This window comes from Arachis stenosperma, chromosome 3 (genome assembly GCF_014773155.1).
Source record: "Arachis stenosperma cultivar V10309 chromosome 3, arast.V10309.gnm1.PFL2, whole genome shotgun sequence".
Classification (NCBI taxonomy): Eukaryota; Viridiplantae; Streptophyta; class Magnoliopsida; order Fabales; family Fabaceae; genus Arachis; species Arachis stenosperma.
The window spans coordinates 164,673,145-164,805,695 of record NC_080379.1 but is presented as its reverse complement, the minus strand read 5'-3'; the positions used below and the strand labels follow the sequence as shown (position 1 = coordinate 164,805,695).

General features: G+C 34.5%; 14 protein-coding genes and 4 non-coding genes across 23 annotated transcripts; 12 read left to right on the top strand and 6 right to left on the bottom strand.

Annotated features, from left to right (window-relative positions):
- The first annotated feature begins 11,743 nt into the window (after positions 1–11,743).
- On the top strand, positions 11,744–18,114 carry LOC130968512 (histidine kinase 4). Of its 2 annotated transcripts, none has more exons than XM_057893831.1 (12): positions 11,744–12,353; positions 12,997–13,516; positions 13,597–13,830; positions 13,916–14,085; positions 14,826–15,044; positions 15,142–15,328; positions 15,420–15,471; positions 15,582–15,811; positions 15,956–16,054; positions 16,138–16,853; positions 16,944–17,447; positions 17,529–18,114. In XM_057893831.1, the coding sequence occupies exons 2-12, from the start codon at positions 13,142–13,144 to the stop codon at positions 17,767–17,769; spliced, it is 3,027 nt and encodes a 1,008-aa protein (XP_057749814.1). In that variant the 5' UTR covers positions 11,744–12,353; positions 12,997–13,141; the 3' UTR covers positions 17,770–18,114. The 2 variants fall into 2 exon arrangements, with proteins under 2 accessions (XP_057749814.1, XP_057749813.1); XM_057893830.1 differs by having other exon boundaries at positions 12,898–13,516.
- A 1,693-nt stretch (positions 18,115–19,807) lies between these two features.
- Positions 19,808–25,458, bottom strand: LOC130967873 (26S proteasome non-ATPase regulatory subunit 1 homolog A). Its single transcript, XM_057892910.1, has 13 exons — positions 25,180–25,458; positions 24,666–24,735; positions 24,263–24,368; positions 23,960–24,068; positions 23,701–23,869; positions 23,057–23,529; positions 22,807–22,942; positions 22,451–22,699; positions 22,139–22,359; positions 21,801–22,059; positions 21,457–21,689; positions 20,874–21,387; positions 19,808–20,539 (listed from the first exon to the last, which is right to left on the bottom strand). Exons 1-13 carry the CDS (start codon positions 25,323–25,325, stop codon positions 20,216–20,218), a joined length of 3,009 nt encoding a protein of 1,002 aa, XP_057748893.1. The 5' UTR covers positions 25,326–25,458; the 3' UTR covers positions 19,808–20,215.
- Positions 25,459–30,444: 4,986 nt separating this feature from the next.
- LOC130967202 (receptor protein kinase TMK1-like) lies at positions 30,445–31,476 on the top strand. The gene is made up of 2 exons (XM_057892017.1): positions 30,445–31,126; positions 31,352–31,476. The coding sequence occupies exons 1-2, from the start codon at positions 30,445–30,447 to the stop codon at positions 31,474–31,476; spliced, it is 807 nt and encodes a 268-aa protein (XP_057748000.1).
- Positions 31,477–34,797: 3,321 nt separating this feature from the next.
- LOC130969125 (THO complex subunit 2) lies at positions 34,798–51,465 on the top strand. 2 transcript variants are annotated; one of them, XM_057894721.1, is made up of 32 exons: positions 34,798–35,107; positions 35,269–35,394; positions 35,897–35,938; positions 36,060–36,119; positions 36,282–36,344; positions 36,507–36,587; positions 37,356–37,427; positions 37,520–37,567; positions 37,679–37,747; positions 37,858–37,991; positions 38,674–38,749; positions 38,859–39,052; positions 39,356–39,436; positions 40,048–40,258; positions 40,358–40,594; positions 40,681–40,761; positions 40,855–40,974; positions 41,074–41,133; positions 41,710–41,837; positions 44,626–44,722; positions 44,843–44,971; positions 45,544–45,647; positions 45,722–45,902; positions 46,079–46,254; positions 46,445–47,051; positions 47,166–47,270; positions 47,446–47,601; positions 47,686–47,766; positions 47,840–48,217; positions 48,453–49,622; positions 50,207–50,523; positions 50,903–51,465. In XM_057894721.1, the coding sequence occupies exons 1-32, from the start codon at positions 34,973–34,975 to the stop codon at positions 50,970–50,972; spliced, it is 5,589 nt and encodes a 1,862-aa protein (XP_057750704.1). In that variant the 5' UTR covers positions 34,798–34,972; the 3' UTR covers positions 50,973–51,465. The 2 variants fall into 2 exon arrangements, with proteins under 2 accessions (XP_057750704.1, XP_057750703.1); XM_057894720.1 differs by having other exon boundaries at positions 47,840–48,259; positions 50,903–51,463.
- A 572-nt stretch (positions 51,466–52,037) lies between these two features.
- LOC130970716 (putative clathrin assembly protein At2g25430) lies at positions 52,038–53,226 on the bottom strand. The gene has a single exon (XM_057896883.1). The coding sequence runs from the start codon at positions 53,223–53,225 to the stop codon at positions 52,137–52,139; it is 1,089 nt and encodes a 362-aa protein (XP_057752866.1). The 5' UTR covers position 53,226; the 3' UTR covers positions 52,038–52,136.
- Positions 53,227–65,371: 12,145 nt separating this feature from the next.
- LOC130970635 (40S ribosomal protein S16) lies at positions 65,372–66,079 on the top strand. Its single transcript, XM_057896772.1, has one exon. It carries the CDS (start codon positions 65,432–65,434, stop codon positions 65,867–65,869), a length of 438 nt encoding a protein of 145 aa, XP_057752755.1. The 5' UTR covers positions 65,372–65,431; the 3' UTR covers positions 65,870–66,079.
- A 2,247-nt stretch (positions 66,080–68,326) lies between these two features.
- Positions 68,327–72,858, top strand: LOC130968592 (mitochondrial import receptor subunit TOM40-1-like). Its single transcript, XM_057893942.1, has 11 exons — positions 68,327–68,625; positions 68,712–68,793; positions 68,894–68,996; positions 69,090–69,185; positions 69,477–69,527; positions 69,718–69,783; positions 70,237–70,338; positions 70,836–70,904; positions 70,993–71,076; positions 72,219–72,314; positions 72,463–72,858. Exons 1-11 carry the CDS (start codon positions 68,523–68,525, stop codon positions 72,517–72,519), a joined length of 909 nt encoding a protein of 302 aa, XP_057749925.1. The 5' UTR covers positions 68,327–68,522; the 3' UTR covers positions 72,520–72,858.
- A 1,804-nt stretch (positions 72,859–74,662) lies between these two features.
- On the bottom strand, positions 74,663–76,865 carry LOC130968593 (uncharacterized). Its single transcript, XM_057893943.1, has 4 exons — positions 76,640–76,865; positions 75,926–76,192; positions 75,386–75,586; positions 74,663–75,303 (listed from the first exon to the last, which is right to left on the bottom strand). The coding sequence occupies exons 1-4, from the start codon at positions 76,640–76,642 to the stop codon at positions 75,040–75,042; spliced, it is 735 nt and encodes a 244-aa protein (XP_057749926.1). The 5' UTR covers positions 76,643–76,865; the 3' UTR covers positions 74,663–75,039.
- An 18,216-nt stretch (positions 76,866–95,081) lies between these two features.
- LOC130968089 (uncharacterized) lies at positions 95,082–97,922 on the top strand. Its single transcript, XM_057893172.1, has 6 exons — positions 95,082–95,199; positions 96,669–96,717; positions 96,818–96,836; positions 97,168–97,245; positions 97,341–97,445; positions 97,522–97,922. The coding sequence occupies exons 2-6, from the start codon at positions 96,713–96,715 to the stop codon at positions 97,636–97,638; spliced, it is 324 nt and encodes a 107-aa protein (XP_057749155.1). The 5' UTR covers positions 95,082–95,199; positions 96,669–96,712; the 3' UTR covers positions 97,639–97,922.
- LOC130972351 (small nucleolar RNA Z159/U59) lies at positions 95,326–95,419 on the top strand. The gene has a single exon (XR_009083535.1). It is a non-coding gene; the product is annotated as a small nucleolar RNA Z159/U59 (small nucleolar RNA).
- Positions 95,873–95,947, top strand: LOC130972353 (small nucleolar RNA Z159/U59). Its single transcript, XR_009083537.1, has one exon. It is a non-coding gene; the product is annotated as a small nucleolar RNA Z159/U59 (small nucleolar RNA).
- On the top strand, positions 96,104–96,187 carry LOC130972349 (small nucleolar RNA Z159/U59). The gene has a single exon (XR_009083533.1). It is a non-coding gene; the product is annotated as a small nucleolar RNA Z159/U59 (small nucleolar RNA).
- On the top strand, positions 96,382–96,466 carry LOC130972350 (small nucleolar RNA Z159/U59). Its single transcript, XR_009083534.1, has one exon. It is a non-coding gene; the product is annotated as a small nucleolar RNA Z159/U59 (small nucleolar RNA).
- A 254-nt stretch (positions 97,923–98,176) lies between the features above and the next one.
- On the bottom strand, positions 98,177–100,675 carry LOC130968088 (uncharacterized). Its single transcript, XM_057893171.1, has 7 exons — positions 99,968–100,675; positions 99,806–99,892; positions 99,636–99,680; positions 99,457–99,552; positions 99,261–99,362; positions 98,768–98,922; positions 98,177–98,674 (listed from the first exon to the last, which is right to left on the bottom strand). The coding sequence occupies exons 1-7, from the start codon at positions 100,529–100,531 to the stop codon at positions 98,593–98,595; spliced, it is 1,131 nt and encodes a 376-aa protein (XP_057749154.1). The 5' UTR covers positions 100,532–100,675; the 3' UTR covers positions 98,177–98,592.
- A 245-nt stretch (positions 100,676–100,920) lies between these two features.
- Positions 100,921–105,894, top strand: LOC130968087 (disease resistance protein TAO1-like). The gene is made up of 4 exons (XM_057893170.1): positions 100,921–101,539; positions 102,187–103,279; positions 103,389–103,688; positions 103,800–105,894. The coding sequence occupies exons 1-4, from the start codon at positions 101,094–101,096 to the stop codon at positions 105,786–105,788; spliced, it is 3,828 nt and encodes a 1,275-aa protein (XP_057749153.1). The 5' UTR covers positions 100,921–101,093; the 3' UTR covers positions 105,789–105,894.
- Positions 105,895–106,179: 285 nt separating this feature from the next.
- On the top strand, positions 106,180–110,728 carry LOC130968411 (vacuolar iron transporter 1). Its single transcript, XM_057893668.1, has 4 exons — positions 106,180–106,528; positions 106,613–106,698; positions 106,789–106,903; positions 110,303–110,728. Exons 1-4 carry the CDS (start codon positions 106,284–106,286, stop codon positions 110,598–110,600), a joined length of 744 nt encoding a protein of 247 aa, XP_057749651.1. The 5' UTR covers positions 106,180–106,283; the 3' UTR covers positions 110,601–110,728.
- A 27-nt stretch (positions 110,729–110,755) lies between these two features.
- On the bottom strand, positions 110,756–113,044 carry LOC130968410 (heat stress transcription factor A-8). 3 transcript variants are annotated; one of them, XR_009081654.1, is made up of 3 exons: positions 112,675–113,044; positions 111,523–112,590; positions 110,756–111,081 (listed from the first exon to the last, which is right to left on the bottom strand). XR_009081654.1 is itself a non-coding variant. In XM_057893666.1 (2 exons), exons 1-2 carry the CDS (start codon positions 112,888–112,890, stop codon positions 111,658–111,660), a joined length of 1,149 nt encoding a protein of 382 aa, XP_057749649.1. In that variant the 5' UTR covers positions 112,891–113,044; the 3' UTR covers positions 111,409–111,657. The 3 variants fall into 3 exon arrangements, 2 of the variants coding, with proteins under 2 accessions (XP_057749649.1, XP_057749650.1); XM_057893666.1 differs by lacking the exon at positions 110,756–111,081 and having other exon boundaries at positions 111,409–112,590; XM_057893667.1 differs by lacking the exon at positions 110,756–111,081 and having other exon boundaries at positions 111,409–112,582; positions 112,675–112,909.
- A 1,315-nt stretch (positions 113,045–114,359) lies between these two features.
- On the bottom strand, positions 114,360–119,352 carry LOC130968554 (disease resistance protein RPV1-like). 2 transcript variants are annotated; one of them, XM_057893897.1, is made up of 6 exons: positions 118,836–119,352; positions 117,619–118,642; positions 117,174–117,473; positions 115,042–117,030; positions 114,752–114,873; positions 114,360–114,673 (listed from the first exon to the last, which is right to left on the bottom strand). In XM_057893897.1, the coding sequence occupies exons 1-4, from the start codon at positions 119,309–119,311 to the stop codon at positions 115,048–115,050; spliced, it is 3,783 nt and encodes a 1,260-aa protein (XP_057749880.1). In that variant the 5' UTR covers positions 119,312–119,352; the 3' UTR covers positions 114,360–114,673; positions 114,752–114,873; positions 115,042–115,047. The 2 variants fall into 2 exon arrangements, with proteins under 2 accessions (XP_057749880.1, XP_057749881.1); XM_057893898.1 differs by having other exon boundaries at positions 114,752–114,867.
- Positions 119,353–132,551: the final 13,199 nt, after the last annotated feature.

The window sequence follows — 132,551 nt, the reverse complement described above, 5'->3', positions numbered from 1 at the left end:
AAGTTCCATAATGTCTTTTTTATCCATTTTCAAATGCCAAACTTGAATTGTCGTCCTTTTGCTAGTTGTAATTTCTCCCATAGAAGTGTCTGCAATGAATATAAAATTGAATAAAAAAAAAACTAAATATTAGAATTCAAAAAATCACGTAAAAAAAATTGAAATTTCATATACCTTTGACATTCACAACTAAAGGGTCATTATAATCTTTTTTGGTAGGTACTGGTTGAGACTTATTTTACCAAAACCTTCTGCAAATTCTTCATTATTGTTGATATTCTGTATTATCGTAATTCTGCTAAAAGGGTCTCTTCTGAATTATTATGTTTTTGTTTCACGAAAAAATCTACTAAAAAAACTAACAAATAACAAAGAAAAAATCAGTATTTTGAGTTTGGAGGATACCCTATCATATGATAGGGTTCATATAGTGTGGTTAAAGGGAGTGTTTTTAAGGTACTGCAGAAAAGTAGGAGTTAAGAGACAACGTGAATGATTTGAAGTTATATTAAAATTTGTCCGTGATTATTTTAACTTTCCGCCAAAAACTACTTCAGTTAAGCGCACATTAAAATTTTAAATTTTAAAAATTCAGCTTGACCAATGTTGTTTAGTCTTTTAACTTTCTTTAATCTTAAGAATATTTCTTTCATACTACTGTTTATTATCTACTAAATATACCTTAAATTATTTTATTTTTAATACAATAGTTATTTATTTATTTTTTAATGGTCAAATATAATAAAAAATTTAAATTTAAATTTTGATTTTGTAATATTTTTATCTTTAATTTTTATTACAATAACAATAAATAACCAAAAAACTACTTTAATAAATATATGACCCTCACAATCTCTCGTTTCATGCAGTTGATAGTTGATGATTTAAACAATATACTATTATTTAATTATTTACCTATTATACATGAAACAATATAACAAGAGTTATACATTAAGTAAATTTTGTAAATACTTTTACCTGAAAATTTTAATGTTTAATAAATTTTAATTACTAAATTAGTTACTAAAATTTTATTACATTAGACAAATTAATTATCAGATAAAATTGTTATAAGAAATTTTATAAATTAATTTCTTTGTTACTTAATAAAATTTCAAACTTTTATACAAGTGACTCATAAATTAATTAGTATTAATTTTTTTATAATTGAAAATAATTGTAAAATAATTAATTAATGAAATATACCAATTAAATAATAGTAAAAATAAAAAAATTTAATTCATAATTTCACAAAATAATTTTAAAAAGATAATTATACATATAATAAGAGTACAGTACTCACAAAAATATATAGTATGTACTAAACTATATAAATAAAGACTAATTTTTTTTAACTTATTCTCATTTTTTTAAATTCAAAAAATGATAAATAATTTATTTTTAATAAAAACCAAAAAAAAATTTATACTTACAAATTATTGAACTTTTTATTATCTATTCAAATTATATTATTTTAGTTAAATAAATTTTATCTTTATAATTAACTCAAATATTAGAATATTATCTTTATTTTTATAATTTTTTTATTTTATCTAAATTCATTTTTTTATATTTTTAGATTTAATTTCATAAATATGTGTTAATGTTAGAATATTAAAAAATGATACTATACATTAATAAATTTATTTAAAAGATTAATTTATTCAAGACAGAATAGCCATGGTACGTTAATGTAAGCAAGAAATACAGCTACTAAAAATATTGTTTGTAGCAAAAGATTAAATTTTAGCCACTGTCGTAATGTTTAGTGATAAATAGAAGACACGCTCATTTATTTTTATCACGATTTAGTGTTCGTAGTTAAAATTTGGTGGTTAAACACCGTTTTTGTGGTAGTGCATAACGAAAGATATCAACTAAACGATAACAAAACTACACCAAAATAAGATGAAGGATACCAAAACTACATAATAAAAACGTGCTTATTGACTATTTTACGCCACGTTTTTAAAGTATCGCAAAAAAAGCGTGGCGACAGGATTTTTTCTTGTAGTGTTCTCTATTGTTTTGAGGGTGCAGGGATGGTTGTGAAGATGCTAGCGTTTTCGTGAACCATCTCTATTTTTTCGTGAACCATCATTATTGTTGCGTTTTCTAAACACTCAACAAGTCATGCACACTATGGCTGAGCTTTATTACAAGAATGAAGCCATGATCTCTCAAATATTTTATAAATAAAAAATAGTTATAACTTATTTTATTTATATAAAAATTATTGAATTGGTTTTTATTTTCATGCAAGTCTTTCACAACCAGTGATCGTGGGTTTAAACCACATTTTGCTTTTTTATGCTGAGTTTAGAAAAGAGACTGAGACCCAGAGGTTTTATATTATGTTTGACATAAAATATATTTGATTGTGTAAATTTAAAATTTAAAAAAGTTAAATGAGAGAATTTTTAGAAAGAAATGTTATTAAAATTTTAATCTCCGTCTATAGAAATTTTAATCTTCTATGTTTCTGTTTTTTAAAAATATTGAAAGGACTAAAATTTTGTTTTTCCAAACTAAAATTTTAGTTTTAATCTCTAATCACCAAACACAATACTCAATTTTAATCTCTCAGTTCTAGTTTCAATCTTAAAAAATAAATACAGCCTTAATTCCCATGGTTCAATTCTTCTTTTATAATAAAATACTTTTTATATTTCACATTATAATTATAAACAGAATTTCTTAAGTTTATAATTAGAAAGATAAGCAAATTATTTTAAATTATAATAATTTTACTAAATGAAATTCAATTATGAAATAATTTATGAATAAAAAAGTTCATACTGTTTTAATCATTTTAATATTTTATAATACAAATTTCTTTTTCTGATTATATATATATATATATATATATATATATATATATATATATATATATAGTATTTATTAAAATAAGTATAATTTTTTAATTTTTTATGTCAATATCAAAATGTATTGCACAATAGAATAAGTGATATCATACAATTAAATTAAAGATTTCTTAGATTTTAAGTTTACCATTTTATATTTTTTTTTATTGATCTTTATTTTTTTAAAAATAAAAAATTGGACAAACAAAAATATCTATTTATTATCATTTTAGATGCTATTATGTTAATTAAAGTTTTTACTTTTTAAAAAAATTATTACAATTCTATATCATAAATTTATAATGACTACTGGAAAAAAATTAAAGAATTAACATATTTAATTTAAATATAAATATTTTATTTATATAATTTATATACTTAATTATATATTTAATCTCCTAAAATTTTTACTTTTTTAATAAGAGAAGATAAAATAGTCTGTAATATTATATAAATTCTTTTTTGACGTTTTATTTTTATCTTGTTTAAGTGTTAAAACGAAATAATATCGTTTAGTTATGTATCTCATGTGACGAGTTAGAACTAATTTAATATTTCATGCACTGATTCACTGTTAAAAAAAAAGTCTAAAAACTAATATAATGTTTAGAATTAAATTTCATAAACTAATATAATTAATTTTTAAATTTAAAAAATTAAAATAATAAAAATTGTGAATAAGAGGGACTAATTTAAAAATTAGTCCGTTGGCGGCACTTCCTTTGTTAAAATTATTGGATTTAGAATCTCAAAGTCTTGGTTACGTGTTCAAAACATACGCTAACTAACTAAATATTAAGAAGAAGGATTCAGCACAACATTAGCCATACCAAATTCAATTTATCCTTTTAATTTTAATAACGCCACGAGTTCTAGTTATTCGATGAAATAACATAAATAATAAAGTTGACTACTGACGATGCGGCTTATACGTTAACAGAGAAGAAACATGGATTTTCAAATTGATTCAATGAATATGAAATAACAATAATGATTATTGTTTCTTGATTGACAATGTGGGTTATATGCGTATTATTCAACCCACATGCAAGACAAGTTTACAAGTATAAAAAACTCCCCAACCTATCTGTTAAGTAACATGAATATGTTGAATATATATGAGTTTGAAAAAGTATATGTAACAACTCTAAATCAGTTAAAAATAGAATAATTTAATTAATTATAAATATAGTAATTAGTTTTATTTATTTATGATTTAAAATATTAGTTATTAGATATTTCACCACATTTAAATTAGAAAGAGATATGTATTGGGCCAACTGTGGGGAGCTCTCGACAACATGAGAGATTTTGGGGAGAAATCAAATGAAAAAACATAAGATGAAAAGACACCACATCCAACTCAAAACTTTAAGGTGTCAAATAAATGGGTCGCTCATCTTATAAACTCCTCATTTTTCCATACTTTCTTTGATGTGAGACTAACTTCAACACTCCTCACATTTGCAATACTAACAATACGTTCAGTATCATTGCAACGTAAATTACGGAGACTGATTCAATTAGCTTCCGTCTCTTCACCCACTTTCTCTCTTTAAATGCCTAAAACATGAAAACAGATCCAGAACCATCCAATTTACAAAAAAAATAAATATCCTAATGCCTAGTATAACACTATTTACATAGAAATTTTGAATTTATATGGAGATATTTAGCTAATTTTTTGTTGACACCAATTCTAGCATTATTGTTTGCTTTTGTTAGACAAGATTTGATCCTATTTTTTTATTTTTCTTTCATTTTGGGTAATAATATATGCAGTCAATTATAAACTATTATTACTCATCACTAATTTGATTGGTTTTGTAAACTAAAGAACTTGGGCTTCATTAGCTAAAGTTTTTAGTGTTGCACTTTTTCACGTACTGGAAATTACATTTAAATCGAATAAATTAAATATTTTTTTAATAATATCCTGTAGAATAAATATGGATCTAGAAATTGCTATATGTGAATTGACAAAATAATTAATGTATTATTAGTTCTGTTTAGATTCCAACTTTTAATGGCCAACAGAAATTGCTACGTGAACCATCACTTTCATCTATATATGCACAGCGTGATACTGTATACCTAGGCTTTAATTAATGTATCTTAAAATTATATATATTTAGTAAAAAAATTTAAATTTTTATTTTGATAAATACATAATAAATATATTTAAAATATAAATTTAATTATTTTTTTTTTAAATACAGTGTTAACTAAACTCATATATTTATAGTGTGAAACATTATCCGTTGATTTAGTTTATATTATAGGAAACATTTCAAGTGCACCAGGGAGCACCGGTGTACCAGTTGTTTTAACCGTTGATTTTAATTAATATATATTATATATATTTTTTATAATTCAGATCAACGGTTAAAACAACTAGTACACCGGTACTCCCGGTGCACTTGAAATGCTTCCTATATTATAGGATGTGACTATTGGATGCTGCCTAGAGCTATTATCATTAATCAATAATAATTAAATTAACGATTGATGAATAGCAAAAGTAAGTTACATCATTTACAGTTGTTAATTAAGGAAAGAAGTTTGTAACATTTAATCCCCATACCATTCCTTTACACTTAAAAGCTTGCATAATTGTATTAGAGAATTGAGGAATTAATAAACGTAGATTTCATTAAAATAATAAAAAGATAACCATAGATTGAAGAAAGTTTTGCAGTGTTGAATGAAATCTCAATGAATGTCAAGGTAAAGTTGCACCCATCAATTAAACCAATGTTCACTCGGACCAAAAAAGAGTTCACGGGCACAAATCTTTCTTGATTAAGGTTCAGGGTAATTTCATGCTGTTTTTTCCCGGTGAAGATTAAAATTATTCTTGAGAGCATCTAAGAAAGGATGATGACACACATACATAAAATTTTTTATCTGTATTTTTTACTATATATTTACATTTTGCTATAAAAAAAAAATTAATCAATATATTAATTGTTATGTATTTCATACCTGATCTCCGAATCTTTCATCGGAACGGTCACCGAACTCGACAATCCTAAGATTGGGTTATCCTCATACCCCAAAGACGGATCAATAACTTTCAATATCTTGATCTAACATTTGAATTCAAATATCTTTCTTATTTTAGCTAGATAAGATAAGATAATGACGGCCCAAATCGGCCCTACAATTTCTAACCAACATTTGAATTTAAATACCTCTCTTTGTAGTTATTAGAACCAAACCGATAATCAAACCGGTCACATGACTGAATCATTAGGTCACTGGATTACTGGTTCAACCGGTGGATCACTAATTAAATCAGTTGACCAGGTCTAATTAAATATAAATATAAAATTATAAAAAAATAAGCTTAAAATTAAAAGTTCAAAAATATGTCTTCACAAACACACTAACAAAAATTAGGTATTAATTCTTAAACATAACTAATATTGCAAAAATATATAACAAATTAGTCATTAATACAAAATATTTTTTCAATATAAATAAAGAGAGAAAAATATAACACAATAAATAAATTAAAGTTCAATGATAATTTATGGCAACAAAAAATTTAACTACAAAGATGATTTATAGCAACAAAATCATGTTTTGTAAAATGACTGAAATTCTCTTAGCAATGGCAAACTTAAATCAGATACATCTGTTGCAAACCTTGCTGCCACCAAGCTTGAGTTGTGTTCTTTCTCATCGAACTATCCTACTTCATTCCTCAATATAGCTACCATAAACAAATCAAATTCACATTAACAACATTACATGTTTATTTTAACATCAATTAATTAGTATTAGTCACTTAATTAAGTGTATGCAAGCATTCTTCTAACTCTAGCGGTGAGGTTCTCATCCATACTTAATTTAGCCAATTGATTATTTCACCAAAACAACAACAGCTTCAATCGTGATGATAATCAATAACAAATTTAATTTAGTCACGATTTTCAGTAACAAACAAATTCAAGTGAGTGATTATTACAACAACAAACTCAATGTTCAATAAGAAAATTGGAGTTAAGTGATTATTTCAGCAAGACAACAAATTTAACATTCAGTGATAATCAGGAACAAATTGCAGTAACACATTCAACTTTGTTAGAATTTGGTTGAATTAGTCTCACATTGCTTAGGATAGCAAATAGAGTGGGTAGCCTAGGCTATAAATATGAGGCTAAGTTCTCCATATTTTTTGCACCAATCGGAAACACTTAAAGCTTGTATCTGACTTTTCTTTTTTTTCTATACCTTTTGATTTGAGAGTGTTGTGAGGTGTAGTTAAATATTTACTTTGAGAGTGTGGGTGTACTGGGGTGTCGGTGTTAGAGAGAAAGAAGTCTATGTGTTGTAACAATTTTCACATAGTGATATTCTCTAGTTGTCATTTGACAATGGCCGTGGTTTTTTCTCCAGTAATTGGAGTTTTCACATTAAATTCTTGTGTTGTGATTGTGTCTATTTTATTTCTCTGTGAAAGGTATTTTCTCAAGGGAGAATGGTGTATTATTCCCAACAAGTGGTATCAGCGCTTTGGTTCGGTGGGATTTATTATTAGTATGCTTTGTGGTTGCAGCCTAGTCTGACCTTCCACATCAGAAAAGAATTTTGTCCTGTAGCTTGAGGTTGATCTTTGGTTGCTGTTGTTGTTGCTAGAAGGCAGTGTGACACTATGAGAGTGTAGTTTGGAAAGGTTCTGACTAAGGAAAGACCTGGTATTTAAGTGTGTCCATTGTGACCCATCTCTCTTTCTGGGGACCCTTCCTAGTGCACAGTCTACAGTTGAGTTATACTATTCCAGTATACGGTTGCAACAATGTCAGGATATTCAAGTGTTGTGAAGCTTGAAATAGAGAAATTTGATGGAAGAATCAATTTTGGCTTGTGGCAAATACAAGTCAAGGATGTGTTGATACAATCAGGTTTGCACAAGGCGTTGAAGGAGAGGATCTCTGGTATGAAGGATGAAGAATGGGAGGAACTAGATTTGAGAGCTGCAAGTGCTATTCGCCTGTGTTTGGCTAAGAATGTTCTTGCAAATGTGTAAGGAATGAAAACAGCCAAAGAACTTTGGGATAAACTCGAAGGGTTGTATCAGGCAAAGGGCATCTCAAATCGGTTGTTATTGAAGGAGCAGTTCCACAATCTACGCATGGATCACAATGTGAAAATCTCCGACAATCTTAGTGCTATCAATGGTATTGTCTCTGAATTAGAGGCAATTGGAGTGAAAATTGATGATGAAGATAAGGTACTGAGGCTCATATTGTCTCTTCCTTCTTCCTATAAGTATATCAAACCTATTTTAATGTATGGGAAGAAAACTCTGAATTTTGAAGAAGTTTCCAGTAAGCTTATTGCTGAAGAAAGAAGAATGAAAAATGAGGGTAGCACTTCATCAGATTTGGCGCTTGTAGCTAGACGTGACAATTATGGAAAATGAAATCGTGGAAGGAGTGTAACATGCTGGAAATGTGGAAAGTCTGGGCATGTAAAGAGAAATTGTCCAAGTAATGCGGTTTCAGAAAAAGGCTCTCAATCTGATACTTGCAATATTGCTCTCTCTATGAGAGAAGATGATGTTCTCTAGAAGACAAGAAGTATCCTCATGGTATTACCGCACTGCCATGGATAAGGATAAGTTGTGGCAATCGGGTCCACAATTGCACACGGGCATTGGTTGGCATTGAGATGCAAGGTGTGTGGCGAAATTATGTCGATGGCTGAAAAACTTTCAGGAAAAGCCAATTTGGAAGTTGCACCATGAATTTTCAGCAAGGTTTCAATCTGTACCAAGGCAAAATGTTTGAAGTGGTCTAATTCTAAGTGAGTATACTTTCATGATGGAGTATGATAGTTCTCTGAACAATGATTGTCAGTATAGACAATGGCAGCAAAAAATTGTCGGTGTTGACTATGGAAGCTGAAGATGTGTGACTATTTCAATCAAGGTAGAGATTGTTAGAATTTGGTTGAATTAGTCCCACATTGCTTAGGATAGCAAATGGAGTGGGTGGCCTAGGATATAAATATGAGGCTAAGTTCTCCATATTTTTTGCACCAGTTGGAAATACTTAAAGCTTGTATCTGACTTTTCTTTTCCTCTATATCTTTTGATTAGAGAGTGTTGTGAGGTGTAGTTAAATATTTGCTTTGAGAGTGTGGGTGTACTAGGGTGCCGGTGTTAGAGAGAAAGAAGTCTATGTGTTGTAACAATTTTCACATAGTGATATTCTCTGGTTGACATTTGACAACGGCCATGGTTTTTTCTCCAGTAATTGGAGTTTTCACGTTAAATTCTTATGTTGTGACTGTGTCTATTTTATTTCTCTGTGAAAGGTATTTTTTCAATGGGGAATGGTGTATTATTCCCAACAAACTTTTAGCAACAAAATTAAACTGCAGTGATGAATTACAACAACAAAATCGAAACAAAAAGAAAGAGAGAATTTGTTGGAACTCACTAAATCAGGTTGCGCCAAGAAAGTTGATGACGAGGCTCCAAGCAAGAAGACGAACAAGACCAGCCTACCGGGACTTGCTACCTCTGCTTCCGGCGACGATGAGCAGGGGGGAGGGGGACTGGGTTCTGTGTCGTTCCGTCTGGTTCTACCGCCCGCGAAGCGAGCCCAGGAAGGCGGTGACTGAGGTCGAAATGGTGAGGACACAGAGCGCGACGAGCATGATTCCAAAACGGTGAGTGCTAGACCGAGAAAGAAGTGACACACCGGAGATGAGAGTGGCATGAGAGAGGTGAGAGAGCTTGAGGGAGAGAGTGGCGAGAAAGAGACCCCAGAGGAAAGATGTTGAGGCTTGAGGACAGGGGTGGGTCACTGCAGATCAAATTAGGGCATTTGGGGTTGGGGTCGAGAGGGCAAAGAGACGAGGATGGGGCTGGGGATTAGGTTTTCATTCAAGGGGGAAAGGGTATCAGGTAAAAAAAAAAAAAACCAAAACCGGACCGGGTTAAATTAACCGACCAAGTCACTGGGTTTAATGAAAACCTTTCGGGTCGAACCGGGTTTCACTAGGTCAATTGCACATCCGGTTCAACGAGTGACTCGGCCCGATCAAGTGACCAAGTTTTCGGTCGAACCCGTCGGGTTAAGCCGCATTTGATAACAATGTCTCCCTTATATTAGCCAGATAAGATAAGTTGAGATAACTACCACTAGCTATATAAAGGGAGACAGAGGCCCCCTCAAGCTATGAAGCACGGATTCTCCTATGGTGTCGCCGTATCCGTGTCGGACACGAATCCGACACCGACACTCGACGGATACTTCAAACGAGCGTATCGGTGGTGTGTCTTCTTGCGGTACAGAATTTTGGTGAAGCTGTCAAGAATCCGAACGAGTCCGGCCCGATTTTGTGGTTTTATGGCCCAATTAACCGATTTTTTTATTTTAAAATATTTTAAAATCAAAACAAATCAAAATTTAAATTTAAAAATAAAATAATTAATAGAAGTAGAGTTGATGACAACAGCCCAAGTCTGAGTGAGGTTTCGTATTTATCTTTAGATGAACCAAACATAGAGGCTGTGGTATTTGCGGATGATGGACTTGGAGGAGAAGAAATTGATACATTTTCTGTTAGCAAGATGGCAAGAGTAGATTAAATTTTTTTATTTTTTTTAATAATTGCATAATTTTTAGACTTTTTTATACAACTATATTTTCTCTTATATTTACAATATGATATTTTATTAATTTAATATATTATTTAAATTTTAATTCACAACGTATCCTAAACATGTCGTATCCAATTTTTTATAAAAAGAACGTATCGTGTCGTGTCCGTATCGCGTGTCGTATCGGTGCTTCCTAGCCCTCAAGTAGTCACTCATTCTATACACCTTATACCTCTTAAATCCATTCTGACTTCTGACTTGAGCATCAAAGTGTCTTTGTAGGTACCACCCCCATTACTCTAGCTAGATAATCCGGCGACCACCTCAACTCGCAAGTCCCTGATCCATCTCACAACCCATACCAAAAACTTCTAGTATATTATGTATTTGTGCATAGACATTAGATACACACTTTTAAGAAATATATATTTATTTAAATAATTAATCTAATAACTAGTTTTTAATATACATATAATTGTTATTACATATTTATTCAGGGTTATTTTTTAAATAATAAGCAATCATGAAATTTTTTTGTTGACAAACAATCATCCATAATAAGATCATATGAAAAACTAATAATTAATAATTTATATACACCCCAAAAAACAGTTGTGATTATATGGCCTTAAATTTAAAAAGTTATCTAAAGTGAACATCAAATAAAATATGCAAATAGTATTAAGCAAAAAATTAATATGAAATAGGCTGTTCTACCTGTGCCACATGCTGGTGGTAATGTTGAAGATGATTTTACTATTTAAAGGACAACACAAATATTAACGAAAAAAGCTGATTTCAATTTTCTTTATTTTTGAACGCTCATCATATAAGCAGGGGTAGGTTATTTTATTTTATTTTTTCCCGTTTTGTAAAACTATAGTATTAACTATTAAGCGTCTAATGAATGAGTCAAAGTGTCGTAAAAGCAAGGAACCTGTAAGAGTTTGTTTGACCAAAAGAAGAGAAAAGCATTAAATGTAGTAACTAAATTAACTAACTACCCTGAAGAGTGAATATTATATAATGTTACAGAAAATTAAGAAGGGTTACTTAATTAATGCAAGCTACATTAGTGATTACATGCCAACTAATTCCATTATTACACTAACTAAGGATCAATTACAGTAACTCAAAAAAAGGTAAGTACGCAATTCCTGGTAGAAATGATGGGCATTCTTGGAAATTCACCGGGAATAAGATCGCGCCTTGTCGCCATGTCATTATCGTTCAGATTTGTGATTGAGATTTCCCGTTTTTCATTTTCTCTCTCTCTTACTCTTCTTTCTTTCTTTCTTTCTTTCTCTCTTTCTCTCCCTCCCTTCCAAATCTTCAACATTGAAAGCTCACAAAAATACAAGGAATCGATGAAGTGGGAGTGAGTGATTCAGGTGAGGAAGAAAAAAAGAAAAATAGAAAGTGATTCATATTACACGATTGTGTTGTGTTTCAAAGTGGGAAATTGGATTTGAGCACTCACTCACTGGTCCAAAAAAGCTGCTTCTTTTATTTCTTGTTTTTTTTCATTCTTTGAAATATTGGGTTTGCTCTGAAGCAACCAAGTTGGTCACGAGAACTCAGGAGTGCAAAAAGATGGTACCTTGGGTGTGAAAACAAGGAATGCATTGCTACTAGTATTCAGTATTATTGAAGAAAGGTAGAGAGAGAAGAAGAAGGCTTGACTATATTATTTTTTGGTTTCTGAGGAGTTGAAGGGGGACAAGAGCGTATCTGTGAAAAACATAAAAATTGGATTCAGTTTCTAAATTAAACAAACAAGAGAGAGAGAGAGAGAAAGAGAAACTAAAAAAAGGGCAGATCAAAAAACAAAGCAAGGTGGTTCGAAATGTTCATTGTACCATGTACAGGTAAACATTGTCTCTCCTTGAAAAATCTCAACAACCCCCTCCCATCTTCTTTCGTTCTCTCTCTCCTTCATTGGGTAGTGTGCTTCGCTGTATGGTGTTTATGGGGTCAATCTCTTGTTTTGATTATTATATATGGAAGGTAGGGGTGAGTGTGTGAACGTGCTCATGCTTTGTCCTCGACTCCAACAATAGTTTTCACGCCTATGCATCATGTTTCATTTTTTTAATGTCATCCTTAAATCCCAAAACTCTGTTAAAAAAATCACACTTAATTGAATAGAGAGAGAGAGAGAGAGAGAAAGAGAGAGCCAAAGGTGGTTCCTTTGAAATTTGAGCTGTTTTCCATCTTTTGAGACCCATGCTTGTCTCTCTCACCTTTCTGATTCTGAATGTGATTTTTTCCTTCTTTTATATTCTTCCTTTCTTTCTTCTTGGCATTTTTATTTTGGGGTAGTTTCTGAAATGGGGTTTGCTTCTTAAGGGGAGAAAGATAAGAGAGGGAATTATTTGGCTACTCATACATCATGCTTGGTTTGCTTTTTAGGTTCTCCTTTCTGAGGTTTGAATCACGCAAAACAATGCTGTAATGATGCTTTTTTGCTTGGAGTTTTGTTCTGTAACCTTTTTCTTTCAACTTTTGAAGACAAAGTGAAGTCCTCTTATTTAAGCGCTCATCATACTGATCCTTGGGACTTCTTCTCCAATCTCCTCCTAATAGACATGAAGAGTGAAGGGGACATAGCAGAAGCCCGTAAGAACTAGGCAAAGGGAGATTTTTCTTCTTTCTGATGGGGCTTGGGTTGAAGATGAAGATTCAGGAGATGCAGATGGTGATGCAGAAGCACCATGTCCCTGTGGCTTTGAGGATGCATGAGCAAAATGGGAGCCAAAAGAGAAAGTACACTTTAATTCAAAAAAACAGGGCTTTGATTCCACTGTTTCTGCTTCTGTGGATCCTTGTGATGTTTTACTTTTGTTGCAACATCTTCAACAAAATGGATGCTGATGCCAAGGTGAGGAGGAAGGAGGGTCTAGAAAGCCAGTGTGACCAAAGAGCAAGAATGCTGCAAGATCAATTCAGTGTTAGTGTCAACCATGTTCATGCCCTTGCCATCCTTGTTTCAACCTTCCATTACTACAGACACCCTTCTGCCATTGACCAGGTTCGTGCTTTCGATCTTTCAATTCCACTTTCGCTTATCTGTTTATGGTTTTTATATGTGTATTGTTTATTTGCCTTCAGGAAACCTTTGCAGAATATACAGCTAGGACAGCATTTGAAAGGCCATTGTTGAGTGGGGTGGCTTATGCTCAAAGAGTGGTTCATTCTGAGAGGGAAAGATTTGAGAAGCAACATGGATGGATTATAAAGTCAATGGAGAGAGAGCCCTCACAGCTCAGAGACGAGTATGCACCGGTGATCTTTGCCCAGGAAACCCTTTCCTACCTTGAATCTCTTGATATGATGTCTGGGAAGGTAATTAACAACCTTAGTTTTGTAGTGCACATCTTGTTTTTTTTCTTTTTTCTTCTTTTAATTGCAATTCATTTGCATGATTTAGGAGGATAGAGAGAATATTTTAAGGGCCAGGGCCACTGGGAAAGCCGTTCTGACAAGCCCTTTTAGGCTTTTAGGGTCTCATCATCTTGGTGTGGTTTTAACATTTCCTGTTTACAAATCTAAGCTTCCTCCAAATCCAACATTGGAAGAACGCGTTAAAGCAACAGCAGGGTATGCTTCCTCGTTTTCACTTCTTCTTGGTTTCTCAAGTTTGTTTCTTGGATATATGAGGAGTATCTTCCATTTCTAAAATGCTCCAATGAGGCAGTAATTAAATATTATTTGATTGGTTGGATTTTTTACCCAAAGAATAATAATTAAAACTTTCTTAATTCAACTTAAAAAGAGATCTTTTCCCCATAAAAGAGAATTTTAAGGACCACTTCTTGGTTCAATTCTCAATTATTGATAGTCCTTTTGATTGCACTAGTGTAAACATTTCAATTCATACACCATGAAGACAGGCTCCAACTGTCCAACATAACACAGGTGACTTTGTCAATTATGGCCTCATTGCTTCCAGTGATAACCAAATACTGTGACAGCTTTTGCTTCATTCACAATTCATGGAGTTACAGAGCTGTTGTAGTATGCATCCTTGATAAAGTTTGTTTGTCAATGCTACATTCATTGCACCCCTTGGCAAATGGCAGAATACTATTTTGCCAATGTGAATATAACAGTTGCATTCTCCATTATTAGGCTTGCTTTTGATTACACTTTGTTTTTCATTTCATATCCTTAAATGCAACATGTCTGCTTTGTATTCATGTCCTGTCCAATATTTAGTTCAAATCCCATAATCACATCAGTGGACTAGTCAGTTACTTTTAGTTCACTCTGGTTGCTTACTTTTTACTGTAAACTGCCTACTGGTACAATGAGTTCAACAAACTTTCTGATTGAAGCAGATATGTCGGAGGATCCTTTGATGTTGAGTCCCTTGTGGAGAATTTACTCGGTCAGCTTGCTGGTAACCAAGCGATTTTGGTGAATGTATATGATGTTACAAACTCTTCTACCCCCCTGATCATGTATGGGAGCCAAAATGAAAAAGGTGACATGTCACTTGTCCATGAAAGTAACCTTGATTTTGGAGATCCTTACAGGAATCATACGATGATGTGTAGGTAGGTAGTTTGTTCTGTCTTCTGTACATTTTCTGAAAGGACAGAAATGATTTCTAATCTTTTGTTACTAGATACTTATCTTCTGGTTTTTGAACAGGTATCATCAGAAGGCACCAACTAATTGGATGGCAATTACCACAGTATTACTATCCTTTGTGATCCTCTCATTAATTGGTTACATTTTGTATGGTGCTGGAATTCATATTGTCAAAGTAGAGGATGATTACCAGGAAATGGAGGAGTTGAAAGTGCGCGCGGAAGCAGCTGATGTTGCCAAGTCACAGGTACTGTACCTTGCATATTGTTAGCATGTTTTGTTGTTTCCCCAGATTGCATACTGATTGTGAAAAGATGACACTTTGTTGTTATTGCCAGTTTCTAGCTACTGTGTCCCATGAAATTAGAACTCCCATGAATGGAATTTTAGGTAACATCAAGTTTTTTGCTCTCTTTCATTATCATTTAAATAAAGAACATGTTTTGATCCCTTCAGTGTTTATGTTACTGATGCTCTCATTAAAAATCATATCACTGTAGGAATGCTTGGTCTGCTTTTAGATACAGAGTTGACCTCAACCCAGCGAGATTATGCTCAGACAGCTCAAGCATGTGGAAAGGCACTGATAACACTAATAAATGAGGTGCTTGATCGTGCTAAAATTGAGGCTGGCAAGTTAGAGCTTGAAGCTGTTCCATTTGACATCCGTTCCATTCTTGATGACGTCCTTTCACTTTTTTCTGAGAAGTCTAGGCATAAAGGTTTAGAGGTAAGGCCTAAGGTTGTTTTGATTCATGCAAGCTTCAGAATTTGATAATTCTGATTCCTTTTCTTTAACTAATTATCTTATTTCATTTTCCACATGGTTGCTATTCTTCCAATTTTGACTTTTAAATTGTTTTGGGAATTATAGTTGGCAGTGTTTGTTTCTGATAAAGTTCCTGACATTGTTATGGGAGATCCTGGAAGATTCAGACAAATAATAACAAATCTTGTTGGCAACTCGGTTAAAGTAAGTGTATGTTGTATTATTAATATGCATGTTGTATTAATTTCTTTGCAAGGTAGTGGCTGACAAGTATAAATTTCTTGCAGTTCACTGAACGAGGACATATATTTGTCAAAGTTCATCTAGCAGAAAATAGAAAGTCCACAATGAATGGAACATGTGAGACTTATCAAAATGGAGAAACAGATGAAGTTGGGTATATATCCGGGGGTTGTAATTCGAAAACTCTCAGTGGGTGTGAAGCTGCTGATGAACGGAACAACTGGGATAATTTCAAGCATCTAATTGCTGATGAGGAATTTTTGTTTGATGGTTTGGTGAAGAAGGTGGCCTCAAGTGAATGCTATGAGCAAGTTACTTTAATGGTGTGTGTGGAGGACACTGGAATTGGGATTCCTTTCTCGGCCCAGGATAGGATTTTCATGCCTTTTGTGCAGGCAGATAGCTCGACGTCACGACACTATGGTGGTACTGGGATTGGTTTGAGTATTAGTAAGTGTCTGGTGGAACTAATGGGTGGTCAGATAAACTTCATAAGCCGACCCCAAGTTGGAAGTACATTTTCATTTACTGCAAACTTTGGGACGTTCAATAAAAATTCAAAAACAGATGTGAAGAAGCTGAACGTGGAAGATCTTCCTTCTAGTTTTAGAGGGCTTAAAGCTATAGTGGTTGATGGAAAACCTGTTAGAGCTGCTGTCACAAGATACCATTTGACGAGACTTGGTATTCAAGCTAAAGTTGCAAACCACATTAAAAAGGCTGTTTCGTTATGTGGGAAGAATGGTTCTTTAACTTCAGGGTAAGCTTCAATTTCCTTTTTGTTGTTTACTATCTTTTGTGTTGTGTAATTGAGTACATTCACTGAAGTTCAAATAATTGGATGTGGCAGATTATTTCAGCCTGATATTGTTTTCGTTGAGAAGGATTCATGGTTTTCGGGAGAGGATGGAGTTTTCAATATCTGGCAACTAGATTGGAAAAAGAATGGTCACATGTTGAAGATACCCCAAATGATCCTTCTTGCAACCAATATTAGTAATGCCGAATTCGATAGAGCCAAAGCCACAGGTTTCAGCGACACGGTGATCATGAAGCCTCTGAGAGCAAGTATGGTGGCTGCTTGTCTGCAGCAAGTTCTGGGGATGGGAAAGAAGAGGCAGCTTGGGAAAGATATGCCAAATGGCTCAACTTTCCTAAAAGGCCTTCTTTGTGGAAAGAAAATGTTGGTGGTTGATGACAATATTGTAAACAGGAGGGTCGCCGCCGGTGCATTAAAGAAGTTTGGAGCTGATGTGAAGTGTGCTGAAAGTGGCAAAGTTGCTCTTGAGATGCTTCAGTTGCCTCACAATTTTGATGCTTGTTTCATGGATATTCAAATGCCAGAAATGGACGGGTATGTTTCTTTGCATTCATTGCTGCTACTGCTGCTGATTCTCATTGCATTGCATTGATTACCACTTGATGAATTTTGCAGGTTTGAGGCAACTCGTCGAATTCGAATGATGGAGAGCAAGGCGAACGAGCAACTGACGAACGGCGATGAGCACCCCCACTTACCGATATTGGCTATGACAGCTGATGTTATTCATGCTACTTATGAAGAGTGCTTGAAGTGCGGGATGGATGGATATGTATCAAAGCCGTTTGAGGAAGAGAATCTCTATGAAGCAGTTGCAAAGTTTTTCAAGTCAAAGCATATCTCAGCAGCCTCATGACATCAAGTTTGGAGGCTGCCATTCTTTCTTTTTTTTTAATGATTTATGATGCTTTCATCATGCATATGGAGCTGTAACAGTTGGTTTGGTTCCTAAGGATTCTTGATGATACAAAAGAATCAAGTTATAATATCTAACCAGCTGAGTTTGAATGTATACCACATAACAATCCATCCCCTCCTTGTGTACAGGTTCTCTAAAGGGATGAGTCAAATTATGTAAATTCAATATTTTTCTTTTTCTTAATAGGTTTTTTCTTTCCCTATTAAATCATTATCTTTGAACAGGATTTGGTTATTATATTCAGAAGGGAGGTTGTTGCTTAGTCTGTAGGCATCTCTGGCAGAGTGGTTTGATTCATTATGAAACATTTGCCATCATATATATTCATATGGTTCTCTTATTCTTTTTAATTCTTTCAGTTATTGTTGTTGCTGGGACCACATGCATTTCCGGTCATATCTTGAATTGCAACCATAAGGAGATCCTATCCAACAACTACATCGATGATCATCACTTTTAATAATGAAATAGATTAAATATCATTAGACTAGTTAGCTAGTTATTATTATTTATAAATATTCCATAGATACTCTTGAAATTGATCGCATAAATAAACTAAATGTATGTTAAAATGAATACAGCAGACGTGTTCTGCAACTAGAAGATCTGAACCTAGTAGCACATGGGGTGACGAACACGTGGCCTGTGTGAAGTGGCACGTGTCAATACCTAGTAGCAGTTACAGTGACCAGGCAGTGAGCAACTCCCTCTAATATAAACCCTAACCTAATTCAATAGCTTGTTATCCAAGAATGGCGCACTATCAAAACCAGTATGGTGCAGTTACTTCAAGTGCAAGCACGGATCCAATTCAGAAGGAAATGGACTTGAGCGGCGACACCGCTGGCATAGCAGCAAATGAATACAGTGATACAACCGGTGGTGGTGGTGGTGGTGGTGGTGGTGGTGCATTTCATCATGATGCAGTGGGTGTAAATGAAGTAGAGCAGCACAAACACAAGAAGAAAGGAATAATAGAGAAGATAAAAGACAAGCTTCCCATAACTCACCACCATAACAAGTAGCTACGTACCTGTGTTTCGTTTTATTCCCTTTCGAGCTCAAGTTATGTAATTTTGATGTATCGTTGTTATGTTGCTAAATAAAATAATCTAAGTTGTTATCCAATTGCTGAAATTGAAAAGCGGTTGTTGAGAATTGATTACCTAAGTAAAGAACGTGATCGAAATTACCGTTTTCTTCTGTTTACCCTTTTGAGTTCATGATCATTAACCAAGATCTTTTCGGTTCAAAATCAACCGGACATATTAGCATCCTGATGAGTTTTCATCTGTTTAATTTTTTACTTATATTGAAAATCAATAACTCTGACGTTGACAGCACCCTTTCCTCTTCATCATGAGCTGGACAACGTCATCTCTCTAGTAAAAATCGTTTGCGTACAAAATGCTGTTTAGATAGCAAGCATGGCTTCTCCCACAATTATCCAGTGCTTAAAAAGTATTTACATATATAATTTTATTATTTTAGAAAATTGAATCCAAATTTTTTTAATTAAGGGAAAAAAAATTTACTGTTTCGCTTATGTGACCTTTCAAGTAATGTCTGAAATAGAGAGAAAATGTTAAAGATTTGCCTTTCATTTCAAACCGACTAGTAAGACATAATTGGAGCATAGGAGTAGCGATCAAGGCGAGAAAGTGCAGAACTGCAACCATAAAAGAGCATCAATCCCTACTAGCATGATTAATTAACTCTCATATGATGCACGATAAGGCATATGGCATTACAGAGTAAGTACTCGGAAGTCGAATCATTTAATCTAATCCCTGAACAAACTGATTTGCACCCCTTTTGTAGGGGTAAGGATAGTTCATTTTAATTAAGACTATGGAAAACGTTGTATCTAACCAGCGCTATGATTGTAGTCTGTACTTAGAAGTTTGTACCACCATATCATGGTGAATGCACGTATCTCGAGATTCGTTGGTTTCACCGTGGAAAAGACGATAAAGAATAAAAAGGTTGCGACATTTAGAATGAGAAAATAAATCTTAACAGTGCCACCACCCTACACACAGAATCTTTGGCCGCCATTTAGTGACCAGTAATTGGAGAAGAGAAGCACCCTTCAAATACAAATGGAATATGACAGAAACATTAAATCCTTAGGTCTGGCCGCACACTGCTTCTGTCCCTCAGTTCCAAAATATAGTAAGAACCAGTTCACAGATTAACCACAAAATGGAGCAAAAAGACCACACCATCGGCAAATTAAGAACAAAAAAATTCCATGCCCCGAATCATCAGCTTCAAGGGGGAGTACAGTGTAGTCGCTTGAACCATTTGTGTAGCTGCTTTTCCTCCGGAGAACCAATTATCTAACCACCGCAAATTTGAGCTTTGCTAATCAGTGCCGGACCTAGGAGGTGTACTCAAATGGCTGAGGTGGTTGAGGTTCCTCGTCAACAGCCATTGCTGATGCAGAACTCTGCAACCCTGCTGCTGAACCACCAGCAGCTGACGTGGTAGATGAGGGTGTGTCTGTGAGAGAGAGCACTTCAGGCTCACTGGGGCGCAAGTCTTTAAGAAGCACAAATCCTGAAGGTGCCAACTTAACTGGCACGTATCTGCTGTCCTGCATAAACTTAATAAACTTCTCCTGGGCAGGAACCACCCTGGCTGGATTTGTAAGAATCTCAAATGAAGGCTCGGGCTCTGATTTCTTATCCACTGGGCTATCCACCTTCAAAAAATTAAAGAAAGTTATGTCTTTACATCTACAAATTAGATAGTTCATCTCAAGCATACATGTAAGGGTGCATGTATCTGAGACAATAATACAGTGTAGTCAACAAGATGTTATTTTACAAGAGATGAAAAACACTGGAGTCAGTTTAATTCCAAAACATGTTTTCTGTTTACATTTCATGTTTTCAATACTAAAATTAAACCATGTATTCATTTGGTTTTCCAATTTCAGGATTCTCGGTTTAAAAAACTACGAAAATGAAAAACAATTTGTTTTCAGCTTTTAATTCAGAGAGTTCTAAAGAAGCCTTCATTTATAATAAACACACCTGCATGGCGTCTCCATCCTTTTCACTTGAAGACTTCCCCTTCCCAGTTCCCGAAGCAACTGATGCAGACTCGGATGAAATTTCAGCATTGGCCTTCTGTTCTTCAGCTTTCTTAGCCCTTGCTTTGGCCTTAGCTGATGTAGACAGAACAGCAGTGGGAAGTTTCACAGCTGATGTAGTGGTGGGAACAGTGGTGGGCTTTGGGTATTCAAAGAGTGAAGGTTTTGCATGTGATAGGAACTCAAACTTTGGAGACTTAAGATCATAGTTCAAACCAATAAAGGCTGTGGGTGAAAAAGCCAAGCTTATGAAATAGATCAGAGGGTACCAATACCAAAACTGGCTGAAAACTGCAAGACCAACCACTGCAGTAATCTTATCATGTTTTGTCTTGGAGAGTAGTCTTATGGTCACGTTTCTTCCACCTGCATCAAGGATCCCAGAGGCCAAAATTGCACCCATCTTGCTCATGGTATCCTCATGCTTGTCCAGAATGATTTTCTCCAATTGCCGCCTAGAAGAATACTAGTGAGTCAGACAAGATATCAATTAATCCAATGCTCAAAGAAGGTGAATGCCTTACCTAAATGTTCCAACACGGGAATCACTAGCTTCACTGATCTGAACCATGACCATAGCCATCGCTATAAGAGCACCTTGACGAACAAAATCAACGACATCCGATGTCAATGGTTCCAACAAAGATATAGCCTCACTGAGACCCGTGCCCGCACAGGAAATGCCCACCGCAAGGGCCGCTCCATATCGAACATGAGGATTGTAAGATTCAGATAGGAGGGAAACGATTCTTGGAGTCTGCAATTTAAGAAAGTAGCATGGCATCTCAACAAAATTTCTTGAAGAAATCAGAGCCAGAGGAAAACAAGTTCATAACAAGTGATAATAAGAAGAAAGTAAAGTACTAACCTGCTCTGGATCAGAGTACAGCACAAACCCTAATGCTAGAACTGCAGTCCTCCTGACATCATCACTAACATCAGACACAGCAAAGTGCAGCAACTGCCGAATGGCCTTATTGTTTGCGGTTCCCCTATAAGCCAGGGCCAATGCATACATGCCACCATAGCGTAATATTGGATCCTGATCCCGTGTCATCTGCTCAATCAGAGTGTCTGCTTCTTCTTCTCTACCATAAACCGTAAGAGCTATGCCCAACGCTAATCCCCTGAAACATTAGGGCACCAAATAAAGATCAGCAAAAGAGAAGCCATGGCTTAACAACTCGTCAGTTGGAACACTTTTACCTAATAATCTTTTCATGCTGTGTTTCATGTGCATAAGTAAGCATTTCATTTGCCTTATCACTTCCTGTTCCAACCATGAGTAATCCCATACTGATACCAGCGGCTTCACCAGCTACAGCACTATCAGTGTATAGAACATTCTTTATTTCTTCATAAATATCCTCATCAGCTGTTCCTAGGGATGCCAATCCAAGACCCAGACATGCACCATGTTGAATAACCTGCCCCATAAAACTTATGTTAAAGTATAATCAAAGGCTAATTATTTTCCGACATCAAAGCAAAATTATTAGTTATACTAGTCATGAGCACCTCGACAGAAGTACTACGCAGGCTATCACGAAGAAATTGTTTGATTCCCTCTCCATGGTTAGCATGAATAAGACCAAGCGCATAGAGAGCACCACCTTCAGAGTATGGACTACCACCTCCACCAGTCCCGCCTTGAGGCAAGTAAGGTGCCATTAGTGACCTTCCTTGCTGCAAATGGCCTCTGTGGATAACACCAAGACCAGCTGTTGCGCTAAATTTGGCCCAATTAGTTGCTCGGCTCAACCAATCCTAATTTATTCCAGGGACAAATATCTTCAGAATTGAAAGCAATCACACTTCCAAGGAAAACAAGGGGAGAAGGAAAGTGACAAACAAAATAAGCTACAACGACTAACCAAATTTTCCCTGAGGAAAGTATCTACAGTAGTTCCAGCATGCATTATTGCATTGGCATATATTGTAGCACTGTGGCAGACACTATTCCTCATTTCCACAGACTGCTTGATTGTCTTCAGAATAAGGAGGTCGGATCTAAATTCATTAAACAGCCAAAGCAGTATAAGAACCAATATGCTATCTGAAGGAACCTAAAACCAACAAGGAAAGGAATGTATACTAAAATATTACTAAAGAAAATTGCCTCACTTGTTATGACTGTACAGGAACTGCAGAGTCAATTGTATTGAAGTTTCCCCAGACAGTATTCCCTTTATTTTGGTTAGCCTCTCAGCATACAAGGTTTCGCTTGGATCTTCAGGTACACTGACAACAGAAGCTGAATCACCCTCTGTCATTTGAACGTCGTCCGGACCACTCGCTGTAGCATTCTGTTCCGAACCTATGTCATTTGGCTTTGCTTGAGTAGATGTTGAAGACTGAGACTTGGGTGGAGCAAGGCGATCTCTAACATTTAGAAGAAAAGCTTGGTGCTCATTCTCCACCAAATCGAACGCTATTTGAAAAGCCAACAGAGCATCATCTTTGTTTTCAGATCGTAAAAGCTTTTCTAGGATGCTTGCAACACCCTCTGGCTCATCCAAGAACATAAGACATTGACAAATGCTCAGATAATCTGGTGAAGGAAGCTTTTGATAAACTTTAACAAGGAGACGGAGAACCTGAACAAACAGAAAAACAATCAATGCAAACCTTCATGAGCAGCAGTGTTAAAATGTGTCTCACATTTTCACACTAAAAAGTTGCTAAAAAACATAATTCATTTACCACATGCATGATATGTATTGCAGTAGAGAACTTTAACATGACTAGAAAATTTTCATTTCACTAACCTCCTGTCTGTATTCCCGAAGATTCACAAAGGAATGAGAGACATATATGCAATATGAAAGAGTTCCTTGAATGTTGTCACTCCTTGTAATTGCTTCTTCTAGTTTATCCAACCTCCTGCATTCAATGGCAGTTCCCATAGCTTGCTGGTATTTACCATCTACGATACACCTAAACAAGGGGAAAGCAACACGTGAAGGAACTCCAACAATTAAGGAATAATTTAATACAAACATCAGAAGAATGATTCAGCTTGCATACTTATCCAACATTCTCTCCACGATTGCTTCCAACCTGGGGTCCACCGTAACAGATTCACTTGACTCTGCTGCCTTAGTCTTAAGACTGGCATATTCATCTATGGCCTTAGCTGCCAGACAAAAGAAAGAGAATAAAATGTCCATCAGATTCCATCTAGAATTTTGAACCTTCATGATTATACAGCTCAAAATTAACTCACGTTTAATCATTTTGTCTAAAACTTATTAAAATGAGTGATCCATATTACCAATCACACCTTGCCTTCATAAAAGAAAAAGAGGGGGGGGGGGGGATAATTCTTACCAAGAAGAGTATGCACATAGTCAGAATCTTCTGAAACATTGAACAGAGGACCAGCTCCAAGGGCATAAGATAAGGAATCATTTAGTTCACCCAAGTAATAGAAGACCTGAAAGAACAAGAAGCAAAGCAAAATTAGATCATAAAAAATATACCCCAAAACCAACTTCAGCATCTAATAATACAATTTTAGTTTAAGTAAGAACACATATGTTCCCCTGATGACTGCTATAGATGTCAGCAAAATCAAAAAGGAGGAAGTCCAGGTTTCTTTCTGCATATCTCAAATCTCAAATATTATGACAGGCGGAACCATGACAACCAGGTTATTTGAAGCTTGTTCAAATAAGCAACATAATTTCCTCAATGGAAGAAACTTGTTCAAAACTTGGCAGAGCAATAATACCTTGGATACAAGAAGTGCAGCAAGTTGCCTTTGGTGTTGATCAAACTCCTCATCCTCATACAAACTCTCTCTGTTTGACAGGTAAAACAGAACATAAATCTTCAACAATCTTCAAAAAGCCTTCAACCAACAATTTTAACATGAACTACCTAGAAAAGCCCTAAATTTGAACACTAAATTGATTGGTGGCGTGTTATTGCAACAACTAAATGCATATGGGAGTTCAGTCCCTACATCGAATGCAATGGACCCTTGTGTAAGTGGAGTTTCACTACTAAAACATAATTAAAACTTAAACCTTCTGCCCATAAAACTAGACAAATTTTCTTTCATGAACTACCTAAATTTTGAGTAAGGATTGTTGCAATTCAAACCAAACTGCTTTCACCTTGATTAAAAATAAACGTGCAAAACAGCTCAAACCCTCGGCAAAGAAAACGCAGCTGAAAACCCCAAATCAAAAAAGAATAAAAATTCAGAAGCAGAGAAAGAGAGAGATCGAGAGAATGCGTACATGAGAGGGACGCTGGTTGAGATCTCGGGCCAGAATGTGTCAACCAGGTTGTTGAGGTTCGAGAGAGCGTGAAGCTTGAGAGAGAGATGGGACTCGTTCAGCATCGCCAGCATCCCACCGGCAGAACTAACCAGCGTCGTCGCCATGATTGTGCTCTCAGACGAAGAATTCGAATAGCTAGGGTTAGGGTTTTGGGTTGGGGGTGGTAGGGATTGGTGATCTCAGAACAAAGAAGGAAGAAATTAAGAATACTCTTCGCCTTGTTTATTTAGTAGTATCTTCAATTCTTATTCAGCACGAAATGTATCAGTTGGATGGATTTGATGGGTGCTCCTTTTCCTTTTTTTCCTCTTTTTAGTTTTAATTAATTCAAAATTTTGAACTTGATCTTTCTTTTCTTTTTTTGGATAACTTTTAACAAAAATATTATTTAAACAGTAAAATCGATATTTATGTATAAATATATATAATTTAATTTATTTTTAATATTTATTTTATATTCTAATATATATTTTATATTAATTTTTTTTAGCTCCAAAGTAATTTATTAAAGTTTGTTTTGAAATATAATCTTTTAAAAAGTTACTTTTAATAAATATAAGTAATAATAATAATTATATTTGATAAATAATTTTAAATTTTAAAAATTAATAATAAATATAAATATAAATATAAATATAAATTTAGATATTTATTAATATATAAAATTGTATTAAATTTCTTATAACTTCATATTAATTTTAAAAAATTTTTAAGTGCTTTTAAAAGCGAATTTAGATCTTTTAAAATAAAAAAATTAGTAAAATAATAAAATAAGAGATTAATTACCATTAAATTTATAATTTCTATTATATATGAGTTCCACTATATTAATTTGAGAATAATTAAATTTATTTTATAATTTTATTAATTTTCTCACTTAAAAAAATTTGATCCTTCAAGAACATTTCAAACTTTTAGAAAATACAAGCATAAATATATTTTTTATTTATTAAATATATAATAAAAAAATCTTTTTTTTTTAAATATAACCACCTCTTAAAAAAAGTTACCAAAGCAAACTAATAATATCTTGTGGTGAGTACTTTAAGTTAATTCAATATTTTGATCAACCATAAAGGTGATTTAAGCATAGTTATTAGAACCGAACTGGTAATTAACTCGATCAAATTATTAGGTCACTAGATTATTGATTCAATTAGTGGGTTACAGATTAAACCAACTGATTCTATTATAATTAAATAATTATATAAAATTTAATTTTTTTATATACATCTTTTAATACAAAATAAGTTATTTTAATATTTTAATAATTTATTAATTAATTATATTAATTAAATATATATTGAAAAATAGTTAATATTAATAAATATTACATAATTATCAATAACAAAAATATGGTATGATTAATAAAAATATTTTTGTTTATCTTTTTAATTTAGAGATATTTAACAACATTTAAATTTTTTAATAATTATGTAAAATTAAAAAATAATTAATTTAAGTGGATAAATATAAAATAAAAAAATTCAATTAAATTAAATATAAAAATTATTCATCAGAATAAAAAGAGAAAGGATAAAGAGATTTTAAATTTTGTATGACTAAAAGAGTTAATAATATAAAGTTATTAATTAAAATATATCTAATAAGTTATAATATATTTATAAAAAGACATCTATAATATTAAAGAGCATCTTAACATGATGGATACAAAGTCTTTTATATTTTAGGAGTTCCATATTCGACTCCAGTATCAACAATAAAATTGATATATAATGTCATTATGCAGGTTGATCGATCTACGATTCAGGTCAATTATAGATTTAAGTAAGGTTATAGAAATAATCAACTTTTATTATTGGTTTAAGTGACTACTAATATATTAGCAAGGGGGATTTATTATGGGCTTTTGAATTATGGAGGAGCGCTTTATCTTTTAAAGTTTAAATAAATAGTCAATAGCTGAAAATTGTATTTATTCAGAAGCTTAAATTAGTAACAAAAATTGCTTAAACCAATTAATTAAATTAATTATTTAAATAGTTAAGAATCTGAATATAAATTTATGAATTATACAAATATGCTTTATCTTTCAAGTAAATAGTCAAAAGGCCAAAAAAGACTTGACTATTTTTTAAATGGATATGCTCTATCTTTCAAACAAATAGTCAAAAGACCAAAAAAGACTTGACTATTTTTTAAATGGATATCAAGATATATTATATTTATTTATTTTTGTATATATAGAAATAGCATTTTTTATCTCTTAGCTGTTCATATTTTGGCAAAAAAAAAAAAAAACCAAGTCCAAAATAAACAGAGGCCCACTTAAAAAATTGTGTTCCTAATGTCTGCCCGACTTTACATAGATCGGGTATAATAACAACCAACCTAATTCTAGTTATCTTAATGAATAACTAAGTTTTAAGATATTTTCCATTTATTTAAAAGAGAGATATCAACCAAGGTTGCGAAAACCGGACCGGTTAATAAACCGGTGAGATCACTAGTTCAATGATTCACTGGTTCGACCGGGGTTCAACTGGGGTTCAACCGGTTTAATTAAATATTAAATAAAATTATTAAAAAACTTAAAATAATCTTAAATATATAAATTCAATGATCTCTAACTTAATAAAATTTAATATTTCACATAATAAATTATCCATTACTTAATATTAGAGGTTCACAAACAACTTCAAACATCAAAGTTTATAAGTAAACAAAAAATAAAAGTACATAATGACAAACCCATAATGTTCTACATTCAAAAGATACAATTACTAGCAAGTTTTCAACTAATCAAAGGTGCAACTCATCAAAAATCATAATTATCATTAAGTGTTCCAACATCTCCATCATAAACAGGTAATCCAAAGCCACCATCATCAGAAGTACCACCAAAAGAAGCTGTATTTGAAGAATCAGCAACATTAGGAAAATCCACATCAAGTTCCACATCTCCTCCATCTAATAAAATAAAATAGAAAACCAAGAAAAAAATTACAACTTTACATCAGATATTGAGAGGAAATGAAACAAGTTTTGCTATTTCAATCACCTGTAGGATATGAAGGCATAGCATTATCCGTATAAATTGAATTTTCAATGCCTTCGATGTCTCCATTAGTAAATTCAGGATCACCTTCATCCGGCATTACCCAAAAATCTACTGTGTCAATGCTTTGAACGTCAATTGGATCATAATTCTTCTTCTTGCGATGCATTCTAGATTGAAGGCGTAGATTATAAGTGACATAAACAATGTCACTTAGCCTTTGATGCTCTAATCGGTTCCTCCTCTTTGAATGGATTTGTTCAAAGAGGCTCCAGTTCCTCTCGCAGCCGGATGATGAAGATGTTTGATGAAGAAGACGAATTGCCATTTTTTGCAAGTTAGGAGCACTCCCACCATGTAGCCTCCACCATTCACCTACCAGAATATGTAATTCAACCATCAATTCTCATTCAATATTTAAAAAACATTCAAAGTAAATTAAACATATAAATATAAATACTTACCAGGTTCAAGTCTCTTAATTGCAAAAGACCAGAAGCAGAAAACCAAAGACCAGAAAACTTCAGACAACCATGAAAATAATCAAAATATTCATCATGAAGCAGAAAATGCAAAACAGAACAGAAGCAGGTAACAAGGTCACAGAAGCAACAATGCAAAACAGAAGCAGCTACCAGAAGCAGAAAAAAATATTCATCATGATTTGATTCATGAAGCAGTGAGCTAACAGAAGCAGCAATGCAAAACATATTCAAAATAAAAAACATCATTCCTGAAAATCAAGGGGGGCTCAGAAAATCAAAATCCAAAATCAAGCATTGAACAGGCGGTAACAGAAGCAGCAATGCAAAACAGAACAGAAGCAGGTAACAAGGTCACAAAAGCAACAATGCAAAACAGAAGCAGCTACCAGAAGCAGAAAAAAATATTCATCATGATTTGATTCATGAAGCAGTGAGCTAACAGAAGCAGCAATGCAAAACATATTCAAAATAAATAACATCAATCCTCAAAATCAAGGGGGGCTCAGAAAATCAAAATCCAAAATCAAGCATAGAACAGGCGAGCACAGAACAAGATCAGAACCTCAGAAAATCAAAATCAAGAAGCATAGGTGAAAGAAGAGAGTCTTACCAAATTCAGAAGGAGGCGGGCTCGGCCGGTGGTCGTCGGCTGCTGTCGATGGTTGTGGGTGGCGACGAGGAGGCGGGCTCGGCCGGTGGTGGTCGCTGTTGCTGTCGATGGTTGTGGGTGGCGACGAGGAGGCGGGCTCGGCCGGTGGTGGTCCCTGTTGCTCTCGATGGTTGTGGGTGGCGACGAGGAGTCCTGTTGCTCTCGATGGTTGTTGGTGGCGACGAGAAGGCAGGCTCGGCCGGTGGTGGTCGCGGGCTCGGGTATGGTGGCCTTGGTGGCCTTGATGGCTGTGGGTGGCTATGGACGCTGGCGCGCTGTGGGTGGCTATGGACGCTGTGGGGAAAGGGAACTGGGGAAGAAAGGGGAAAGAAAGGGGGGTATCAGATTAGGGTTAGTCGCGATTCGCGAACGTTATTCTTTTTTTTTTTTTTTTAAATGCCAAAACGACGTCGTTTGGCATATGAATTCGCAAACCATTGAACCGCAAAAAAACCGGACGGTTCTTCCGGTTCGCCGGTTAACCGCCGGTTTTTTGGCCGGTTTTTTGCCAGGCGGTTATTAGTGTTACCCGGACCGGTTAGGTGACTTGTTCCCGGTTTGTCCGGTTGAACCGGCCGGTCCGGTCCAGTTTTCAGAACCATGATATCAACAACTTTTTTAAAAAAGAATCGTTATTCACTATCAAAGGTATTACACTAAAATGTAGTTATTTATTCTACTATAAATACAATGACACCCTCAAGTATATTCAAAACTCAATCTACTAAAACGAGCACTGTGTAAAGTTGTTTGCTAACTTAAGCATTGGAGTCTTTTGTAGGTACCACTCCCACCTCCTTAAAAGGAACTCAGACGGCTAGCACCTCGACATCAGCACAAGTCGGGCGCTATCTCAAAAGGAGTCTGTACCTCATGTTCAGTGCCAAATCAATGTTTCAAGTAACCATAAGAACATTAACGCCATTAACGGTGACCTGAAAATATAAACCTAATCATGGCGGACGAGCAATTTGAAGACGAACACATTGCATCTAAGTCTGAGCCAGAACCTCGTAATGACAATCAAGCCCTTGTGATACCTCCACGACAAGAAGGAACAAGTAATCGTAATGGGAAAGGAACATCACGAAATCCTCATAGTCGACGACTACAGTCAAAGGTACAACCACCTGAGAACGAAGAACCTCCACACCCAACTAAAATTATGGGACTCATACACGAACATCATAGTCAGTTGGAGTAACTTGAACAGGAGATCAAGTGATAAACGGAAGCCAAAAGAGATATGCGAAGAGAGGTACAACGTAGAAGGGAAATTGCATGATGGGACAAGGATTGCAATTAAAAGGATGCAATCAGGAATAGTGGCAGAGAAGGGAGTAGATGAGTTCATGGCTGAAACGGCAGTGGTCACGATTCGACACAGGAATTTGGTTAATCTCATGGGGTATTGCTTGGATGAAAATGAGAGACTTCTTGTTTATGAATACATGCCTCAAGGTACTCTTAGTAGACATCTATTCCACTGGGAAAATGAAGGGTTAAAACCATTTGAATGGAAGACAAGACTCATTATTGCTTTGGATGTTGCTAGAGGTGTTGAATATCTTCATGGTTTAGCCCAACAAACTTTTATCCATATGGATCCCAAACCATCTAATATTTTGCTCGGCGATGATATGCGAGCTAAAGTTGCTGACTTTGGATTAGTTCGCCTTGCTCCACAAGGAAAAGCCTCGTTTCAGACCAGACTTGCCGGAACTTTTGGATATCTAGCACCAGAGTATGCAGGTAGGTACATAGTAAATGCTAATTTTTTATCTATACTATACTGGCCACTTGATTTAATTTATGACACATTATTACACGATAAAAACTCAAGTGCACATGTCTTCATGTCAAGTGATAGATGAGAACAGTTAGATGCTTGAGTGACTAAATTGCTATTTAATCATCTTCAACTATCAACTTAAGACAACTGCATATGTATTTAATGTCTTATTCCAAATGATTCAGCCACTGGAAGACTTACAACAAAAGTTGATGTGTATAGTTTTGGGGTAATTATGATGGAGCTCATAACTGGAAGGAAAGCACTTGATGAAAGTAGACCAGAAGAGAATTTCCACCTAATTTCGTGATTTCGTCAAATGTTACTTGACAAAGATTCATTTCGAACCATCATCGACTCGACAATTGAAGCTGATGAGGAAATCTTGAGTAGCATCAACACTGTTGTAGAATTAGCAGGCCATTGCTGTGTAGGGGAGCCACACCAAAAGCCTGACATGAGCCATGTGGTGAACGTGCTTTCGCCTTTTATTGAGGTGTAGAAGCCTACAGAACCATATGTTGATGAAATATATGGAATAAACTTTAACATGACATTGTTAGAAGCACTTCAAAGGTGGAAGCAATTTGAAGGAAATAGCACTTGATTTTTCTTCAAATAGTTTTCCTCCGCAATCTGGAATTGCACCTTCATACAGATCTTCAGATGCACGTCCAAGTTAGAGAACATTTGACATTGATGGCCTTAAACTTCACTACTTATTTAACATTTTTTTTTCTTTTTTGTTATTGTTTAATGATTGAGTGCAATGTATGTGTAGTTGACCATCTATGACACCCTCCATTCTTTTGCAAAACATCTTCACCCTAATGCATTCATTCTAAAGGGAAAAAATAAGAAAAGAAAGAAGAAAAAGATAGCAATTGTTTTATTTTTATTTTTTTAACAATGGGATGCAAAAGGATAGAGGTGTTGAGAATAGTTTATGTTTACTGTTACTTTTTTGGTATACATTATCTCGATGGAATTAGAAGCATTGTTATATCACAAATAATAATAAAAAAAGATTTAGATGACATTAATTTTGTTTCATGAAGGAACAACGCAACATTTCATGATAAAATACATGCATATATATTGTTTTGGTTTAACTTGTTTCTAATACTGCAAGCAGAAAAAGACAAAGATAATGTTTTAAAAATGATATTTGCGCACCTATAATATTGAATCATATATAAATTAAATTACTAAATGAATATATTATACAATATTAATTTACATATTATCTAATTTATTTTTAAATAATATAATATTTTAAATATATATTATATAGTATGATCAGTTTAACTCTTCAATTATCGCACGAGTCTTAATTTAGTAGATATATAATTTAATTCAATCTAAATATGCATATTGTATTTTAATTATATTTTATTTTAGTGTCTAATTTTAATAGCTAATTTTAGTATATACTTACTATGTTAATTGTGTTTAAATGTATTTTTTTGGGGTTTTATATTATACTATTTTCTGCTGTAACATTTTACTTTCCATTTATATTAAGACTAGTGTATTTATATATGTGAGGTTAGTTAATAATATAGTAAATCTTTTATATTCCAAGTAAAGAAAACTTCGATTTAAGTCTTGAAAATAATACAATATTTTTTTAAAAAATTTATATATGATAAAGAGTATTTAGAAAAGAAAAGTTATGCCCCAAATATAATATATTTCCATTATATATTGTATAGATATAGATAGATTCAGAGATATATAGATATATTGATATATAGATATTGACGTATAATTAAATGGTTATTCCAACATGCGTATTCATTTAAGAATGCAATGGAAATAATATATATAAGTGACTAAGGGTGAAATATATAAAATGAAAATGACAATATATATGTGGTAACATATTGTAGGTTATTTCAGTTATTTATTCTAACACAGAATAAAAGTCAGCTAAGAAAAAGTTGTACATTAAAATATTTAAAAATGATATATTTAAATTTTGTAATAATTAATTATTAACTGATTTTTATTAATTTGCTAGATTTATCATTGTTTTTAATTTTGCTTTAACTAAATACACAATTATTTAAAATTTGAAATAAAGAATAATTTAAAGATATAATTGTCAATTTAATGACAAATTGTAAGGAGAAAAATTGTGAATGGAAAATATTTTCATTATTACTCTTTTACCATCTATAAATATTTTTTTTTTCAAATTACTTAATATATTAATTTAGAGTCTATTAGTATAAATTAAATTAAATTAGTGGAGTGATAAGTTCGTTCCACGGCTTAAATAAGTGTATCAAATTATATTTTGGAATAATTCATTTGTTGCAAACTCTTAAATAAAGTTTAAATTTATAATAAATTATTGGTTTAATTAATTTGTTAGTTTTTATAGTTTTACAAAATTTTTAATTAGGTCTTTATACTTTTTTTTCTTTTTAATTGAGTCTTTGTACCAAATTTTTTTTTTTATTTAGGTTCCTTTTAGCAGTAATTAGCTTAATTATATAGAGACCCAACTAAAAATAAAATTGGTGCAGAAACAAAAAATATAGAGATCCAATTAAAAAAAATTAGTGTAAGGACTTAATTAAAAAAATATATAAAAACATAATTAAAAAATTTACGAAATTATAGAACCAACAAAATAATTAAAACCTAAATTATTTATAAATTTATCGAGCTAAATGATACCTAAAAGAAAAAGAGATTATTAGTACAAAAATGTCAAATATGTTAATTTTTCTAGTTTATAATTTTATGTATGTTATATCTAAAATTATATATTTATTTTATCTAATATTATTTCATTCTTTTAACAATAATGAATGAATATAAAATAAAATAAGTGTTATTAAAAAATGTAAAATAACATAATTTTAAACCGTTTTAAAATAATTTTTTATTGTTTCTCAAATATAACTATTAATTGGGATATTAGCAAGATAAAATAAAACTAATTTAGAATTTATTAAAATAAATTTCTTAAAAGTAATAATTTTGGTTATATTTTATATTATATATTTACGATAAACTATTAAAATCACATCCGATTTTTGAGACACTAATACAAATTTATAATAACAAAAATATTCTTTAAATATTATAAAAACAACAAAAAAAACTAAAAATAATATTTTTTTATAAGTAGTAAATAAATTTTATATTTTGCAAATTGCTTATACGTTTGATAAAAAGATTTGTAAAAATATTTGAATAAAAGTACATATAAAAAAGGATAAAAATTCGATCTATATATATATTTTTTATTTTTTAAAAATATTTTTGGTCTTTAATAAAAAATTATAAAAATTTATTTAGTGTAAAATTATCAAAATTTTAAATTATTTTTTAAAAATATATATTTAACATGAGGTATTTTTATTGCATTTAAAAATATTTTTGTTATTAATAAAATTGTGATATTTTTTATCGAATATTCAAAAATTGAAAATAATTTTAGTAATTTATTCAAATATTTTATATTAAAAATATTATTTATATATTAAAATTTATTAAATAATATATATTTTTATATAAATTTATATACTAATTTTAAATTTTAATGGATAATTGTATATCGTTAATAAATTATTTTATATTATATTTGTTTGGGGGTAAAACTGAATCACCGGCAACTCCAACTTGTTGCGAAAAGCAAACCCCCTGGGTATCTCTGAAAACCCTAAAATTTTCGCATTGCTCTGTCACACTCATCCATGGAAATGCTATTCTCTTCTTAAACCCTCACATCCGATTCATCTCCGTACATCAAAATTCACGCTTCTCTCTAGGGTTTCCAATCAGGAACAATGTCTCTGCCACCCATAGAGTGTATTTATGTAACGGAGGACTGTGTTCGCGAATGGAAGAGTGGCAATCCTGCCCTCAGGGTTTCCGAACCAGTTCCATCGCTACGCTTCCTCTACGAGCTTTGCTGGACTATGGTTCGTCCTTTCCGTCGTTTTTTGCATTCATAATACATCTGTTCTTACCTAAATTTTTCGCACCCTGCGTTGGAAAATTTAAAAATTTGGTGGTGAATTCGGAGCTTTATTTCTCCGTTTCTGGGATAAAGAGCTGATTTTTGTTCCTGGATTGATGTCAGGTTCGGGGTGAATTGCCGTTTCAGAAGTGTAAAGTAGCGTTAGATTCTGTCATATTCTACGACAGACCGCCGACTGAGAAATTAGCTTCAAATTTTGCAGATATAGTGACCCAAATGGCCCAAGATGTGAGTTACCGCCGCTTGAAGCTGTTTTTAGTCCCTCTCATTCTTTCTTATTGATTTTTCTTTTTTCAAGAGTAGTTGTTAATTTATTACACCTGCAAATTGGTCGATGTTCAAAAATTGGAATTGGAATGATCATTATATGTCATTCATTTTTCTTTTCTGTAATGAGAATAGTGAGCCTTCTTAAGTTATATTGTGCTTTCTTTCTCCTCATCTGGTACCATTTATAGTTGTTCAATTTTGTTATTAGTAAAGGATAGGGTGAGTTAAATATATTTTTCTGTTTCAAATTGCATGAACATCAAACTGAGCTGGAGTTCCTTTACAACTTTACCTCAGTTGTTGTGGCAAGAGGAAATCAGGGCTTATATGATGACTATTCCCAAAGAATTGTAAATTGTGTTGATAGCGAATAGTGTTCAATTTTAAGTAGTTGACTGTTAGTTATTCATCGTTTGTGGTCAGCACGATACTATACTTATGTATATCTCTTTCTATACAGCATACAATGTCGGGAGAGTTCCGATCTCGTCTCATTAAACTGGTCAGTTATGATCCCACCGTGTTGATCTCTGCATGTTTACATCTTCAAATTAAACATTACGGTTCTTAATTCTTTATAATTTTTCTTCAATATCATTGCTTATAGACTTTAATTTTTCTAGGCAAGATGGCTTGTGGAATCTGAATTGGTTCCAGTTAGGCTACTTCAAGAACGTTGTGAGGTCTGCCTTTTTTGTTCCTTTCTTTCCGTCATCATTCATACTTTGTGTAACTTAACTTTCTATTTCTTCTGAGGCTTTTGGTTAGTGTCAACTGTGAGGGACTGAGATGTAGTCTTTTGTGAACTAACATGGTTTTTTATTTCTATCTTACACAATTTGCAGGAAGAGTTTTTGGGGGAGGCTGACATGATCAAAATAAAGGCTCAGGATTTGAAGGGAAAAGAGGTGAGCAATGAATTGCTAGAAATATATTTGCCACAAGATACACCTATTAATTACATTAGCTGCAGACTACCATGAAAATCGAACTATTCTTGCCAAAGGCTGGCGTTTATTGTTAAGCTTTGTGATTGCATGTATTTGATTCAATTGGGCTGTTGATTTCAGGTCAGAGTTAATACACGGCTTCTTTATCAACAAACCAAATTTAACCTTCTTAGAGAAGAGAGTGAGGGCTATGCAAAGCTGGTATGATCTCAAATTCATTTTAATTAATATTATTATTATTATTATTATTATTATTATTATTGTGATTTTGGCTGAAGTGAATTTGACTGTTCCCTTATTTGTCCAATGTTTTATATTTGTTTTCCCTTTCAAAACTTTGTTCACAATTTTATTCCTTGGTGTTATTGTGACAGAAGATATAGTATAATAGGAACATATTAATTCTAGCTTATAGGTAGAAATTGGTGATCATACTGTACCACGTGTCAGACAACTTAAGCATCTTCTGTTTACCTACAAAACAATTGGAAAATTGAGGTGATGTAAATTGTAGGTATCATTCTTGGTGGATCAAATGGGAGAGGGTTTTGGGTGTTATTTTTATGATAGGAAATCACCCCTCAAATATAGGGGGGAAATACTACATAGCTACAAGACTTACAATTGTTGAAGAGGATTGAATATTGGGCACTGAAAAGCTTAAAAAGAATAAGCTCAATATAGTGAGGCTAGGAATGAACATCTGTTGTTTGATGACTAAACACTAATAAAAAAAATATTAAAAGTATGTATTGGAGAGTGCTAGTATAGTGCCTATGTGTAGAAGGTTATTTAATTTCACCTTAGGTGGTTTGGTAAGAAAGTAGATAAGATGGAGGAAGCTCATTTCTTAAAGATTAAAGTTGCCGAGTGTTTATATTTCAATGACTTAACTATTAAGATGGGTTACGATCTAGGTCATTATGGTTTGATTTGGTATGCTGTATTCAGTTCAGTTTAATTGTGTAGGTCACTCTTCTTTGCCGAGATTCCGAAGCTCCAACTCAAAAGGCATCTGCCGCAACAATTGGCATTATTAAGGTTTTGATGCTTTCAATGACTTTGAGAATCCCACTGTCCTTTTCTGTATTTAATGATGATGACTTTGGTGTTGATTTTGATTAATTCTGCAGTCGTTAATTGGCCATTTTGATTTGGATCCAAATCGTGTTTTTGATATTGTAAGTTTCTTCAATTTGATTTTTTTTCTTTCTTTCTCGTTTTTTATAGTTAACTTGCCTATTTATGTTCTCATTTTATGTTTTACCTGGCTATTGATGTTTGTTGATCAGGTTCTTGAGTGTTTTGAACTTCAACCCGATAACAGTGTGTTTCTAGAGCTGATTCCTATTTTCCCCAAGGTTATTGTTCTAAGTTTTTCTTATTTCAAAATCTGATATTGATTAGACAAGTTTTAATACTCTGGTGTTATCTTCTTTTCTTTTTTTTTTTCTTTTCTTTTTTTTTGCAGTCTCATGCTTCACAGATTCTTGGATTTAAGTTTCAATATTATCAGCGCATGGAAGTCAGCTGCCCTGTTCCCTTTGGGCTCTATAAGCTCACAGCGTTGCTGGTGAAACAAGATTTTATTGATATTGATAGCATGTAAGATGTGCTCATGTGCTGCATAAGAATCACATATTGCATTCTCATAAGGCATACTCAACTTAAATCCAATATTTGGGTCTGTTTTGACTATTAGAAACAAGCTAGTATTGGATGATATTTACAAATTTAATTTTGTCATGGGTTATGATTCCTGATTTTCAGAGTTGTGGGGAAAATGTTGTTATGCAGATGAGGAATGCTTTATAATCATACCAAAGTTGAGTAGTTTGTAGTTTAAGATATAATAAGGATGGTCAACTTTGTAGTTTGATGCACTCTGTTCACTTCTTCTACGATTGACACCACAAATCTGATCACTAAAACAGTGAAGGCATAATAAAATTGTGCAATTCATGTAACCCACTTTACCTAGTTGGAGAAGACTTCCATGCTGTTAATGGTGATGATGTTCCGGTATTTAGGCATGGGAAAAGCATATCTATTTGTGTTGTTAAAGATATTTCAAGTAATTAATTACTCGATAAGTAGGATGGGAGTGGTTGAAATTAGCTTTTAGTGTGTATAATCTGCCATAATTTAATTATCGAGAAACTTGTGTCAACTATATGTTCTGCTCGGCTGAGGTGCTAATGCTATTGGCATTTAGGTCTCGGTTATGTTATGATTTGTTATTTATGCAATGCATAAGATAGCTTTGTAACTATCATTTTGATTGAAGATATGCACATCTACTTCCGAAGGATGAAGAAGCATTTGAGCATTATAACACTTTCTCTTCCAAGCGGCTTGATGAGGTATTTATGCTATGAATGCTTATGATGAACAGTCCATCCTTGATTTTTATGTTTTTCTCTTATTTTTTGGCTAGTGTAATTTCCTGAAGTTTGACAATATCATTCACAGGCTAACAAAATTGGAAGAATAAACCTTGCTGCTACTGGAAAAGATCTAATGGATGATGAGAAACAGGGTGACGTCGCAATAGATCTTTTTGCTGCTATAGACATGGAAACTGATGCAATTGAAGAGCGAAAGTCTGAGCTTCAAAACAGTCAAACTTTGGGCTTGCTTACCGGCTTTCTTTCGGTGGATGACTGGTATGTGTGATTTTGTAATTTGCATGTAATATGTGGTGGTAAATGGTGTTATAGTAAATGCTCTATTGTTTTGTTTTCTTTTCATTCCATCTTCTGTAAAATTTCTCGTTCATTTTGTTTACTTGAATGTTGCCATCCCCTCTGACTTCATTAGTATAATATGTGGTTATTGAATGTGATGGATATCAAATTTATGGATGTAAGATTTAGTTCCTTTCCAGTCATGATAAACTAAGCTATAGCTTGACTGGATCCTTACGTTCTCTTTAGTTTATCGTTAGATTTCTATTTTTGTTTTTGCAGGTATCATGCACATATGCTGTTTGGTCGTCTGTCACCACTCAATGCAGTGGAACATATCCAAATATGTGAGAGTTTGTTTAGGTAAATGCTTGTTCATAATCTCTCGAGTCATGTAGACACTGGCATTGAGAACTTATTTGAGTTACATCTATATATGGAAATGTCCATTGAATGCATATATTGAATTTCTTGTTATTATTTTATTTTCTGCACAATGCATTTGGATATACATGTCATTGCGAATGGTGGTTTCTATATTCTTAATCGAAATTGTAAATGCGGTTAGACAATTAGAGGGATAGTACATCTTGAGGGTGGGAAGATCCAAGTATAAATGCTAGAAAACAAACAAAAGAAAAGATTCAAGAATGCAAAGATGATTTGCAGTGCCTCTGCATATCCTGGTAATACCATGAGTACTGCACTTGCGAGAGGCCGTGGAGAGATTCTTATCCAACGAAACCACCAGCCAAACCCAAGAGGAGTGCATTTACTGCAAGCTCCACCACGTTGCGTCCTTTTTTATATGAAAGCCTTTTGAAATATACCCTGAGAAATAGTTCCAAATTGAAATTGGCGGGAAGCACCCAATGTTAATGTGGATATCTGCATGGTGAAAGCTTGTGTATTTGTGCATACATCAAACAGTTTGTATCCTTGGGCCTTTAATTAATATTCAGTTGTTCATCCAGGCTCATTGAGAGGACAATTTCTTCAGCATATGATGTTATTCGGCACGCACATCATCAAAACTCTGGATTATCTACAGGAGTTAGTACTGATCCTATGGATGTAGATAACTCCTCAAGACGAAGTTCTTTCATAGATCTTCCGAAGGAGCTTTTTCAGATGCTTGCTTGTACTGGACCCTACCTTTACCGTGACCCTATATTGTTGCAGAAGGTGCATGAAGTTTTTATTTTCCAATTACTTTATTTTCATTGCTATGCTTTGTGGTAATAATGATTCCCCTTCATTGCCTGTTCCCTAAAAACCAAGTAGGTTTGTAGGGTGCTGAGAGGTTATTACTTTTCTGCCCTTGAGCTTGTTAGTCATGGCGACAGTGCCTTGAATTCTCAATTTCCTGGAATTGGAAATCCTCATCTACACCTGAAAGATGCAAGGCTAAGGGTGGAGGATGCTTTAGGAGCTTGCCTACTACCTTCTTTGCAACTGATTCCTGCCAATCCAGCTGTTGGCCAGGAAATTTGGGAACTAATGAGTCTCCTTCCTTATGAGGTTATACTTTATACATTTTCATCCGTCTACCCTATGTATTGTTAGCAGTTATCAATTAGTTTTGTTGATGAGTGTTATTTATTTAGGTGCGATATCGTTTATACGGTGAATGGGAGAAAGATGATGAGCGCATACCTATGCTCCTAGCAGCAAGACAAACAGCCAAGGTACCGATCTGCATATATTTGAGACTGCCTAAGCTAAATTCAGTAAGCTTTATTATTTATTTCCCTTGTACTGTTTACTTTCTCTTTCTATAGTTGGACACTAGACGCATTTTAAAAAGGTTGGCAAAGGAGAATTTGAAGCAGCTAGGTCGAATGGTCGCAAAATTAGCTCATGCTAACCCTATGACTGTCCTACGAACAATTGTTCATCAGGTGCTGATTTAGTTGAGCTTTACCTTGAAACTTGATCACCATGTGCTATTGATGATATATGTTCTATCATGTTGATTTTTCTGTGCGTGTGAAACGCAGATTGAGGCATACAGAGACATGATTACTCCTGTAGTGGATGCATTTAAGTATTTGACTCAGGTCTGTGCAAATTCTTTGTTTTTTCACTTTATTCCCATGTTAATTGGATCCATCTATCAGTGATGTCAGCAGGTCTGAGTAGTGTTTCTGTTTCATTTATTCTGATAGTGATATATCTTTGTCAATATATAAAACTGTGTTGTCTATTCATTTACTTCTCAACAACTAAAACTTTTGGGATAGATAGTTCATGATAGGCCTGAGGCTTCTATGAGTAAGAGGTCTAGTATTTGACTATCGCTGTCCCTCATTCTTCTAAACAAAAGCTAAATTATGGCACGAGATAAATTGGACGTATGCATTATAAATGCTTCAAACCCATATGAGGCTTTGGTTGGTGACCATATAAAGTTATAAAATCATTTATGTGCCTGTACCCAACAACGTAAGCTTTTGAGAAAGATAATTCATGAAAATCTTATAATCTTTTTTTCTTTATAGATGGGGTGCTTCTCCATTTTTATATTTCTTTTGTGCATTCTCTATGTGGTGCATGTGAAGTTGTTTTCTTATTGATAGATGGTTTTCAACTTGGAAATCTATTTACTTATTTTTTCTCTCTCCCTCCTTCAACAGCTAGAGTATGACATTTTGGAATATGTTGTGATTGAGCGCTTGGCACTTGGTGGACGTGATAAGCTAAAAGATGATGGTCTAAATTTGTCAGATTGGCTTCAATCACTAGCTTCATTTTGGGGTCACCTGTATGTATATTTGCTTCATTCCCAACTCTAACTTTTATTACTTCTATTGGATTGGGAGATAAAATCTGGTTTATTATTCTTGGCAGAATGTCCTGTGCATCTGGATAAATTATAGGAAGTAATTATCATGCTTTTACGCTTGCTGTCAGGATATGTGACTGAATCTTTTTGGTGATATGTTTCAATTAACTGATTTAAGGCATTAATTAATTTTTTTTTTGGATAAAAGATTTAGGCATTATTTATAATGGCTAAGCAACAAATTTGTAGGTTGTCCCCATATATTGTTTTGTCTACTTTTCTACTTTTTCTTTGTGATGGTGTTTCATTCGCGAAAATACAACAGTTTATGGAAATCCTAATTTTATTGGGATTATTCTATGAATTAGTAATCATGGTTGACAATAACATGGCATTTTTCTGCATTTGCGTCATCCTATAGAGTTTAGAACATCCAGAATGCCTTGTATCAAATTCCAGGTTGCAGATCAACCTTAGCGAATGCGGGATTACAGGACACTAGGAGCTTTTCGTACCTAGTCATGATGTCAGATCAGTTAAAACCATGGGCATGCACAGACAATCATATGATGTACCACTGGGTTTTGCTCACAGATGTTTTGGAATGGATATTTGTTGTTGGTTGAATGGGGTGGGAACTTCTTTGTTGCCCTTTCAAATTTCAATATCTAAAGTCGAAACTTCTATTACATTGGTCCCCACTGCCCATATCATTTTACAAGGGAAGATTAAAAAAGATGAGGAGTACAAATTTACCTGTCTGCTGCAATAGCACTTACCATGTTTGATGGAGAATCATCTGATTGAAGAAGTTTTCACTTAGTTGGACCTTTCCCAGGTACAATTAATTTGTGGAGAAGAAAAAATGATTGCTTTGAAAGGCAATGACGTCAGTTGCAAATCAGTGGATCTTTGAGTCTGAAGAATGATCTGTGTTGTATACATGATTTATCTGAATCTCAACAGTTTGTGGTAATGTCTAATGTCAGTTCCAAAATGACAGCTTAATGGCATTTATGGGATATGATCAGGAGGGAGATGGATCCATGTATTAATGTGAACCAAAAATCTTGTCCATGCTTGTTTTGTGATAAGTTTCATTATAATTAGGTGCATAGTTGTGTAAGCTACTGGGGATATAGAGAAGATGGAGCCTGAACTGTTTACAATGGGTGGTGGTTATGGGATGATTATTTGTTGCTGACATCCAGCTGTTTAGGCTGATAATAGCTAGATTTGGAATTTTGGATCGATCTGATGACCCTTCAGTTAAAGCGTGCTTTAGGTGGTCTATTCCATTAGCAATTACTTTAATCTTGTGATGCTAATGGAGGCTGCAAGATTCTAAAGAAGTTAACTTCTTCTGGAGCTGTTCCCCATGCTTTTCTGCAAATGCACCTTCTAATGGAGTGTACTGATAAGTGGTATATTCATTCTTAAGTTGAAGGTGTAAGAATACTGCTTTTCAGTTCACTTTTAGCATCAGTGGTTTTGATTGATCAACAGTTGTTTAAGTGCAAAGGATGTTTCATGATCATCATCATGTCTGTATACCACTGAGTCCCATCTTCTGAAAAAAGGATGGCATAACAAGTTTTTGTAATATGTGCTGATGGTCTTATGGAGGTAGATACTTCAATTCTTGTGGCCGTGTTATTTTGGGCAAGCATAGCTGTTAATCCTGAAACTTCGGGGGCCAATATTCCACTAGAAAAATGCTTTTGACTTGGAGGGTTGGGGTTGATATTCTTGGAGCTGTTTGGTTTGTTTGTTTTTTTTAACTCCTCATCTCCTTAGCTTTAGCTTTCCCTTCTTCTGTATATACTGATTACTCTGTAATAATATTATGTATTGTGATGCTGCATTTGATTTCTGAATTCCTCTGTTTCGTGAATTAAAGTGTAGGTTGAATGGGTTATTGGTTACCTTCTTTAAAGTGTCTTGATTGTATAATTAAAAGATGATTTGAAAATTTGTTCCCTTTAGGAACTCGTGGAATTAAGGCTGGGTGAAATGTAAGAAATGAATTAGATATGAAGATGTGATCTGTGAAACAAATTAGACCAAAGGCAGTGTCAATTTTCATGATTAAGTGTTGCTAAATAAAATAATCAAAATAATACCTTTGAATAAAAAATTAATTATGGGACCATGATCATTGAATTAGATGTTGAATGCCTAGAAAATAAGTGAATTGGTTATTGGCTTCTATGCATGGCAAACTTTTTGAATGTCTTGTCTACGTTTAGTTGCAGATTTGTGGTCTTGTGTGCTTATGTTATTCTAAATCTACATTTTCTGTGTTGGTTTATATTCTTTTATAATCATCATGATAATAACATTAGCATTAGCATTTGGGTTGTAACTTACCTAACCATTGTGATCAAAACCTCGACCTAATATGGGTTATGTGCTCAGCTAATTCTTCATGTGTGAGTGACCAGTACCTGATTTACCTTCTACACTTGTGATTCAGCTAATTCATCATTTTGGTGGCAATTTTTATGATATGTGGCAATACCACATTAAATGGGTTTGGGTTCTCACCAGACCTAGTTCTAGTTATCGAGATTGGACATTCAACCTCTTTCTGTAATACTATTGGGTTTTAATATTTTGGGTGTGCGGGATAAAATTAGTGTTAACTTGTTATAGCTAGTTCAACTTGATTCTTGTAGTGTAGAACATTATGACGTATTTGACTTATTCTCCAAAGGGACTAGATGGGGAATGTTTTCATGAGCAAATGATATTTGTTTCGTTGTAGGTGTAAGAAGTACCCTTCAATGGAATTGCGAGGCCTTTTCCAGTATCTTGTGAACCAGTTAAAAAAGGGGCAAGGAATTGAGCTTGTTCTATTGCAGGTTTTCATACTTACCTAAAAAATTGAAATTAAAGAATTGTTGTGTATTATATGGCTGCTGATGAAAAAGCCAATGTTCCATGCTGATGTTGGATAAATCTTTTTCACTGATAATTTTCAGGAACTTATTCAACAAATGGCAAACGTCCAGTACACAGAGAACTTGACTGAAGAGCAGCTGGATGCCATGGCAGGGAGTGACACTCTTCGATATCAAGCAACTTCTTTTGGAGTAACTCGAAATAATAAGGTACATAAAAGTATATAATACAGTGATTTTGGAAAGCAATAGATTGAAAGTGGCTAATGAGATGCAAGTTTGCCAGGTGTGGTAAAAAATAATGTCTTCAACTTTGTTTTTTTAAGACTAAAATATAGCAGCGAATGCAATTGTCTGCTGTTTGAATATTAACTTTGGTGTTGATGTTGTATTTAAGTTTTATAAGCTCTAGTAAATCATGTATCTTTTGTTATGGGTGGCCGAAATATAATGTATTAATCTTCGACTACCATTAAAGGAGAGTCTTGGAGCAACGATTGAGTTGTCTCTATGTGACCTTAAGGTCACGGGTTCAAGTTGTGGAATCAGCCATTGATGCTTGCATCAGATTAAGCTGATTGCATTACACCTTTTGCATGCGGCTCTTACCCGCACCCTCCATAATGTAGAATGCTTGGCACCATGCTGCCTTTTAATCTTTTACTACTGTTGTAGAGTTATCCATAGTTTAAGGTTTTGGCATTTGCTTTTCTGTCATACCAAGTTAACTATATATATATATATATATATATATATATATATATATAACCTTTTTGATGCAGGCATTGTTAAAGTCTACTAGCAGACTTAGAGATGCATTACTTCCCAAAGATGAACCGAAGTTGGCGATCCCCCTCCTATTGCTTATTGCTCAACATCGTTCTCTGTAAGATTAGAAAGCGTACAAATACTGGAGCCAAGACTCAAAATGTTGTTCTCATGATTTAATTTTTTTCACAGGATTGTCATCAATGCAGATGCACCATACATTAAGATGGTTTGTGAGCAATTTGATAGATCCCATGGAACTCTTCTTCAATATGTGGAATTTCTTTGCAGTGCAGTTACTCCAGCATCAAATTATGCTGCACTCATTCCATCGCTTAATGACCTGGTCCACCTTTACCACCTGGACCCTGAGGTCTGTGTTCCCATTCTATATACTTTTGTCTTGTAAACTTAGGGCATGATTTCATGATAACTACTGCTTGATTTTATCACGAAAACTGTTTATATCCCTTCACCTGCAACATTTATTCATTTATTATGCTTGAACTTGTTTATTTTTTTTATTGCTTGTCGTTTTCCTGGACATAGGTTGCTTTCTTGATATATCGCCCTGTGATGAGACTTTTCAAGTCTCAGAGGAGTCCTGATGTTTGCTGGCCGTTGGATGATAATAATGCTGCAAATGATGCATCTACAGAATCTGATCTTGTAGATCATTCTGGCAGTATGGTTCTAGATCTTGGCTCTGCTCGAAATCCTATAAGGTTATAATCTTTTTCCTAGTTTCACTTTTACTTATTTGGTGCCTGTGTGTTTTAGATACCATTCCATCTGGTAAACCTAAGTCTAAAAGTGGATACTATATGCAAAAAAATTTCTGCCCCCCCCCCCCCCCCCCTTTTCTTCTTCTTGACTTTGGTTATGTAGTTTTTACTATTTGATTACTGTATGCAGCTGGCAATATCTACTTGATACTGTTAAAACCATGCTGCCTTCAAAAGCGTGGAATAGCCTTTCTCCTGATCTTTATGCAACATTTTGGGGCCTCACACTATATGATTTGTACGTTCCAAAAAGTCGCTACGAGTCTGAAATAGCCAAGCTGCATGCTAATCTTAAGTCTTTGGAGGAGCTTTCTGACAATTCAAGCTCAGCAATCACCAAGAGGAAGAAGGAAAAGGAAAGAATTCAAGAATCACTTGACCGTCTGATTAGTGAACTTCATAAACATGAAGAGAATGTTGCATCAGTTCATAGGCGGCTTTCTCACGAAAAGGACAAATGGTTAAGTTCCTGTCCTGACACTTTGAAGATCAATATGGAGTTTCTTCAGCGTTGTATATTTCCACGCTGCACATTCAGTATGCCAGATGCTGTTTATTGTGCTATGTTTGTGCACACGCTTCATTCGCTCGGAACCCCCTTTTTCAATACCGTCAACCATATAGATGTCCTGATTTGTAAGACTCTACAACCTATGATATGTTGCTGCACAGAATATGAGGCAGGCAGGCTTGGTAGGTTTCTGTATGAGACTTTGAAGATTGCTTACTATTGGAAGGTAATTGATTATTACTGGTGCATAACATTAGTTATGCAATCTTTTTATCCTTTTGTATTGTTGCTCCAGTAGTACTCTTTTATCTTTTTTCCTTAACTCCTAAATTCTTTTCAGAGTGATGAATCTATTTATGAACGTGAGTGTGGAAACATGCCTGGCTTTGCTGTTTATTATAGATATCCAAACAGCCAGCGAGTTACATATGGCCAGTTTATCAAGGCAAGTGTGCGCTACTTTTATGCTACTCTGAAAATTATCTGCTTACATGTATTGGATAGATTTAATGTTTAAGGTTGTCCTCCCAAATTTTTTTATGCCTGCACCTTGTTTCTTCCTGATCCAAATACTACAAAAGTGAATTGTTTTGATCAATTTTCTATTTCTTTGCTTATAGGTACACTGGAAGTGGAGTCAGAGAATAACCAGACTATTAATTCAGTGTTTGGAATCTAGTGAGTACATGGAAATTAGAAATTCTCTCATTATGTTGACAAAGATTTCTGGAGTTTTCCCTGTTACTCGGAAGAGTGGGATAAACCTTGAAAAGCGGGTAACTTATCTTTATAGTAAACTTCTCTTGTGCTAGTAATTTCGAACATCAATGCACTATTTTACATATTTTATCATCATGTAGGTGGCTAAGATTAAAAGTGATGAAAGAGAGGATCTTAAGGTGCTGGCAACTGGTGTTGCTGCTGCATTAGCTGCTAGGAAGGTATGCTGTTAACTTGGTGTAGGTATGGCTGTATTTTGTTGAGTTTAACACTTCAATCTCTTCCATCACACAGCCGTCATGGGTTACTGATGAAGAATTCGGTATGGGATATCTTGAGTTGAAGCCTGCGCCATCTATTAGTAAATCTTCTGCTGGAAATTCAACATCTGTACAAAGTGTGATAAGTCTTGGTGTTTCTCAAACTGAATCTGGCAGTGGAAAACATCTGGACTCAGTGAACACAGTCAAAGACCAGACAAAAACAAAAACTGCAGACAGCAAGGTAGAAAGAACTGACAGCACAATAGCTGGAAAATCTGATTCTGGCCAAGCAAAACTCAAGGGTAATTCATCGTTAAATGGATTGGATGCTCCATCAACCTTACCCTCACCTGCTGTACAATCTGGAGCAACAAAATCCATGGAAAACCAAAAGCAAGCAGAAGAATCTGTAAGTAGAGCATCGGAAGAACATGTTCCGAGAGCTGCAGAGGTAGCTTTTCTATATCTTAGCTAGGCTGTACAGTTAGGCATTTTCCTTTCCATTCATCGTTGTGGAATCCTTCTTTCTAGTGCAACCTAGACACACAATCTTTTATTCTTCTTCTTCATTAACATTTTTTTAAATATCCCATCACCCTCCCTTCCTCTCTAAAAGAATAATAAGTTAATTCTGCTGTTTTCAGTCAAGAGCTTCCGGGAAACGTTCGGCACCTGCTAGCTCACACTCAAAGCCCTCGAAACAAGATCCTGCAAAAGAGGATACTAGATCTGGTAAAGCTGTTGCTAGAGCGTCTGGTTCTTTGAGCAGTGACAAGGATATACAAAACCATGCATCAGAGGGAAGACACACTGGAAGTACTAATTTATCTTCTTCAGTCAATGCTAATGGTAACAGTATTTCAGCTTCTGCAAAAATCTCAGCTCCATCTACTAAGGGTGAGACCGGTAGTGAGCTCAAGGCTGAGATGGGTGTCGTAAAGTCTTCTGATATTAGGGCTTCTGTGGTGAAGGATGATGGAAATGATGTTATTGACTCGGTAAGAGGTTCCTCTTCACGTGTAGTTCATTCTCCTAGGCATGACAATACAATTGTTACTTCAAAGTCTACTGATAAATCCCAGAAGAGAGCTAGTTCTGCTGAAGAACCTGATAGACTTGGTAAACGGCGTAAAGCGGAGGCGGAGCAAAGAGATTTCGAGAATGAAATCAGATTCTCTGAAAGAGAGAAGCTTGTAGATCCTCGATTATCTGATGAGAAATTGGGGCCAGATGAACTTGGTTTGTACAGGGCAGGGGATAAGCCATTGGAAAGGGCAAAAGACAAAGGAAATGAAAGGTATGAAAGAGAGCACAGGGAGAGATTGGACCGTGTGGATAAGTCTCGTGGAGATGACTTCATTGTGGAGAAACCTAGGGATAGGTCAATCGAAAGATATGGAAGAGAACGATCTGTTGAGAGAATGCAAGAAAGGGGTAGTGAAAGGGGTTTCAATAGACTCCCTGAGAAGGCTAAGGATGATAGAAGCAAGGATGATAGAAGTAAATTACGATACAATGATGTATCTATAGAAAAATCTCATGCAGATGATCGCTTCCATGGGCAAAGCCTGCCTCCACCACCCCCATTACCTCCAAATATGGTTCCTCAATCTGTTGGTGGTGGTAGGCGTGATGAAGATGCTGATAGGAGGTACGGACCCACTAGACATTCTCAAAGGCTTTCTCCAAGGCATGAAGAAAAAGAACGGAGACGGTCTGAAGAGGCTGTGGTTTCCCAGGATGATGCAAAACGCAGAAAAGAAGATGATTTTCGAGATAGGAAACGCGAGGAACGAGAAGCATTATCATTGAAGGTAGAAATCAATGTTGTATCTTAGTTTTGCTATCTGCATCATATGTACTAGTGATTTACGCGTGGTTGAAGAACTTAAATGGAGTAAAGTTAGTTTTTCATTTGGTTAGATATGCTTCTGTCCGTAAACTAGGTCTTTTATTGCCTGCAGTAGCCAAGAGTACAATGCATGATATTTCTATAAAGTGCTACTTGTTCTCTAGATGGTTGAAGTTTCTTTTGCTTCAAGTTGAAAATGCAAGTGAAAAAAGTTGACATTATAATATTCTAATGAGATGGTATTGGGGTAAGTGTACATCATTCATCATGTAAAGCATAACCATATGTAGATTTAATCTTAGGTTAATATGGCTTCCCATGATTTGGTGTGATTTTAATTATGACTGTTTTACGTTTTTTTGTATTTTTTTCAATGATTTAAATAATGTATTTTCGATTTTGTATTTCTCTAAATCTTTTTTTGGTTGTATTTATAAAGTTATGCTTCTTAACATAAATTTCGCTCTTCTGGTTCTTTGATTAGATCAACCGATGACTAGGAGGATTTCATTATTCTAATTGTTGGGATGCTCATATATTCTTCAGGTTGAAGAGAGGGATAGAGAGAGAGAGCGGGATAGAGAAAAAACAAATCTTCTAAAGGAAGAGTTGGATTTAAATGCTGCATCCAAGAGACGTAAGCTCAAGAGGGAGCATCTGCCAGCTGGTGAACCTGGGGAGTACTCACCAGTGGCTCCTCCACCTCCACCCCTAGGTATTGGTGTTTCACAAGCTTATGATGGAAGAGACAGGGTAGACAGGAAGGGACCCATGATCCAACATGCAAATTACATAGATGAACCAGGTCTCAGAATTCATGGTAAAGAGGTAGCCAGCAAGCTGAATCGTCGTGATTCTGATCCGTATCCTATACTGCAGAGTGCTTTTTTGGTTTATATGCATTATTATATTTATATCAAGATCACTTGTCTGTTAGTGTATCTTTACTGCGATTTGCCTGACTATTTACCATGTCTGCATTTTTTCCTCCATTTGTAACATAGTTCATGGAAGGAAGCTAGAATATGGTGGTCCTTGGTTGATGAGATGGCATGATATTCATTCCTGTCTGCACTACACGGCTACTCGCTGCTTTTTCTCTGTTTTTATGACTGAGGAGTTTTAATTTAAGATCCTAGTGTAGTTGTAGCTAGGTTACTAAAGTCAAATACACATGCTTTTTGTTGGATGTTTGGTTTCCTTGTATCATGCTGTGCAGTTGTTTCCTTAATTGAGTAATAGAATGTATGATCGAGAATGGGATGATGAGAAGAGGCAAAGAGCTGATCAGAAACGGCGGCACCGAAAATAAAATACATCAAAGCAGGATTGTTCGTGACTTGCAAGTAGGTTCCGGGATCACATCAATTCTATCTGCTACTCCCTCATCCTGCAATTTTCAGCTGTTCAAAATTATTTGGTCTTCTAAAAGGCAATGCCAATCAATTGTGAATTGGCTTGTGCACTTGTATATAGTGTTGTATATTCTGGATAGCCAGTGATTAGCTGTACCATTGTGAGAATAATTTATTTTGCTGAGCCTACACTTACATGAATAGTCTAACCAACAAGAAACATGAATTTTGTGAATTGCTATATTAACTTGACATGAAAAGGGTTCGATACACATGGGATTTTCAGCCTTGCCATTGGGGATGAATCCTGTGCATTCTCATTTGATGAAGCGAATCTGCCATTGGCGACTAATATATCAATGTTCGCTCATTCTTTATGTAAACTGAAAAGGAGTCGAAGAGCGTTTCCTAGTGACTTAGTTAGTTGTGCTATTTGTGTAGACTGTCTTATATATATATATATATATATATATATATATGCACGAAATAACTATAGCAGCATGTATAGCAGAAAACACCTCTATAAGAGTAAATTACTAGAATAATATTCGAAAGCTTACGTCACTAACAGATATCAATTTAAAAGATGTAACAACAAATTAGTCTTCAAAAAAATTAAAATTATAATAAAAAATTTAGATATTAAATATTTATTCGAAAAAAGGATTTTAGAAATCATATTCTGATGCAGTTTTTTGCAAAGTAATATCTTTATTTTTAAAATTTTGTAATTTTATGGTATTTAATTTTTTTATTTTTTATTGAGATTAAATTTTACTCTAAATTTTTTATATTTTTTAAATATTTATATACAAAAATTCGGATTAAATTGATAAATTGTTTGTTGAATATGATTTTTTTTTACTTATAAAAAATATAATATTTTTTAGTTATTTTTGTTGTATTTTCAAATAATTTAGGGTAGGCATGTAGAAAGCAAAAACTAACGTGTAATGTCTTAACTATTTTGGGCGAACAAATACTGTAGTTATAAGTTTTCTAAATTAATTTATTCACCTACTTTGACATTAATAATCATCAGTAATCAACAATCAAAAAATGATCAAAAGGAGGAAACAATGAAATACTGATATGGTGAAGCTGCATTTGACTTTAAACTGTCATAGACCCCAAGGGTACGAAGGGTTACGAGGGAAACTCCCACAATGTTCATTTGGCTGATAGAAAGGATTATAAGCACTAGCAGCAGCCTGTTCATCTTCATGTCCATGTCTGTCATTCTGATGAGGAAAAGTAAGAGAGGTTTCCAACAGTGTCTCCCAACTAACTTGATCATCTTCAACATCAATCAGTGGCTTCTCCTCCTCTTCGTCCTCAGTTAACTGCCACATACCGCTGAGAAAAGTTTCAAGAGCTTTGATTTGTATGTGTGGTATTGGATCCACCAAAGGGTACTCATAGGAACCACACAACCCTTTAGCCCTACACCATTCATGGAACTCATAGAGCTGATTTGATTGCACTGATGCTTTCTTGTATATGTTGAAAGCCGCTATGCAGCTTCTATATGGCATCTGAAGCAGATTGTCCAAAACCGCCGCCATCTCTTTCCTGAATCTGGTGTAGCAAACGAAACCGTCGCGGATTATGAGCTTCATTGCCGAGTGCACCATGAAACTCTGTGCTGCTAGTCCCACTGGGAAACAATCCATGGCCCTATCAATCACGCTCTGCAGTTGCGGCAACAGTTCAAGCACTTGTTCTTGTTGTTGGTCTTCAAAGTCTGTGGAATCCAGCATGACATCAAGAAGATGAGCATAGGATCTGATGAAGTTGGTGTAGGAATGGGAAGAGGAAGAACAAGTGTCCCTGAAATGGCAAGGGTGGAGAGAGATCAAGCCATTGGAACGAATCCAAAGGAGTTGCTCGGAAAGAGGGCTGTTTCCGGGAACAGAGCGGAGCAAACGGTGGAGAAGAATGAGGCATTTGAGGGCGACCCTCCAGCTGCGAGTGGTTCCGAATCGGCGAGTGAATGTGATTGCAAAGGAGTGGCATGAAGAGGGAGAAAGCGAAAAGAGTGTCAAAAAGTATTCAATGTATTTGTCTTGAAGTGGAACATCGTCGGGTGTTGTTGCCTTTATCATCATCGTATTCATGTTTGAGTATCCACCCGCTGATGCTATCTTTGCATATCTCACGTGACTCTGCTCTTTCAGAGCACTGCAAACTTGCCGGAACCTCCTTTGCATCTTTCACTCTCCTCTTGCTCTTTCTTTCTTTCTTTCTTTCATTTGCTTATTAAATACATTTTCTGCTTTGGTACTGTCGTGGCTACAACTACGAGAAAATGTGAGCAATCAACTTGCGATACAAATTATGCTAACAACGTATATTTGAATGATAAAAAGCATCTCGTGGCCTATTATTTATTCTTTTAAGTGAAACCTTGGGTGTTACAGACAAGTGAGAGTTTATACATTTCTTAACGATTATTCATTTATTCACCTTCGTTATTTTCTTTTTCTGTTTTCTTTAACAAAAAATATAAATAGACAATGAAAATATTAAACAATATAAATAATAAATATATTAGATATTTAATTCATTAAATGTATCGGTGATTATTTTAATATTAGAATTTAGATAAATAATTTAGAGTATAATATATTTTACTTGAGTTGACCCAATTTTAAAACCTATTATTCATGTTGTTTAAAAAAGTAATAACTTATTAACATTACTCATTGTTTGACTCATGAGATTTACATATCAACATATAGCATGGTGAAAGACTATATTTGGAGGATCCACCTTATACCCCTTTTCTTCCTTCAAGGCTCATGCCCCACCCTATAATTAAAAGCATATAGAATTATTGTTTTTTTTTTTTTTTAAGTTCATGCATATTTTTTTTTATCTTCCAATTCGATAAGTCAATAATTAATTTTTTGTGGATTAAAATTTCATTTAAAAATTTTGTTGATGACTAATGAATTATTGCTACATAAAATAAAATTTGAACTACTAACACTTACTTAAATAAAATAATAATAATAAAATAATTACTAGACTATCACTAGAGTTGGCAATGGGTAGGGTAGGATAAGGTTTAGACTCTACCCTAATCCTATCAGCGAGTTGAAATTTTTTTTAAAATTTTACCTTACTCTATCTGGTTGAGAATCTCTCAACCCTAATCCTACCTACATACTAAAGTTCTAAATCCTACTCTATCCGATCCTATTCACAGAAACAAAAAAAAAATTAAATAAATATAAAATTTAACCATTCCAAATTTCATACATATTAATAAAATAGAAAATAAAAAAACTAAGTTCAAATTAAAATTAAAAACAATAAAATCTTTAAAAAATTCAACATAAAATTACAAATAATATAATCATCAACTAATTTATTAATTATTTCAAGTTTTTATAAGAAGAAGATTGTGAGTACAAGACTTACTTTTTTCACTACATACATAACTTTTACATATATATTATATAATATATTAAAGATGCAGATAGGATAGGGTAGGATATACCCTAAATCAGTACCCTACCCTACTCGCAGACAAATTTATACTCTATCCTATTCTACTCACATCAAGTAGAGTAGATAACTCTATTCGAATAAATTGATCCGAATTAAATACCTGCAGATAAGATATATATTGTCAGTCCTAACTATCACAAATTAATTTAAAAATTTATGCATATGACCTTGGAACTTAATGTTAGAGCATTGAAATAGTGATTGGGCCTTCAGCCCATATATGGCAATTGTAATTCCTTATTCCAATAAACATTTTGTTCTTATAAGAAGAAACATGTTATCGGCTTGTTAGGAGGACTAATCACATCAAAATTATTAAAAAGGACCAAATAGATATTATACTAAAAAAATTAACAAATAAAATTTAAAATAATAAAATTATTTTATTATTATTATTTTTTTAATTTTTTATTTCACATTTTCTCTTCATCTATTATCTTTATTGTTATTGTGCTTTTTCTTTTTCGACATATTTTTTTTTTGTCGAGTTCATCTTTTTATTCATTGATGTTTTTACCATACTTAGTGTTCATACCCTGGCCCAACGATAAGGGCCCAGGTCCAATTAAAAGGCCTAATCCAATAGATTAAGCCTTACTAAACGCCGGTCTTCACATAAGAAGTCGGTGTTAGTCCCGACCTGCTCTAAAGAAGTCGGACATGAGATTAGCTGGCAGATAAACACTCATTCAAATGAGTAACCGCCCCTAAAATCTCTCTAACCGCTTCCTAAAGCCATATCTTAACCTCCCCAAGATAATGGGACGGTTAATATCCTAAAGATACGGCACTACACCAGCGGTGGTTATTGGCTCACCACTACAAATACACTGACACCCCTCAGGTATCTCTAAGTCCAATATTCTCTAGACCTGCTCACACTCTTGCTAACTTAGGCATCGGAGTGTCTTTGCAGGTACCACCCCCCATTCACACGCGAGCACAAGTTGGACGGAGCCTCCCGAGTTACGGACCTACCCAGAATTCTCCTCCATCACACACTTGGGCCGCTAAACGCCGTTCGTCGTATTAATCTCCGGTTACCTACCGTAACATTGGCGCCGTTGCCGGGGACCCGCGAGATCATCCCACGATGGCAGATAAATCCCATGAAGAAGGCCATGTCGAAACAGATTCTGAACAAGAGAATCTAGACATGGGAAATGGCAATGAAGACAATGACCAGCACAGAGAGGGTACCTCCGGAGTAAAGAATCCGAAGGTAAATTCCTCAGATGGGCGTGAATCAGAAAAGGACGGACCATCCCACGTAGCTGAACTAATAGGATTGGTCCATAGCCGCCTGGAGCAATTGGAGCAAGAGCGGGAGAAACAAAAGGAAACCGAAAGGTACCTTAAAGAGGAGATGGAACGACGAAAAGAGTTAGAAAGAAAACTCTTACAGCTAGAATCCTCCCTCAAGAACTCCCGCGACGAGGGCGAAGATCAACTCCCGGGCGGAGAAGATCCCTTCAGCGAGGACATAATGAGGGCAAAAGTTCCAAGGAACTTCAAAAGCCCTGATATGGACCTCTATGATGGAACCACGGATCCAAAGCATCATCTAAGCAATTTTAAAAGTCGGATGTATCTAGCCGATGCCTCCGACGCTACGAGATGCAAGGCATTTCCGACAACTTTATCGAAAGCAGCGATGAAGTGGTTCGATAGCCTTCCCCCGAGATCCATCACCAGCTTTGAAGACCTCTCTAGGAAATTCTTGATGAGGTTCTCAATCCAAAAGGACAAAGTAAAACATGCACCCAGCCTCCTGGGAATAAAACAGGAGGTCGGAGAGTCTTTACGAGCCTATATGGAAAGGTTCAATAAGGCATGTTTAGAGATCCAAGACCTGCCCACAGAGGCAGTAATAATGGGGTTAGTCAATGGACTTAGAGAAGGTCCCTTCTCACAGTCCATATCTAAAAGACACCCCGTCTCTCTAAGTGATGTACAAGAAAGGGCCGAGAAGTACATCAACATGGAAGAGAATGCAAAGCTAAGAGACCTGAGTTCACGACCTGGACCCACTTCCTCCTCTCGGGAGAGAGAAAGGGAAGTCAAAAAGAAGGAAGAACTCGGTCTCGAGAGGCCCAGGAAGTATCACTCTTATACTCCTCTAAAGACTTCTATAGTGGACGTATACAGAGAGATTTGCAACACTGAAAGGCTGCCACCCCCAAGGCCTATTAAAAATAAAAAAGGGGGAAGTCGCAGCGAGTATTGCGAGTACCATAAAATATATGGTCACTCCACCAACGACTGTTACGACCTCAAAATGTGATAGAAAAGCTGGCTAGAGAAGGTCGGCTTGACAGATATCTCATGGAGAGGTCGGACACCCATGGAAAGAGAAAGCGAGATGATATGGACAGGAGAGATCCTCCACCACAGACCCCTGAGAGACACATCCACATGATCTCAGGAGGATTTGCGGGAGGTGGAATCACCAAATCTTCTCGCAAAAGACATCTCAAAAGAGTCTATCAGGTCGGGGATGAGACACCCGACCTCCCCACTATATCATTCACTAAAGAGGATAGGCAAGGGATAATCCCCGGGCATGACGATCCCGTGGTGATAACTATGATCCTAGCCAACGCCCATCTCCACAGAACCCTAGTAGACCAAGGAAGCTCGGCGGACATCCTTTTCAAGCCCGCCTTCGACAAGCTAGGGTTAGATGAAAAAGAGTTGAGAGCTTATCCCGACACCCTATATGGGTTAGGGGATACGCCAATAAAGCCGCTGGGATTTTTACCCCTTCACACCACCTTTGGAAAAGGGGAAAAATCAAGGACTCTGAGCATAGACTTTATAGTCATCGATGAAAGCTCAGCCTACAATGCCTTAATCGGCAGAACTACCCTTAATCGCCTTGGAGCAGTGGTATCAACTCCTCACCTCTGCATGAAATTCCCGACTCCAGGAGGAATAGCAACGGTGAGGGGAGATCAAAAATTGGCAAGGAAGTGCTATAACGAAAGCCTAAATCTGAGAGGAAAGGGCAAAGAAGTCCACACCATAGAGCTAGGCGGCACAAGGACCAGAGAAGAGCTACGACCCCAGCCGGGAGGAAAAACCGAGGAGATACAAGTCGGTGAGGAGGAAAGAAAAAACACTTACATAGGAGCCAACCTAGGGGAAACCCTGAAACAAAGGTTGGGTAAACTCCTAAGAGCTAATTCCGATCTCTTCGCCTGGAAGGCTTCCGACATGCCCGGGATTGATCCCAAGCTCATGTCTCACAGGCTCTCGGTTTACCCAGGGTCCCGACCTGTACAGCAAAGAAGACGCAAGCTCGGCCCAGAGAGGGCCTCCATAGTAGAAGAGCAAGTACAGGCGCTCCTGGAAGCCGGCTTTATTAGAGAGGTCAAATACCCAACATGGCTAGCCAACGTAGTGCTAGTCAAAAAACAAAATGGTAAATGGAGAACGTGCGTCGACTATACCAACTTGAATAAGGCATGTCCTAAGGACCCTTATCCCCTACCGAGTATTGATACCCTGGTGGACTCCAGCTCGGGGTACCAATACCTATCGTTCATGGATGCCTACTCGGGATATAACCAAATCCCGATGCATAAACCCGACCAGGAGAAAACATCGTTCATCACACCAAGAGCCAACTATTGCTACGTGGTCATGCCATTCGGACTAAAGAATGCAGGAGCCACGTATCAAAGGCTGATGAACAAAGTGTTTTCCCCCCACCTAGGGAGCCTAATGGAAGTATATGTCGACGACATGTTAGTAAAAACCAAGCAAGAAGTCGACCTCTTAACCGATCTCTCGCAAGTCTTCAACACTATAAGGGTGCATGGGATGAGACTAAATCCCGCAAAATGCGCCTTCGCATTAGAAGCAGGAAAATTTCTAGGCTTCATGCTAACACAAAGGGGGATTGAGGCCAATCCCGACAAATGCAGAGCCATCTTAGAAATGAAAAGCCCGACTTGTCTAAGAGAGGTTCAACAACTCAATAGCCGACTTGCAGCCCTCTCCAGATTTTTGGCAGGATCGGCACTAAAATCCCTTCCATTATTCTCCTTATTAAGGAAGGAATGCCAGTTTGAATGGACCTCGGAATGTGAGGAGGCGTTCCAAGAGTTCAAAAAATTCTTAAGCCAACCTCCTATCTTAACCCGACCAGTACCGGGAAAAGACCTTGTCCTATACCTATCCATGGCAAACAGGGCTGTCTCATCAGCCCTGGTCAGAGAAGACAAGGTCGGTCAACACCCGGTCTACTTTACCAGTAAGGTTCTACAAGGTTCTGAGCTAAGGTACCGCAAACTGGAGAAGTTTGCCTACTCCTTAGTGATAGCCTCACGAAGGCTACGACCTTACTTTCAGGCTCATACAATAAGAGTCCGTACAAACCAACCCATGAAGCAAATCCTCCAAAAGACGGATGTTGCAGGGAGAATGGTTCAATGGGCGATAGAGCTCTCCGAGTTCGATTTGAGATATGAAACTCGGACAGCAATCAAAGCCCAATGCCTCGCCGACTTCATTGCAGAATATGCAGGAGAACAAGAGGAAAAACCGACTACATGGGAACTCTATGTAGACGGATCCTCCAACAAAACAGGGAGTGGCACAGGTATAATATTGGCGGATGGAAAAGGAACCCAGATAGAGGTCTCCTTAAAATTTGAATTCCCGGCTTCAAACAATCAGGCAGAATATGAAGCCTTGATTGCCGGATTAAAGTTAGCAGAAGAAGTTGGCGCTACAAAGGTGATGATCTACAGCGACTCACAAGTGGTGACTTCCCAAATAAGTGGAGAATATCAGGCGAAGGACCCCAACATGAAGAAATACTTGGAAAAAACCTTGGAACACCTTGGGCACTTTGCGGAAACCGAGGTTAAGCACGTAACTCGGGATCTAAATAGCAGAGCTGATGCCCTGTCCAAATTAGCAAGTACCAAACCCGGAGGGAACAACAGAAGCCTGATCCAAGAAACCCTCCAAGAGCCCTCCGTATCAAAAACAGAGGATCAACAAGAGGTACTTGAGGTAGTTGGCCTAAACCTCGGATGGATGAATCCCTTAGTCGAATACCTGAAATTCGACATCCTCCCCAAAGAGGAGAAAGAGGCTAAAAAGATCCGAAGGGAAGCACAACATTATACTTTGGTGAGAAATGTCCTTTACAGAAGAGGGATATCAACACCATTGCTGAAGTGCATACCGACCTCAAAAATCACCGAGGTGTTGGAGGAAGTACATAGTGGGATCTGCGGAAACCATCTCGGAGCAAGGTCGCTGGCCAGGAAAATAATCCGAGCAGGATTCTATTGGCCGACCTTGCAGAAAGATGCAACAGACTTTGTGAAAAAATGCCAGCCATGCCAGATGCATGCAAATTTCCACTTGGCTCCACCAGAAGAGCTCATCAGTATAACTTCCCCCTGGCCTTTCGCAAAATGGGGAATGGATTTGTTAGGTCCTTTTCCCCAAGCACCAGGGCAAGTCAAATACTTGATCGTGGGAATAGATTACTTCACAAAGTGGATAGAAGCAGAACCACTAGCCACTATCACCGCTCAAAGAAGTCGCAGGTTCCTCTACAAAAACATCATCACGAGGTATGGAATACCTTATTCCATCACCACAGATAATGGAACTCAATTTAACGACGCTACCTTCAGAAGTCTAGTAGCCAGTCTGAAAATCAAGCATCAATTCACCTCGGTTGAACACCCACAAGCCAATGGGCAAGCCGAGGCAGCTAACAAAGTCATACTGGCAGGTCTGAAGAAGAGATTACAGGAAGCAAAGGGAGCTTGGACTGAAGAGCTCCCTCAAGTACTGTGGGCTTATAGGACAACCCCCCAATCCGCCACGGGAGAAACACCCTTCCGACTAGTTTACGGCGTGGAAGCCATGATTCCAATAGAAATCAATGAGCAAAGCCCAAGGGTAATTCTCCATGACGAGGTCGGAAACATACAGGGGCACAAAGAGGAGCTCGACTTGCTCCCCGAAGTCCGAGAAGAGGCCCAAATAAAAGAAGCGGCATTAAAGCAAAGGATGACTGCCAGGTACAACAAGAAAGTCATTCGAAGAACATTTGCCTTAGACGACTTGGTCCTAATCAGAAACGACATTGGAGTCAACAAATCAGGAGAAGGAAAGCTCGCCGCAAATTGGAAGGGGCCATACAAGATCAAGGAAGTGTTAGAGAAAGGTTATTATAAAGTAACCGACCTAAATGGCACTGAGCTACCAAGGTCGTGGCATGCTTGTAATTTGAAAAGGTACTATAGTTAAAAGCGAACTCTACTCCCTGATGTACTCTTTTCCCAACTTCACGATTTTTTCCCAAAAGGGTTTTTTTCTGGAGAAGGGTTTTTAACGAGGCATCATAGTAGAGACTAAGGGAACAGACTATCAAAGCCCTTAGTAGCGAAAGAAGGTACCTCCCCAATCAATAAAGATCTTTTTCATTTATAATATCTCTTACAAATATCCTCCTTTATCTTTCTAAGTCTTTCTACGAAACGCGCCGACTTAAGCTCGACAAAACGTGAAAATCCCATGAATCGACCTAGATGGTCGTCAGGATAAAACGACGAGGTACAAGTCGGTGTAAAGAGGTTATATGAGTCGATCGTATAAACTCGGGAAACCACCCGACTCATAAGTCGGAACGAGATCCCGAGTAGGAAAACTTGGAAACACTTCGATCCACAGATCGGAGTATAAAACCGAGTAGAAGAAAAACGCATCGCAAAAATAACCTAAGTCATAAAAACTCACTAAAGCAATGTTGAGTATAAAGGATAACAAAAGAGATATGAAAACCTGAAAAGTTTAAAGTTTGCATATAAGCCTTTACACGAAAAAGGCTCGAGAAAACAATATAAGCTAACAAGGGCTCTTTCCGAAAAGATCAAGCACGTTCAAAACAGAAAAGCATGTACACGCGCAAAGCAACTTAAACCCTTATCCAAAAAAGGGCATTTATTTTGTTTAAAACCCTTATCCAAAAAGGGCACCGAACAGAATATTTTTGTTTACGGCCTTAGAAGGCCAAAAAGAAATTGTTCACGACCACCAACAGAGAAACAAAGTTTAAAAAAGAGGGGACCCACAGGCCGGGCCCCCATATAGCCATAAAAAATAAAGAGTCATTTCTTCAAAGGAGTCGAGAAATCACCACCGCTAGGCTCAGGAGGGGCGCCACCAGGACCGGCCGGAGGAACGGAGGAAGAACCCGATGCATCCTTAGGACGAGGAGGAGACTCTATAATCCTCTGCCCCCGAGTCTTCAGGTCTGACTCGGAAATGACCTCGGGGGCAGGAGGATCCACGATGGCGCCATCAATAACTACCTTGTCGGGATGTAAAGGAGAAAGGTCCAAGTCGGGAGCAATAACTCTGACTTGTTCCAAGAAAATTCTCCAAGACTCCTCGGCACCATCGGCGATAGAGTCCTCCAACTCGGCGTATGCGTTCCGAGAGTTCAGCAAGTCCTTCCTCACAGCAACAATATCTTGAAATAAACTGTGGTAGCTGTCTTGTGCTGTTTTCCTCAAATTTGCCTCCAAAGTGCATTGAGCCCGCAGCTTACCTACCTCCTCCCTAAGGTGATCCCTCTCCTTCCTCAATTTATCTCTCTCCTCCTTCAACTCCTTCTCATGTTTTTCAAAAAGAAGAAGCCTCCCCTCCAACTCCTCAACTTTTGAGGTTGCCCCCAAAGAGCTGAGGGGAGTCTTCTCAAAAATGTCCAAAAGTTTGCCGCAAACACCCGCCGTCCTAAAACTCTCCTCGGCCATGGTGGTAAGGTGGTTTCGAACAGAAACATCATCCATATTTATAAAAGGATAGATGTTCTTTCGGACGAATGCAAGAGCATCCGCCTTAACCCCACCATCAAAAGAAGAAGGGCCAGACTCTAAAGTCTTGCGCTTCTTCTTCTCGGGCTCGGAGAGAATTTGGGCAGAAGGGGGTGGTCGGGGCAAACTCGAGGAAGAAATGACAATGGGTTGAGAAGGAGTGCCAGTGTTCTTAGGAGGAGGAGGAGGAGGAGGAGGAGAGGTGATCGCCCTGGCACCCCCGGACCTAGCCCGGGACTTCGCCTTGGCTTCCTGGACCCTTTGGTAGGCCTCCTGAGCGTTCCTTTTGCCATATCTACAAAGAAAACAAATAACAAAATTACAAGTCGGTAGAATGCAAGTCGGCAGAAACAACTCGGAAATTAGGAATGCATGCACTACCTAATTGAGATTGAACAAAAGTCGGTGTTCCCTGGAGGATTTTCCGGGTATCCAAGTATGGGGATTTCCCCCACGCTTCTCAGAAAAACCCCACAATAGCCGCCTCCACCTCGTCCAGGTCATCGGGACCATACTTTTCACAAGAGGAAGGCGGCGACCAATAAAGGGGGAAGCGGGGAGAGGAATGCTCATCCAGGAAAAAGGGGTGGTGACCCTCTACAGCTTGGAGTTTGAAAAAGAAGTTTTTGAAGTCGTGAAAAGATTCGTCGAAAAGGGTGAAAATCCTCCGACCTTGTATGGCTCGGAAGGATACCCACTGCTGTTTGTTGTTTAGCCCACTAAAGGGCTTAGTCATATGGAAAAGAAAGAAGAAAATCTTCAAAGAGGTCGGAAAGTCCAGAGCATGGCTGATAAACTGGTAGATCTTCAGAAAACCCCAAGAATTGGGGTGAAGTTGAGTAGGGGCAACTCTACAGTGATGCAAAACAGATATCTCGAAATCGGAGAAAGGAAGAAAAACACCCAAACGGGTGATCATGCACTCATACATAAAGAAAAAATGAGGGGCCGCCTCATTTTCTCTCCCAAAACAGACCCGGTCTTCAGAACCTGGGATTATTAGTTCATATTTTGGCTCGTCCTCCTCCGAAGTACAGAGCCGGTGATGAGTACGAAGATGAGTGATAAACTCAGCATCGACCAGGGGTTCCTCCCCAAGAACCGTGTCATCAACCCACAAAGAAAGAACATCTATGGAAGCCATTTTTTATACAAAGAAAAGTGGCAGAAACCTACAAAAAGAAAAAGAAAAAGAAAAATAAAAAAACACGGCCCCTAAAGAGAAGAGATATGAATCTGAGGTCTATGGGTCAACCTATCTACTCGCTAAACAAAACATGCAAACATGACATGGAGAAAGTAAAACTAACCTTTATCCGAAAATGAAGGTTGGAGAAGAACAGAAGTCTTCGAACGCAAGAATGCAGCACGAACAAGATAAGGAGAAGTTTGAAAGATTGCAGAAACGGAAAATAGAGAGAGAGGGAAAGTATTTATAAATAGGCTAAGGGGCATAATGGTAAAAACGAGGCAGTCATTAATGAGATTGCACTGTTACCAAAGCCCTCAATCCCTAAACGCTTCCTCAACGGACACGACGCTTGAATTGACGTAACTGTCAGAAACAAAAGGTCGCGAAAATCACGTCGGTTCCAAAACCCGTGAAAGTCGGCTACGAACCTGAGTTGAATACTTGAACCCAAGCCTTAAAAGGATCTTGGGCTCAAGTAGGGGCACTGTTCATACCCTGGCCCAACGATAAGGGCCCAGGTCCAATTAAAAGGCCTAATCCAATAGATTAAGCCTTACTAAACGCCGGTCTTCACATAAGAAGTCGGTGTTAGTCCCGACCTGCTCTAAAGAAGTCGGACATGAGATTAGCTGGCAGATAAACACTCATTCAAATGAGTAACCGCCCCTAAAATCTCTCTAACCGCTTCCTAAAGCCATATCTTAACCTCCCCAAGATAATGGGACGGTTAATATCCTAAAGATACGGCACTACACCAGCGGTGGTTATTGGCTCACCACTACAAATACACTGACACCCCTCAGGTATCTCTAAGTCCAATACTCTCTAGACCTGCTCACACTCTTGCTAACTTAGGCATCGGAGTGTCTTTGCAGGTACCACCCCCCATTCACACGCGAGCACAAGTTGGACGGAGCCTCCCGAGTTACGGACCTACCCAGAATTCTCCTCCATCACACACTTGGGCCGCTAAACGCCGTTCGTCGTATTAATCTCCGGTTACCTACCGTAACACTTAGGTAACTCTGTTCTACCTTTACTAAAGATATCAATGCACAAGAAGATAAAATTGACAGAAACAAAAAAAAAAGATATATCAAAAAAGAGGAAGAAAAAGCACAATGACGATAAAAATGATAGAGAAAAAACAAAAAAAAAGGATAATTTTATCATTTCAAATCTTATTTGTTGATCTTTTCTTAATATAATATCTATATAGTTCTTCTTAATAATTTTGATATGGATTTAACTAACATATGTCCCAAAAGTACATGATAAGCTTATTATTAATAAAAAAAATTTATTAAAAATATAAAAAATTAAAATTTTTAATGCATTTATTTTGTTTTTATTAAATAAAAATATTTTAAATCTTTTAATAATGATAAATTTATCATATACCCTAAAATATATGTTAGTTAAACTCTTTTCATATAATTGGTCTTCTGTTTTTTTTTTTTTTTTTTGGACATGGGGTCTTTTGTTAATTAAAGTCTCATAATGGTCAATGACACCAATTTTCCCATTAATTATTGTATATTAGTATCGTTATTTTAGCCCAGTCCGGTGAAAGAAATATGGCATTAGTTTAACAAAGCCCGGCCCGTATAGCCACGACACAGTGGTGTAATAAGGATGGTCCATGGGCTTAGGTCCCTTTACCTTACCAAAAAAAATAAATAAATATGGAGGGTCCAAATGGTCATTCCACCAACTCAAAAAACCCTAATACATCAAGACCCAAAAAAAAAAAAAAACCCTAATTCATCGACACAATATATAAGCAGCCACAAGCTCATTCCAAACCCTAATCCCTCGGAAGAATAAGCAGGAGAAAGAGGAAGCCAGCAAGACGAAAATGGCGCAGCAACCACTGGAGCAAGTGCAGTGCTTCGGCCGCAAGAAGACTGCGGTGGCCGTCACATACTGCAAGAGAGGACGCGGCCTCATCAAGATCAACGGTTGCCCAATCGAGCTTGTGGAGCCGGAGATCCTGCGGTTCAAGGCGTTCGAGCCAATCCTGCTGCTCGGAAGGCACCGATTCGCCGGCGTTGACATGCGCATCCGCGTGAAGGGAGGAGGACACACTTCTCAGATCTACGCCATAAGGCAGAGCATAGCGAAGGCTCTTGTTGCGTTCTACCAGAAGTATGTGGACGAGCAGAGTAAGAAGGAGATCAAGGACATTCTTGTCAGGTACGACCGAACCCTCCTCGTCGCCGATCCAAGGCGCTGCGAGCCCAAGAAGTTCGGTGGTCGCGGTGCTCGTGCTAGGTTCCAGAAGTCCTACCGTTAAGGGAATTTCTCTCTTTTTATTTCATCTTTCAGTTTTGGAAACGTCTTTTTTACCTTTAATGTTATGTTAAAAACTCTTGAGCTTGAATTTTAGTTCTGTGATTTTGCTTGCTGCGTTGAGACGCTATATTTCGGTTTTAATTGAACTTAGTTATTTAGCCCTTTGAATACAGGTATAACATTATTTCTCCGGGTTCGGATTTTATTTGTTTTTCTAGCTGCTGCTGCGTAATTATTTGTTGTTGTTCGTGCTTTTGTTAATGTTTGTTTATTCTGTTTCCTTGTGGCGAATATCGCATAATTGAGGTTTCCATTTGTTGAGATATATTATATGGTTGATGGAGCCGAATGGAATCATGGTGTGGTTCATTGTTTTCATTGCGTAGGGTATGTATGTCTCGGTTGTTTGCTTGAGTTTCTGTAATTTTTTTTCTTATTTTATTTGTGTTGTTGAACTTTGCAATCAAATCAAAATACTCAGCATATCAGCCTCTGGAACGGAATATAGCTTAATAGGATCATCACATTGCCAAATATTAATCATCATTCATTCCTCTTACCTCTTTGAAGGCTCTCTATGCTTGTCTTTTTTGAATTCTTGTATTGGTTTCATTTCGTCTTAATCTGACTCTGAATAAACATGGCATGATTTTGTTCCTTATTGGCTGCATCTAATTTATAAAATAAACTTCTTTTTTAATTTATATTTCCGACATTATTGGGTGGACTTGTGTTTCTTGTATACGAAAATGTGTGCTGCTTTGCCATCTTTTTAATTTTCTTTGAGCAGTAAATTACGATTAAATCATACCGCAATCACTCAAATAATAAACCATGCCAAAGTATTAAATCATCCGAGCTTCATTGTCCATGGATCCAATGGCCTATGGCCCTAATAGCCGCGTATTGTGTTACCAAAATATTAAATCATCGTTGATTCCCTGTCTCTCTCCTTGTGTCTATTATGTGGGATGCTATTGTCCTATAAGCGATGAATCTACTGTTTAATAATTAAAATCCTTTCATTAGAATACTATGTGTCCAGTTTATAAGTATTTCAATCACACTTAAAAGTAATAATAGATCATAAAGTTACTTGAGTAGTAAGTCAGTTCAAATGTAGTAAATTGTTTCATTGTGCTATCTTTTTAAATTTTTTGTAATCTGATTCGATTAATTCTAGAAAAAATCAATGTATTTGGAGTTATTTTTTAATACAAGTAGTATTTGAATAAAGTTGATTAAACTTAGGCCGAAGTAAATAAATTATTTGTTTTAATTATAGATTCGAGAATCGATTAAAGGACACACAAGTGCTTTCGGCTTCAAATTCTGCCCAAGTTTTTCAAGTGTTAATTGTGATATGATTAATTTCTTTGGCACCTTGCTACCAGTCATACCTTTCCCTCTAATTTTGGAGAACAAGAGAAGTAAGTTGGAGTTTGGCTTCGGACTTGGGTTCTAATGAGAGCATCATAAAAGCATTCTTTAAGAATTTACAATGATTAGTTTATATGGAAGGAATAAAATTATGAAAGTTTGAAAATGAATGTAAGTGCCTTCTTTGTCAATCATAAATTATAAATCATTTTACTCCATAATATTAGCAAGGCAAATAATAAAATTACATTCAATTTCTGTTGTACATTAAATATCTATATACATCACAAACAGTTACGGAATTACCAAATCAAATATTTATATAAAATAATCTTAAAATATGAAATATAAAATATATCTTAATTTTTTTTTTATAAACGTGGTTTTATTTATTAAACTAATGCAAAGAGTAAAGTGGCAATTAGATCTTTGAAGATGTTGATTTTGGACTAATTAATTTTTTAAAAAAAATATTAGTTAGGTCCTTTAAGATAGTAATCGTGGATATGTGGACATGTATGTTTTTCTGTCAATGAATAGTACGAATGCAACGAAATGATTCATGTTTCGTTATTTATAGTGGTGTATGTCTCATTGTCACATATTTATGAATATGAAAACAATTTAGTTTTGGACAGTGAAATATTTATTATTTTTTGAATTTTCATATACTTTTTATCAACTGCTCTTTATTTATCATAAATCTCATCAAAACAATTAATGTTTCATTCCAAAAATTATTATTTATATTACTATCTTTCATAGATAGACGCATCAGAGTAATTAACAGTGTATAAATATTATTGCTAAATTTTAGCTTATAAATTAATAAAAAAACATCATGAATCCACCATTTACTATCTTAAAAAATTAAATTAATATTTTTTTGGAACTAATTAATCCAAAATCGAGATCGTCACTTTGACTCTAATGCAAATGTGCCTTTAGAAAAAAAAAAGGGGGGGGGGGAACCTACTGCAAGAAACCCGGGCCGCAGCATTGTAAAATGGATCCGGTTCGGGTTGGAAATGTAGGCGCAATGGGTTGGGTCCAGTCCAGGTATAGAGAGAGAGAAAGAAAGTGTGAGAGAGAGAGTGAGGAGAAGCGGGCAGCTTACGAAACAGAAGCTTAGGGTTTTAGCAGGCAGCCGTCGAAGCCTTCCGGGGTTTTAGAAAGAGAATAGAAAGAATCACTCATTTCATTTGTGATACAGATTCTCTTTCACACCTCACACCTCACACCTCACACCTCACTCTCACTCTGCACCAACAATAATGGCTCAGGCGCCTCCCACCGACACCAAGCTCGATGAGAAGGTCGACTACTTCAACCTCCCATGTCCTATTCCCTTCGAAGAGCTCCACCGTGAAGCTATCAGTCTGTTCTCTCTCTCTCTCTCTCTCCCCCTTCCAGATTCTTCATCTTGCATCTCACTCTTCATTCATCCTGCTTTCTCTTTTCAGTTTCTTTGAAGCCAGAGCTTTTCGAGGGTATGCGTTTTGATTTCACCAAGATGCTCAACCAGAAATTCTCCCTCAATCACAGGTACCTCTTCATATCTTTTAGCTGGCTTCAAATTAAATTATGCAAAAATATTTATCTAATTTGTTTATTTGGTTGTTGGTTGGAATCTGATTGCGACCAGCGTTTCGATGGGGCCTACTGAGATCCCTTCTCAGTCAACGGAGACTATTAAGATCCCTACCGCTAACTATGAGTTTGGTGCAACCTTCATTGATCATCCCAAGGTGCTTTTCCCCCCCCTCTGATTTTGCTTAGTTTCGTTTCGTTGTTGTAAGTTCCAACTCTCATTGACGATGATATTATTGTGCTTGCTTTAGTTGATGCTGTTGGGGAGAATATTGACTGATGGAAGGCTCAATGCAAGAGTCAAGTACGAGGTCTCTGAAAATCTCACTCTTAAAGCCAATGCTCAGGTAGTTATGCTCCTTTTCTATTATAAGGGAATGCCACAATTTTTCTGCTGTTTATGAACCTTTGATATTCTGCTACACCTTATATTTACAAGAATTTAGTGCTGTTTTGTTTTGTTGAGTACAGATTCAGCTTTAGCTTGATAACGTGCAAGAGTTGTTGAATGACCATTATGTTCATTTTTATTCATCCAATATTTGATCTATGACAACCCCCTTCCCATTCTCATGTTTCTTATTGCTAATTCTCCTTTTGGCTAACCATAACCTACTGTTTCTTGTTTGCTTCTCCAGCTTACGAATGAGCCACACATGTCTCAAGGGATGGTCAACTTTGATTACAAGGTCAATTGCTTTAACCTTCCTAGATCATTTTCCCCCTTTTTTTGACATATATTGTATTAGTGTGACTTAATGGGAGTTTTATATACTAACCACAAGAACTGCCTTCAAGCCCCTCTCTCGCTCTCTCTCTCTCTCTCTCTCTCGCTCTCTCTCGTCTCTTTTGTTTATATGATTAACTGTAATTTTACAGGGAAAAGACTATAGGTCACAGTTTCAACTTGGGAATGGTGCCTTACTCGGAGCAAGTTATATTCAGGTAAAGGTTCAGCGTGCAGTATGCAAGACTTCCATACCTTTTTTTAAGCACAAATTCTAGTGACAATCCGTACGGGATGATAAAACTAGACAGTTGTATTAGTTTTTAAGCGGTCTATAATGTCTAATTATATATTGGTTGTGCTGCAATTTTTTTTCTTTCTCCAAAAAAAATATGATCCTTTCTTTAACCAAGGTTCTTAGGGTTTAGCTATTTTTAATTTCATTAGGTTGTTATTATGCTCACGATTCTTTTCCAATGAAATTTTGAAGATCATTAGCATTTTTTATCTATTTATTTATTTATTTATATTTTAGATAAATTTAGACTACTTTGGTCAATTTTTGCCCTGCTGTTACCATGTCTTGATGCATAATTGTTACCTTGTCTCTGTAGAGATAATTAAAGGATGTATGTGAATTAATACTGAAGTATTTACTTTATTTTGTCCAGAGCGTGACTCGTAACTTATCATTGGGCGCGGAGGTATTTTGGGCTGGACAGCATCGTAAGTCTGGTGTTGGTTATGCTGCTCGCTATAACACTGACAAATGGGTAGGGTCACTAAAGAATTTCCACTGCTTACATTTGCTCAAGGATTGTGGCTATTGATTATACTCCTTATTTTAAATGCTTTGTATTTTTTAGAATCTTTGATCTGCTGCTATTACGCTATTTCATATGCCAAATTCTAGGCTTGTCTTTTTCTAGTCTTTTGAGTACATGTGGTATGGATGAGCTGTATATGAGATGCTTCTGAACCGTGCAAGTTCATTGGTCAAAGCAATGACGTTCTTTGATCCTCTCCTAGACACATTTTCTGATTTTCATATCTTGTTTTGCATTGAGATACACATCCATGGATCGCATATATTCTGTGCTACTTGTAATCCTCTTGGAAGCATTAAAATTATAGTTTCAGTCATACTATGCATTATAATAAGTTCTATAGTAACACTTCATTATATTGTCATTTCTTTCATGATTTAACTGGCTTATCGTAAAAACTAAGTAAAACATTTAGCTGGATCAATTTATTCATCTACATCCAGGTTGCTACAGCACAAGTTGCTAGCACTGGAATGGTTCTTGCAAGCTATGTTCAGAAAGTATCTGAGAAGGTGAGTCAATTATGAGCTTATGAACTACATTTATATTGATTTTCAATTGAAACATTTTTTTATTTCTCATTTTAAATGTATCTTTCAGGTTTCTTTAGCGACTGAGTTACTGTGCAACTACTTGTCACGAGATGTCACGGCTAGCTTTGGATATGATTACATACTAAGACAGGTAATATTTTATCTTCCATGAATTAAGTCAGATGTCGGATTTAATACAGAAATTAATGTGACTGTTAGTAAAATTAGCAGGATCATAGGAATAAACTTAAACTTGTAGCCTATCTTTTGTGCATCACATCTTGATGCACTTTAAAGTTTCCCTGTTCTTTGTATGTGCAACTCAGTTCACATCAATAATAACATCATATCAACATTCAAACTTAAGTATACATATAGATTGTATGAATTATTGTATATTTTAATCTATGCGCAAGTCATTCTTCAAAGTGCATAACGGTTGCTTGGCCAACACTACCACTAGAACATGCCATTAGTTGGCAGTGCAATTTGTTTGCACCTCCATATAATCTGGACCTGTGAAATAGTTGTTCCCTGAAGTTTTAATTGGTAATAAGAGTGGGGTCTACGTGTTTGTGGTTTCTACTTTAGTGTGAAAAATGGAACAATAGTTACACTTGTAACATATTTAGTTTTTACTCAGATTTTTGTACCCTAAATTTTTTTTTTTTTGGGTAAGAATCTACAATCTTAAAACTTTATTGTCTAAGAATCTTTAATAGGTGAGATGTACAACTTAAAGATATAAGAGGAAGGGATCCTCCTTATGAACACAATATCCAATAGGAGAGCAAAAGAAAAAAAAAATCAACCATGGAAAGCTTTCCCTTGTTAATTTTAATGAACCCCATATTTTTTTTAGCTTTCTGCGAGTTGTAATGGGGATTTAGTTCTCAATTTTACATTCCAACAGAAGAAAATGGATATTAAATTTAATTATGAGAACATACAGAAATGTAACTAACCCTGATTGGCTGATTCCATTGAACTGGAAAAACAGATGAATAAATTAAATTATTGGGAAGAAAGAAAGGAAAAACTGTATATTCAGTTATTCGGATCATTAAGTTTAATATTACGTATTCATGATATTGATAGGTCCTTTCACTAAGTGGATTGTGTAGTTCAGTGAATTCATTATTTGGCTGTAAAGCCATTTTGAAGTTCTGCTTTTTGTGATCCTGAAGCCCATTATTCTGCCGATCCTTATTGGATAATAATGTTAAATTGTAATGATAATGTCCTGTTTATGAGTGATCTCATGTATTTCCCAAATCTTGTTATGCATCATAGTGCCGCCTAAGGGGAAAGATTGATTCCAATGGTTGTTGCGCTGCGTTTTTGGAGGAGCGATTAAACATGGGCCTGAATTTTATACTTTCTGCAGAGGTCAGAGGACTTAAACTTCTATTCCGTATTATTGTTAGGATTGAGGATTATGTGTAGAACGCATGAAAATCAACTTCTGTAAAATCTCTTTGATAATTTGTCAGATTTTGCTTTGCCTTGACATGGGTTTCATATTTCTTCATTGCAGCTTGACCACAAGAAAAAAGATTACAAATTCGGGTTTGGTTTGACCGTTGGAGAGTAGATTAGCATGAGTAGACTTGTGTTTCCATTGCATCTAGTTTAGCAAGCTCTCTTGCTTCCTTTTCCTTTATTTCTAGAAAAGAACAAAATCAAAGGAGGAAAGATCATTTGTGCCGGGAAAAATACATTATTATAATTCACAAGTTACTGCAGAGATTTTAGTAGTCGCCAATTTATTTGGAACTTGTGCCTAAAAAGAGGAACTTCGATTTATTTGGACTCTTGCCCTGTTTTCCCTTGAGGGGGATGTAGAGTGATATCTGATTAATGCATATTATGAGATTCATTTCCAATAATGATTGTGGTGCTTGTTTTACACGCATCCAATTTTGTTTTTTGAGGACCTAATGTGACTGCTGCAAGATGAATGCCTGTGTTACTGGTAAAGTGGTAAAATGAGGAGTTAATCATTCTTAAATTAAATTAGTGAGACACATTTCATGGAAGTTATAAAATCAATGGTAGTTAACTCTTCACTTTACTACTTTATTAACTTATTCACTTTAGAGGACCTAAATTCATGGTCATGTTATAGGCCAAGTTACTACGTAAATTTGTGATAAATTTTAGTGAGAAAGATATTGAGGCATAAAAGTAAGTTGCTTCATGTAAAATCAGGAGAATAATCTCCCTATTCATTGTGGATAAGTTACACTTGCTGACATCCACCTCTTGTTGGCCAACAGGATTTGTATATTTTATCATAAATTCGTTGACATACCAAACTTACATGTAGAAACCTTGGTTATTCAGTTTTTAATTTGAACAAGTAATTTCACATAAATAATTTCTTACTTGTCAAGTTTATCTGTGTTATAACAATTTTATATTTCTTTGCCCCCTTGGCTAAATGACTTTGTAGTGCTGTGCTACTAATATTAGTGTCTACTTTGTGGGTTCTAAATATATAATATTATAAGAAAAGATTTCTTGAATAAAGATCGGCTTGCCAACACCTTATTTCGTATAAAGTTGCACCAAACAATATAGTATTCAATAATTCATTTCTATTAAGGCTTTATGTGGCTTATTAATGTGTCGATAAGGATAAGTACTGTCATTTTTTCTTCTGTTTTTTGTTGTAAACTTGTAATTTTCTTTACATCATTTTGTGGTGCAGAACCTAGAGGGAGATAAGGGTTCTCAAAAGGCTCGCTACTTGGAACTTGGAAGGTCATTTCCGACAAAGTTTCAACTCTGTTCAACGACAAGATATTCTGGGAAACTGAAGCTAATGCCATCTATCCCCACAAAGCGTGCAGAAAAAGTTGGCTACACATTTCTAATCAAATTTAACTCCGTCAAAATACCGAAACTTTGTACTGACTTTTCCAACGTAGTGTTAACCAGACATTTTTTGAATAATAGCAGATAGAATATAATAAAATCAAAGGGCACCTAACAAAAACAAAATGAGTGAGCCTTTTGAATATTTCAAATGCCACACCGATCTTTTGGTTTTAATTTATCTGCATCCACACAGTTAGAACTTAGAAGAAGTATCATAACATAATTAAATAATTGAAAGCAACAGCAGTGTATACTAATCCAGTTGTCCTGAAGCAGTCAAGCAAAGCACGTTAACGCAACAGAAGTGCGATAAAAGTCGGTGGTGCCGCGAGGAAGTTAATTATTTTGACCATGCATCATGCATGTGCTTCCACAGGCACAAGATTTGGCCCCCCTTTAACTTCTTTTGTACAGAAAAAGTCTAAAAAGGGCTGCGTTTTTAATGCATGCCACATTTAATGTCTACTATAGTACTCACAAATCACTTGGAGGAAAACCTTCATTGTTCAAAATTTGTGGCTTTATAATTGATTGTGGGGACACTAAATCTTTGCCATCTTATTCACTTAACAACCTTATATAAGCTTTCATGTCCTTTCTGCCTGCCATGTTGTGAGGGAAACATGGGCACAAGTTGTTGCCTGTACTGTGAAGGGTCTCATACCCCATTATAAAATTATTATTCATTCTTCACAATTGAAACATCATCCCATCAATTATCTGTCAGAGGCCGGGAATCCTACAGAGAAAAAGCATAGCAAGAGCTATTCCTTGCAGAATGCATAATTTTGCCTAGTGCACATGGGACACAAAGTGCAGAAGATAATTGATGTTAAAACTATGCTGACTGCAAATCAAAGAAATCAAATTTTACATTACTATAGTGAGTCTTTCTTTTTGTTAAAGAGTCATTCAATCATAAGAGATGCTAAGTTTAAACCATAAAGAACTGAAAAGGATGGAATGGAGAGTAACCCCTTTGCACCCTTTGAAGTCTTTGGATTACTATTGTTGTTCCCTTATGCTGTACAAGCTCAGCTGGTTACTTTTCTCAGTGCAACTAAACCTCAAACTCCCAGCTTATACTTGAATCCCAATATGGGGTATAGTGGGGTTGAGATTCCCTCAAATGTTCAAGAAATCTTAAATCTTATTCTCCAAAAATGGAAAACAAAAAAATATAATCGGAGAATGGAAGGAATTGATTAGAGTAGTGATATGACTTCAAATCTTAGGACATGAAAACAAAAATAGGCCTTTGAGGGGTTGTTTTCCTTGGGCGCTTTCTGTAGTTAACAACTTCAACCCATCCATATGGCTCAGCTTCAGATAAAGATGACTCTGGTTCTGAATTCTGGTTATCTAAAGTAAAATCACTACCTTCTGGTTTTGGAGTGTTGATGAACCTACTACTTTGACTAGCAGATTCTACCGAACTCCTCTGTGAACATTGATTGTGATCTTGGTTTTGAGCTTCCAAGGGAACCACTGAGACCTAACATTTACACATGAAACAAAATTAAAAACAATGCACATAAGTAGCATGTATACAATTGAATCGGACCATGGCTTGTTACCTTGCATGTAATAGAGCAGAAGCGATTCCGCTCATCTTGTAAGTGTTTCCCACATTCTTCGCATGTACCACCCGGCTTTGTTCTTGATGAAAAGTTGTATTCTTTAAATTTAGAATCAGGGCTTAGATCAGAAGTTTTAGGTTTATTAGTTGAAGGCCGGGGTTTTAGATGCACAATCCTTTCATTGTTGGATATGTAAGTCTGTCAGTGCCAAGAAAATCATGTCACCATTATAGGAAGGAAAAAAAAGGATTCATGTTCAGAGCATACTATTATTAATTGGTCAGTTAGGTTTAGTGAATTAGATACTTCAACAATGTCCAACAAATCAACAACTACTTAAATCCAAATGAAGCATAAACATGGTTTATTTCAGCTATGATAGCACCAGCAAATTAAGTAGGGCATCACCAATCAGATCAAAATAAATCAAGCATCTCATAGCATCAATTAGTATGGAATATGGATATCAAGAAATTCAATTGATTTAGGTCAATTGGCAAATAAATCAATACAATATTGTGAGAAAGAAGAGAAAACCTGAATTTTTGAGCAGTCAAAGTATTTCTGCAGCTCGGAATGGCGGAAGACATCTTGATAGGAATATTTGTATATCTGAAACCTTCTGTGAAGGGAATGAGCTTCCTTACAGTTCTTACACATTCTAACTGCACAGTCTACACAGAAAAAATTCTTTTCCTTAGAACGAAGATCAGGATGATCATCACAGTGGCCATTGCTATTCATAAGAACTTTAATCCAATCTCTATTCCTTTCCCTTTCCCTTTGTGAATGATTATTCCCCACCTGCAAAATTCAGTCATTCGATGTAAAAGGAGTTCAAGAACCCTTCAATGGCAGATGCAGGAAACCAAATAACAGATTTCACCAATCTCTGATCAAAGTATCAAACTTTACACATCAAAATACCAGCAGATTATTCTTCAAGAAAATCTAAACATGCTACTTCCTAAGATTTAAGATACAAGATACAAGAATAAACCAACCTAACCCATATATTCAATTTGGAAATTCGATCCACACTTAAAACTGGCATCTTTACTGGGTAACAACTTAACAAGTGATTTTATAAAGATTAATCCAAATGATCATCAACAATAAGCTCATGCTAGATAAGGTATGAAGTGATCATGGAATTGCAATCAAAATACAAGGAATGAAAGATAAAAATCCAAACTTTTTGAACACCCATTAAAAATTAAGCTGAAAAAGAAGTGAGGAACGAAGAAATACCATTTTTTGGAATGAGATTTGGTTGGAGAGTAGCAGAGGCGGCTTGAAGGGAAGTAAAGAGAAAAAAACAGAGACCTCTGTCTGTGAGAATGTGAAACGATTGAAATAGAAATAGGGAGAAAAGAAATGGAAAAAATAAAATAAAAACTAAAAAGGGCTTTTTTTTTTCTAGTTTTACATTTTGATGATTTGAAAAAGAAAAAGAAGGGTAAATAATAATTAATGCAATTATCAAGGAAATATTTATTTTCATGAAAAATGAAAAGAGACCAACCAAATCGTTTCTTTTGCTGCAGAGTGCAGAGTAGAGGTGTCGTACGATAGGCGGGAATGGGAATGCGGTGAGAACCGTTGGATCGGATAGTGATCGGAGGGTGGTGGTTGGTTGAGATTGAATGCAGAATGGGACCCACACGTGTGAGAAAATAATGCAAAACCCCAAAAGGCGCTAGCTGCCTCCCACCCATTTCCCGCCAATTTAACCGAAATTCTCGGAATCATTTAATTTATATTATTTTAATCTTTTTTAATTACATTAAATCATATAAATAAATAGATTAATTGGATATACTATTTTGGTTTAGAATATGGAAAGCAATTATGTGCTGCCCCAATTCCAAATGACAACTTACTATTATTGCTTCCTTTTGTTTTAAACTTTAAAACTTAATAGTGGCTTCTAGGGCATGCGGCTACAAATCTATAATTAAGTTGTTTTTTTCTTTTTAAAAACAAAACGGTACTATACTAAACGTTGAATATTGATAAATTTATGTGTTAAATTTTAGAGGAAAACGTTATGAATTGATATATTTAGTTAAAAATTGAAAATTAGGTTAATGTTGATTTAAGAGTGAATACCCCATTCGGCACTGACAATTATTTCGAAAGGACAACGAAGTTCCTAAGAAAAAAAAAACACCCAATCCGGCTTTTGATATTTTTTTTAGACTAATTAGTTTCTGTGCCAAAAAAAACAACCTGAATTTTTTTTTTTGTATAGGGATCTCGTTGTCCTTTCAAAGTAATTGTCAGGGGCCAGATTGAATTTTTTTTTGTTAAGAATCTCGTTGTCTTTCGAAGTAATTATCAGAGGCTATTTTGGGTTTTATTCTTGATTTTTAAATATAAAATAACTACACAAAAATATTGATTGTCTAATATATTTTTTATTTTTGTATATATTACAATCAAATCATGCTGAATACGTTGGTGCATTAATAACTGTAATTAATACTTCACTTTTTTTTTTTCTAAAAATAAAAACCATTCTTACACATATGAAAATAAACTTTGTTTGTTCTAATTTGCAATGCAATTTTTTCATATTAGGAGAAAAATTGTGTATCTAATTTTATTTGATTTTGTGCATCCAGTTAGAATTTATCATTTTCTATTGACCTTTTGAAAAAGATTCTTAATGGTAAAATAATATGTTTAGATCTTTTTTAGAGAAAATTTTTAAATCCAAGGAATTTTAACAATGGATTTTGACTTGGAAGTACTAGAGACTAACATTGGAAAAAGGCTTTTTTCATTTAAATAAAAAAATCAATTATTTATCAATTTAAATGTAGATACAAAAATATACTATTTTGTATATTTAGTTATGTTTTCGCAGTTAAAAAAAATAATAAGAGACTATATTTTCGCACATCTAAAATACGAAAACAAAGTAAATTTGTCAACTATTTTTTGTACACTTAAATTAGGAAAATGAGAAAGAAAAGTTTTTCCTATTTTAGGACACCATGCCAAAAATAAGTTGTTTTTAGATTTTGACTATTCATTGCGTTTTCTCGTCGTTAATATATATAGAGCAATATCTTCTTCACTCGGGACATCTAATTTCTCTAGGGGACTCTTCAATTTTTGTTATAATTAATTTTTTTATACCACAAATCAAATATGGTGAATTCTATAGTGTAGAATGTAACTTTTTTCTACACATATAGAACTTAGGTGAAAGCTTTTAAAAATGGACATCTGTTGTAATATTCTCTATGTCTAATCAAGTTTTGCAGCCTTTTAGTTTATCAATAGAATAGTTTGCAGTGTTTGTTTCTTTATATTAAATGTTAACTGAGATTAATTTTTGAATGAAAGTGTTAATTAAGTGAGTTATATTTTTTTATAACAGGCCAATTAAAAATTAGACCATACTTTAATTTGAGCCAAAATAATCATTTTATATTTTTTAATATACGGTATAATTGTTCACCAACAAAAAAAATATGGTATAACCCTTTTAGGTTTTTTAACATAAATAAATTAATAAAGACAAAAATAAATAAATTAATTAATTAATAGAGCATTATTTCCACAAAAAAAACAATGAAACTCAAATTAAATACCAACATACAATCTCGTTTTTTTTATTGATTTATGAAAAACATAAGTTTGGCCACACCAATTTTGGTTCAAATTTGAGAAAATTATTTCAATTTAAATGAATAGTATGACCATACTTTTATTTCATTATATTTTAACCTTTATAATTATTATGCTTGCACACTAAATTTATATGTATAGTTGTTTTATAGACAAATCAAATGTTGAAATATTTTATTTTAGTTTTTAAATGAATATTTTCTATCGTACGATTTTATTTTTTTAAAAAAGATCTAAAATAATATTTAAAAATTTAAAAAATTATAACATATATAATGTTTATAATATAAGAAAAAAATTGCAACAAAAAAAGTTTTATCTAAAAATAATGATTCATTTTCTAAAATCAAATTTTTATTTTTTTTAATATTTTATTTTATTTTATTTTTGATTAAAATAATCAAAAGTGACTATTAGTATTTTTTTTTCTCTTTCTTTAGTCAGGGACGATTGATAAAATTATAAATAATAAACTATAATAATTAATCAATTATAGTAATGAAAAGCGGGGATTTATTTAAGTCCAAACTTAAGTATGGTTCAAATTTTTAAATGGTCTGTTACCAAAAAAAAAAGTAATCCGCCTAATTAATTAATATTTGCATTCAAAAATTAATTTTAGTTGATACTTAATATAAAGAGACAAATCACTGCAAACTATTTTATTGATTAATCAAGAAACTATAAGACTTGATTAGACATAAAAAATATAATAGATGCCTATTTTTAAAAGCTTCCATCTAAATTTTATTGATAAATTATTTTATTGATAAACCAAAAGATTGCAAGACTTGATTAGACATAGAAAATATTACAACAGATGTCCATTTTTAAAAGCTTCCACCTCAGTTTTATATGTGTAGAAAAAAGTTACATTCTACACCATAGAATTCACCATCAAATATAGAAGTTTTCAATTGATTCGAGTCAAATCCTAATTAAAAGAATGATTTTGATTGCTTTTTTTTTTACAGTATTAGTGGAATCTCAAAATACTAGAAAATGTTATTTACTTCTTTATTTTATTCATTAAATTATTAGCCCAGCAAACACAAGTCTGATCTACACATACAAATTGTTTTCATAGCATGGAGTCCTACAACAAGAGAAACTTTTTTTTCCCATTTTTGTAGTTTAGGTCTATGAAAATAGTTGATAATTTTATTTACTCCGAAAAATATATTTTTTTAACTACTCACATGAAAATATTTTATTTAAAAATAATAATTAAAAATTATTATTATATAATTTAATATATTTAAATAAATTATTTAATACAGCAGTTATTTATATTATAGTAAAAGACAAAACAAAATATGAAAATTTTCCCTAGATAGTGTGACCTACCGCGTTGCAAGTATTGTAAACGTTAAAACGAGGAAGCCTATATATTCTTAAGTCATTTTTGATACTAGCCTCATGGTGGACCAACTGGGACGGATGTCACATTCTATCATATAAGACTTGTATGAGAAGAATATCTAAGAATTTCTCCACCTCTATACTAGTATACTCTAGACACTAGAGAGTTACCATTGCTTTTGGTTTTGGTGTTAGAAAGAAGGGAGGCCATTCATACTTCTTGAAATTTTGAAATATTAAAACTCATTTTAAGAGTTTAAAAAAATTAGTATTTATGATTATTTTATATTTTTTATTTAAAATTTGTTTAGACTAAGATTAATATTTTATTTTGGATTAGTTTGAATTTATTATATTTTTTATTAATATTATTCATATTAGATTATTATAATATTTAAAAAATTACCAAAAAAATATTTAAAAAAAACTATATAACATTATAATTGAAACAAAAATAAAAAGATTAAAAGATTAAAAAATCAAAACATATTTTTAGTATTAATTTTAAAAGACTAAAGAATACCCGTTAAGATTAAAATTATTTAATTTTAATTTAAAATTTATTTAATTAAAAAACAAAAATATTCTTTTAATATTAATATTATTTAAATATATTAAAATAAAAATATTAAAATACCATTTATTTTATGTAAGTATATTAAAAGAGAACAAAATTTCTATGTCATTAATTACATAAAAGTATTTATGAATTTAACTTTAATTTTAAAAATTTAAATATACAATTTATATATTAAAAATATACAAATTTATATAATTTTTACCTAACTTTAATTAAACTTCAACCATTAGATAGCATTTGTTTGAAGTACTGGGATAGAGATTCGGAGACTAAAATTCAGTATTATACTATTATGTTTATTGGTTTAGAGACTGGTACTAAAATTTTTGTCTCTATTCATAAAATTTAAGTATTTCAGTATCTCCAAAAACTGGAGACACAGGGGATTGAAATTTTTAGAAGCAAATACTAAAATTTTAATAATATTTTATACATAAAATATCCTTATTTCAATTAATTAATTAATTAATTCTAATTTTACCTTTTGTACAAATTAAATTAGAGCTTCATTCTTGTTTCAATTTATGACTTCCACTTTGTACTAAACAGAATACTGAAATTTATTTCAGTCTTTATCTCTCAGTCTCAGCCTTTCAGTCTCTATCTTTCTACCAAACACTACCTTGTTTACATTCTTTTTATTCTTATTTTTCTTCGTTGCAAATTTTTTTCTTTTTTTCTTTTTTTTTATAAATCTAATTCTAATTTCATATTCAAATTAATGCAAACTTATATGATCGGTCCAATTTAGTCACAAAAATATATTTATCCAATCTATTTTAAAACGATCAAATTTAATCAATTCAGTTTCCAATTTCTTCCAAACCCAACCCAAGCCAATTCGATTACCCCTAACTTCATGGATTAAACATTAGAAGCAACACTCTAATTACGAATCTGATATAATGTAACACTATTCTACTCCTTGATTTGTGATTATTTATTTAAAATTATTTTTAAATTAAATTTTAACTATAAAAAATTAAAATTACATTCAACTAATAACCTAAAATAAATATTTCCAATAAAATCTTAAAAAAAAAAACTATGCAGTACCTCAATGTATTTAAATTTATTTTCAATATCTCTTTTTTCTTTTCAAGTATTTTTGACAAATTAATTTAAAATACCACTTTAAAAAATATTAATTTTGTTTCATATATATATTCTAATTAAATGATATATTATAATATAGTTAATTTTTAAAATTATGATGCTGTAGATGAAAAAAATAGTATATAAGACAAATTTTATAAAATAAATTATAATATCAAATAAATAATTAAAATAAATAAATTTTAAAATTATTAATTAATTAGACTTTATAAATGAATTAATAATTTTAATAATTTATATACCAATAGAATATATTAAATTCTCAATAGTATGTCATAAAAAATGTCAATAATAATTATAATTATCATTTTATTAAAAATATATTTTAAAAGATATAATTAATATATTTATAATTTTATAAAAAAATATATTAATTATTTAATAATTTTATCAATATACAATAAAAATTCCGTTAATAGAATACTCCCTAAAATACTGCGTCAAGCTTAATAATATAAAAGAGTTCAAAATTTCAAACAATATTGAAGTATTGTAACTTTCACTAAGAAGAGTGCCTATTTTTGGTGTGAAATAAAAGCAGATAAATGGGCTTAGACCATTGCTTTTGCTGATACTACACAAACCAATAAGCAATAAGCAAATGGCATGAGAAGAATCAAGAATCGAAAGCGCGTCATATCAAGTGATATTTTATTTTCCGATTTTTTTTTTAGAAATAAAATAAAAAAATCTATATTTCTCCAAACACTATTTTTGAATTTTAATTCTTTAAATATAATTTTTTTTAGAGTAAGTTCGTCGTATTCCCAACAAACTCTATAAAAATTATAGAGTTCATTTTACGCCAGTTAACTCCTTTAAATTTTTCAAATTTCACATTTTTAATCTATTTTAATCTATTATCAATTATTATTATTATTTTCAAATAGTATATAAATCTACAAACAGTATATAGAAATATACAAAAATATACAGACAACAAACATGATTTCTTCAAGAATTTTTAATTATAAATTAAAAAAAATAAGTTATATTTAACAATGACAACCATTATCATCGTCATTATTTTTGTAAATCTGTATACTATTTAAAGATGATGATAATGGACTAAAATGAATTTAAAACGTGGGATTTAAAAAATTTAAAGGGAGTTCACGGAATAAGGTGAACTCTATAATTTTTATAAAATTCGTCAAGATACGACAAACTTGCTCTAAAAAAAATCGAATTTAAAAAATTAAAGTTTAAAAATAGTGTTTAGAAAAATATGAATGTTTTTAATTTTATTTCTAAAAAATATCCTTTATTTTGCTAAGAAGGAAATACAATATTATTTTTAATGAACGAAAATATCCTTGCTTAGGGTTTACCGTTTTAGAGTAATTGAGCAATTTTTCACTGGCCAGACACTCGGCCATGCTAGCTATCAATGAAAAAATACAAATAGTTAACTAAGTCTAGATAGAAATTTAATTGTTTACAAACTCATTTAGATATCATTAGGTTGTTAGAAAAAAGACATTCTTTTAATGTATTTGACAAAATTTTAATAATAAAAATAAAAATATTAAAAATATTTTTTTAAAGTATAATTTATCATTTATATTTTTTATTTAAGAGAATTTTTTACTTTAAAAATATATTTTTAATATTATAAATAAATAAAAAATATTTTTATATTGTTGTATTTAAATATAATTATTAAATAAAAAGATATTTTTATATAAAATATTTAAATATAAAATTATTTTTTTTATCTTTAAAAGTATCACTTAAAAACAAGCCTTATAAGTTATTATTTTGTATTTTTGTTAGTTACTTTTATCTCAGTCTTATGTACTGGTGTATTAAGTAGGGATGTTCAGATCCAAACCGATCTAAAAAAATTATGAAACCGCACCGATTCAAACCAAAAACCGTTTTAAATCACTCAATTTTAGATTTTTTTTAGAATTTTGGATCAGTTTTATTGTGGTTCAGTTCGGTTTACGATTTTACTATGCACAACCGAACCGAACCGCATATAATAATAATAATAATAATAATAATAATAATAATAATAATAATAATAATTGTAACACCCTACCACGCAGAGCTTTACGCTTAAGTCGTAAAACAGAGGTGGTGTGGAATTACAACCTCTAAAGTAAAATGTGTATATATATATAATAGCAGAAGAATTATAATATGCTAGGAGTCTCGAAGAATAAAGGAAATAAAGATCGCGAAATAAAAGCGCAACGCTCGAGAAACGAGTTTACTTGCATGCTAAGAAAACCATAGCTACTAAACATAAGATAACAGAAGTAGGAATAGAGTGTCAAAGATACAAAATAACAAGCTCCTAACTCAGCCCGCGAAGTTAAAAATGGTCGGAGAATATTTACATATATATACATACATATCCAAAATCCAAAAGTACATATATAATCATGCCTCTCTGTAAACCTCTAAGAGGATCAAAAAGAACAAGTTATGCGGAGAGAAAGCCAAGTACACATATATATATACACCATAGCATAACAAAATAACCCAGTAACCACTTCGCTTCAAGAGTCCAGACCCCTAACGAGATGCCTATTGACCTGCATCTGAAAAACAACAACATAGTATGGAATGAGAACCGGAGGTTCTCAGTATGGTAAAGGTGCCACACACATAATATATAAGGTTCTGGGAATGCCAGAGGCAATCCTAGAACGCCGACACTCAGATTATAGAGCTTAAAGTATTAAACAGAAGCCATAAAAGGTGGTTTTCTAATAATATTTCAACCTAACTTAACCTTAAATCTAAGTCTCATACTGTCATTCCTCCATACCTCCAACTCCATCATACATTTTCAGAGACAAATAGACAGATAAAGGCAAGCACAAAAAGGTTACAATTACTGCAAGTAACAAATATACATTTAACATGGCAAGTACATATAGGCACACCTAATTAAGACACAAGCAAGTAGTTCAAGTAATTTGCATATGATGCATGCCTGTCCTATGGCTGATGAGGCTCATCTATCGGTTATCCAGCCAACCCGACAAGTCTGAATTGCACTTAGACTGTCCCCAGATGTGCATCCCCAAGAGTATATGCATAGCTTTTCTCAAATAATCAATATTGCTCAATAGGGGTAACATTCCCAGTAATTTATATAATGCCCGGGCACACTTACGTCGTAGGGTCAATAGAGTATCGAGTTTTCAACCTGGTACACGTAGTGGCAAGCCACGGCAGTTAATCCAGGGAATCTCGTATCTCAGATCATTCAAATTCATAAGCCATATAAATAATTCAATTATAATTCATCAATATCCACATCATTCTCAATCGCATCTCATTCATCATCATACATCATTCATATTCAATCCTTATCCTTCATTGTCACACCTTTCATTCCGTCTATCAATAATTCCATTTCAAAACATAATTCATTCTTTTCTAAATGAATCAAACTTAAAACATACTCATTTTCTTAATAACTCAAAATCAAACCATATAACATTTGAATCTAAATATTTTTAAATAATCATATAAACAAAATTTCTAATTTTTTATAAAATTTCGGCAGCATCTCCTCTAAAACTCAGACTTTGCTACCATTTTTAGGTCCAAACCTGCATTCTTTTTTATTCAACATACCCTTCCTCATCATCGTAACAATCACCACAATAAATCTACCTCAAATCAATAATTATACTCATACAATATTCAAATCCAACAACCAAAATTCAACTAGGAATCATAGTTCACAAATCATAGGCTTTTAACACAAAATACCTCATTATCACAACAGCCTCCATAATAGTTATACCTCAAATCAATAATTCACCAAATCACCAGTTAATCAACAAGCACCAAACCAACTATGTTCATCAACAAGATACTAAGTAGTAAATATACATATGCAATCCAACTTATCCTATGGTCATCTAGCCTAAGTTTTCACATAACATTATATATTAAATGCAAGAAACCTAAACCATACCTTAACCGATTCCCAAGTATTATTCCAAGACAATTTTCCTAAAGAACACAGCCCTCAAAACCTCAACTAATCAGCTTCCTCCAAGTTCCAGTATTCACAATTTCAAGCTCCAATTATTTATTCACAACCTCATACATATTTATAACACATATATATCCAATTTAATACTCAAAGCTCAAATTTAATAAAATTAAAATAGAATTATTGTATCCTCACCCTACCCAAGCTTCACATAAGCAAGAGTGAACGTTTCCCTCAAGCTAATTGGATCAAAAAACATCAAAAATCAAAGCAATTTAATCTTCCCACTCAAAATTCGAAAATTGGGGGAAAGAAGAGAATGAGATGAAATATTAAGTTACCTATAAAATTGTTCCAGTAGAAACGTAGAGCTCGACGCGGTGAACGCGTGGCCGCAAACGGTGCTCGGACGGAGAAGTTACGGCGTACGGAAGTTAACGTGAGGGTTTGACGTTCTTTCTTTCCTCTCCTATGTTGCCCTTTGATTCTGACAAAATGAGGAGAAGAAGAATGTGGCTTTTACTTAAAGGGCTGGTCCGGTTGGGCCCACGGCCCGGGTTGAGTCCGGTTCAACCGGTTCGGCCCGTTCGGTCCAATCTTGAACCGATTTCTTTGAAATTAGTGTCAAAATTCTCATTTCGATGAGCTCTATCCTAATTTGATATAATATTCACATTTTTAATTTTTCTTATTTAAAACTAATTTATTGACTAATTATCTACTAATTTAACCAGGGTTTACAATGATACCCATACGGCATATGGCCATACAGTAGCCCAGCCCACCTTAGTCCTTTTCCCTTACTTTCTCCCTAGGCCCACACCGAGTAACGAGTCACCCACAGTGCTGCACACATTCATTTCCCATTTTCCCTTCCCCCAAACAAACATAAACCCTAACGGCATAACCTAAAGAAAGAAACCCTACTCAGTACTAGGAGTGTTCAGATCCAAATCGGTAAAAAAAAAAAACAGCGAAACCGCACTGATCCAAACCAGAAATTGTTTCAAACCGCTCAATTTTAAATATTTTTTAGATTTTGGATCAGTTTTATTGCAGTTCGGTTCAGTTTGCGATTTTACTCTGCACAACCGAACCGTATATGATGATGATGATGATGATACCCATATGGCATATGGCCATACAGCAACCCAGCTCACCTTAGTCATTTTCCCTTATTTTTCCGCATAGGCCCACATCGAGTCATGAGTCACCCACAGCACTGCACACATTCATTTCCCATTTCTCTTTCCCCCAAACAAACACAAACCCTAACGGCATAACGTAAAGAAAGAAACTATACTCAATACTCACAAATCTTCACTCTCATTAACTCACAGTCTCTCATCGTATCTCACAGAGTCACAAACTTACACGCACCTCAGACCTCACTCACTCTCACTGTCACACGCTGAGTTGCCGACGCTGTTTGCCGCCTCCTTTTCTCAGTGAGTTTTTACTTTTTTTTTTATATAATGATCATATCAAAGTTCACATGGTTTTCTAGTCTAGTTTAAGCTCAATCATCAAATAATCAACATTTGATTTTCAAACCATAGTTACAATAATAATATCCACGAACCACTCCCAACCCTATTTTCTTGATGACTTTTTTATTAAAAATAAAAAGAAGCAGTTTTTCTTCTCTATTTCTGTTAATATATTGAATTTGAAGTCAATCTGTTCTTGTTACTTTGACAATATATTATGTTAAATTTGTTATTTTTGACAATTTATTCTTGTTATCTTTGAGAATTTGTTATATTTAATTTTGTGTTGTACTTTTACAGATTTTATATTTGTTCAGTTTGAATTTAGCTTTTAATTTGAAGGTCAACAATGTCAGCTTTATATCCTGAGATAATATTCTTATTTTAGAATGTATATGTTGGTAACAATTCAATATGTTGATTATTTAAAAAAATATTAAGATAACATAAACTGATTTTGGTTATCACAGGATGTTCAAAGTAGTGAGCCAGAATTTACTAGTGCTACTCCGTCCACTTTTGAATCAGTCAGATCTTCGGGACAGTCGGAGTCGATGCCGCTGCTACAGCTGCAGTCGCAGCCACAAAGCAGACGCAGACGCAACCACTGTCGCTACCGCCACACAGTGATAAGAACAATGAAGGAACTAGATCTAAGAGGAGGAGAGACAAAGCAAATGTGGCTGATGAGTCAACTAATCCTGTCCAGTCTGAAGAACCAGGTACAGGTAACACTAAAAAAACCTGTTAGACCTAGATCTTGGACTTGGGAGTATTTAAAAAAAAAAGATGAAAGTGGTCCTAAACCAAGGGCTACATGTAAGTGGTGTGGAGCATCTTATACGGCTGATTCACATAAAAATGGTACTAGCAATCTTAAAAGTCACTTGTTGGGTCAGTGTAGAAAATTTTCAAAAGATTTACTTGAACCCACACAAAAAAACACTTGTTACGCAGCAACTTAAAAAAGAAGAAGGAAATAGGATGGGTAATTGTTTGACTGCTGTATCATTTGATCTTGATTTATGTAGACAAGCTCTTGCTAGAATGATAATCGTAGATGAGTTGCCTTTTAGATTTGTCAAAGGAGAAGGGTTTCATTATTTCATGAGTATTTTGCAGCCAAAACTCCATATTCCGGGCAGGATATCAGTTGCTAGGGATTGTTGGAACTTGTTCATGAATGAAAAACATAAGTTGAAGAGTGTCTTTATAAATTCAAATCAAAGTGTGTGTTTGACCACTGATTGTTGGATTTATATACAAAATCTAAACTATCTTTGTCTCACTGCACATTTTATCAATGTTTTGAAAATCGATTTGAACCGACCAATCGAACCGGTCGAATCGGGAACCGTTGCCAAATACGGTTCGAACAAAAGATAAAACCGCAGGATTTGAAAACCGAAGTTGGCCCGCCAATCCGGCCAGGAACTGATCGGTCGAACCAAACTGTGACCTGGCCGATTTTTTAAATTTGTCCCAAACGCCACGTTTTGCATGCTGAGGGGCCAAAGGGAACCATAGTCAGTAGTCACAGAGGCACACAGACCTCACCCCTCTCCTCTCTCGAGTCTCCACTATCACCTCTCACATTTCCAGTCTCCATTCTCACTCTCCGTTAAGCCACCGCCACTTTCGTCCAGCCACTGCTGCCGTCGCAACATCCGTTGAACCAACGTTAGCCAGCTTTGTTCGCATAGCCACGAACTGTCGCGGAGTTAGCCTTCAAAAATCGCAACCACTGTTAGCGCCAGTTTCTGTCGCGCAGTGTCCTCCCGCCGGTGTCAGCTCTGTTTGACACTTTCTGTCACGCCACTGTCCCCGCCAGCTCTGCATTTTTCCAGGTTTCTAGCTTCTAACCCTATGATTACACTCTGTTGATTGTAATAATAATTGTTGAAGCATGATTAATTCATTTAATTGTCGAAGCTGATTGCTAGTTATTAGAATATTTTTCAGAAACTGTTTGTAATGTTCTTCACATCAAAAGTGATTACTTGTTAGTTCTAAATTTTGTTGTTAATTGCTTGAAGCATGAATAATTGTTGAAACTTATTGCTGAAGATGTGATAACAAAAGTGCTTGGAAACATATATTTTAATAGTGTTTTAAGAAATTTTTTGAGTTTGTAAATTGATAAGATCATATAGTTTTGGTGTGTTTATTTATATTTTATTTATTATTTTATTATAAAACGGTTTTTTTGATTCAACCACGGTTGAACCGATTAAACCTGTAAACCGGTAAACCAGTAGCTAGAGCGGTTCAATGACCAGTTCAGTTTTCAGAACCTTGCATTTTATTAATCAAGATTGGAAGTTGCAAAAGAGAATTCTTAACTTTTGTCTCATCAAAAATCATAAAGGCGAAACAATTGGTAGAAAGTTAGAAAAATATCTTTTAAATTGGAGAATAAGTAGAGTCTTTAGCATCACAGTTGATAATGCTAGTTCAAATGATGTTGCCATTTGTTACTTGAAAGGTAGAATGGATGATTGGAATTCACATCCTTTAAAATGTGATCATTTGCATGTTAGGTGTTGTGCTCATATCTTGAACTTGGTGGTGAATGATGGTTTGAAGGATATTTCAATTAGTAAAATTAGGAATGTTGTTAGATATGTTCGTGCTTCTCCTAGTCGCATGGATAAGTTTAAAAGTTATATTAAAGAGGCTAGGATCCAAGACTGCTCTTGTGTGCAACTAGATGTCCCCATTAGGTGAAATTCCACTTACATAATGCTTGATAGTGCTTTAAAATTCCAAAAAGCCTTTAAGAGATTAAGTGAGAAGGATGCTGAGTTTGTAATGATGCAAGGGGGCATTCCAAAGAATAAAGATTGGGATAATGCAAGATCTTTGTATGGTTTTTGAAGATTTTTTCTAATGTAATAAAAAAAGTCTCGGATTCTACATTTGTGACCTCTTCTTCATATTTTCATCACTTTTGTTCAATTCTTAGTTTTTTGAAGACTTGGGCTGATAGTAATGACATATTATTTAAGAATATGGCTACAAAAATGAAGGCTAAGTATGATAAATATTGGGGTAACTTGAGGAACATGAATATGATAATTTTTGTTGCTGTGATACTTGACCCTAGATATAAGATTAAGTTCGTTGAGTGAAGTTTTCAAAGGTTGTTTGAGAAGGAGGATGCTGATTTCTTATGTGATAAGGTGAAGGAAGTATTCAATGGCTTGTTCAACAATTATAGGGTTGCTCTCAATAATAATCAAGCACACCAATCTGCACAACACAGCCAAGATGTGGATATGGATGATAGTGTCTTTGATGATGTTCGCTTTGCAGCAGCATTTGAAAATAATGTGCAAGCAAGTGAGAGTGTCAACACAAATGAAGTGGATTTATATCTCACATGGAGTCCTTAGAGAAACCAGTTGATCCAAGTAGTTTTGATATTTTAACTTGATGGAAAGTGAGCTCTAACAATTACAAATATCCTGTTCTAAGTCAAATTGCGAGATATATTCTAGCAGTGTCAACGGTTGCTTCTGAATCCGCCTTTAGCACTGGAGGTAGAGTGCTTAATCAATATAGAAGCTCTCTTATCCCAAAAATTATTGAAACTTTGATTTGTGCACAAAATTGGTTTCGAGCCAATTCATTGCCAATTGACCCTGAAGAATCTTTTAAAGAATTTGAAAAACTTGAGAAAGATAATTTTCTTTATTATTATGTTTTATTTTATCTACATATATTGATTAACTTTACTACTTGATAATATGTTTAAGTTACTAATCTTTATTTTATTATATTTTATTGTAGAACTTGAGCCAATGCCTCAACTAATAGATGAAGAAGACTCTGGTGATGAATCTGATTAGTGATTGGTGCTTCACTTCTAAGCTTCGAGTTTTTTATGTTATGTTTTATTAAGACTTTGTTATATTATTTAATTTTATATTGTTGAGATTTGTTTGGTTGTTTTTATGTTGAAGAATTATTATTCAAGACTTGCTGAATAGGTTGGATTGTTATATAGTTGGACATGTTGCTTTATAATGTTTTATGGAATTTACGTTTTATTATTATGTTGGATTGTTGGACAAGTTATCAACTCTATAAATTAAGTTATTATTTTTTATTTAAAAAAAACCGTAGATCCAAACCCCATCCAAATCGCTTGTAATCGGATTGGATCAGATTTCCAAAAAAAGTTCATCCAATCCAAATCGCACCGCACATAAATTAAGCGTTTAGATCGGATGACTTTTTCTCTTAAAACCGATCCAAACCGCACCACAAACACCCTAGTATTAAGAATAAGGGTATAAGAATAAACAATTACTTACGAAATGTTTTATGTTCGATGATGAATATTTTTGGGGTTGGAGATGGGCACATCCCCAAAACATAAACCTCCAACCCCATCCACATGACCCGTTTTTTTCTCCAAATTATCGCTCTGACCCGACCCGATAGAATCCCAAGAACATCCTACCCTCTGCCCCAAGTATTTCTAAGGTAGTATTTATTTTGAGTTATTATATTTGGTGTTCATAATTCAGAACTAAAATTTCAATCACATATAAAAATTTAATCTCTTTAGTATCTTTAAAAAATAAAAAACACAGAAATTGAAATTTTTAAAAACAAAAACGGAAGTCTTAATAATATTTATTTCTAAAATTACACTCATCCAAATTTTTAAATTTTTAGTCTAATCCCACCTATTCTTTTTCTCCCAAATCATGCCTTCCTTTCCTACAATCTAATTTCCTTTCCTACAATTTAATTTCCATTTCTACTGCCGCCACCAATATTGTCGTCGTGACGGAGACAAAACTAACAAAGACAAAAGCAGCAAAGAGAGACAAGATGTTGGTCAATACCACCTTGTCCTCTTCCTCCTCTTTTTCTTCCACTACAAACAACCACCAAACAAGCGAGACCTAACCATGGAAGACATGCCGAAGAAGAGTTATTTTCCGCTATCATCCGAAAGTGTCTAGTAATTATTGGATCAAATAGTAGAGTGGTGGACGAAAAGATCCTCGCTGCCATCGTCAAGAGCTATGAATTTTCTATGCATTGAACCATTTCATTATGCTAGTGGAGTTCCTAAGTCTCTACTGTCATGACTTCTCAAATCTCAAAATAGAAAAAATATTTTAAAAGAAATTAAACGTTAAATGGACTATGGAGGAGAAGGGAAGCTTAATAGAACCTTGGTCCTTGATGAAGTGGTGAGTTCCAAGATGAAGTGTGTTAGGAATGAAATTCACAACACAAAATTTAGAATTAGTGCAGCAATGCTTAAAGAAATAGAAGAAGGTATGAGATAGAGAATTGATTATTGTGAATGCGAATTACAGTGGTAACACTCCCTTCCTTTGAGTCTAGGGAATTGACTCCACCTCTAACAAATTGATTCTTCTTTTACCCTACTTATCCTATTTTCCACTATAGTCGTAACTAATTCTCCTCCTACATTTTTATTGTACTCTTACCCTCACTTCCCCATATGGTAGTCCTTAGCGCAAACAGGGGCCTTCCTTTCTCTTTTATTTTTGATTGGGCCTCTCTCTATTGCTCCTTCATTTGAGACTTTAGAACCTTCACTTGGATTGGGTTTGGATCCAGATCAGTAATTGCAACAAAGTGGGTAAACCACGAGCATGAAAATTTTTTTAAAGGAAGGGCGGTTGGAGAATAGAAAGTAGCAATGGGTGTAAGCCTCGAAGAGGAGAAAGAGAGAAAATAAAAAAGGAAAAAGAAGAAGAGAAAAGGAAAAAGGAGAAGAGGTGAAATGGGTATTTAAATAATTTTGTTTTATTTTAGTTTTTGTATTTAGTTTAAGTCAAACAGTATACTAAGACATAATTTAGTTCTGTACACTCTATAATAAATATAATAAAAAAACTAAATTTTATTTGTCTCCTAATTTCTGTCTTTTAAAAATAAGAAGATATTCTCAGCTACCCACTTTGAAAAGAAGGTTTCTAACAATACCACCCCACTTAATTGCTCACTGTTCCTTTAGGCCTCCACTCCACTACTGGTGCATCTCTTTGTGGCATCTTAGAGTGGCTCGCAGAGGAGGAGCGTTTGCTTTGAGGGTGGCTCTGATAGCAATTGGAGGATGCACACACCAGCTTTGCTCCAACATTTTCGATGATGCTATCCTTGTGACTATATGAGCTTGTTATTTTTTTAGTTTTTCATGGTATTTTTTGATTTGGCAAGGGTTGAATAAGGGTGAATGTGGATCAGATTGTATATGGCTAAAATTTCGATTCAATCTGCATTAAAATCATCAGATCCAATCCGTAGTTTTTAAGTTTGGATCCGATCCGCACAATTGCGGATTGAATATCAGATATATCCGCAGAATACAAAAATATTTTAAAAGCTTATTTTTATTAAAAAAATATCAATAAAATTCATTTTTTTATATTCTTTTAAACATGTTTACACTTAAACATAATATGAAACATACTTTTTCTTAAATAATAAATTAAAATAATACAACACATATGATAATTATTAGTTAAAATAAAACTTAAAAAAAATATTTACTTATTTATTTATTTATTTTTGCAGATATGTGGATACTTACACAAAATTCGTAATCCGATCCTATTAGTGTGTGGATCGGATCTGACCCACATTCGCAATTTTCGGATTGGATTCGGATAAACACCGCGAATATGCGGATCGGATCTGATCCATGAATATCCCTAGGGGTGAACGCATATCGGATCGGATATGACCAAAATTTCTATTCAATCCGCACTAAAATTATCAGATCGGATTGGATCCATATCCGCAGTTTTAAGCTTGGATTCGATCCGATCCAATCCGCACATTTGTGTATCGATTATATCCGTAAAATACAAAAATATTTTTAACAGCTTATTTTTATTAAAAAATATCAATAAAATACATTTTTTCTATTATTTTAAATATGTTTACTCTTAAAATAAAATTGAATATACTTTTCTTAAATAATAAATTAAAATAATACAACATATATGATAATTATTAGTTGAAATAAAACATAAAAAGAAAATTTACTTATTTATTTTTGTGGATACGGGGATATGCGGATACCTACACAAAATTCGCAATCCGATCCTATTAGTATGCAGATCAGATCCGATTCGATAGCCTTGCGGATCGGATTTATATCCGCAATTTTTAGATCCGATCTATGAACACCCATAAATTCGGCAAATCAATGACTAATCCGTCACAGATTGGAGATCCATTAAAAGATTTGCTATTAGCCAATGGGTTACAGCATGGACAAGGTAAGATTTAAATCCGCGACAGTTGCTTAAGCAGACCAATTTACTAACCACTTGACCAACCAATTTTTTTTTAGTTATTCTGCTGGCAGCATTTTTTTTTTGGGTCGTTTCCTAGCAGTTGTTTTTTTTCCTTAGGCTTTCTTTTGGACAGGGTTTTCCTTAGTTTTAATTTTTAAAATATTAAGATGGGCCAAAAAATGTAAATGGGCCTACCCAATAAACTAGGGTTTTCTCTCTTATAAGTTATAACCAGAATATCCCAAAACATGAGCTAGGGTTTTGCGATTTTTACCAGTTCGCACTATAAAATCTGCCAAGTCTGGTAGCTTAACCTTCGTCTTCGTCACTTTCCGATTTCAGATCTTGTGCGTAAGGTATGTTGTTTTTCGATTTTACGTACACCATTGTTCGAGAATGGTGGTTCTGTGGTTGAATAAGTGCTCCCCTGTGTGTGTTTGTGCATTTCATTTTTTGCTTAAGTTCGGTCTGGAAGTGCTGGTGTCTCTGATGAGGATCAATTTCAGTAAAACTTTCGTTCTTCTGATGAACAATTCTGTGAGGAATGCTTTTCTTGGAGACCTGAACTGAGGAGACATGGTTGTCACTTCCCAAACACATTCTCCTGCTTATCGTTATGCTTTTTTCTTTTTTGAAGTGCTTTGTTTATAAGATGATAGATTCCGCTGCACCGTTTCTGATTATTTTGAATTAGATTTGGTGATTTTTTTTTGGTTATTTTTTCTACTGCCCGATTGTAGTCGTAGTAACTGGAACCCTAGCTAAGGTTTATGGACATGGTTGGGGAAGCAAATCCCATGTTAAAGTTTTGACACACTGAATAAATCAAGTTTCCATTATTTGGATTTTTCAGCTTGATTCTTTACCCAAGTCATTTTGTTCTTGGTATGAACCATTATTCTTAATTTGAAGGATGTTGCAGTGCTATCTTTTTCTTTTATTTTTTTTTGAGTTTTTGAAGAAATCTTTTCCCCCTCTTTGTGGCCCTTTGTACACGGTGTGTCCTGCCATTTTGAAAACTATCATATAGCCTCTAAGGATGATCAAAAACATTCTTCTGAGCTGTCAATGTGGAAATTACATGGAGACCTGAACTGAAGAGGCTTTATGCTTGCTTGTTTCCCCTCTCCCTTGCCTTCCTAATTTCATGATGTTTGTTCAACTATATATTCTACTGTTTTATTTTAGCTTGGCATGTGCTATTAGGTCTTCTGTCGATTTTGTTTTCTGAGTCTGCCCTGTCTTGAAACCAATTGGAAAGCCTCTGAGGATGATCAAAAAAATAACTTTCGTTCTTCCGATTTGTCCATGCGGAAACTATATGGAGACCTGAACTGAAGAGGCTTCCTAATGCTTGGCTGTTCCCCTGTAATAACCCCAGTTTTATGGTTCTCAATGTTCACTTTTTTATTTTAGTTTGAAAAATGCACGAGTGAAGTAGTGAAATAGTTTCTTGGTTGTTTCATGTTTATTAATGATGTAGCTCTTTTATTATCTAGTGATTTATGTTTATCCCAATCTGAAATCTTTATCAGAAAGCCTCCAAGGATGATAAAAAATAATAACTTTCGTTCTTCTGAGTAATCCATGCGGAAAATATATGGAGACCTGAACTGAGGAGGCCTGCTAACATTTTCCTTCCTCTTTCTGTTGTTCCTTTCTTACTTTTCACTTTTTGTTGCACTTCCAATTCTTCTCTCTCTATTTCTCTATCATATGAATTGTATTTCTTGTTATTGTAATGTTTTCCTTGAAACTTATAAATAAGTTCATAACTTTTTTTAAAATATCTTTTGATTGATATGTTATCTATTATGTGTTTCAGCTTTGCTTGAAGAATTTTGCAACTGCATTTCATTTCTTCTCAACATGAGGTATTTATTTCTTACTATTTCCGTGTTTATATTTTCGGATATTATCTTCGCTGGTGAACACTAACATTTCTGTTGTCTTTTTCCAACTTTCTCTTTGAAGCCGGCCCATGGAGGAAGATGTAAGTTCTTTTATTCTTCAAGCAACTATGCTGTGTCAAGTTTCTTTTATGTTCTGGTTTATAAATTGTAGTTTTTGTTTTACATATCTAGGTATTTAGAGTTTCAGATTTTTAATAGACAGATTTCAAAATTTGGAGTTCGAATTATAGCAGATTTCTTTCCTTCCTATGATCATATGGAAGCGACATAACCTACCTTTCTTGAATTTAGTTTTAAGATTCATCTCCCTATGTCCTTGCAGTGTTTATTTTGTTACTGTTTAGTACTTTAGAGCTCAGTTCAACATCATGTTTCAATATCTAACCAAACTTACGTATTTTATTTCTATAGACTAGTAAGACTGAGGAAGAGGAGTTTAACACCGGTCCGCTGTCTGTACTCATGATGAGTGTTAAGAACAACACGCAGGTGTGTTTACTCTTCAATTGTACAGTACTATCAACTATTGTTCTGAGGCTTAGATTTCTGATGTGCTCTCTTGCTCAACCAATTCACTGATGCAGGTACTTATCAATTGCCGAAACAACAAAAAGCTTCTTGGTCGTGTTAGGGCTTTTGATAGACACTGCAATATGGTTCTTGAAAATGTCCGGGAGATGTGGACTGAGGTATTCTTTATTTCTTTTTGCAATAAATTCCTTGTATTCATCACATGCGCCTCCTAATAGTTTTTATTACAAACAGGTGCCAAAGACTGGTAAAGGTAAGAAAAAGGCTCAGCCAGTCAACAAGGATAGATTCATCAGCAAAATGTTCCTCCGTGGAGATTCTGTCATCATTGTTCTTAGGAACCCTAAATAAGCATATCACTCAATCTTTGAAGTCATTGGCTGAGTAGTTGCTTTTCTTTGATGTCTTGAATTTCCCGATGACATTCTCATAGACTATGCTGCCCTTGATATTATATGCGTCTTTAGATGTTGGCGGATCATGTATATTATCGTTTTGATTTGATGAGTTGCCCAAGAACGATCCAAAACTGAAATGAATACCTTCCATTTTATGTACGTATTTGACATGTACAACCAATAGATGTATTGAATAGCTTTTAACCTTTAGATATTTGAAGTTCCTATTTCGCTCTACTCTGATTATGTCGTCTCCCACTCTCTCATGTCTTTTGACACACTACGATTATAGGATGAATGACTTTTTATAAGCTTTTCAATCTGAACCATACATAAATACTTTTTGAATTTGGTGTCATTATCACGCGACTCAGGTTAACACTCTAAAATCAATCTAATAGTTTTGAAATAAGTAGTCCTTATGTATTCGTTACCTTTGTAGTAATTTTTCTTTTTACACATTTTCCCTTGACAAGTATGAAGAAATGGCATCGGCAAACACGTCGTCAAATGTCCATTATTAAACTCCTAATTACAAATATTAAAGACGCAAGTGATTTGCGAGGATCAACACAAAATAAAATACACCAGAGGAATCTAATCAATTCTTGATCTGTGTAGAGGTTGGAACTAAGCGGTAAGCATTGGTGTCTTGTCTTCCGGTGCTTGTCGTCGTTACCAATAGAAAAAGGATTATAGATTACAGAAGTTTTGCAAATAAAAGCCTTAAACTCTGATAAAAAAAACATAAATAGTTTCAAAACTAGCAAGTACAAAACTGATTCCAAAGAACCTCAGACAAGTTAAATCTAATGAGAGGAATGAATAATGGCATCAAACTAGCAAGTACAAAACTGATTCCAAAGAAGCATAGTCCTTGAGTACCACAACCTTGAAATATCAGAACTCATAGAAGCATCTCAGCAATCTGGACTGCATTAAGTGCAGCTCCCTTACGAATTTGATCACCACATACAAATATGTCCAACCTGTGTGCATAACCACCATTGATGTAAGATCCTTACAATTATGATCAAGTGCAAGCTGAAAACTAATAATATATTGCCGTGGAAGATATTTACCCTTTATTCCCATCTTGAGACAAGTCTTGGCGAATCCTGCCTACAGCAACATCATCCTTGTTTGAGACTTCCAATGGTGTAGGAAAATGATTGGCTTTCCGGTCATCGATAACCACAACTCCAGGAGCATTCTTCAGAATATCCCTTGCAGTATCCTGAGGTAGTGAAACCCAAATAGACGAGTTAGATCATAGCCTTCCAGACAAGATTTCTATTTCACCACCAAAATCCTATATTTCATAACATATATAATTGCCCTCAATAAATAGAAAAATGCATAATATAAGTTCACAGCACCAATTTATCATTTGGAAACTCCATGTAGATGAAACAGAGCAATGATGTAAAAGAACTGAATAAAAGAACAGACAGTCTGACTCAGTAAAATGATCAAATGATACAATGACGTAAAAGGAACATATGTGCATATAATGAATATTAAAAACATGGAATAGCCTGTGTTTAGTTTTCTATTCATCAGAACATAAACTACCTCATGAAGGGGGCTCTCAAATTGAAGATTCACACTCTCAGCATGAGCCCGCATAACAGGAACACGTATACATGTAGCAGTTACTTTGACATCCTTGTCATTCTGCAAGAGATTAACAGTGAAATAAGCAAGGCATAAGAATTGCACATTGTGAGATAAGCTAATAACAAGTTAGGCACGTCCAATTACAACTCACCCAAATTTTCCTTGTTTCCTTGACCATTTTCATTTCTTCTTCATTGTATCCGTTTGAAAGAACAGATGCATTGTGCGAGAATATATTAAAAGCATACTGCAAAAGAATAACATAATCAGGGATGTTCTTGATCCCTTTGATCATTATAAGTATCTATCCACAAACAGAAAATGGCAAACCTGTTGCTTAAATATTTTACAAGTTGGTGGTCTTCCTTCCAACACCTTAAAAAAGAAAACAAAAAAAAGAAAAATCAATTCACGAAATGAAAACATTCTCTTCTTATTTATTCCCACAGGCAGAATTTGAAATAAGTTAATGAACTAAGTGGATGAAGAACAGATCAAACCTCACGAGTTTGCTGCTCAAGCTCTTCCATTGCAGCAGCACCAGCTCCACTAGCTGCCTGATATGTGCTAACAACCATACGCAATACCTGCAACATTCATCAATTAACATCAACATCGAAGACCCAGAAAGCAAAAGAAGGAAAAGTTTGAAGCTTTGGCACCTTGGCATGGCGGTGAAGAGGGGTAGCAGCCATCAAGCAAATGATGGTGGAGCAATTTGGGTTGGCAATTAGAGCACCCTTCCCCGTTCCAAGCTTGATACCGTGCATGGCTTCAGGGTTCACCTCTGGAATAACCAGAGGAACCTTCTCGTCCATCCGAAACGCCGAGCTGTTATCCACCACGATGGTTCCCTTGTCGGCAGCGATGGGGCCGAACTCCTTGCTGATGGAGCCGCCGGCACTGAATAGAGCAATGTCGACGCCGCCAAAGCTCTCCGCCGTGAGCTCCTCCACGACGTACTCGTTGCCTTCGAAGGTGAGGCGGCGGCCGGAGGAGCGCTTGGAGGCCAGCATCTTGATCGAGCGGTATGGGAAGTCGCGGTCGGAGAGGACGGAGAGAAACTCCTTGCCGACTGCGCCGGTGACTCCGACGACGGCGATGGAGGGCCCACTCTCGCTGAGTGACATTCGGACCTTGGCGGGCACGGCGTATCTGAGGGTGGGACGCGTCGGGAGGGACCCTGAGAAGATTCCGGTGTGGCGCGGGAGGGTGAGGGAAGCCATTGATGTGTGTGTGTGTGTGAGAGAGAGAGAGAGAGAGAGTGTGTGTTGGCGGCTGAATGGGATAGATTTTCTTTAAAACACAGCGGATCTTGGAGGGTGCAATTGTCTTCTTACTTGTTATGTTAAAAAATCTTCACCCTAAAGGCCTAAACCCTTTCTATCTCAACTTTTTATAAACCCGCTCTTTTGTCGTATTGTGGTAGACAAATTGAATAGCATGAATCAAGGGACTGTAGTAGCGGCTCATGCCGGAGGGCAAAATCGTCCTTCAACTTGCGTTTCCTGCTCAATACCAGATCAACATAAGCACTGTTGCCAGTCCCACTTATCATGATTATTTTAATTTAATTTCTGTGGCGCATTCCAATGTTTGACGAAGAAACGTTCATGTTGATCTGCTCAAACATGTTCGGTAAAACCTGATTCATTAAACTGAACTGCAACCACTACCTTGTACTTTTTTCACACGTTGAATCGTTCATGTAGAAGAATTGCTAGTTTGCTACTAATATATATATATACATACAACAAACACGAGATATATGCAAATTGAAGTTGAGTTATGTTGGGGAATACGAAGCATGATGTGTTCCTCAGCTTTAGAGGAGAAGACACGCGCAACAGCTTTACCAGTCATCTTTACGCAGCCTTATGCGCTAAAAGGATCAAGACTTACATGCATGACACGCGCGGTGATGATGACGGAGGAGAAGAGAAAGAAGCAATACAACAATCAAATATCTATGTCATCATTTTCTCTCAACACTATGCCCATTCGGTGCGGTGTTTGGACCAAGTCACGAAGATTCTGGAATGCAAGGAGAGATATGGAAGGGATGTCATACCTGTTTTCTATAAGATGGATCCATCAAATGTTGCCAATCAAACAGGTAGTTATGCTGATGCGTTTGTTAAGCATCAACAACGATTTGGAGACAAAGTGCAGAGGTGGAAGCTTGCTCTAACTCAAGTTGCTGGATTATCTCCCCCTCGTTCAAAAATATACAGGTATAGGTCACTCCTACTCATAAGAAATTTTAGTTAAAAAAAAATGATAAATAGATGCTATTTTTTTATCGGCAAGATAAATAAGTCATCAATTAATAAAAAATATAAAAATATTCTTCACTTTTTAAAATGCAACATATTTAAATCTTACCGATGGACCTATTTATCTTTATATAATTTAGACGAGAGGACTTAAATATCTCGCATTAAGAAGGTAAGTGACGTTTTTGTATTTTTAATTTGTTAGTGGCACATATATTTTTGAATTAAAAAGTCAATGACCTATTACCTATTTTTTTTTCTGTTAAGTATTATACATAGGTTCGCATAACAAAATTATATTCAATATAAACTAGCTTAAGTTGATCGATGATCAACTTATTCATCTGGTTAAGCAAGTATTAGGAACTTTAAATCTTACTTTATACCGTAATACATTGGCTATACTTTTAAATAGAACTCCAATTATTAACAATAATGCCAAGAAATGTTTCTATGTTTATGTAGAAAAAGTGCAATCACTTTGAATTTCATTTCATTTTGATTGACTCGTGTTTTGTACATAGGTTAATTAGTTTTAGTTTGTAGGTTGAAGATTATTAACTAGCTTCGTTCTTTAATTAATTTATCATGATGTGCCACTTCAGTGCCAGTCCTGATTACATACTTGTTGAAGAAATTGTTCAACACATTTGGAGAAGATTGAAAAGCAATTACTCCACTGATTACCAAGGACTGGTTGGAATTCACAACCATATTGCACAAATCCACTCCTTGTTGCATGTTGAGTTAGAAGCCGTTCGGATCATAGGAATATGCGGCATTGGAGGAATAGGTAAGACAACAATTGCTGGTGCATTGTATCATGAATTGTCATCCCAATTCAGTTTCAGCACTTTTGCTGTAAATGTTCAACAACAAATAGAAAACCATGGGATGCAGCACACACAAAGCAAATATATATCAGAGCTTCTAGAAGAAAAAATGCCTGCAGATTATTTGGGATTGAGAATGTTAACAGAAAAGCTTAAAGTGGCCAAGGTTCTCCTCATTCTTGATGATATGAACAATTCAGCTCAAATAAGAGATTTCATTGGAGGACATGGTATCTTTGGCCTGGGAAGTAGGATCGTTGTGACAAGTAGGAGCTTGCAAACGCTTAAGGATGCCGGAGTTGATGAGATATATGAGACTAAGGAGATGAACTTTCAAGATTCCCTACAACTATTCAGTTTAAATGCCTTCAAGCAAAAAAATCCAACAGAAAATTATATGAGCTTATCAAGACTGATGTTAAATTACGCAAAAGGGATTCCTTTGGCTCTCAAAGTTTTAGGATCAATGCTTCATGGTAGCAGAGAGGAAGAATGGGAACGTGTATTGCAAAAGCTTGAAAAGATTCCCAATCTTAAAACTTATGACTTGTTGAAACTGAGTTATGATGGGCTTAGTGAAGAACAGAAGGATATGTTTCTTGACATAGCTTGCTTCTATAGAGAGGGACATGATGTGAATACTGTAAAACAAGCATTCGATAGCTGCGGTTTCAATGCTGCCACTGGAATCAGAGTTCTCAATGATAGAGGACTCATATCTATGTTGAGAGGTGAACTGATGATGCATGATCTAATACGGGAAATGGGTCAAGAAATAGTTCATCAACAGTGTGCTAATGAACCTGGAAAACGAAGTCGATTATGGAAGCATGAAGACATTTACCATGTTATAAGAGAAAACAAGGTAAAACGTTTATGCATTCATCTCGAATTCTTTTTTCTTTGTCATTCTTTACATATTGCAAAAGAACTTGGCAGGTATTGAATTTTGCTGCAACTGCATTTTCTTTCAGGGGACGGATGCTATCCGGTGTGTATTTCTTGACATATGCAAAATCAAAGAAGTTCAACTACATCCTGAAACTTTCAAAATGATGCATAATCTGAGACTGCTCCAGTTCTATAAGTCTAGCTCAACTCAAGCCTTAAAAGTGCGCCTTCCTGCATTTCTTCATAGTCTCCCAGATAGTTTATGGTTTCTGTGTTGGAATGGCTTCCCTCAAAGATCTTTGCCACAGCACTTCTGCCCCAAAAATCTTGTTACACTCGACATGTGTGATAGTCAACTTGAACAACTTTGGGAAAAGGATCAGGTAATGCAGTTTCATTTACTGTTCCTGTTCTATGCATGTATGGCTAGGTGAAATTTACACAATTATTCATCTACTTTTCTTTTCTTTCCTTTCTTTTTTTTTTGGTTGCAGAAGTTACCAAATTTGAAAAGACTTGACCTCAGTGGTTCCAAGAACCTTGTTCAACTACCAGACCTTTCCCACTGCCCAAATATTGAAGAAATATTTCTCAGCCACTGCAAAAGCTTGGTTCGAGTTTACTCCTCAAGTTTCCTTAGCAAGCTCAACTGCGTATGGCTAAACGGCTGCACTGAGCTTAGAAATCTAAATCTTCCAAGCAACATTCTGTCAAAATCTTCAGGCTTAATAGTTCTCAATGACTGTAGCAACCTTGAGTTGTTTTCAATAAGCATCACCACAAAGGATGTTGTGTTACATGGTTGTTCCCGCAGTAGATCAATAGAGAGTCTCTTCAGAAACTGTTTGCCAGGGTCTATGATTCGGTGTATGATGGGAACAAGAGGAGGGTCCTTATTTGAGAGCTTTTCTGACACTTTTGACCCCAATGGGGGTGCTGCTGCTAATTTAGATGATGAACCAATGGATAATATACACTTACTAAACTTGAAAGTGTTAAGAGAAGGATCACCTTCATCATTATTTCCAAGTCTCTCAGAGCTTTGTTGGTTAGATCTCTCTTACTGTGAATCCCTCACATCCCTTCCAATTAACCTTTTTAAGCTGAAATGGCTAAGAAAACTATATCTTCGTGGCTGCTCAAATCTCGAGAAGCTCCCTGAGATAGAAGAGGATATGGAAAATTTAATGGTGCTCGTCTTAGATGAATCAGGAATACAAGAATTACCTTCAACAATGCAAAATTTGGTAGGTCTTGAGGAGTTGAGCTTGCATGGTTGCAGAAGCCTTGTGTTCATTCCATCTTCAATTGGACGTCTCAGCAAACTCTGCATTCTTGATCTTACCTACTGTGAAGCACTTGAATCCCTTCCTAGCAGCATTTTCAACCTGAAGTTGACAAAGCTTGATTTGCATGGTTGCTCAATGCTGAAGAATTTACCAGAGATCACGGAACCTGCAGAATCTTTTGCTCACATGAACCTGGCAAAAACAGCAATTAAAGAGATACCCTCATCCTTGGCCTATTTGGTTGGGCTTCAAACCTTGCAGCTCAACTTGTGCAAAGATCTTGAGTTTCTTCCAAACAGCATTGGTAATCTAAACCTTCTCTCCAAGCTTGATTTTTCAGGCTGTGAGAAACTCTCAGAACTTCCTAGTGACATTGGAAACTTGTCATCATTAAGGGAATTGTCGCTGCACGAAAGCAGCATAGTGGACCTTCCTGAGAGTATTGCTCATCTTTCAAGCTTGAAATCACTGGATTTAAGTGATTGCAAGAAGCTTGAAAATATCCCAGGCCTTCCACCATTTTTAGAACACTTTGTGGCGTTTGATTGCCCATCTGTTAGGAGAGTGTCAAGTTCAGGATTTGACATTAAACTTCCATCAGATTCCAAAGATGGTATTTTCAAGTTTCACCTTACCAATAGCCAAGAACTGACTCAAAGTTCTCAGAGTAATATTGCTGGTGATGCATGGCAAAGAATGCTAGATACTGCATATAGGTCTGTGTTGTTTTGCTTTCCAGGGAGTGCAGTTCCTCATTGGTTCCCTAATCGTTGCAAAGGACATTCAGTAACATTGAAGCAGAGTTCTCTAAATTGGTGCAGTGATAACAGGTTCATTGGTTTTGCTTTATGTGTGGTTTTTGGACTCGAAGGTATGCATGATGAAGAATGTAAATATAGTGTTTTTAGCTATAGATTCACATATGAATGTGATGATGGCATTCATGTTGTTCCCAGCAATGATCAGCTAAGATACTATTTCAATTGGAAGGGCAGACAGAGATTCATTCTTCATGATCACACATTCATTTGGAAATCTTACTTGGAGACTCAGACCATCAACCACATGCTGTCTCATAATGCACACAACTTCAGTTTCCAGATATGCAAGTATGATGTTGGTCGCTCTTGGCCAAATTATAGGCCAAGGTTCAATATAAAGGAGTGTGGAATATCTCCCCTTTATACCAACTGATTTAGGATCATTTTCTATTTCTTGTATTCTGTATTATAATTGTAATAACTCAATCACATTTATCAGCTTTTTGGAGAACATTCAGAATGTATTGTAGGTTCTATGAATCCATATAAAAGAACAATATGCATGAACAAAAAGGAAAAATATTTTGCAAATTAAATGATAGGAGTGATTAAAGATTGTCTACTATAGATATATACTTACTTTAAAATGTTTTTAAAAATAATAAAAGAGAATTTAGAAGGTGACCAGGACAAATGATTAGCAGTCATAGACAAAAGACTAATACGGTTTTTTAATAAAAAAATATTTATATACTAAAATCAGTTGTTAATATATTTATATATAAATACATGAATAATTGATTAGTGTACCAACACATGTTGGATTGGTAATGCTAATAGCTACCGCACCAAAGTCAGGGTTTATAAGGCTTTGTTTGGTTGGAAAGATCACATTCTCACGTTCACAGAACAGAAACAGCGTTGCAAAATGGGTGACCACGAAAATGGCATAAGGCTTGAACCTGAGAGGCAGAAGCTTCTCAATGAACACAGCGAGAAGCACTTCACCGCCGGCGAGATCGTCCGAGACATCATCATCGGAGTCTCTGACGGCCTCACCGTCCCCTTTGCCCTCGCCGCTGGCCTTTCCGGTGCCAATGCCACCTCCTCCATCGTCCTCACCGCCGGCATCGCCGAAGTCGTCGCCGGCGCCATCTCCATGGGACTCGGCGGGTACGTACCTTAAAAACTAACTCTTCGCAATTACTCTGGATTTTCTCGGAAAGCAAAACAAACCAATTATGTTGCACTTTTCAGGTATCTGGCGGCAAAAGGCGAATCCGATCACTACAAAAGAGAATTGAAAAGGGAGCAAGAAGAAATCATCACTGTTCCTGATACTGGTGTGCACTGTAATTTGACTAATTTCTTCTTTTTTTTTTAATCTTTAAAAAATTAAATTAGAATATTCATTGTTTTGTTGGAGAAATCAGAAGCGGCGGAGGTAGCAGAAATTCTAGCACAATACGGAATAGAGGCACATGAATATGGACCTGTGGTCAGTGCTCTCAGAAAGAATCCACAAGCATGGCTTGATTTCATGATGAAGTAAGTTCACACACTCAATTTTCATAATCTCCAAATTTAATTAAACTTCACAACTTATTCATGGTTTTTATCTGCAATAAGCGAAGCCAATAATGTCAAATCCACTCTCAAAAATCCGCCTAACATTACTCTAATATCTATTGTCAAGGTTTGAATTATAAACTTGAATGTATTGCATATGGCCTAATGACAATTGGTTGACAAGTTGAAATGGATAGCCACCTTTTTGTTTGTGGGTGCAACTAGGTCATCACATTTTGAGCATATATGGTTATCATCACATTACATGGTCCAATGACAATGAGATAAGGGAATGATATTCGAAAAAGTAGTTTTAAGTGAAACCTTGGAATTGGTTTATACGTGGGAGTTACATAATCTTACCATTAAGTTGCATAATATTCATAGAAGTAGGGGGAGGGGGGATTATGAACACATAATAACACATTTGATATTATACATTTTACTTTATACTTTTTAATAAATAGCTCAAGTAAATATTATATAAATAGTATTTAAAGATATATACTTACTCAAAATAAAACTGTGGGCATATATTAGGGTCTTTTAATCTTTTGGATCTAACCGTTTATGAATAAATATTTTAAAAGATCAATTAACAATATCCCAAGAGTACATTACAAACAACGTTTCGTTTTTGTTCTCAAAACAACATTTTTCTAAGTGCAAAAGGTGGGCAGATTGTGCGTGTCCCAAAACAAGGTGGACTGTTGATGGTGTGCACATGACCATAATGTACCTTTATGTTTTGTTTTATTCAGTTATTGGATCAACTCTTGGTTTGATAAAATTTTTTAAATTTAAAGATGAAATTCTTTTTTTTTAAATTCACCTGTACTTATTAAAATTAAAAAATATAATATAATTTTATATATTAATTAATATATAAATTTAATTTTTACATTAATATTTATTATAATAATTTTAAATTTTAAAAACTATTTTATTAAACATATTTATTGTTATTTATGTTTATTAAAAATTATTTTTAGTTTAATTTATTAAATATAAATGTAACAATTTTTAAAAAGTTATTTTTTTAAAATTAATTTTTATAAGCTATTTTAAAAAAATAAAAACTTCACTTAAACTAATCTAATACCACTTACTAGTGGTGCTCTAGGTTGATGGGGTCTTTCTATCTGGTTTTTTTTTATTTAAGTAAAATAAATTAATTATTTACTCAAATAAATTGATTTACAAAATTTTACTTTTTTTTTTTAATATGTAGTTCAATTTCACTGGCATGAAAAAGCAAAAACGGTAAAAAAGAGAAAAAATAAAGGGAGAAGTGATTGACGATTATTTTCTCTTCCTTCTTTTTTTTGTCCATTTTTGTTGGCAATAACATCCTAAACGTGAGAGAAAAAAATTGTTCTATTTTCGCTAGTAGCAATAGCGAAAATGTAGAAATAATTCAGTGCTATTATGGCTGCTAATATTAATACAAATATCGTAATCTTTATTTTTGTTTTTTTTTTTGCCAACGAAATTGTAACTAAATATTTAAAAAATGTAAAATTCTGTAAATCAATTTATTTGAGTAAATAGTTAAATTTATTTATTTAAATGAAAAAGCTCTTTCTACGTAGTTGACATAAAATAAAATCTAGTTATTTATGTTATGCAGTAAAATTAAACAAAATAATATATTTTATTGACTCGGGATTAAATACATATGATTTTTTTTACTTAGGTTTGTTTGGATGGATTTTTATAAACAAAATTCCAGTGCTTTTTTAAAAAGATTTTTCAATAAAATAAAAATAATTTTATGTCTAGATACTAGATGTAAAAATATTTTTTTATCTAACAATTATGTTTAAATATAATAATATAAAATATTTATATATTTATTTATTATGTTAAAAATCTTTTTATTAGTAAAAAATATCTTTTAAAAAATGTAAATTGTAGCTTCTAATTTTTTTAGTACTTTTATTTTTATTATTAAAATTTCACCAAATATACAAAAAAAAAATTCATTGAAAAAACTTTTCTGACAACTTTTTTGGGTGACTTTTTTTTTTCTAACAACTTAATGGTACCAAAACAAGTTCTATATATGTTCTAGAAATTACTCTTTGAGTTGATAGTAGGGGTGGGTATGGCTCGACCGAAGACCCGGCCCAACTCGAACACTTTAGGGACTATTTTGGTGTGATTTTATCGGGTTTAGGGTTGGGTAAGGGTCTCAAAAATAGATTCTGTCATTATTTTGGGTTGGGTCCGGGCCATGGCTCGGGTCACCCGAACTCTGTCCGGTAGCCCGGTCATCATACACAATTAATATTTTGTGTTATTAGTGATGGATGATGGCTATTCTTATATGGAATTTAAGTATTGTAAACTTTAATATTTTGTGTTATTAGTTATTATAAGACTATAAGTTAATGTTTTACGTTTAAAATGCATAAAATTTTAGACTAATGCATAATATTGTGTTATTTGTATTGATTTAAATATTTGGTGTTATTAGACAATATTAGTATTGATTATGGTTATACTTTAATTTTAGAGAATAGTTGGTTCTTGTTATATTTTTTTAAGTGAATTTTACCATGTCAAATAATGGTTGAAGTTTTGGAAATTTGGATATTTTCACATGCTAGCTTATAAGAAGGTATCAAGGTAATGTAATGTTAACGGCTCGGTTTTTACCCGGTATAATCGTGGCCCGAAAGTGTATAGATTTCATCGGGTATAAGGCCGAGTTCGGGTATAATAAATAGACCCAGTATATATTTCGGGTCGAGTCTGGGTCACATCAAGCCCAGTTTCACCCGACTCATGCACATCCCTAGTTGATATAAGGTTTGTTTGGGTTTAGGGTTTAGGGTTTAGGTTTGTTTCGATTTCTAATATAAAAAGATCTTTTTATCCATCGATTATGTTTGTGTACAATAATATAAAAATATTTTTTGATTATCTATTATATAAAAAATATAAATTGTAAGTTAAAAAAATTAATAGGACCCAAATAAGCTCAAAATGCATTATTGATAGTATTGTTAGGTTAAAAGCTCCTTGGAAAAATAATATATTATAGCAAAATTATCGAGTTTGAAATCTAAGAAACAACCAATATGATTCAAGTTAGAAATCAGATTCATTTTATATGAACCCAATTTCAAAATAACAATTTTTTAATTTCTCATCAACTATTATGCCCCCCCCCCCCCCCCCCCCCACCCCTCTTCTTTCTCTCTTTTTTAGTCATATACATCATATTAGTCACTATTGCCATCTCTTATTACCTTCTACTTAGCTTGAATGGTCATAAGCATGAAAAAGTTTTGATCAAGTAACACATGTTGAATATATACATCTAATGTTTGGGTGAGGATTTGATGAGTTGCTTTATTATTGAGTTGGCAGATTTGAGCTGGGACTAGAAAAGCCAGATCCAAGGAGAGCCTTACACAGTGCAATGACCATTGCCATAGCATACATATTGGGTGGCATTGTTCCACTCATTCCTTACATGTTCATTCCGAACGCAGCTGAGGCTGTTGTCATATCAGTGGTTGTTACCTTATTTGCATTGCTCGTCTTTGGCTATGCTAAGGGATATTTCACAGGCAACAGACCCTTCAGGAGTGCTTTCGAGACAACTCTAATTGGTGCCATTGCCTCTGCTGCTGCTTTTGGTCTCGCAAAGGCTTTTCACACTTAGATTCATGTTTTTACGATTATGTGCTACATCTTTCATTTTCTCTAGCTACCATTTGTTTCATACAAGTACAATTTGCTATTCAACTTTTGATGTGATCTTTGGTTTAATATATTATGATGTTATCACTAGATGTTTTATCTTTGTAGCTTGCATGAGTGCGTATCATGAATTTCATTTCCACCCAGAAACAAATAAATTAAAGAATGAAGCTTATACGTCTCGTTGTAATACTTAAAAAATGAATACTAGAAATTTGGCAATAACATATTTCTTCATAATGCATCGATCTTTAAGGCATCTTCCATGTCAGTTGAGGTAGACACTATAGGAGCGATTAGCCTAATCCTATAGGAGTCACTGAGCAATGAGCACAGACCTCTTTTCTTTTTGTTTCATTATATTTTAGCCGAATCCTATGGAAGACTTGAAAAGAATACCCCTTCAGTTGCCAGGGTTGAGTTTATCTCCTTAACGCATCAGCCTGTGGGAAGAAACAGAGAGAAAGAAAGGAATAAGTTATAACAAAGCAACGATTACTACTACTACTACTGCCTTCTGCCAAAAATATGACAGAAACCATGCTTTCAATTATATATATATATATATATATATATATATATATATATATATATATATATATATATATATATATATATATTAGTACATGTGCCACTAATAGAAAATGAATCTCCTTTTAAGGCCCTTTTCCCCTGACATTTTCTATTGCTACCAAATATTGATTTCATTGTGTATAGCTAAAGTAAGTGCACCATCCTACAACTAAGTGTCAAAAATCAAAGTCTGTCAATAAAAGGAAACCGCGATTAGTATTCAGATACAAGTTGGATTCACATATAGAACATAGAGAAGAATATTATCTATATTTAGCATCTAGATCATGTGTAATAACTAGGAGACTCACTATAATTTTGGTTGCGGATCTAACAAAGATTGGAGGTAGAAGATGGAAGAAAAAAAATACTTAATGCTATATCTATATAGTATAAGGTACTCAATGAAGATAATCCAACTGAAAAATATCCCTCCAGCATTATTATCACTTCCTTCCTTCCTCTTCCTCCTCCTCTTCATTGTCAGTTTCAGAAGCCAGAAGTTCCATTTGCTTGGTTAGAGATTTCAGTTTATCCGACCCCTCCAAATGAACTCCATCAGCTCGTAATTCCAATGCATCGGTCTCTTCAGTTTTCTCCATTTCTAGAATCAAAGATTCAAAAGATCGAGACTTTTCAGTTTGATCTTCGGGTGTGATAGGTTCTATCTCCATTCCGCTGACAGTGGGCTTCTCAGCTTCATCAGTGTTTTGCAAGAAAGGACTACCAAGAAAAAGTTGCTCCCATGAACCATCATCAGGTAAATCCGGAAGAAGAAATGGAGAATGATTCTCCAAAGGAGACAACTTCTCATCCATAAGAACTTTCAAGAACTCAGAACTGATGCACAAGTCTTTTAAACCATCGAAAGAAAGCTCAGGTTCCGGTTGCTTCTCGAAAGTGGGTGATCGGGGAACTACAGGCTTGAGATTTTCGGGCACCGGAGGTTTATACTTTACTATCATCCCATTCCCATCTCCAAGTTCGGCCATTCGCCAATTGTTTTCGTTAGGCTGAAGGAGTTGAACCATGAAGCCGGGACTTTGAACAACCATGACCAAGAATGATAGCATCTGCTGCTGATGCTTCTCCATTCCTTGAAGGCGATCAGTGAGGAGTAGCAGCTTATTCTCGGCAGATTCTTGATGCTGCCTGAGTTTAACCAACTCCTGCATGAGGGAATTCTTGTTGGATTTTAGATTCTCCACTTCCTTCCAAAGCCCATCATTTGCCGGTGCTTCATCAGAATTGTCTGGCTTTTGATGATCTGCAGCGTGCGGATGTTTCCTTCTCCGAATATTGATCAACAAATGCTTTTGACCCTTCACAAAGTTGTCATTGGCGAATTCCCAGCGGTCCGTATCAATTTTCCTGAAGCCCTGATGCATAATTTAGAGTTATCCATGACCGACTCAAATGGAGAAAACAAAAGTAAATTGAAAGCAAATGAAAGAGAGACGTACGTAGATGTTGAGCTGGCGGATGAAGCTGGAGAAGTTGTTGTGCTTGAAGTAATTGGGGAGAAGAGTGAGGGAGAATTGGGTGATATCGGAGATGAGGAAGGTGTGGCCTTGATGGGTCCAAGAGATGACGGAGTCGGTGGAAGGGTCGGAGACCATATCGTAGCACTTCTGAAGGAACGGAGCCACACAGCCATTCTCGCCTGATTTCGCCACCATCACTTCCAATTCGAGGGTTTATGTTATGCTCAGAAAAGGGGTTCAGGGGAAAATAACAAAAACAAATTCTTGACTTGCGCAACAAGGCCAAAGGAAAGGAAAAGGGGCCTTCGCTTCTCTTCGTCTCTTCAATCGAAATTTCCACGCACTCCCTGCTTTCCAACTTCTCACGCCTTTCCCAAATCCTCTTCTTTTTGTCTTTTCTTTCTTTTTTTTTTTTGGTCACGGTCTTTTTCTTTCATTGTTTAGTTGGGCTTCATCTCTAGACAAGGCTGCCAGACTCCCTCTAGACTGGGCTTCATTGTTTACTTGCTAATAAGGAAAGGCTTGAAGAATATCCAGACACAATACCAAAAAAAAAAAAAAAGCAGAGAATGGGAGTTTATCTTCCAACACGCTTATAAAGAAGAAACAGGATCAACTTAGGATGGTCGAGTGGTCAGCTCATTCGTCCGCTTAAGTAAGTGTTGGGGGTTTGAATCCTGTCTTGTGCATGCAGCAACCCATTAGCCAGCGGCAGACCCTTAAATGAAACTCAAATCCATGACAGATTAGTCATTGATCTGTCGGGTTGGAAAATACCGTGGACAACAAAAAGAAAATAACAAAGAGGAAACAGGTGTGCAGATTTTCTTGCAAAAGAGATTCTCAATGCTCATCAAGGCAGATTTTCTTGCAAAAGAGATTCTCAATGCTCATCAAGGATTACATTTTGTGAATAGCCCTCCTAGAAATCTTAAGTAGATTATTGAGGATGATTATTACACAGGGTTAACATTCCCCAGGAAGTTTTGGATCTTGGCCTCCTTTCAATACCAAAATAGAAAAGTATGTCCAAAAAATTCTATTCTATTATTATTAATAAAAAAAATAGTGCTATGGAGCCAATGGCCTAAGCGTACAATATGTACAATGGGCTAAATCTTTGGTCAATGAACATCACTCATATTATCCAGAATAACCATCCGAATACCAGAATAATAAACATCTCATTTATAAAATCTCTCATCCTAAAAGTGGGATTCACCAAGGATCGAACTCTTGACTTTTCAGATCTCGAACTCTAATATCATATCATGAACCCACTCATCCCAAAAACGTAACTTGACAGGACAATGTAACACTAATGGTCATATTTCTAATACTTCCAAAACCTCCATTGTACACATTGTACGCTTAAGCTATTGGCTCCTTATACTTTCTCTAAAAGAAATCAAAAAAACCAAGTACAACCTAAGTCAATTCTTTATATTTTTAGTTTTGAAATTCGAAAAATTAGGATAGTGAAAAGTTGTTTCTTCTTTTTTATAACACTTCTTATTTTTCTACTAGTTAACTCTAATTGACTACCTTCCTAGTTAGTTCCTAATGGAACTTATTATTAATTTATTATATAAGGAATCAATTCATCTTACTCACAATTCGTACTTGGTTTTTTTACATTACAAAATCTTTAGGATAAAAAAAAATACTTTAACCTAAAATTTTTTATAACTGAAGTAGGCTTAAACTGATGTATAACTGATTATACACTAGGCGTAACTGGAGTTCCTTATTACACTTTCCATACAAAAAAGTTTCACCTAATATATATAAAAAATTCTTAACTGAAACGGTCTTTAATCCAAATATTAAGTCACAATTATACATGGCTTCATAAATTATGAACTCAACCAACCAAAAAAAGGAGGGGGAAACAATCGCGTTCATCATGCGTCGTCATGCAGGAAAACTGAACAAGCAGGTACTGATGAATGCAGAAAATGCCACCACAGAATTGCGTCTGCCAAATTCAAAATAATAATAATAAATGCCTGAAATTGAAAGAGAAGTGGGTTTGGAAGAAAAAGCATGGTCATACCCAAAAATACAAAAAGACTTGTTATCCTCAGCTGTTCCACGTTGACCATGCAAAACAAAAGATCTTCTGGTTTCGCATCAAATATTTTACCCTTTCAAAAGGCACTTGTCTTCGGCCTATCGCTGAAAGAATTGCAGTTAATGCATAATAAACATGGAGTAAAAATGAAAGGTCCAATGAAAATAATTCACCCAAAACCAAAGACGTTTATGCATATATGAATATTTCCGTGGGACAAAAGAGAGCAGCTAAAACAATAATGACATGGGATACTTCAAAACATATCTCACCATAATTCAGTGGCTTGGTGCGCAAACCTTATAGTGAACCCAATAATCTCCAGCAGGAAAATTATTATCTTTCTCTTTGGTATAAAGAGGGCATATTCCACACTCTACTACATCGGAAGTTGGTACACCATGTCTATGTGATTCTTCATATATCTCAAAATTGAAGTTTCGGGCATGAGAGAGCATGTAGGTAATGGCTGAAGATTCCAAAGTATATTTCCACACGAGAGTATGATGGACCTTGAATATACGTCTACCCTTCCAGTAGAAATAGTTCCTTAAACGATCATTTCCAAGAACATGCATGCCTTCATATTCAAATTTGAGTCTGTAGGGAAATTCCCTATTCGTGTTTCTCTGAACTTCAGAGCTTCCTAAGACTACACACAGTGCGAAACCAATGAGCCTATCACCGTTGATCGGATTCAGAGAACCTGGATCCAGAGTAACTGAATTTCCCCTGCATCGATAAGGGAACCAATGAGGAACTTCACTCCCTGGAAAGCAGAAGAGCACAGACTTATATGCATCCTGGATAATCATATCACATGCATCAGCAGCAATATTACTATGAGCACTTGGATCCAATCCTTGGCTGTTGGTGAAATGAAATTTGAAGAGACCCTCCTTGGAATCTGGTGGGAGTTTAAGCCTTGAACTTGACACTCTCCTAACATATGGGCAATCAAATGCCAATAACTGTTTTAGAAATGGTGGAAGCACAGGGATGCTTTCAAGCATTTTGCAATCACTTAAATCCAATGATTTCAAGCTTGAAAGATGAGCAATACTCTCAGGAAGGTCCACAATACCACTTCCCTGCAATGACAATTCTCTTAGTGATGACAAACGATCAATGTTATTTGGGATTTTTGTTAAATTGACACAACCAGAACAATCGAGATCAGAGAGAAGGCCTAGATTAACAATGTTGCTCGGAAGGAATTCTAGATCACTGCACAATGATAAGCACAACGTTGTAAGGCCTTCCAAACGGTCCAATGACAAAGGCAATTCTTTTACTGCAGCTTTTGTTAACCGAAGGTGTGCAATACTTTTTGCAGCTTCCATGATCTCTGGCAAAATCCTCAGCCTTGAGCAACCATGTAAATCAAGTTTTGACAACTTCAACTTAAAAATGCTGCTTGGAATAGTTTCAAGCGATTCACAGTCGGTAAGGTCCAGCTTGCAGAGTCTACTTAGACTTCCGATGGAAGATGGAATAAACTCAAGCCTTCGGCACCCATGCAAGCTCAGTTCTTCGAGCCCTACCAAATGGTGCAAGGATGAAGGTAGTTCTTGTATTCCTGTTTTGTCTAAGATGAGAACAGTTAAAGTTTCCATAGTCTGGTTTATTTCAGGGAAACTTTCCAAACTTGAGCAGCCACAGAGATCAAGTCTTTTTAGAAATTTCATCTGGAGAAGTTCAACTGGAAGGATTATGAGGGATTCGCAATTAGAGAGATCTAACCAACAAATCTCTTTAAGACCTGGGAACGACGAGGGCGAACCTTCTCTCAACACTTTAAACCTCAGTAAGTGTATATTATCCTCGGTGTTTTCATATTCTTTAGCACTAACAATGGGATGCAAAATATCAAAATAATGCGTTCCTCGTGCACGCTTCTCTTCTTCTTTCTTCTTTATCTCATTGCATCTGAGTTTTCCATGACGCGAACAGCCAAATGGTAGAACTCCCTCACTTGTTTTACTGACTGAAAACATCTCAAGGCTAGGACAGTTATAAAGAACTATTACACCAAGAGATTCCAATAGGATACTACTAGGAAGATTTAAAATCCTAAGCTCATAACAGCCATTCAACCATAAGCAGCTGAGCTTGGCGAGGAAACTAGAGGAGTAAACGACATCCAACTTTACACAATGACTAAGAATTATTTCTTCAATATTTGGAGACTGCGAGAGGTCTGGTATTTGAATCAGCTTCCGAGAACCACTGAGGTCAAGTCTTTTCAAATTTGGTAAATCCTAGGACAAAAAATTAAATGAGTAATTAACAAAAATACACACGACCAATTCTGCTTTGCATGCATACGATTGTAATTTACTTAAAGAGTACTTCTCATTACTAAAAAAGAATAAAAATGAAAGTTACACAACACTTGTAATACCTGATGTCCGTCCCAGAGTCGTTCAAGATGGCTATCATGCATATTGAGTTCAACAAGATTTTCTGGGCAAAAGTCCTGTGGCAAAGATATTTGAGGGAAACCATCCCAACGAAGAAATCTTAGCTCATCCGGAAGACTTTTAAGATATTTAGGAATGTGCACATTTGAGTCTTTTGCTGACTTTGTCGTGTAGAATTGGAGCATTCTCAGTTTATGCATCTTTTTGAAGGTTTTGGAATGTATGTTAACTTCTCTAATTTTGCGCATGTCAAGCATAATACATTGGATTGCTTCTGTCCCCTAAAAGTAAAAGCAAGGAACTGATAAATGCTACAGGTTCTACAAGTCAATCAATATGAGTATGCGACTGTATGATTTAGCAAGTGATACTTGTTGTTGGGTGGGTGGGGGGAATAAGAAAGCAAAGTCAGAACTAAACATATACCTTGTTCTTTTTTAAAACTTGATAAATGTCCTGATGCTTAAATAGTCGACTGCGTTTTCCAGGATCATTGACACCTTGACGACGGATGATTTCTTGTCCCATATCTTGTATTAGGTCATGCATCACAATCTCCCGATTCAAAACAGATATGAGGCACCTCTCCTTGAGAACTTCTATTCCAATGGTAGCCGAGAAACCAGAGTCATTAAGTTTTTGTTTTGCAGTATGCTCTTCATATCCTCTATAAAAGCAGGCTATGTCAAGAAATATATCCTGTTGCTCCTCATCAAGCGCATCAAAACTTAATTTCAACACATCGAAGATTTTAGGATTGGGAAGTTTTTCCAACTTTTGCAACTCACTTTCCCATGCTTCCCTTGTTCTACCATAAAGAAAATAGCCCAAAACTTCGAGAGCTAACGGAATCCCTTCAGCATAATTGAGTACCTTTTCTGATACTTCCATGTAGGATTCTATTGGGTAGTTTTGTTTAAAGGCATGTAAGCTGAACAGTTGTAGAGAATCCTGAAAATCCATATTCTTAACCTCATAAATTTTATCAGTTAAATTGTTGAGCACTTGTTTGTCACTACTAGTCACAATAATTCTACTTCCCGGACCAAAGCTACGACGCCTTCCAATCAAATCCTCAAGTTGATCTGCGCTGTTCACATTATCAAGAATGAGGAGAACCTTCAGTCTTTGAAGCATGTGCCTCCTGTCCCTATATCCTCCATCATTTTTGTACTCTTTAATTTTTGTTGAGACATCGTCAAAAAACCTTGTGTAACTGAATTGGGTTGCCAGCTTACGATATAATGCATGGGCAATTGTTGTTTTACCTATTCCTCTCATGCCCCAAATCCCTACGATCCGAAAATCTGCTGAATCACCATGCAAGATGGACTCAACTTGTTCAATATGCTTGTCAATTCCAACAAGTCCTCCATTATCATTAATGGATTGACTATTCAATTTTGTCCAAATATCTTCCACAATCTCTTCAACAAGAATGGATTCAGGTCTGGCACATATTAAAGAAACTAATTAAAGCATTAGATATCCTTGGCAAAAAGTGAACTTTCTTCTCAGTGAAGAGAAGAATTCCCTATTTGAACGAAAGGTCAAAGGATCAATCTTTCGAGAAAAGAAAGTTCAAGTTTTGAATAATTTACACTTATAATTAATTTTATTTATAAATCTAATAAATAGCTAACCTGAATGCTCGTGAATCCCATCCGGAGAGATTAGCTGCTTGGCATAGAGCAGATCTCCATCCCTGCACTTTGTCTTCGTATCGCTGTTGGTGCTTCTCAAATGGTTCTCCATAACTTCCTTTCTGATGCCTAACGTCTGCCGGGTCCACCATAAAGAACACTGGAATCACTTCCCTCCCGAATCTGTGCTTGCAATCCATGATCTTGGTGAGTTCATCCAAACACCACCGGGAAGAAGCATAGCCTTGGGAGAAAACAATGACATAAATGGTGGATTCTTCAATTGCTTTCTCCAGTGCGGGTGAAATCTCTTCCCCTCTCACAAGCCTGTCATCCATGTAAGTTTCGATGTGTCTCTTGCGCAGTGCTGTGCAGAGATGGCTGGTGAAGCCGTCACGGGTATCCTCCCCTCTGAAGCTGATAAACACATCATGCTTCATTGGAGGAGGAGGAGAAGAAGAAGAACTGCCCAACATGGCTACCGAATTTCTCTGCTCTTGGACTTTGGTCTCTGAGGAAAGCTAGAAACAAGTCGTGTTTTTCAGCTACTGCCACCAGTTGACTTTGACTTCAACAACGGACAGGGACAGCAGGCGAAAAATGGGCCTCTATATTTTAATAATTTAATAAGTTGGGCTTTTTTGTAGCCTGGGCTCCCACTACAGTCTCATGGTCCTCTCTCAATACAATTTTTTTATTATAGGACAAAATAAAATGTATTCCATTCTAAGTAGAAAAAAAAATTCTAATTTCTTATAGGAGAATTTTTTTCAGAAATAAAATAAAAAAAATCTATATTCCAAAATGCTATTTTTTAACTTTAATTTTTTAAATATGATTTTTTTGTTTAGAGTAAGTTCACGTACCTGCGTACCCGGGTACGTGTACCCATATATTTTTGGAGATGATGATAATAGTTGCCATTATTAAATATGTCTTATTTTTTAATTTATAATTAAAAAAATCCTTTAAAAAGTCATTCTTGTTGTATCTGTATTTTTGTGTACTTTTATATATTATTTCTAGATCTATATATTATTTAGAAATGATGATAATGAATTAAAATTGATTAAAAACGTGAGATTTAAAATATTTGATGAGAATTTGCGCAAACTCTATAATTTTTATAGAATTCGTTAGAGGTGCAGCAAACTTGCTCTAAACAAAAAAAATTATATTTAGAGAATTAAAGTTCAAAAATAATATCTGAAAAAATATGAACTTATTTTGCATTTTATTTCTGAAAAAAACAAACCCTCTTATACGGCAATATTTTGTCTTTGTAAACATTTTATTCACTAGATAGATTTTTTTTTTTTTTTCCTTAGGACAATCTCCATTCTCCAAGTAGCGACTCAATGTCTCAGCAGTAAGCAGAATCCATCACCAAGTCGAGTTTTATAATAATGCAAAATTAGTTATTATAAAATTTCCATGAATTTTTGCAAATCAATTATAATTCAAATGACATCATTTTTCTATTTCTATTTGGAGGTCCCGAGACTCATTCCATTCCAGGACCACAAGGTCTTCTTTCTATTGGTAACATATGTATGTGGGGCCATCAATTCTAGCTATATAAATATATATATATATTGTTTAAAAAAAGGGATATTGGTTCGAAATATCCTCACCATTATTTGGCTGGCATTTCCCTTAATTTCTTCAAACGAAATGTTCCAGTTGTTTCATTAATCTTTAATCATCCAACATTGGGTCCCAAAAAAGAAACAAAAAATAAAGAAGAAGAAGAATTGATAGAAAGAATACGCATGAAAATATACTAATGCTCTATTGGTCAAATATCCATAGCAATAGCAATGGTACTTGAAAAGGAGTATGCAAATCTTGACCAATCTCTACCCCCTGTTGGCATTTCAAATATTATCCGATGCTTCTAGTCCAACTAGTGAAAGTTTAGTCTCTCATCACATGCTTAATTATTACCAATCACTTCTCTTCATGGAAAGATTCCAAGGGAACAAAGACAATGGATAATAATTAAGTAAATAGTTCACTATAATGCCTATTAATTCCTAAAATAACATTGAGAGGGCCAACAGTTTGAAACATGAGTGGTTTATCCATTTAGTTGTATTTCATTTAGCGAAGCCATTACACCCACTCTTATCCAATTCTTTTTAATATTTATCTGCAAAGACTTTATGCTTTGGCAGGGGACACCAATTTGATAAAGATTGATAGGTGTTTTAATGTGTGTTTTTTTGGGGCATTGTGTGCTTGGTTTTGATGGCCTATTCATCACTTTGCATGCTGCACCCCGAAAACGCAATTGGAAAGTGCGATGATGCACATCAGATTATTATTGAGATCTAAACAGATATTCAGCCACATTTTGCGCTCTCATTGGCTATCATCGAAGCTATCAACATCCAAGGTTTAGATTATAATAGATCCTTCTAATTATAATTTATAATTTAATATATAGAATATATCATAGCTTTTGTAGAACCCAAAGTGCATGAATGTAATGGAGGGTACCTGATGCGTGAATATTAAGTGTATGCTAATTTATAATTTAGAATAGTAATGTAAATTTAGTATTTAGTTTTGTTTTTTTTTTATAAAAAAATAAAGATATTTGAATTCACAACTTCTTAAATGAGTATGAGAAAACTATGTCATTTGAACTATAACTCATTAGTATTTTTTTTTTTTTAAGTTATGTAGGATATTGATTTTTTTTTTTCAAAAAATCATACCAATTTATTTTATTTTAAATTAACATTATACATAAAAATTGTTTACCGTCAAATAAATTCTTGTAAAAATTGATATGAAATAAAGTTGGTCTATAAAGACCAATGTAAACGGTCCATCTGATCATTCAGAATTTTGTTAGTATCAAAAGTCTATTTTTAGAGATTAACAAATTAATCTTAGACTGATCTTTAATTTTAAATATTAAATTATAAATTTAATTTCGATATACTATAACATAAAGTGATTTATATAATTATCTAATTAAAAATACATTATTTTTTTAAATAATGTTATGTATAGAAGTCTTTTTGTAACTAAATTTAATTAAATTAGTATAAAATTTAGTGAAAAAAAAAAGTGTTTATATTATTATACTTTTTTTTTGTATTTTCTACAGCAAATAAATAAATATTTGTTAGAGAGCGTAAAAATTTATTGATATAACACATAAGTTTTCAAAGCATAACATATAAAATTTTATACATAATGTAGACTTATCGATATAGTACAAATATTTTTGTACATAATATACAAATTTTAGAAATATAGCATGCAAATTTTTACACATTGTACACAAATCTTTACTGCGAATGTATTTTATTAGTTTGGTGAGGCAATGTTATAACATCTTACCACACAAAACCTTACGCTATAGTGGTAAATCAAACGTGATGAGACGTTATGACGCTTAAAAACAAAATGTGTACATAATATTTGAAGAAATATTAATATGCTAGGAGCCTGTGAAAAAAGGTTTACAAAAACGACAATTACATCGCACTTGAAACGTTAAAATTAAAGTAACAAACGTCGGTATATAGAAAAGAAAGAAATATAAATAGATAAATATATATGATTCAAAAAGAAATACATAGTAAGTACCAGTCTCGACCTACGAAGAAAAGGTCGAATAAAAAGTATAGTACAACTCAGAAGTATACAAAGTATAACCTGTTTGTTCATATCAACCTCTAAAAGAGATATACAAATACATATTCAAAAGTGAAAGATATAAATACACTAAGTACAAAATAAAATCCCAAAAACAGTCTCACTTTCCAAGAGAAATTCAGCACGCTCAACAAGGTGCGTTACATCCTGTATCTGAAATTCAACAAAATTCTACAATGGATGAGAACCCAAAGATTTCTAGTAGGGTAATAATTTTAAATAGAGACTATGTAAAATTACATAAACCCGCTAGGCAATCCTAGCCTCCAAACATACCAAGTTTAAGTCTAGGGTTCCACTAATCCAAATAAGATAAATAGACTAAATCTCATATGTATTAGTGATCTCTGGATCTCAGTTCTTTTCAATACAAATTATCATCTCTCTCAATATCATAATTGTCCAAATTCAGTAACTCTATATCAAAACTCAGTCTCAATCATTTTATTTTCAATGTTTAGTCTAAACATCTTAAATTTCTAATTCGTTTTTAGTGATTAGTTCAATAATAGCAAATACATATAAAGCAATTCAAACACAATTAATAAACAAATTATAGCAAATAATATAATTAACAATTAATAAATATTCAGATAAATAAACTAAATACAATAAACACACAAATTTATCACTCATTTTTCATTAAAAACATTGGAAAATAGATAAGTGAGCATCTGTTTCGTAAACAAGTTATTGAAATTTATTAATCTGCCTGTGAAGAAGTTACACATGACAAGTTGAAAATTGAAAACAAAAAACTAGTGCGTGAGTAAGCCTTGAATTTTTTAGGTTGGGTCAACAAGACAAATAGATTAGTCGGTTATTCATATACTAAACCGAAAATACTAAAAAAAAAAAGAAAAAGAAAATAGAAAACTAACATAAAGCCGTACATCCTTAACGAAAAAGAAAGAGTAGTCAACAAAATAATTTATACTCATACATATCTGATGGGGTATACTAGGCCACTAAACCAAAAAAGTAATCGCACATTATCTTATCTCATTAAAAACTAAGCACGCATAGTGACGTAGAATGAAAGTTTCAACCAATTTTGTACGTAATTTCGCATTTATCTTAACGCATTCTTTGCAACATTTTGATGTATAATAAGTTAGGTTACGTTAATGACCAATACAGGAGACAAACACTTATTATTAATTTATTGTATACTAACTTTATATGCACTTGGATAAGGTTTATCGATATTGTGATGGAATATGCCTAGCTAGGATAATATACACACTAGGTAAAGTAGGCATAAAATAAAGATTATATGATTATAAAGTCAACAGTTCCACATGAGACTATTTTTTTTTAAAGTAAGAGCTCAAAATTCAAATAAAATATTGTAAAATAATTACAAAAATAATAAAAGTATAATAATTTTTATATTATTTTTAATATAATCATCAATAACATGAGTTATTTATAACCATTTTTTAGCATACGAGAATAATTGCTCTATACAATTATCAATTTCTGTTGTTTTGCACTGAAATATGATATTATTTTTACATAGTCAGATAATTCATATAACTGAGAAGAATCCAACTAGTCAATACTTGTGCCTCTCTTTTTCTATTGGCACAGATCTCCAACTCTCAAAATGCTCTTTCAACGTACCAGGAATAATTCATGTCTGTCCAAACGCTGAGATCCAAGCACACCAAACCTGCCAAGAGTACTCACATGTAATAAATAAATGTTGTATATTTTCAACATCTTTCTTGCACAGCACGCACACGACATCATTCTGTTGTAGGATTTCCAGTACTTAGTCGGTCCTTTGTGTTGACCCGGCCTACCAAAATAAACCACACGAAACAGCTCCACTCCAGGCGGAACTAGACCTTTCCATATCTCCTTTGTAAACCTGAATCTCATAAACTCCTCATCCAAAGTATCTTCCTTCAAAACCTGCACAAATGAATTAGTAGAATAAACGCCTTCCTTATCAAATTTCCACACCACTTTGTTTTGCACATCCGCTATCAGTCTAACAGATTGCAAGACATTAAGCAGTTAGTTCAGTGTATCTGTCTCCCATTGTCTCAGTTCTCTTCTCCACTATAAGTGCCAAACCCACTCTATCCTATCCCAAAACCCACAATCCCCAATTACTGATTCTCTTTGGTTTGAAATTAATAAGAGTCTCGAAAAAGAGTCTTTCAGCTTTCCCACTTGCAACCATGTATCCTCCCAAAATCTGGTGGATCTTCCATTTCCTACTTCCATAGCCAAGCCATCAATTATCTTCTGCTTGACATGTTGCTCCCTTATTTGCACTTGACATATGTCTTTCCATGGTCCCCCCCTCTTCAGTAATATCTGAGTTGACAACAAGTGATTTGGGTTCAAGCTATTGCATGAGCATACAACTTTCTTCCATAGAGAGCATTCCTCCTTAGAGAACCGCCACCACCATTTAAACAATAAAGCTGAATTACGGACCACCGCATCACCCACTTCCAATCCTCATAACTTATTCAATGCCTGTACCAGCTCCCACTTCACAAGGGCCATGCCAAGTCGACCATCATCCTTCCCCCAAAAGAACCTCCTCTGCAAGGATATAATTCTTCGAGCAACCGCGTTAGGCATCTTGTACATACTCAGGTAATAAATAGGCAGGCTGTTGATTACCGACTTAATAAATACCAACTTACCAGCCTTACTAAGTATCTTTGCTTTCCACAAGCTGAGCTTCTCTTCCACTTTTTCTATAACCGGTTTTCAAGTTTTTACCAATCGCGGATTTGCTCCTAGGCTAATGCCAAGGTACCTTACCGGTAGAGCTGCCTCTTGACATCCTGGTAGCGGACACATCCGATTAACCCACTCCTGGCTGCAGTTCACTAGTATCAAGTTAGACTTATCAAAGTTAATGCTCAACCCAGACATCATTTCAAAGCATCTCAGAAGCCTCTTATAGTTCCTCAGTGTCTCCTCCTCCGATGGATAGAATAATATAGTGTCATCAACAAATTGTAAGTGTGACAACTCTATATTATCCCTACCGACTAAGAGTGGATATATCCGACCATTTCTAACTGCCTCCCCGATCATTCTGTTGAGCACATCCACCACCAGAACAAACAAGAACGGCGATAATGGGTCGCCTTGACGTAGTCCCCTCTCCATTTTGAACAGTTTCAATGGTGAACCATTAATCATAATAGAGATAGAAGACAAAGTGACACACTCCCTAACCAACGCCCTCCATTTCCTTCCGAAACCCATCTTCTCCAGCACAGTATCAACAAAGCACCATTTGACTCTGTCATAGGCTTTTTGAAAGTCCAGTTTAATAATCGCTGATTCTTTCTTCTTCAGTTTCAACCATTGCATGGTTTCACATGCAATTAATGCTCCATCGTATATCTTTCTCCCTTTCACAAAGGCACTATGTGATTCTCCGACTAAGCCTGGCATAACCCTCTTCATTCTTCGTGTCAATAATTTAGAGATAACCTTATAGACACCCCTCACCATACTGATAGGTCTGAGATCTTTTATCTCCTTAGTACCAATGAATTTCGGAGCCAACGCTACCCATGTGACATTAGCATCTGCTGGTAGTCGTGCTGTCTCAAAGAACTCCATCACAGCTGCAGTGAATTCCATTCCTATCTCGTTCCAGCACTTTTTAATAAAATTCATGTTGTATCCATCACTCTTTTGAACATTAGAAGATTCACAATTCCATATTGCCTCCTTCATTTTATCTACTGATGGTAGCGCCTCTGAGATTTTTGCTTCCTCTCTCTCCAACCGATTCACTAATCCGTCTCTAAAACTTACAGATAAAGATAACTATAAATCATAAATAATATTTTTATGGCCATTTCTGATTATAAGTTAGTGTTTAATTTTTGTGTAATTTATTTTTTATAATAAATTTTAAATATTTAAAAATAATTTAGTTTTATATTTTTAATTTAAATATTAAATATTAATTTTTTAAATAGGTTAAATACTATATTTTATGTACTATAACAATCACTTATTTTTATATCTGGATATTTGTGGAGTATATATAATTCTAATACTCTATTAGAGCAACATTTACTTTAACTGACAAATTAACGGTTAAAGCAGGTATTTTTAAGTTGCTATAATGCTATTCTTATCTTTTCCTTTTACATTAATTGATGTAGATTACAGTATTATCATCAGGACCGTGGTACAAAATACAAATAAAAGTTTATTTTTTCGAATGTGTTTGTAAAATCATGTTTGGTATTAAAAAACATGACATAAAATATAGGTAATAAACTAATAATGATCCAAAAATTGTCTTCTGTATTTTGAATTTCTCTGTCGAATATATATATATATATATATATATATATAAAGTGACCTTGTTAAAGCGATAAATTATATAAAAAATAATACAACGAAAAATATGGTTGCAGTTTGTTTTGAGTAAACAAATTAATCTAGATTTTAATTAAAAAATATACATGTTAAAATAGAGTTAATACTTAAAATGATCTCTAAAATTTGACTTTTAATTCAATTTAGCCCCTAAAATTTTAATTGATTCTAATTTTATTCTGAAATTTTGACTCGCGTTTCAAGTTGATTCTTCCGTTATTTTTCGTCACCGGAAAGTTGACCTAACAATTTTGGTTGACACCTGACAGCAAAACAGTTAGATGACGTGATAAATGTTTGAAGATATCAATTTAACCCCTAAAAATTTTAAATAAAACCTAGCAGCCCCAATTTTCTCAAATTGCAAAAGTCTCTGGAAGATAACCAAATAACATCAATCAATTGGATCCAAAAAACATTTAACCGTGTATGATAAACGATTACAAACTAGTCAACAGTTTATCAAATATTAAAAACCAATCACTATCTGTTCTTGATTTTCTGACTGTGAGTAAGTGGGTTGAGTGAGTATAATCTCTGAAATTTGTGTATCATCAACAGCAAGATGTGGTGCTAATGGAGCATTTCCGGTCACCTCATCAAATTTCACATGTATTTTTATAGATCAATGCAATTTCATAAATCAATATAATTTCTCAAAGATATACAAAAGTTGTTCGGTTGTTATATACCACATCTCATAAATTTCACTGCATAGATTATTATATCTATTAGATTTAAAATGATCAAAAGATAACAAAAATATATTGAATGACATACGACATGAGTCTACCATTAAAATTACATAGTTTTCCAATAAAAAATTAATTAAAAAGAACAAATAAATAAACTAACCAGAACTACGCGGCTAGAATGTCAAATTAAAAGCTAATATTTTGCAACAAATAATAGAATTAATTTTCAATTAAAATGGGATATAAAACAGTAAGATTGTTATTTTAAAATGGAATATGAAAAATCAATGATTACGTTACAAAAAATTATAGAATTCAGTTGATCACAGCCACATACATACAAAAAAATAAAAATTAAACCCTAACATACAAAAACTCTACCATCATCAACTACTGTAATCAATCAAAGTCCCCCAAAATTTTACTGATGAAATGAGCGAAAAAAATAAAGAACAAACTTCATGCGCAACATTTTGCAGAAAATAGAGCATCGTATGTTGAGAGTAACGATTGTGTTACTAATCTGTTTTTTAAGAGATGGTGATTCTCAGGCAATTAGTCTTTACAACGGGGCGAAACAAATAAGAAAAGTTTCAAGTTTTAGTTACATCGACACCTATGGTTCTTTTCTGACGGTACGTATATGAGGGGAGGAGGAGGAGGAAGAAGGAGGGTCAGTTGGGAGTTTCATTTTTAAGTGGCTAACGTTTGGGTTTTGGTATTAATCCCTTTCTCATGTCAAACGACATTGTTTTGATAGTGTCAGGTGTTAACCAAATTTGTCAGATTAGCTCTCCGGTGATGAAAAATGACGGAAGGACCAAATTGAGGCGCAAGTCAAAATTTCATAATACAATTAAAGTCAATTAAAATTTTGAGGGCTAAATTAAATTGGGGTCAAATTTCAAGAACTATTTTAAATATTAACTCATTAAATACAAGTAGAAATATTAGGACTCTTTCTATTGACGATTTTCTAAATTAGATTAAAAGATAGAAAACTAATCGGTTAGAACGATAATAACTTAAATTTAAAGTTGTTTATATTTTTTTATGTTACTTAAAGATAAAAAAAAAATTAAAATAATATTCCAATATTTGTATAGCTGACAAAATGGCTCAAATAATAATAAACAAAGTTTCTAATGAATTAAAATTATGATAAAAATAATAATTAAAATTATTATTTTTTTCTAAACTACAAACAACTTTTGCAGTTAATAAATAGTTTGTTAATTTGATTCAATTTTTGTAAAATATTTAAATAATTATTTAAAAAATAAATACAAAAATTAAACCAAAATTTGATTTATAACCTCCTTTTATTTAATTTTTTTGTAAAATATTACGTTAAAATCTTATTTATAAATCTCTTTCTAAAAAGTATATATTTAATATTTAATTATTTTTATCATATTTTTAGATATTTTAAAATTTTATTTATTATTTTTATGTTTTAAACTTATTTTTTTCAGCGAGACAAATTTTTTTATATTATTTTATTAATTTATTTAAATCATTATTAATAAATAATAGATTTTTTATGATCATATAAATTAGTAAAGATAAATTAAAAAAAGATCTAAGCTTATTTTTAATCTAAGATACAAAATTATTTACACTATGTTTGGTTTCATAGAAAATGGGTGGAAAGAAAATAGATAGAAGAAAAATAGATGAAAAATAATATTTTTCTTTGTTTGGTTATGAAGAAAAATAGGAAGGAAAGAAAATTTTTGTGTGGGTCCCACTAAAAAAAATTTCTTTCCATCACAAGCAAGAAAACAAGAAGAAAAGTGCGCAAATTATTTTTGATATTGGGATAGAAATGGTGTTTTTTAGAAGTATAGATGTTAAATGTGTTATTCTCAAATGTGAAACTTTTTTATTTAAAATATGGAAATCGGACCATCCGATTATTTTAGGAATAAAAATCGGACCATGCGATTTATTAGTAACATAAATTGGACCGGTCCGATTTATGAATTTTTTTAAAAAAAACACAACAAATAAATCGGATCCTTCGATTTGTGAATTTTTTTTTTAAATCACAACAAACAAATCGAATCCTCCAATTTGATATTAAAAAATTTTTAAAATTTAATTTACAAAGTAATTGGACTCTGCGATTACTTAATCCCATATCAAAATAAAATCACATGCACCCTCCAACAGATTTGGATTGCACACCTCTATCTTCCATAACAAAAATTTTTATCCAAGAAAAGTGCTATATTTTTATATTTCCAATACTACCATTAGTTATATTATTATTAACAAATATTAATATAAATTTAATTTTAATATATTATTATAATAAAATTTTATATTTAAATATTATATGTATTAGATAAATAATTTAAATTAAATATATAAAATTATAATATTTTATAATATTTATAAAATATACAACAACAACAACAACAAAGCCTTTTCCCACCCGACTACATGAATCAAACAACGTCATTATGCTCTGTCATGTATCATGTCTACAGAGAGACCGTTTACATGTAGATCTCGTTTGACCACCTCATGGATGGTCTTCTTAGGTCTTCCTCTGCCTTTCACCCTTTGTCCATCTTCCATCTCATCCACCCTCCTGACTGGATGTTCTATCGGTCTTTTTCTCACATGTCCAAACCACCTAAGACGCGATTCAACCATCTTTTCCACAATGGGTGCTACTCCAACTCTCTCCCTTATATCTTCATTCCTTATTTTATCCAATCGCGTATGACCACTCATCAATCTCAACATCTTTATCTCTGCCACACTCAGCTTATGTTCGTGCCCCCCTTTAGTCGCCCAACACTCCGTACCATACAGCATAGCCAGTCTAATAGCGGTGCGATAGAATTTACCTTTAAGTTTTAAAGGCATTTTTTTGTCGCATATAAAACCAGATGCACTTCGCCATTTTGACCAACCTCCTTGGATCCTATGATTTACATCCTGTTCAATCTCTCCATGATCCTGTATGATGCACCCAATATACTTAAAATTTTTAACTTTTCCTAGGATGTTTTCTCCAACCTTCACCTCTATATTGGGGTTTTCCCTTCTCAGACTGAACTTATATTCTATATATTCCGTCTTGTTACGGTTTATGCGTATACCATTCACTTCTAAAGTTTCTCTCCATAACTCCAACTTCTTATTTAGGTCTTCCCTTGACTCTTCCATAAGGACGATATCATCGGCAAAAAGCATGCACCATGGCACATGCTCTTGGATGTGCTCTGTGAGTACTTCCAAGACTAATGTGAAAAAGTATGAACTTAAAGATGATCCCTGGTGTAATCCTATACCAATAGGGAATCCCTGTGAGTCTTCACACTAGTTGTGGCCCCATCATACATGTCTTTAATTGCCCAAATATATGTGATTCTTACTCTCCTCTTTTCTAAAACCTTCCATAAGACCTCCTTTGATACCCTATCATACGCTTTTTACAAATCAATAAACACCATATGTAGATTCTTTTATTACTACGATACCTCTCCATCATCCTTCTTAATAGGTATATCGCTTCAGTGGTAGATCTTCCTGGCATAAATCCAAATTGGTTCTCTGTTACTTGTGTTTCTTTTCTCAACCTCAGTTCTATCACCCTTTCCCATAACTTCATAGTATGACTCATAAGCTTAATCCCTCTATAGTTTTCGCAACTTTGTATATCCCCCTTATTCTTGTAGATAGGTACCAAGGTGCTCTTTCTCCACTCATCAGGCATCTTCTTTGACCTTAAAATCTCATTAAAAAGCTTGGTTAACCAGTTGATGCCTTTTTCTCCAAGACCCTTCCAAACCTCAATCGGGATATTATCAGGTCCTACTGCCCTATCATTTTTCATCTGCTTTAGAGCCTCTTCTACCTCGAAGTCTCGAATCCTTCGATAATAGTCAAAGTTTTGATCTTCTTCCCTTGTGCATAATCGACCAAGGCTCGGAAGAGTCTTCTGTCCCTCATTTATAAAATATAATAAAACATAAATAAATAAAAATATTTATACTTTATTTTATGATAAATGTATTAATATAATTTTATAGTATTATGATTTTCTTTCTTCTCACTTTTTTTTCATTCAAACAAAATAAAATTTTCTCTCTATTTTCTTTCTCTCTATTCTCTATTTATCTAAATAATACACAAATAACTCAAATTTTTTTTTTCTATTTTTTTCTCTTTTTTTTTATTTTCTTTTCAACATCCAAACAAACCCTTAGAGATAGATGAATTAGAAGTATTTAAGATTCATTTGGAACTAAAAGTGTATTTTGTGATCGAATTTGAAATATGTTTCGGTCATCCGACCTGATCCAAATGTTATTTTTCAATAATAAAAGATATTTTAAAATTAAAATAATAATATTATATTATATTATATTTTTATATTTTAATTAATATTTTTATATGATATAAAATTATTTTTATTCTAAAATAATTTATTTTGATATAATATAATATAATGTAATATTATTAAATTAAATTTTTTAAAATAAATTTTTGTTAATTTAATATATAAAATTTATATATATTCATTTTATATGAGATGAATGTGATTTAATCCGATTTATTTTAAGTCATTTTTAAATCGAATCAAAATGGATCATTTCTATAATCTTTTTCATCTACACTCCTAGCATGAACGACGAAGGATGATCATGTTCTCTCTTTCTTGGTTCACTTTACTCGTTGAGTATTGTCTTTTCCTGTGATCATGTGATGCTAACCTCACTCTCAGAGCTTTCATATATACACCACGTTCCTCCCCAACCGTCCAATGCTAAGATGATCATGATGTCGCACCTTGCCTAACGGTTAGGACGGACTTAACCCTTGAGGGAGCACCATCTCTCGTATATAGCCACCACACCCAAGCAAACACTCTCATGTTTATCTACATTTGAGAAAGTTAAAAAATGAATAAAAGACAAAGGGAAAAAAAAAAAAAGAAAAAACTTAT

Excerpts from the sequence above, each read along its gene's own strand:
- LOC130968512 (XM_057893831.1), top strand. The coding sequence starts at position 13,142 with ATGGGGCTTGGGTTGAAGATGAAGATTCAGGAGATGCAGATGGTGATG. Across the intron at positions 15,045-15,141 it reads AATCATACGATGATGTGTAG|GTATCATCAGAAGGCACCAA; the intron begins GTAGGTAGTTTG and ends GTTTTTGAACAG. Across the intron at positions 15,812-15,955 it reads CTAGGCATAAAGGTTTAGAG|TTGGCAGTGTTTGTTTCTGA; the intron begins GTAAGGCCTAAG and ends TGGGAATTATAG.
- LOC130968089 (XM_057893172.1), top strand. Across the intron at positions 97,246-97,340 it reads GTGTTAAGAACAACACGCAG|GTACTTATCAATTGCCGAAA; the intron begins GTGTGTTTACTC and ends TCACTGATGCAG. Across the intron at positions 97,446-97,521 it reads TCCGGGAGATGTGGACTGAG|GTGCCAAAGACTGGTAAAGG; the intron begins GTATTCTTTATT and ends TATTACAAACAG.
- LOC130968088 (XM_057893171.1), bottom strand. The coding sequence starts at position 100,531 with ATGGCTTCCCTCACCCTCCCGCGCCACACCGGAATCTTCTCAGGGTCC. Across the intron at positions 99,681-99,805 it reads TTGAGCAGCAAACTCGTGAG|GTGTTGGAAGGAAGACCACC; the intron begins GTTTGATCTGTT and ends TTCTTTTTTAAG. Across the intron at positions 98,923-99,260 it reads TTGAGAGCCCCCTTCATGAG|GATACTGCAAGGGATATTCT; the intron begins GTAGTTTATGTT and ends TCACTACCTCAG.
- LOC130970716 (XM_057896883.1), bottom strand. The coding sequence starts at position 53,225 with ATGCAAAGGAGGTTCCGGCAAGTTTGCAGTGCTCTGAAAGAGCAGAGT.
- LOC130967873 (XM_057892910.1), bottom strand. The coding sequence starts at position 25,325 with ATGGCGACGACGCTGGTTAGTTCTGCCGGTGGGATGCTGGCGATGCTG. Across the intron at positions 24,369-24,665 it reads CTGCACTTCTTGTATCCAAG|GTCTTCTATTACTTGGGTGA; the intron begins GTATTATTGCTC and ends TTGTTCTTTCAG. Across the intron at positions 22,943-23,056 it reads TTCCTGTACAGTCATAACAA|ATCCGACCTCCTTATTCTGA; the intron begins GTGAGGCAATTT and ends TAATGAATTTAG.
- LOC130968554 (XM_057893897.1), bottom strand. The coding sequence starts at position 119,311 with ATGTTGGGCAGTTCTTCTTCTTCTCCTCCTCCTCCAATGAAGCATGAT. Across the intron at positions 118,643-118,835 it reads TGGGATTCACGAGCATTCAG|ACCTGAATCCATTCTTGTTG; the intron begins GTTAGCTATTTA and ends AATATGTGCCAG. Across the intron at positions 117,474-117,618 it reads AAGTTTTAAAAAAGAACAAG|GGGACAGAAGCAATCCAATG; the intron begins GTATATGTTTAG and ends TTTTACTTTTAG.
- LOC130970635 (XM_057896772.1), top strand. The coding sequence starts at position 65,432 with ATGGCGCAGCAACCACTGGAGCAAGTGCAGTGCTTCGGCCGCAAGAAG.
- LOC130968411 (XM_057893668.1), top strand. The coding sequence starts at position 106,284 with ATGGGTGACCACGAAAATGGCATAAGGCTTGAACCTGAGAGGCAGAAG. Across the intron at positions 106,529-106,612 it reads ATCTCCATGGGACTCGGCGG|GTATCTGGCGGCAAAAGGCG; the intron begins GTACGTACCTTA and ends TGCACTTTTCAG. Across the intron at positions 106,904-110,302 it reads TGGCTTGATTTCATGATGAA|ATTTGAGCTGGGACTAGAAA; the intron begins GTAAGTTCACAC and ends TTGAGTTGGCAG.
- LOC130969125 (XM_057894720.1), top strand. The coding sequence starts at position 34,973 with ATGTCTCTGCCACCCATAGAGTGTATTTATGTAACGGAGGACTGTGTT. Across the intron at positions 36,588-37,355 it reads GTGAGGGCTATGCAAAGCTG|GTCACTCTTCTTTGCCGAGA; the intron begins GTATGATCTCAA and ends TTAATTGTGTAG. Across the intron at positions 46,255-46,444 it reads TCTGCTCGAAATCCTATAAG|CTGGCAATATCTACTTGATA; the intron begins GTTATAATCTTT and ends TACTGTATGCAG.
- LOC130968087 (XM_057893170.1), top strand. The coding sequence starts at position 101,094 with ATGTTGGGGAATACGAAGCATGATGTGTTCCTCAGCTTTAGAGGAGAA. Across the intron at positions 103,280-103,388 it reads ATGTTATAAGAGAAAACAAG|GGGACGGATGCTATCCGGTG; the intron begins GTAAAACGTTTA and ends ATTTTCTTTCAG. Across the intron at positions 103,689-103,799 it reads AACTTTGGGAAAAGGATCAG|AAGTTACCAAATTTGAAAAG; the intron begins GTAATGCAGTTT and ends TTTTGGTTGCAG.
- LOC130968593 (XM_057893943.1), bottom strand. Across the intron at positions 75,587-75,925 it reads TTGACTGCTCAAAAATTCAG|ACTTACATATCCAACAATGA; the intron begins GTTTTCTCTTCT and ends TGGCACTGACAG. Across the intron at positions 75,304-75,385 it reads TCTGCTCTATTACATGCAAG|GTCTCAGTGGTTCCCTTGGA; the intron begins GTAACAAGCCAT and ends TGTAAATGTTAG.
- LOC130968410 (XM_057893666.1), bottom strand. The coding sequence starts at position 112,890 with ATGGTGGCGAAATCAGGCGAGAATGGCTGTGTGGCTCCGTTCCTTCAG. Across the intron at positions 112,591-112,674 it reads TCCGCCAGCTCAACATCTAC|GGCTTCAGGAAAATTGATAC; the intron begins GTACGTCTCTCT and ends ATTATGCATCAG.
- LOC130968592 (XM_057893942.1), top strand. The coding sequence starts at position 68,523 with ATGGCTCAGGCGCCTCCCACCGACACCAAGCTCGATGAGAAGGTCGAC. Across the intron at positions 69,784-70,236 it reads TCGGAGCAAGTTATATTCAG|AGCGTGACTCGTAACTTATC; the intron begins GTAAAGGTTCAG and ends TATTTTGTCCAG. Across the intron at positions 70,905-70,992 it reads TTCAGAAAGTATCTGAGAAG|GTTTCTTTAGCGACTGAGTT; the intron begins GTGAGTCAATTA and ends TGTATCTTTCAG.
- LOC130967202 (XM_057892017.1), top strand. The coding sequence starts at position 30,445 with ATGGGAAAGGAACATCACGAAATCCTCATAGTCGACGACTACAGTCAA. Across the intron at positions 31,127-31,351 it reads TCTAGCACCAGAGTATGCAG|CCACTGGAAGACTTACAACA; the intron begins GTAGGTACATAG and ends CAAATGATTCAG.